The following is a 134,197-nucleotide window of genomic DNA, read 5'->3' as shown; positions in this document are numbered from 1 at the left end:
ATACATTAATTTATGTGAAGTTGTTTTTGCATGTTTATTGAGTGTCCTGTTTGAATTTATACAATGAGTGCTCATCAGTCCTGTAATATATGAAGTGGACAACAACAAGATGGTTACTTTATTTATTTATTAGTTTATTTCATAGGGACAGTGCACCACTAATCAACAGAGTTAAAAGAAATACTGTAAGTGGGCCAGAGTTAGCCAACAAGGCTACTTTTCGTCCGTTGTCCCTGGCCAGATGTTAAAGGCAACCTAAAAGCCAAAAAAAAGGGGCAACAATTAAGTACTTTCAAAACACAACTTACATGACAATCTACCTAGTAAAAGCTCATAATAACAAGTAAAACAGGTAAGAAGTCTGACATACAGCATTACAAAAGCTCATGGCATGCAGACATAACATGCAGACAGGGAGAAGAAGAGCAAGAGAAAGCAAGCGAGGAAAGTACAGCTAGAAACACACGCAAGTAGCACACAGAGCTAAGACATTAGCACAAACCAGGGACGGACTGGCCATTGGGCAATGTGGGCAAATGCCACTGCGGCCTCCACCAAATAAATAAAGCGGAGCCGCTCCGCTCCACTTTATTTATTGCAGCCGCGGCCGCAAATAAATAAATAAATGAATAAATTGGCTAAATAAATAAAAGCGGAGCGGCTGCGTTAATAGGCGGCCGCAAATTGTGTCATGGACTAACACAAAACTAACTCTTAACATGTTTCAACATTAAAACTTATTCTCAGGGGTCTCACTCATTCAATCACGCACGCACGCACACACACACACACACACACACACACACACACACACACACACACACACACACACACACATACACACTGCTCTCAAGCAGGGACGTGCCGTGCGGTCAGGGGACTCAATGGGTCTCATTCATGAAACGTGAGCAGCACGGATTTGTGTGTAAACCCTGAGCAGCGCAAATTTACATGGATTTCCGCATTCATCAATCTTTTAGTAGTGCTGATTTTTTCGTGGCTACTCACAAAATCTACACCTGCTCCGGACTGTGTGTAGCGCTTGTGTAAATGTACTGTAGGAATGCAAATAAATACTTCTTGTCACTGTTGAAAATTATAATTTTAATCTGTATTACTCTCTCTCATGTTCAAAATAAGCCGACGCCTTTGAAACACGTAATTTAAACATGACAAACAATATAAAATATAAAGAAATATTTGGAGAGAGAGACGTTTTAGGGATCGGACACGCACAAACACGTCAAGGCTCCATCTAATGATGATAATAATCTGATATAAAACCAGAAAAAACTTTTTTGTGTTGCTACACGCTCGGTGGGCGCACACTTCACCCGGCGCAGCAGCGCAGTTGGCACCGGTTTGGATGGAGCTGTGACAGACGGCTGGTGCTTCTGTAACAATATAACTTCATGTGTTGATCCAACCTTGCTCCGATACAGCTGAGGCTTTAATGTTTCATATCGAACTATTCTGGCTTTATTTCTTAAACGGTTCTTTAATAAACCAAGGATACTTATTTCACTAAATCTGTTTCTTCCCTCCACGCCTTTGACCTGTCCCAGTCACACCACTACCAACAGGTCTCTCCCTCTTTCCTTGTTTGCATCATGGCCGCAGGTGAACAGGATGCACCTACCTCCTAATATGGTGGTCAGGATCTCCTTATATGGCTATTCATGTATGGAGATCTATGCTAATTGCTGATCACCGGGGGCGTGTTGTTAGTTTACGATGGGTTGGCATTCATCATCTTACACACGTGTTTACGATCAAATCTGAGTTCCCCGCACCGTTCATGAATCCGGAGTAGAGTTTTAGTAGAGTGAGCTTTTATGTGCAAATCTACACACAGATTTACTCACGTTTCATGAATGAGACCCATTGAGTTTACGTCCAGCCAGCCAGCGGCTGTAGAAGCCACTCGCCATCTCGTTGTATTTCAGAGAGGCACAGAGCTGCTCTGCCTACAGAGAGTTATCTCTTTTTGGGGGGTTGTAAGCGTATCAACCATAGCAAACAGAGCACGAGTTTTGTTGATGTTCTTATTAATCATTTCAGTAAAGTGTTGCTGTCTAGCCTTGAATAACCCATGGTTAAAATTACAAAGACTTTGTTTGTAGAGGTCATGGTGGATTTGAAGTTTAGTTTTTCTCCATTTACGCTCAGCTTTCCTGCATTCTGTTTCCTGAGCCTTTACCATCAAAGTGTTCCTCCATGGTGTTCTCTGTCTGGTCAAGGTCATCTTAGTTTTAATAGGTGCAATGGTATCAATGACATTTGAGATTTTGCAGTTGAAATTATCCAGGAGTTCATCAACTGTTTCTGCACTCACAGTTAGTGACATGACTATAGCCTCCATAAACTTAACACTGGTATTCTCATGACGTGTCAAGAAGAGAGCAGAGTTCTTTGGCATATTGTCTATGTGAATGTTATAATCCCCTGTTATGATAAAAAAAGTTGTAGTCAGTGCAGATAACTGACAGCAGTTCGGCAAACTCATCAAAGAATTTTCCTGGGTATCTGGGTGGTCTGTAAATAATTAGGAAGATAACTTTTGGATCCCCCTTTACTAAAAAACAGAGATATTCAAAAGAGCTAAAATCACCAAATATAGTTTCCTTGCACTGAAATACAGATTTAAAAATGGCAGCAACTCCCCCGCCTTTCTTACCACTTCGACACTTATTCATAAAACTGAAATTTGCAGCCTCATTGAGAATGGTAGCACAGTTACATTCAGTTAGCCATGTTTCACTAAGAAGTAAGAAGTCTAGATTATAGGTCATAATGATGTAATTTACTAACAAGGATTTGTTGGCTAGTGATCTGATATTAAGTAGAGCTAACCTTGTGGAGATAACAGGAGACACTGGTGAGTTTCGAGGTTGACAAGCTATGCTCACTAGATTGGTAGATTTAATTGAACCCTTTTTATTTCTCACCAGTTTGATTACTTTTCTGTTACCCGTCACCACAGGGATTGAGAAAGCTGCCTGAACTCCATAGGGCCCTGACTTTTCCTGGGAAATAACATTCTTGATATCAGTATTGCAGCCTGGACCCGGCACATATCAGTCAGACTCAATGATATGATGATTCAGAGGAGGTGGGGAGGCTCAGTGACTTTTGGTCGAGGGTTGTTTCTGACGCGGTGGAATGGGAGGGGGTGGACAATGTGGGGGGTTAATGGGGGAAAATGTGAGACCCTGGCGTGGTGTTAGTTGGATTCCAGTAGTGACGTAACTCTTCATCCTGTCAGGGAAATCCAGAAATGGGGAGTCAGGACTAGATGAAGAGAGTTGGGGGCTGGATGGAGTCCGGGGGGTTGAATGTTGGGAGTCTCCTGTTGGGGCCGGGGGAGACTCCCCTTTTGGGGCTTTTGGGGCTAAGGGAGACTCCTCGTGTTGAGCTGATGGGGCTGGTGTATAACCCACTTGTTGGGGTGCAGATGATGACGTTGTTGGGGCTGGTGTATAACCCACTTGTTGGGGTGCAGATGATAACCCACTTGTTGGGGTGCAGATGATGACGTTGTTGGGGCTGGTGTATAACCCACTTGTTGGGGCTGGTGTATAACCCACTTGTTGGGGTGCAGATGCTGACGTTGTTGGGGCTGGTGGATAACCCACTTGTTGGGGTGCAGATGCTGACGTTGTTGGGGCTGGTGTATAACCCACTTGTTGGGGTGCAGATGATGACGTTGTTGGGGCTGGTGGATAACCCACTTGTTGGGGTGCAGATGCTGACGTTGTTGGGGCTGGTGTATAACCCACTTGTTGGGGTGCAGATGATGACGTTGTTGGGGCTGGTGGATAATCCACTTGTCGGGGTGCAGATGATAACGTTGTTGGGGCTGGTGTATAACCCACTTGTCGGGGTGCAGATGCTGACGTTGTTGGGGCTGGTGGATAACCCACTTGTTGGGGTGCAGATGCTGACGTTGTTGGGGCTGGTGGATAACCCACTTGTTGGGGTGCAGATGATGATGTAACAGGTACCGGGCCGCCGATGCCCGTTGGCAGTTGTATAGAGTCTGAGAACTGAGCAAAAGGAAAGAGTTAGCAGGACACAGCCGCTTCTGTTGAGTTCTCATAAAGACTGATTTATTACACATTCAAAATAAACCACAAAGCCATATTAATAACAAACAGCAACATGTGAGCCACCGACATAAGAATTAGCTTAGCTTAGCTTGTGCTATACTGCATTGCTACCGACACATAAACATTGTCACATATTCAAAACAGTAGCCAAAACAACAGTTTTCTCAGGACGTTTACACATCATATTCATTCACATTAGCTTAACGATAACAAAATAGTTATCATATGTAAGTTAGAAGTTTTGTGAAAACTAAATAAATCTTCCACAAATGTGGGCACACATCACTGGGCAGTGTGAGTCTGACATGCACATCTGTGGCAGTTGTGGCATGAGAGTGTTATAGCCCTATGTTGGGCCTAAACGTCGCTGTCGTTCACTGGGACGTAACAAGAGAGTGTAGAGATGAATCATGAAAAAGTACATTTACACCAGGAGGGTGTGGCACTGTGTTTGCAGCTATTGAGTTAACATGAGCATGTGACTGCACTGATGGCTCACCTAGTGACTCATATGTGATGAACTGTCGTGGCATCCTTTCACGTGTAGATCTTCTAACATGCGTGGGTGTGTGTTCTACAAGAGGGGTCAGAGGGTGAGTTTCTGTGCCAGAATCTGTACTGTGGGTCTCAGCCGCTCTCTCAGATCCAGTCCATATCCAGTGGAAGGCGGGATAAAGTGTCTGCGTCCACATTAGACTTTCCCGGGCTGTATTTGATGTCAAACTGAAAATCTGAGAGTTCACCGACCCACCGATGACCCACTGCATTCAACTTCGCTGTGCTCATGACATAAGTCAGCGGGTTGTTGTCTGTGTAGAGAGTAAAGTGTGGAGCATAGTACAAGTAGTCGCGGAACTTCTCACACACAGCCCATTTCAATGCAAGAAACCCTAGTTTTCCACTGATGATAATTGCTTTCAGCTGTTGTGAGTGTTCTTGAACCATATCCTATAATTCTCAGTTTCCCACTCTGACGTTGGGCTCCAGTATCCAACAGGGCAGTGACAGCTAAACCGTTGAGGTTACAATGGGTGAGAGCTTTTTTTCCAATGAGCTTGGCTAAACGTTCACCTTTGCTTTGAGTCAGGTGTCCGTTTTGGTTGTCTTCGTCTTACGTCCTCTGTCATGTCTGTCATGTCGGTCACGTCAGTCACATTTTGTCTGCTAAACTCATCTACAGGGTCTGTACCACGTCGGGACAATAAAGGTCCGGTCACTGTCTGTCCCCTGGCAGGGACCGGCTCCAGTTTGCCTGCCGTGTTGGTTTCCTCAGACAGCCAACTGCTCTGTGCCCTTCTCCACCACACTGAAAACAGTGAGTACAGTTAGCAAGTTTTTTCTCAACACACTCATTACAACCATACAGTTTTTCTTTTTTGCTGTCTGCTTTGCCTCTCCGTAGAACGTTGGTTTGTTCTGATTGTTGTGTCTGTACGGACTGTTGTAACAGTTCAACCAGGTTTGTGAGTTTTTCCACTTTCTCTGTTAATTGTTGAATTGTGTCTGTTTTCCGCTTACTCTCCAAGTTTTCTTCCTTGACACTGGGGGACTGAGCAGCTTTAATTTCAGCCTGAGCGCTGTGTACATTTGTGGGTCTTGAGCGAGTAGCTGGGCCTAAACGTCGCTGTCGTTCACTTTCATCATTCATTATCATTTTCATTTGTTTCAGGATCACCTCATCAGTCACACTGGTGTCAACAAGCAGTGGTTTGAGCTCTCTGCGGATGTCATCATGTTTGTGGCCCAGACCTTGATCCAAATGGGTTATGGGCAAGACTATTACAGTGGAACCATGTTAGTTATGTTGAAACCCATACGTTTCCAAGGAACAAAGCTCACTACACTTTACAGGCAGTGGAAAGGTAATTATGGGTTAACTACGGTGACATTTCCAGCAGTTGCCAGATCTACCATTTGCTTTTGGGAAACAGATATTGCAGCTAACCATAAGGTAAGACTGTGGAAATTACAATTACATCACTGAAAGTACTTGACTATATCATGGAAACGACAGGCTATTTACTCTGTAATTAACCAATACTTAGCAGTAATTCACTGCAATTCTACTACTACAACTTGTCTTTTTTACTAGACTGTCATTTCTTTGCTATATTTCTTGACATTACCATGCAATTAACTCATTGAGTGCCAACCACGTAATTTCTCGTTTTTTGTTTTTTTTTTATTATGAAACTAGACACTTTAACACACCTTATGTGTCAATTTGGGGACTTTTTATCATAACTTGGCTTTTGCAAACGGAGTTCTGCATGTGGATGCCGCGCAGCTGCTCCGCTGTCACCCGCGAGGCTCCAGCAGCTCGGAGCCGAACAGGAAGCTCTCATCTCGAGCAACACCGTGTCCTCCCCAAGGTCCTCCCACGGTAAAATGTGATGGTCTCTGGGCCAAAGCAGACCGGCATCACCGACCCGTACCACAGAAGGACCGCGACCACCGGTGTTCCCGACCTGCTGTGGCCGAGAGACCATCACATTCCGCTGCGAGAGGCTGTGCCACGGCACGGTGCGTCTGTGTTATTGTATTTAGTGGTGCCCCCCCCCTGATGGTGGTTTTGTGAATAGAACAACAAGCCCTTTGATCCAGAAATGCGAGTGTCAGAAGAGCGACAGGCACAAACAGAGCACCTTTCATAAAAGACGCAAAAAAAGCAGGGATTTTGGTGAAACCCAGCCATGTTTAGCTTGACTTTTCTCAGGAACAGAGGCACGTAGAAAGAAACGGTTTGTGGCCATATGAAGCATAAAGTTTCACCTTTCAAATGAGCCACAGTATGTGTTGGTGGCATATTGTCTATGTGAATGTTATAATCCCCTGTTATGATAAAAAAAGTTGTAGTCAGTGCAGATAACTGACAGCAGTTCGGCAAACTCATCAAAGAATTTTCCTGGGTATCTGGGTGGTCTGTAAATAATTAGGAAGATAACTTTTGGATCCCCCTTTACTAAAAAACAGAGATATTCAAAAGAGCTAAAATCACCAAATATAGTTTCCTTGCACTGAAATACAGATTTAAAAATGGCAGCAACTCCCCCGCCTTTCTTACCACTTCGACACTTATTCATAAAACTGAAATTTGCAGCCTCATTGAGAATGGTAGCACAGTTACATTCAGTTAGCCATGTTTCACTAAGAAGTAAGAAGTCTAGATTATAGGTCATAATGATGTAATTTACTAACAAGGATTTGTTGGCTAGTGATCTGATATTAAGTAGAGCTAACCTTGTGGAGATAACAGGAGACACTGGTGAGTTTCGAGGTTGACAAGCTATGCTCACTAGATTTGTAGATTTAATTGAACCCTTTTTATTTCTCACCAGTTTGATTACTTTTCTGTTACCCGTCACCACAGGGATTGAGAAAGCTGCCTGAACTCCATAGGGCCCTGACTTTTCCTGGGAAATAACATTCTTGATATCAGTATTGCAGCCTGGACCCGGCACACATCAGTCAGACTCAATGATATGATGATTCAGAGGAGGTGGGGAGGCTCAGTGACTTTTGGTCGAGGGTTGTTTCTGACGCGGTGGAATGGGAGGGGGTGGACAATGTGGGGGGTTAATGGGGGAAAATATGAGACCCTGGCGTGGTGTTAGTTGGATTCCAGTAGTGACGTAACTCTTCATCCTGTCAGGGAAATCCAGAAATGGGGAGTCAGGACTAGATGAAGAGAGTTGGGGGCTGGATGGAGTCCGGGGGGTTGAATGTTGGGAGTCTCCTGTTGGGGCCGGGGGAGACTCCCCTTTTGGGGCTTTTGGGGCTAAGGGAGACTCCTCGTGTTGAGCTGATGGGGCTGGTGTATAACCCACTTGTTGGGGCTGGTGGATAACCCACTTGTTGGGGTGCAGATGATGACGTTGTTGGGGCTGGTGTATAACCCACTTGTTGGGGCTGGTGGATAACCCACTTGTTGGGGTGCAGATGCTGACGTTGTTGGGGCTGGTGGATAACCCACTTGTTGGGGTGCAGATGCTGACGTTGTTGGGGCTGGTGTATAACCCACTTGTTGGGGTGCAGATGATGACGTTGTTGGGGCTGGTGGATAATCCACTTGTCGGGGTGCAGATGATGACGTTGTTGGGGCTGGTGTATAACCCACTTGTTGGGGTGCAGATGCTGACGTTGTTGGGGCTGGTGGATAATCCACTTGTCGGGGTGCAGATGATGACGTTGTTGGGGCTGGTGTATAACCCACTTGTCGGGGTGCAGATGCTGACGTTGTTGGGGCTGGTGGATAACCCACTTGTTGGGGTGCAGATGCTGACGTTGTTGGGGCTGGTGGATAACCCACTTGTTGGGGTGCAGATGATGATGTAACAGGTACCGGGCCGCCGATGCCCATGTTTAGCTTGACTTTTCTCAGGCACAGAGGCACGTAGAAAGAAACGGTTTGTGGCCATATGAAGCATAAAGTTTCACCTTTCAAATGAGCCACAGTATGTGTTGGTGGCAATAATATAGAATACACTGTGGCTCTACATAAATCGTCAAAAATGGTCTAAATTGCCGGTACACACGCTATATTTCTCAACATTACTACACAATTGACCATTATTACTGGGCTATTTCTACACAATTAAAAGTTATTTCCTGGCTATATTTCTCAACATGACTATGAAATTGACCGTTATTTCTAGGCTATTTCTTGACATTACTACGCAATTAATTATTATTTCTTGGTAATTTCTTGACATCATGACATAATTAACGGCCTGGAAATTAAAGGGTTACCAAAATGTAAATTATAAAAGGCACTGGGCCAGTCCACCCTGTAGTCAGTTACTGTGGTGACTATTCTAAGAGGTGTTTCACACTCCCCTCTACCTGCTCTATCCACAGGTAGAACCGTTCCACAGAGGACAACACATCTTGGTCAGAGCATCAGGTGTGGTACAGTCGATAGGAAACTGAGCCTCCACTTGGCTGAAGCTGCTCAGATAGAAGAACAGAACCAACCACTGACCAAACCAACCATCTCCTGCAGCATGACGACCACTCAATCCTCTGTAAACCCAGGGAAGTGCATACGCCTCCAAATCTGTCTGTCTGCGTAGATCAATAACTCTGTGACACTGTGAATGTTACGGCTGAATACGTGCCGCTTATGTTGCTGTAAACTTGGAGATCTGCAGTTCTATTCCTAAACCTTTTTTTTAACCATTTACCTTCCACATTCCTGTTTCAATCTGCTGGATGACGACCAGTCTAGCAGCCGGCCATTTCCTTTGATGTTCCTATTGGCTGCAGCCGGTGGTACCACCATCAAGGTTCAACACAGGCAAACAGTAGCCTACTGTGAATAGACAGGTATGAATAAGATATGATGAGAAAAGCTTGTGTTGCAGACGTGTTTGTATTTGTTGTTCGATGGGGATCTCCTCTGAGCTGTAGAAATGTCCTTCAGGCTTCTGGAGGATTGGCTGCAGCGCCACAGATATGCAAGCTACCCCGAGAGTGATGAGATCCATCCAGCCCAGAGGATTGAGGCCTTCATGGCCCCCTTCTTCCCCCTGCGCTCCAATGACTGGTACTGGGACCAAAACATCAGGAGCCTGGGCTACAGCTACCTGGGGCACAGGGAGGAGCACCAACAGGTGAGATCAGGTTATAAAACAATCTTTTTGACCAACCTGCCAATGTCAGGCAAGGTGGGAAATTTTACCGGCCAAAATATGGTTTTACTGGCCACTGAGGCAAGGCAATTTTATTTGTATATCCCCTTTTTACAAACAGTTTGTCTCAAAGGGCTTACACGGCATCATAACAACATCCTCAGACCCTCACATCGACTGAGGAAAAACTCCATAGAAAACCCTTTTAACAGGGAAAAATCGGAGAAACCTCAGGGTGAGCAACAGAGGAGGGATCCTGCAATAGATGTTGCATACAGACAAGAAAACAGTTTATAACACTGCTGCTCACACTGGTACTTTTCTTCGTCCAAAAAGACACACCAAAAAACATCCAAATACCTCCATAGTGCTCGTCTGTAATGTCCCTCTTGTATTGAAGCCCCGACATGAGAAATTGTTCCGAAAAAAATTAAATAAGTCTATATTTTAAGCTTGTTTGTAGCGGAAGCTCCCAGTGTCTCAGTTCACTGGTCTTCCTGTGTGAGTTTTGCACTGACCAACGGAACAATTTCTCATGTCGGGGCTTCAATACAAGAGGGGCATTACAGACGAGCAGTATGGAGGTATTTGGATGTTTTTTGGTGTGTCTTTTTGGACGAAGAAAAGTGAGCACCATTCACAACCATTATGGACAAATACTGCTGCGTGGACCCCCCCGTAACTCCGAGAAGACACGGAGGACTCACGAAGGAAACTTCTCCCAGCCCTTAGTCGACATGAGGGTGAGTAGATAATGAGTGAAATTTGAATTTTGGGTGAACTATCCCTTTAAGTAGGCAACCACGACCTAACCATAATTTTTTCCGGTCTTTAATCACAAAAATGTAATTGAGCAAAAAGTCATAAATAAGTCACCAAATAATAAACTGTCAGAAGAAATATTAATAACAAGCAGCAGAGAGCAGCAAAACGCCTTTGCATGGTCTAGGCTGCTTCATCCATTGAGGAAGAACAAACACACGGTTGCCTGTTATGGTGTTGTTGTCACTAGTTGTCTCACAGTCAGACCATCACGTGCTATTGGTGTCATACGAAGGTTCGGACATTATCAAAAAATCCCACACAGTGTTTGAGCAGACGACCCAGTCAGTAGAGTTACTACAAGCTAAGTTTGTTCACCTCTGACCACTTCATGATCCAAAGACGTTTGTTTTTGTAATTCTGACATTCTCAATGCTTTCAGTCTGAATAAATAGTTGTGACAGTTGAGGGTCCTGTCACTATGCCCCCAATTGATCATGCGCCCTGGCTACTTGGCCAAGGGGATGTCCCTTTGGCCAAGTGGCAAGCGCGCATGACTCTTACCTGGGAGGTGTGGGTTCAATCCCCGCCCGGGCCCTCTTCACCTTGCCACATAGTGAAGACATGAAAAGAACTAAACTCATGAATAACTTCCATGTGTTTGTGTTGGAACAGTGTGTGATTGCAGGTCCCAGAGAGAGGACAGCACTGACGAGTCATCATCTTCAGCTTATGTTTAAGATTTCATAAATCCAAAACGCAACTTTTGCTTAGTTTTTTAACCTATGTGAAGGAACATGTGTTTTCTTCATGTACTGATCGTGTAAGGACACATTTGAAAGGTTTGAGAGGAGATTAAAATAACTTGCCATCACCACACATCAAATATTGACCGACTGTATTACTGTAATTCTTGGTCCGAGCCCGCAGTATGTGAGAAAGCGGGACTGAATGGATTACTAATCTGTCTGCCAGGTACACACTTTGTTGGTCACTTCATGTTCATTTTAACACTAAATAGAGCAGTTGGGCCCTGTGTATGTGTGTGAGAAAGCGGGACTGACTGTATTATTAATCTGTCTGACAGATAACAGGAATAAGTTAGTTGCCAAAAGTGATGTGGTTTTCCTTGGCATATGTTACACAACACAAAGAGAGGGTACACAACGGCTACATCTCCAGTCTGACCTGTTTCAGGTGATAACCGTTGTGCATCTTTTCCAGTCTAAGGTGTGGCATTCTTATAGTTTTTCCGGATTGCTTCTCAAAACCTTAAACACAAAACTATAAACTACATTCACAAAACGACAGACTTTTCCATCAATGTCAATCCATCACCTCAAAACCAGTGATAAAAAAAAAGAGCAGATGAGTTTTGCAAATTGTGTCGAAGTACCTGAACAGTGTTTGAAGTTTGGCCAAAAGAGTGTGAAAATTAGTTTAGGCCACTGAGAATTTGGTTTAGAGGAAGGGTTTTAGTGTTTTAATGGCAAGGCAAGGTAAGGTAATTTTATTTGTATAGCCCGTTTTTACAAACAGTTTGCCTCAAAGGGATTTACACAACATCATGACAACATCCTCTGCCCTTAGATTCTCACATCCAGTGAGGAAAAACTCCATAGAAAACCCTTTTAACAGGGAAAAAATTGGAGAAACCTCAGGGTGAGCAACAGAGGAGGGATCCCTCACCCAGGACGGACAGACAGATGTGAAATAGATGTTGTTTTCTGACAAGAAAACAACATGGAAAATGGAAAAAGAATCGATCAGTTAACAAGGGAGTGGTGGAGGCAGCTTCTGGTGGGCAGGGAGGGCAGACCGGTTTAGAAGCAGACGAAAGGAGGAGATGATGTGAACCAGATGTGTCCCCCAGCAGTCTAAGCCTATAGCAGCATAGCTATAAAATGGTTCAGAGCTACCTGAACAGCCCTAACTAAAAGCCCTTTCATAGAGGAAGGTCTTAAGCCTAGACTTAAATGTAGTTAGAGTGTAGCCTCGTAAACCAGCCTCTCGCGGAAATGCATTTCATTTCATTTCTGACTGAGAGTCTGGCCTCTTTCCCCTTGTAAGCGTTTAGGGGGGGGGGGGGGGGGGGGGGAGCTGGGCGGGAGTAGTAGCGTTGACAGACAACCCCATTCAGTCAATCAGCAAGTTGGTATATCCGAATCCAGTTGGAGGAACAGCGAAAACGTCTTTTCCTTCAAGAAACTCAACAAGTGCCGACTCTTGCTCTTGGATGGTATTTCAGTAAGAACTTCCCTTGTTGCTGTTTTTAGGCTGCTACTGCTAAATAGCTCCGCCATATTCGTTGTAGTGAGTCGCGCAGTGTAGTGACGGGGCTTTGCACCAGTCGGTCCCTGATTGGCTAACGTGCTGTGTCAATCACAGCGGCGACGCTGATTGGCTCGGCCTTCTGAGGGTTTCAGGCGTTACCATTGGAGACTGTGATATAGACGTGGTTTCATATAAATACTTGTTATGATGTGGTGATGGGTGTTATGATAGACTCTAAGCTAAGATGGAATGACCATGTTGAAGCCTTGTGTTCCAAGCTGGCTCAAAGATTGCATTTCCTCCGTAAACTCAGGTTGTATGGAGTACACCCAAACATCCTGCTGACATTTTATAATGCAGTGCTTGACAGTATTATCCGCTATGGGTTGACAGCTTGGTACGGCACCGCCACTGTGCTGAGAGCCAGCAAGTTATGACAATGATCAAAACAGCCATGAAGGTGATTGGCAAAACAGATTACCCATCCCTTCAGGCCACATATGAAACAACAGTGATCAGACAGGCACACAAGATTCTTAATGACCCAACAAATATCCTCATTTCAGAATATCAACTCCTTCCACCGGAAAGACGCTTCAGGGCCAGTAATACATTAGTAACAGTTTCAAATTCTCCTTCATTCCTACCTCCATAACAAAAAACAGGCCCTGCATCGTCTATAGTAGAGTTGATGCATGTGTAGTTGTTATGGCCTTTTTAATTTTTCTTATTTAACTCTTGAATCCCTCCACCTTGTCTTTGAACTCGGTTTAAATTGGGTGCACCTGCTTTTAATATTAATTCACTTGCTTAATTTTTGTAAATATTTTATATATATGTTTAATCCAAATTAGAAATTGCATTGCATCTCAATTACAAATTAGGCAAGCTGTGCCAGTCAGTGGTGGTAGTAAATGACATTAAGGTCTCTTCCCTGCCCAGAGGTTATGCCATGCTTGCTGGTGTTGTTGGTCTTAGTCTTAGTAAAATCGGAACTGGCAACAATATTAAATAGTTTCAAGAAAAACACAGGATATCTCATGGGCTAATTTTAATCAGCCCCAGCTCACCGAGTCTGCTCTCATTCATTTTCCGACTGTGGATGATTGACAGGTGCCAGCATGTCCCGCCCTCGCCATTGACCGACTGTTTGGGCTAATTTCATTCAGCCCAGAGGCCGATCGGTTCTGACCAATCAGCAGCGAGCTGAGGCAGGGTCAATGATTGACAGGCGTCATGTCCCGCCCCCTTGATTCACTTGTCATTGGGGCTAATTTCATTTAGCCCAACACCGCTGTTTTCAGACCAATGACAGGAACTGGAGGAAAAGTTGTGTTGTTGTGGGAGGGAGAAGACAGAAACAGCGGCGCTAGGCGCTAGCATCACAGGTAGCATTAGCATACTTTACTTCTCTAAACTGTCTTTGCTAACATGAACAAAGTGGAGAATCTAGTTTCTAAACTCACTGGGAGCACCAGACTTAAATGACATGGCGATAACAGACCAGAAAGGCCGTCGATATGAGCTGCATATATCGTCTTCTTTTTTCTTTTTTTTTTAAATGAGCAATATCGTCGAGTGTGTGTGCGTGCGTACGCGTGTGTGTGTGTGTGTGTGTGTGTGTGTGCGTGCGTGTGTGAGAGAGAGAGAGAGACTGTGTGTGTGTGGGGTGGGTGAGAGAGAGAGAGATACTGTGTGTGTACGTATAATGAGATAACCAGGTGAAGTTTTTTTTAGTTGCTATAGGCCTACTTTTGTGAGATGGGATAACCCTAACTTTTAGCTACTGCTGTGTTAACCATTTAATGGGTATAATTTATTTATTAGCCCACCCAACTAATTTGACCACCAACCGCCACTGGATGTGTATATATATGATGTATGATGTATGATGTGGTTTTAGGAGGCAGCTGTGTCAGTACCTGTGCCCAAGACAAGTTTCCTGTCAAGGACAAATCAAGTTTATCTTATCTGATCTTAAACAGGAACTTGGCAATTTGTATATCTTGGATTGGAAAGCCCATAGACCAGTCTTTATCAGGCAGGTCTAAGCAAGTACTGTATGAGTAAGGAACAGGTTTAAAAGGGACTGCAGATCTGGCACGTCTTCAGTTCTAACATTCACTCAGTTATTGCTCTACACAGACAAACTCAGATTTGGAGACGTATGCACTTCACTGAGTTCACAGAGCACTGAGTGGTCGTCATGCTACTGGAGATGTTTGGTCAGTGGTTGGTTCTGTTCCTCTATCTGAGCAGCTTCAGCCAAGTGGAGGCTCAGTTTCCTATCGCCTGTACCACACCTGAGGCTCTGGAGACCAGGATGTGTTGTCCTCTGTGGAACGGTTCTCCCTGTGGAAAGAGCTCAGGTCGAGGGGAGTGTGCACCACATTTCGTAAATGCTCTTGAACCAATTGACTACAGGGTGAACTGGCCCCATGCCTTTTATGATAGTGTGTGTGCATGCTCTGGCAACTACGATGGATTTGACTGTGGTGTGTGCCTCCCGGGCTGGAAAGGAGACACCTGCAGCGAGCGGCATCACGTGGTGAGGAAGGAGATCACGGACATGACTGAAGCTGAGAGGGAGAGTTTCCTCTCCAACCTGGACCATGCAAAAAACACCACCAGCAACCGTTACAATGTCCTCACCAGCAACGACACCACGGTGAAGGGGAACTTTAAGTTTCACAACGCCACCGTCTATGACCTGTACGTGTGGTTGCACTACTATGCAGCTAAGAAGTACGCCGATACTGACGACGATTCTGCTCACCGGGGCCCCGCCTTTCCCTTCTGGCACCGAGTCTTCATGCTCTTCATTGAGAGGGAGATCAGGCTGCTCACAGGGAACCAAGATTTCTACATCCCCTACTGGAACTGGACCAGGCACCGAAACTGCAACATCTGCACCAACGAGTACTTTGGGGCAGTTGACCAGGATGGTCATATAGACAAGGCTTCCCGTTTCTCACACTGGATGGTGAGTTGTCAGAACCAGTCTTTTCCATTGAATTTGAATTTATTTATTAAAGGATAGCCCCTTGAAATGTAGCATGTCATTTTCAAGGTGGTCCCTAGACAGACATATAGACCACATGACAATAATACGCTACATTACATTATAGACATACATAACATGACAAATACAGATATCTTGCTCACACACACCCACACACCACCCCTAACCACATAAGTCTACCATACAGAATAGAGATATTGAATGATAAGGATCAATGACGTGAACATAAAAACATAATAAGAATAATGAAAATGGAGAAAGAAAGAATAAAAAATAAATAAATGAAGGAATTAATTAGAAACATGAGCAATTTGTTTTAACTCATTGAATGCCAACCACGTAATTTCTCGTTTTTCGTTCCCATGCGTTGAGTGCCAAAAACGTAATTTTACGTTTTTTGTTTTTTTTTTAAATTATGAAAATAGACACTTTAATACACATTATATGTAAATTTGGGGACTCTACGACGAGGAGAACTGAAATAGATGACGATCAAAGTCACATGACAGCTCATGATCTGGAAGTTTTTATCATAACTCGGCTTCTGCAAACGGAGTTCTGCATGTGGATGCAACAGCTGCTCTGCTCTCACCTGCGCTGCTGCTCCAGCTGCTCCAGCTGCTCGGAGCAGAAACAGGAAGCTCTCAGCCGACAGCCCGCCCGGTCTTCATCTGGAGCAACACCGTGTCCTCCCCAAAGTCCTCCCGCGGTAAAATCTGATGGTCTCTGGACCAAAGCAGACCGGCATCACCGACCCGTACCACAGAAGGACCGCGACCACCGGCGGGACCGGTCTTCCCGAGCCGCGGTGGCCGACTGACCCTCACGTTCCGCGGGGAGAAGCTGTGACACGGCACGGTGCGTCTGTGTTATTGTTGTTTAGTGGCGCCCCCCCCGCCCCCGCTGGTGGTTTTGTGAATAGAACAACAATTGTTGTATATATTTATCTTATACGAGCCCTTTGATCCAGAAATGCGAGTGTGAGAAGAGCGACAGACACAAACAGCGCACCTTTCATAAAAGACGCTCTATCTCCTTTTCTAGAAAAAAAGGAGGGATTTTGGTGAAACCCAGCCATGTTTAGCTTGACTTTTCTCAGGAACGGAGGCACGTAGAAACAAACGGTTTGTGGCCACTTGAAGCATTAAGTTAAACCTTTTAATTGAGCCACAGTATGTGTTGGTGGCAATAATATAGAATACACTGTGGCTCTACAAAAATCGTCAAAAATGGTCTAAATTGCCGGTACACTTGACTAAAACTTTGGAAAGGAGCACGGCACTCAATGAGTTAAGATAGGAGTAGTGACATCCTGAAACAATGAAAAGAGGTAATAGAACGCAAAAAAGGAGGGAGATCATTCCAATCTGATGGGGCTTTATATTGGAATGACCTTTTACCAACCTCTTTCAAGAATCTAGGAACAAAGAAAAAAGGGAGGTTCATATGTCTTATGCCTGCCACACACATAAAGATAATTGGGCTGATTTTGCCCCGATTTTCCCCCTTCCAACCACAGACAGACATCGCCTGATTATCTTAAGCTCTTAAGATTATTTTATAAGATTCTCTTGTAGTGTGTGGTGTGTTTTTTTCCGACAATCGGCCCGGAAAACGTTCAGCGCCGATAATCGTAAGTATTAAACATGTTCAATATTTACGATTATCGGGGCCGACAACCGTGGCCGTTTCAATCAAAAGTCATCTTGTGTGTGGAAAGCCGGTGTTGTGCGGAGAAGTGCCTGCTTGCCGAGCTCTGCTCACCGAACTCTGCATGCTGCTCGCGGCAAGACACTTCTCCGCACAACACCGGCAACCTCACAGAGAGCCACGGTGTAGCCCTGGCATTACATGAGGTTCACACAGACATTCACGCATACACAAGGGTTCCTGATAGCCGATAGCAAAGACGGTAGCGCTCATAGCCAGCAACAGCCGGCAATAGAGCAGCCATGTTTAAACGATCATGTGACCGCTGCTCACAGCCCGTCATGTGACAGCGCACGGGTCTGTATTGGACAGCCGCTTGGACAATGAACACATTTGAAAAGAAAATGAAGCCAATGAGATGCCTTCTTGATTTGAGATGTAACCAGTTCAATGAATCAAATATAACACAATGATGCGTTCTAAAACTACATCTCAAAACAAATCTACATAAGGAACAGTCAGAGATTTAAGATGTGTTTTGATAAACGATATCAGCATAGTCAACAAGTGGTAGTATCAATTGTGAGATTAACCTTTTTCTGACATATGAAAAAGTTGATTGAACGGTAAAGTGAAGCGAGACATATGCCTTTTTAACAATGTAAACAATGTGAGGTTTAAAGATAAGTTTGGGGGCAATCCATAGTCCAAGATATTTAAATGTGTCAACTTTGTCAACATGAGATCCATTAGAAAAATAAATATGAAAATCAACTGAGTGGGATTGGAGATGACGTGTACTGAAAATCATACTGCATAACTTATTTTTGTTCAACAGGTCTTGAACCATATCGAAATCAGACTGTAAAGAGTTCTGGATTTGTGCTGTATCAGAGTTAGAGGTGTATATAACAGTGTCATCAGCATATAAGTGGACATGACAGTTTGAGCAAATACTAGGCAGATCATTAATAAAAAGAGAAAAAAGAAGCTGACCCAATGTGGAGCCTTGCGAAACACCCTTGTCAATAATTAAAGTCAGACTGATGACCTTGAAAAACAACACATTGATGATGATTATGGAGATAAGCATTAAACCAGAAAAGAGCATTTTGACCAATAGCAAAAAGTTTATCAAGAAGCAAATAGTGATCAACCAGATCAAAGGCTTTAGACAGATCAATGAAGATTGCACCATCTGCTTCTTCTTTCTCCTGCTCCAACTCCTCTTTCTTTTCTCCATAGACCGCATGTATTGATGGAGGGAGGAACCTCAGTCAGATCTGCAGCCACCCTGATGACACTTCACCTGCACCAATCACCCGCAAACCTGGGAAGGATGAACGTTACAAAACACTGCCGACCATCAATGATGTTACCGACACACTGGAAACAGACACTTATGACACATTTCCATTTAACAACCACTCCAGGAACAGCTTCAGGAGCAAACTAGAAGGTAAGTTATCTAATAAATTCTATTCAGTAGGCTACTTTAATAATATTGACAGAAAAGTGTAATAGAGATTTTTACAGTAGTGTTAGAATTAAAACAATTTATTTGCAGGTGTGTGTGTCCTGCATAGGTATGAATAAATAATGAATGAATATTTAAATCAAAAATTGTGTTTCATCCTGTGAGGTTTTGAGATTCCTCAAGATTCCCGACACCTGCAGTCGTCCATGCACAACCTGGTCCACAACTACCTGAACGGCACAATGACTAACATTGTCACTGCAGCCAACGACCCCATGTTCATGGTCCACCACAGCTTCGTGGACAAGTAAGTCATGTAAATTAAACTCACAGTACAGTTCCCAGTAAAGGTCAGATTAATGTAAACAAACAAACAAACAAACAAACAAACAAAAAAGTGGCATCTTCAAAAACACAACAAGGGTCAATAAACAAGAGCAGAGGAAACAGACTGGTCTGAATAAGATAAGAGAGAAAACAGCAGCATGTTGCAGAAGTTGTGTTTGTATTTGTTGTTCGATGGGGAACGATCGATCTTGTCTGAGCTGTAGAAATGTCCTTCAGGCTTCTGGATGATTGGCTGCAGAACCACAGTAATGCAAGATACCCAGAGAGTGACAAGATCCATCCAGCCCAGAGGAGAGACGCCTTCATGGCCCCATTCTTCCCCCTGCGCGAAAACGGCTGGTAGTGGGACAAAGACATCAAGAGCCTGGGCTACAGCTACATGGCGTACAGAGGCCTCCCCCTCCAGTTAGATGAAGATGGAGGCCTGTGGCGGTGGCTGGGGCCCGTTCTGGGTGTGTCTTGTGTTGTGTTGCTCTGCATTTGCATTTGGGCTGCTATCAAATACAAAGGTGAGGAGTGTCATCTTCAGTTTGTGATGAATACAGTACATTAATTAGTGTTAGTCTCATCACATTGTCTCTATTCAGGTAAAAGGCGTAGACCACGGGCCTCGACCACAGAGATGGAGGAGCTCTAACAGGTGAAACTTCCTGGTTCACAAGGAAAATGAGCGACTTCCAATCACTTTGACGTCCTCAACTCACCGACCACTTTATTAGGTACAACTCTCGTGTACCACGCTCCACCCCTGATTGACTTCAGAACTGCCCTAATGACCATTGTGACTACTCAGACACACCTGGATTAATCAAGTTGTCCAATAATGTAAGACAGGAAATGAAGGAGCATCACTAAGTTCAGGAACTATTGGAGTTGTGCAAAGAGCCCATTCTTTGTCAACAAGGGGCTTCAAATATGTTTGTGAAGGTTTTCAGTCATCAGGTCATCATAGTCATAGTGCTAAAATCAACAACAACCGGAGGAAGAAGAAAAGGTGTGTGAGTTATAAGAAAATGAAGTTCTTCTGAACACCAGTTCCACATTTCTGCAGTACTGAGAAGCTTAAGTAATGACAAAGCATTTTGGGTGAGAGGTGAAACATCTTCAAGAGCCAAAAGAAGTCCAGTTGCCTTTGATTTTAGCACTGACTGTTCGATCTCTGTTCGATCTGAGCTTGGAGATGTGGAGCGTCATCCTGCAGGAAGTAGCATCAGAAGATCCAGGTCCACTGTGGTCACACCGTGGACAGACACGGTCAGCAACAACGCTCCGGTCGGCTCTGGTGTTAAAATGATGATAGTTGGTGCTGAGGAGCCTGAAGTGTCTTCTCCACACCATCACACCACCACCACCACCTGAACCACTGATACGAGGCAGGATGGATCCAGACCTTCATGATGTTTCTGACCCAACCATCTGAATGTTGTAGAAATCAAAACTCATCAGACCAGACGACCTTCTTCCTTCTTGTTGTTATCTTGACACCCGGTGTGGTTCATCTTCTTCTTCTGCTGCTGCTGCTGCTGCTGCTGGAGCTTATTGAGGTTCCACATGTTGTGGTTCAGAGATGTTCACCTGCAGACCGCTGCTATAGTCCAATCATGAATTTATTGCCAGTGGGGAATAATTGGGTTGTTCACTGGAATCTACTAGGCTACTCACTGAAATCAATCAGTTGATCATTCAATTAAAAAAATAAAATTAATCCTCAGAATGTAACTCTATGATTTACTTTATGTTACTCATGTTTGTCAATTGTTCAGCTTTTACTTGTTTTATAGTGTAAACTTTTGACATCTGAACACATTACCTTGGGTTTAAGTAAACAGATTTCTTTGGGATGTTATTTTTTGCTCATACTCTAATATGCAGCATATGGTCACTGCCCCTGTCAGATAATCAAATTGATAAGAAATGTGTGTTTGTTTGTTTTGACATAATAAAGGACTTTGACTTTATGTCTGACGATTTGTCTCCTCCTGGTGTTTGAGTCTGATCACTTGTTTCTATAGAGGGTAGGCGTTAACGTCACATTGCCCTGGGACATGCCCCTTTCGTTCAGACTGAGTGGCAAAACAGACCTCCCTCAACGTGGTGAAGGATAGTGAAACCGGGTAAAACATGTAGCCTAGTAGTATCAAAACAAATTGAGGTCAGAAGGATCAACAATGATCCTCCAGGTCCCAAAAACCATCTGGTCCACACACCAACGTGTTGCCAGAAATCATTGAATCATTTCAAAGTTAATTCAATCAGCCATTATATTTAAACAGAAACCTTCACAAAGTGCTTCACTACAATGTTTCATTCTCAAACAGGAACTACCACAGAAAATAACTCTGGTAACCATGACAATAAAACGTGCCACCTGTTGGTGAAGATTTTTTCTCAACTACAGAATCAGTTTAACCATGTTTAAGAAAATAATTGGCCTACATTACAAGGAAATTATGGGGTCCCGTCCCGTCTAACATCAGTGGATCTCTCACACATAGTTATCTCTTTCACTGTCCAAAAAAGTAAACTCACTAGACTGGAGCAAACTATCCATATTAGATAGAAAAAGAGCATGCACAGACTAAAAACACTGAAATAACACACTTATTTATGTATTTATTTATGTAAACTCTTTACTTATAGATAATTTTCATCATTTAATACAAAAGGTACAACAAAGAACAAATACAAAACATTGAACAATTAAGGTCCGGGCAGGCACGTGCACACATAGGGCCCAAGGGGTGCTTGAGCCCCTGACCTTTTTGCCTTGTAATAATAGTATAGTAATTTTATGTGTTTCTTTTTCCCCAACAAATAAATAAATTCCTGTTGTGCATGGGGATGTAAAAAAAAAACGCCGGTGTAAAAATGCCACGGTCATCTACTGTACCATTTGCATTTCCTTGTAATACACAGTATTGTGTGTGTGTGTTGAGCCCAACGCCACCTCTCTGTCTGCTGCTGCTCCACTCCCTCACATGACGTCATTTTATAATGACCTTTATAATTCACAGGGTGAGATAGATCCCTTACTGTGTAGCCCGTCTCTAAACTAAGGGAAGAAAACAGAAGGCAACTGGATACAGAAATTAGTAAGGAGGAAGTCATACAAGCTGTTGATAAGCTTCAAATAGGGAAAGCACCGGGTCCAGATGGATTTCCTGCAGAATTTCTGAAAAAGTTTCTGCCCATATTGGTGGATCAACTTACAAATAACAAAAAAAAGGACTCCGCTAGTTTTCCTTTACATGAGTTCATGACTGATCAAATTTCCTGTTAATGGCGAGACTGTGGTATACAAGTGCTTGGTGACCTTCATATTTCATATTTAGTTTATTCACACATACTCAGTGTATTGACATACAGAAGTTGTCATTGTTTAAGCTGAAGTAAAATTATTACGTGTAGTTGTTATTTGAGTTGTGTTTGGGTCGTGTAAACATGGTTTATACACGTTGTAGCCCAGAGTCTGCTGTTTGATTTGCAATATGACTATATTCTTTCATAATTAGTGCAACATTTTGGCCGGTCCTCACTTTTTCCAAGGGCTGTTTGAGGGTTAAGACATTAGGTTATAGTTAGGTTTAAGTTAGGTTAAGAGTAATGGTTAAGGTTAGGCATTTGTTTTGGATGGTTAAGGTTAGGGTAAGGGGCTAGGGAATACATTATGTCAATAAGTGTCCTCACAAAGATAGCATTACAAGGATGTGTGTGTGTGTGTGTGTGTGTGTGTGTTCTTGTACTTACTACGTTGTGAGGACTGGAAAGAGTTTTTAACCAACAGAGTGAGGACATTTTTGGGAAGTGAGGACATTTTGGCCGTTCCTCACTTTTTCCCCACTCCCGGTCGCACAGACCCGGCCGCATAAAAAAAATTAAAGGGGGGCATTACAATTTTTCAGGGGGGCACACTTTTTCAACCTATTTACTGTTTAATGTAGTGTCTCTCTCATTATGACCTTTATAATTCACAGTAGACCGCCTACTGTGTAGGAAGGCAACTGGATACAGAAATTAGTAAGGAGGAAGTCATACAAGCTATAAATAAGCTTCAAATAGGGAAAGCACCAGGTCCGGATGGATTTCCTGCAGAATATTTGAAAAGTTTCTGCCCATATTGGTGGATTCAATGAACAAAAAACATGCTCTTTGTTAGGACTTCCCTGTGGATTAGTTTTCCTTTACATGAGTTCATGACTGATCAAATTTCCCGTTAATGGCGAGATTGTGGTACTAGATTAGATTAGATTAGAAAACTTTATTGATCCCCAAGGGGAAACTGCTTTGCCACGCAATAAAAACACAAACATCCACTTAACAAACAATACAAACATTTCCATACCATTGCACAAAACTTATCAACATGATTGGATACTTCATACGACAGAGTAGGCTGCTCAAAGCAAGTGATTTAAATTGATATTAATATAGGCAAGGATAAATGAATAAATATAAAAAAAATATACACCTCCAGAAGATTAAAAAACAACAACAGCAACAACAATAGACAACCGCTATTTGTGGTTAAAATATCTGACTGCTGCAGGAACAAAGGAGCGTCTGAGTCGTTCAGTAGAACACCGAGGCATCACTAACCGCTCACTGAAGGAGCTTTTAAGATCCCTAAATATATTGTGGAGTGGGTGGTTATCATAGAGGAGGACTGTTTTCAACTTGGTCCTTGTTCTCTTCTCCACTATTACCTCAAGCTTATCTGGGTTAAAACCAATCACTGAGCCAGCCCTCTTGATTATTTTATTAATCCTGTTCTTGTCGTCAATAGGTATACTGCCTCCCCAGCACAGGACAGCATAAAATAAGCACAGGACAGCATAAAATAAAACAAGTGCTTGTTGACCTAAAGACGGTCTAACTGGTGAATACTCAGATATCGGCAATCGCTACAGTCTCCCTCCTCACACTTTAAGTGTCTCTATTCAGGTGAAAGGTCTGACCCGATGGTCTGAATGTTGCAGTAGAAATCAAGACTCATCAGATCAGACGACCTTCTTCCTTCTTGTTGATATCTTGACAGCTGGTGTGGTTCTTCTTCCTTCTTCTGCTGGGGCCGGCCCAAGCCTCCACAGCTCCCTAAGCAACATGTTTATTTTGGGGCCCTCTATTACTGCCAATAAAACTGATTATGGATTGTTTACTAACCTACAAACTCATTTAAAGCAGAAGTGAGTGATATATTTGTGTTAATATAAGTCTTAAATAGTTATATCTTCCGACAGCAATCACTTACATAGAGTGTTTGGACTGAAACACGGGTCTCTCAGTCCCTCTGCTCTGCTCTGAGCCGAAGAGAAAACATTTATCGTATCCTACAGTTTTTATCCAATGAGGAGAGAGAACGGCATGCAGGGCTGTGTGTGCAGCCAAGGAACGCCGTGAATGTGGTGACGTAGCGACGAGGACTGTTATGGTGCGTTCAAGGAAACTTGTATTTTTCCGACCGTGAAGTCATACCAGTTCGATCTGGTACGAGTTCACCGGTCGGAAGTTACGAGTGGCCGTTATAGTGACTTTCACCGGTAAAACAGGTCGGAAAAACACGAGTGGGTTGCCTGGAACGCTACAAAGTCGTAAGTTGTGACTTGAAGCTGTAATTTACGATTTCAAAAGCCTGCCTGGAACGCAGCATTAGCGAAAACGACCGGATCACTCACTTCTGCTTTAATCTTTCTAATCTGTCATTATGAATTATCTGGCATGTTTTTACCCATCTATGGTTTTTAATTATGAAATGGTACCAAATTCAGCTAAAAGTGCAGCCTGGGGTTAATATTCAAATTGTTAAAGTACTCAGTGGGATACTGAATGTCAACTAGGCCTACAACTAGTATTTTGTAAGTAACAAAATAAACCAATAGACAATGCATTTATTGTAAACACATCTGCTTTTTTTATTAAAATTTTTGGTTTTAAATAAACTGCAACAACAATTGGAGGTGCAAACAACAACAATTAAAGATTTTTGTTATTGCGCAGAATTTCTCTATGGGTCAAAAGAAGTTATGCAATACCGCTTAAAAGCGTTAATTGCCCTTAAGGGCCCCTCCAATGGTCATGGGGCCCTAAGCAGGGGCTTAGTTGGCTTATGCCTTGGGCCGGCTTTATTCCACATGTTATGGTTCAGCAATTGGACTGTACTGTATTTGTTGTATTAGGATTTATATTTACTATTTTAATTACTCTAACTGTAACAGAACTCACCTTTGCCAGCCTGGTGTAGGCCTACATCCTGACCAGCCCTCTCTCTACAATTACATTTCTATAGTGGACATTCAGTACATCACCATCTTTTGTACAATTTTTTTTCTTTTCATAATTATATCTAATCTATTTTCCTATGTCTTGATCATATGATGTCATAGTAGAGCCTTTGGTATTGTATGTGCCTGTTTGTGTGGAGTGTATTTTGGGACTTGTCCAGGTAATCAAGGACAGTGGTTGTTCAGTTGATTTTGCCTGGTTAAATAAGGTGAAATAAATTATAAGACATTATGCAACCCATTTGATTGGATATCATACTGAGTGAATAAGTGTCAGTGATAGTCACATCTCTCCACATGGTAAAACAGTACACAACTGAACATCTCTCCACATAACAATGGAAGCTGAGCAACCACACACATACCTGTATCAAAGACGGTTTTATAAACCAAGACCCCCCATGACCAGTCAGCTTCCTGTATAGCCTACATGTCACGTGGGTTTCTGCACGGCCACGCCTTTTTAGGAGACTAGTGGCAGCCTTGAGTGTATTGACTCCAATGGGAAATGAACGTGAACACAGATTATGGTCGATCCTTTCGCCCTACAGCCACTAAGTACATTTTGAACTAATTTTTCACACTCCTCATTGGATAAAGGTTGTAGGATACAAGGAAAGTTTTCTCCTCGTCTTACAGCAGAGCAGAGTGACTGACAGACCCGTGTTTCAGACCAAACACTCTATATAAGTGATTGCTGTCGGAAGATATAACTATTTAAGACTTATATTAACACAAACATTCTGCTTACTTGTGCTTTAATGCTGCAGTCTTCTCATCATGGAATACTTTATCCTGTTTTTACCTTTCACATTGTGAATTATTAGCCTTTTAAACCATAACATGTGATTTTTAAGCATATTAAGCAATTACACATTTTCAACTTAAGTATAAATACAAAATAAATGCAAAACTCAGCTACACCAGTACACACACTAAGTGCTCTTGACTATATTTTCATCATTAACAACATTCATAACCAACAGTGGCTGATGGTGCAAATGTGTACAGTACTAACAAAAGTACAAATGGATACAACCTCGAAGCAAAACAACCACAGCACTTTACAGTTCCTGATACTAGTGAACAATAAATTACATACTAAAATGTAGATACATTTTCTTTTTCAATCAAATTAAATTCCAATTAATGTGGTGACACACTCTTGGGTGCACTACATATGACAAATAAACTGAGCTCCAGGTAGCTGTAGCCCAGGCTCCTGATGTCTTTATACCAGTACCGGCCATTGAAGCGCAGGGGGAAGAAGGGGGCCCTAGCATTGTCTGGACTTTGTGGATCTTGTTATTGTCCAGCTATAGTTTACATTCCTGTGGCGCCACAGCCATTCCTCCAGAATATTTTTTTTCTTTTACCAGGGTACATCTCATAATGCTTTAGCTGTGTGAGGACTGTAGCCTCTACACATAGGGTGCCTGCTCAACCTACTGCGCCACTAGGCGCCCCAATCTTTTGCTTTGTTTTTTTAACTGACGTGAAGGAACATAATGATTATGTGTCGTCTTAATGCACTGATCTTGTAAGGAAACATTCGAAAGATTTGACCGGAGCCCTGGGACATTTCTCTGATCATCTGCATCAACCTGTTGACATCAGTGATTGTTGGTGCTAACGAATGTCAGCTCTTAGGAAACCTTCAAGAAAAAGTGCAACAACATCAACAACAAAAACTGACAGCGAGTGAGTGTCACAACTTCCTGTATCTGGCCCTTCAAATTAAAAGCCCTATAGCCTTTCATATACAGTTCAGTCATATTGATTTTGACTTAATTTTGACAAGACACGGCTCCAATTTTTTTCTTCCTGCTACCAATAGACCAATGAAATCTTGGTCGGCTAATGATTTTTTGGTCGACCAGTGCTTGGTCGACTATTTGGGGGCAGCCCTAGCAGACGCTTTCTATGACAATATGATACAATACAAACTGACTCTTTCTGTTGGCGTGACATCCCGCTCTGAGTATACCCAAACAGCACAGAGTAAACCTCAAGCTCCACCCAGGAGTGTTTGGAGTACCTACCCTGAGGCAGTGACTCGTTTATGCCCCGTAAAATTTCCTTAAGATAGACCTTTGGGAGTGGTCCCTGCTATTGAGACGTGATAACGGACCCAGGCGAGTAAAATTACCCTGAAATTCCTGCAGTTTTTTGTGAAGTTTTAGATAACTTTACTCCACTGTACTCTCCATGATCATGTAAAAAGATAATAACGGAGCTTTTCACCTGAATTATCCCTTAATCTACAGAGGGCTGAAGTAAGAAGCTCCTTTGGACCAGACTTTATCAGGAAGATCAAAGCAGGAATGCGGAATGTAAGATGACAGAGGTGACATGATGTTCTACTGGGATAAGGTAGCAGGTAGTTTTGTTTTGTTTCGTTTCATTTCATTCCATTCCATTTATTTATTTATTGAGTTGGGACAATGCACATTCATCAACACTGACGCGTTAAGCATCAGTGTAAATGCGCCAGACTCAGCATAACTGCTAAATTTCAGCCGTAGTCCCAAGGCAGTTTCCTAGGCAACAAGGACACAGAAGACTTTAGTTTTAAAATGAACCCAAAAGTAACGAAAATGAAGAAGGAAGTAAGGAAGATCTTGTCAATATTAAAATTATAGTCAATCAATAATCAACTCTATCTTGCAAATAAGAAGTCTAGAATAAGTAACACAATACATTTTCATACTGGACATCAATATCTTATACTCTTACCCAGTAGTTTGACCTCAACTCTGTACAATTAACATCTCAGTGTTTTGTGTAACAGTCAATGTATACACAATAACCAGAACAAGCACCATTTTCTACATTTACCATACAGAACACTATGGCTGTAGCTGATATCTGAGTACTCGAGTACTTGCTCAGCTTGGGCGGCATCCGAGTACCATTTCACCTACTCTGGGCCCCGCCTCGTGGGGGTATACTTTACGGCCCAGATTCCATGGCATTCCTTTTTTTTATTTTTTGTTTTGCTCTTTTAATTGCGAGTGATTTGAGGACAGATCTGTGAGGGAAAATATCACACATGGACAACTGTCTCAGCTGTTTTATTGTGTATAAGTGTGTTACTTTACTGTCTGATTAACGTGGCTCTCTTCGGCTGCTCCGCTCTCCTCCCACATGCCGCTCCATGCTCCCCCCCCCCCCCCCATCGGTAAACAAATACTCGAGTACTACTCGAATAGTGACCCCGAACATTCGGATAGTAAAATATAATACTTGTTGCAGCCCTACAGAACACTATAGGATGTTTCTTGTACAGAGTTGATTAAAAGCCTACAGTAAACATAGCTGTGTTAAAGAGCTTTACATAGTGATTGACCATTTGGGGGGGCACACAGGGTGGCCAATCAGATTGCCTGTGCCACCATGGAAGACCCACCCCTGATTGTGATACGAGCACTTGGCTGTAGTTGATGCTGGTACCAGCAGCTGCAGCCAATAGGAAAATCAAATTTATCAGGGAGATTGAAAAAGGAATGCCGAAGATAAACCGTTAAAAACAAGTTTAAACAAAACTGCAGATCTCTTAGTTTAAAGCAACATCAGTGGCACGTATTCAACTCAGACATTCACAGAGTTATTGCTCTAGACAGGCGGACTCAGATTTGGAGACGCTTCCCTGGGTTTACAGAGGATTGAGTGGTCGTCATGCTGCAGGAGATGTTTGGTCAGTGGTTGGTTCTGTTCTTCTATCTGAGCAGCTTCAGCCAAGTGGAGGCTCAGTTTCCTATCGCCTGTACCACACCTGAGGCTCTGGGGAACAAGACGTGTTGTCCCCTGTGGAACGGTTCTCCCTGTGGAGAGAGCTCAGGTCGAGGGGAGTGTGTACTACATACTGCAAGGGCCAGTGAACCAATTGACTACAGGGTGAACTGGCCCCACGCCTTTTATGATAGTGTGTGTAAATGCTTTGGCAACTACGATGGATTTGACTGTGGTGTGTGCCTCCCGGGGTGGAAAGGAGACAACTGCAGGGAGCGGCATCACGTGGCAAAAAAAGAGATCACGGACATGACTGAAAATGAGAGGGAAACATTCCTCTCCAACCTGGACCAGGCAAAACACACCACTAGCAACCGTTACAAGATCCTCACCAGCACCGACACCACGGTGTTCAGCAACTTTAAGTTTCACAGCTCCACCGTCTACGACCTGTACGTGTGGATGCACTACTATGCATCTAAGAAGTACGCCGACACTAACGATGATGCTGCTCACCGGGGCCCCGCCTTTCCCTTCTGGCACCGAGTCTTCATGCTCTTCATTGAGAGGGAGATCAGGCTGCTCACAGGGAACCAAGATTTCTACATCCCCTACTGGAACTGGACCAGACACCCAGACTGCAACATCTGCACCAACAAGTACTTTGGGGCAGTTGATCAGGGCGGTCATATAGACAAGGCTTCCCGTTTCTCAAAGTGGAGGGTGAGATGTCAGAACCAGACTTTTCCATCTGCTTCTTCTTTCTCCTGCTGCAACTCCTCTTTCTTTTCTCCATAGACCGCATGTGTCGGTGATGAACATGAACATCAGATCTGCAGCCGTTCTGATGACACTTCACCTGCACCTATCAGCCGCAAACCTGGGATGGATGAACGTTACAAAACACTGCCGACCCATCATGATGTTATTTACACACTGGAAACAGGCAATTATGACACATCTCCTCATAACAAAGACTCTAAGAACAGCTTCAGGAGCAAACTAGAAGGTAAGTGACCTTATAAATTCTATACAATATATAAATTATATTGATACAAAAAAATTTAAACATTAGGGTTAGAATTAAAACAATCTTGCTGGCACGTGACTTTGACAGCACAAAGCCCGACGCATGCTGGGTAAATACGGCACTTAGAACGAATCGCCTTGTTGTTTAAAACTACTGCCGGGTAGAAAACCAGCATCAGAACAATAGTGACAGACGAGAGTTTCGCTAGATCTCATTTTCACGTCACTATATCGCCGTTTAGACTAATCTGATGTTTGTAAAGTTTATAAAACCAATGATTGGACAAACGTTACTATTTCTGTGTGCACGTTTTTGTAATTAGTCATGGTTATCGTAAATTGGCAGCACTGCCCGTTAGCTACCTGTAACTTTAATAATTCAGTGACTCAATAAACGGTCCATGAAAAAATATTTTCTCCAGCAGATATCTTAGTTACAACATGACTGAGCTAACTGGAGTAGTTTCGTGTCCGACAACGGGAGTTAACAGCTGACGTCCTGATGTTAGCTTAGCTGCTGCCATTAGTTTAGCTGCTGCCGTTAGCTTAGCTACCGTTAGCTGTCCCTGTCAGCTGCAGCCACTGATGCTTTCTAGACACTGTGATTCCCCCAAACTGAATAAATACCACACACAGCAACACAAAACACACACACAGAAATATTAATGTTTCTTCAATCATTTCAGATTTGTGTAAATGGTGATAGGGCGTGAAAAACATGATTTATGGCAAGGTGAAGACCAAGGGCACAGGTCTTTGAACCCCAGACTCCCGGGTATAGTCATGCACGCTAACCATTCGGCCAAAGGGACATCCCTGTGGCCAAGTAGCTAGGGCACATGATCAATTGGAGGCAGAGTGACAGGACCCTCAACTGTCACATCTAGCTAAACTCTCGTTCGTTATTACTGTTCTCATTCAAATTACATGCTGGTTTTCTACCCAGATCATCGGGCATCAGGTTTGGGGTAGGGATGGGCATTTCGACTAATTTACTAATCGTGTAACCGAAGCTGGTACTAATCGGGTAATCGAGTACTGTAATAAAAAATAAAATGACGTCATGTCTGACGGACAGAGCGCAGCCGGTGCATAAATGCGCTCTGTCCGTCAGACAGTCGCATTACTGACACACAGCGTCGTCACACACAATGTCAGGTGGATAATAAGAGTAGAGACTGGAGTTTAAGATGCACATACGAGGCAGATGTGCATCTTTATGCCGGGGAATAAATGCGCTGCATGCGCTCTGAGCGCTGAGTGCAGCGCTGAGTGCAGCGCATTTATGCCGCGGCTGCCTCGGAGGAGGAGGAGAAAACTTTTTTTTTCTTTTCTTTTTTAAATCATTAGCGGTGCTTATTTATTAGTCCACACTACACATGTTGGTGCCTTCGGTCCTCTCTGCCTCGCATCGTTTCAGGAAATAACAGGGAAGGTTTCAGAGTGTTTGTAAAGTGAAAGTATATTTTCTACCAGACTTGAGACCTGTCGTCTCCCTCCCGACGGCGTACGTCGCCGAGGGAGGGAGGGAGAATTATTGTAAAAGGTTTGAAAGTCCGAGGCTCGATCCAAAAACGCTTTTACACAGCAGAAAATCACGTTGCTTGATCCGAAACTGTTTTAACACTACAAAAAGCCGAACCAGGGCATGATAATGTAGTCTGATCCGACACTAGATTGCGCTCTGACGTGCCGTTTTTTTTAATCCTCGGGTACCCGAGTAATAAATTCATAACCGAGTAGCAGATTGCCTACTCGAGTACTCGAGTACCCGGGTAACCGTGCACATCCCTAGTTTGGGGCTTTGGGCTGATTTTATATTACTATAGCCTATATCATTATCACATATCATTGAGGTTTCAATTTGTCCAATCAGACTGACTGTATGTATGGACCACGACCAAACTCAATGTAATTTTGCATCACACCTGGTTCACACCAAGTGTCACAATTCCCAAATAACCCCATAATGCATTGCGCTGCATTAGGCTGTTTACGTCAGAGAAATATTATAGAAAGAAAAGAAGAGAAAGAGAAAGAGAAAGAAGTACTGTACACACAGGCTCACACACACACATAGCTACATACATACATATATATGTGTATGTATATATGTATAACTGTCACATATGCCATGAATTCTCAATTAAAAGACTCAAACAGACCCCGGTCTCGTACTGGTCCGGGTCTGGCTACAGGTCTATTTGTATTTTCTGCAAGTTCTTGTACAAAACCTCAAAGCTTAGGATCACCCATTTGAGCTGTTTCAAGCTGCTTCATAGAGTTTTCAACGGGCCGGAAAACTGAAATGTGACCTGGTCCGACCTGTGGGTGTTGAAGCCCAGACCCGATGCAGAAGGACTCGTGAAAATTAATTCTTGGGCCGAATGCGGACAAAAAAACGGACATCCGTGCTACAATCAGACCTGAGTTATTTGTAAGTTTTTGACCTGAACCCAGCCCGTTGAAAACTCCGACTGGCCCAAGGAATAGTGTGAGTGTGTGCACATATGCATTTACAGATTGCATGCATTGATTATCACAGCAGGTGTGAATAAATAATGAATGAATATTTAAATCAAATAGCCTAAATGTGTTTTGTCCTGTTAGGTTTTGAGATTCCTCAAGATTCCCGACACCTGAACTCCTCCATGCACAACCTGGTCCATGACTACCTGAACGGCACAATGTCTCACCTCCCCACTGCAGCCAACGACCCCATGTTCATGGTCCACCACAGCTTCGTGGACAAGTAAGTCATGTAAAGTAAATTCACAGTACAGGTCACAGTAAAACAAACAAACAAAGTGGTATCTTCAAAAACACAAGGGTAAATAAACAAGAGCAGAGGAAACAGACTGGTCTGAATAAGATCAGAGATATTGTCTCTTGTGACGATATTTACACCACAGAAAGAACAAGAAAAGCTTGTGATGCAGACATTGGGTTTATATTTGTTGTTCGATGGAGAACGATCGATCTTCTCTGAGCTGTAGAAATGTCATTCAGGCTTCTGGAGGATTGGCTGCAGAACCACAGTAATGCAAGATACCCCAAGAGTGATGAGATCCATCCAGCCCAGAAGAAGGACGCCTTCATGGCCCCCTTCTTCCCCCTGCGCTCCAACGGCTGGTACTGGGCCCAAGACACCAGGAGCCTGGGATACAGCTACCTGGAGCTCAGGGGCCCCCAACCAGATGGAGGTGGAACAGGTAGAGGTGGAAGCCAGCGGCGGTGGTTGGGGCCCGTTCTGGGTGTGTCTGGTGTTGCGTTGCCCTGCGGTGGCGTTTGGGCTGCTAGAAAATACAAAGGTGAGGAGTCGCATCTTCAGTTTGTGATGAATACAGTACATTCATTTGTGTTAGTCTCATCACATTGTCTCTATTTAGGTAAAAGGCGTGGCCGTTTCTCGATCTGGGGCTGGAGATATGCTTGGGAAGGTTCTCAGTCATGGGCCAAAGACACCAGGAGCCTGGGCTACAGCTACCTGGCGCTCAGGGGCCTCCAGCCAGGTAGAGGTGGAAGCCTGGGGTGGTGGTTGGGGCCCGTTCTGGGTGTGTCTGGTGTTGCGTTGCCCTGCGGTGGCGTTTGGGCTGCTAGAAAATACAAAGGTGAGGAGTCGCATCTTCAGTTTGTGATGAATACAGTACATTCATTTGTGTTAGTCTCATCACATTGTCTCTATTTAGGTAAAAGGCGTGGCCGTTTCTCGATCTGGGGCTGGTGATGTGTTTGGGAAGGTTCTCAGTCATCCAGGTCATCATAGTCATTAAGTGATAAAATCAAAGACAACTAGAGAAAGAAGAAAAAGCGTCTTCAGTTCTGAGAAAATTAAGTTCTTCTGATCATCAGTTCCTCATGTCTTCAAGACATGAGAAAGTCTTTTGGGTGAGAGCCAAAAGAAGTCCAGTTGCCTTTGATTTTAGCACCTAATAATCTGAGCATGGAGACGTAGAGCGCTACCCTGCAGCAAGTAGCATCAGAAGATCCAGGTCCACTTTGGTCACACACTTCCTTCTTGTTGTTATTTGACACCTGGCGTTGTTGTTGTTGTTGTTCTTCTTCTTCTTCTTCTTTTTCTGCTGGAGCTCATCGAGGTTCCACATGTTGCGGTTCAGAGATGTTCTTCTGCAGACCTCTGCTGTAGTCCAATCATTCATTTATTGCCAGTGGGAGATAATTACTCACTGGTTACAGCTTCTACAAATAAATAAATCAGTTGATCATTCAATTAAAAAAATAAAATTAATCCTGAATTTAACTCTATGGGCCCTAGTTTCATGGCGCAGCGCAAGGTGGCACAGTGCAAGTTTCGACCAGCGCAGCATGGCGCACGGTCAGTTTGACAGTTTGGTAGGCCGCGGTGCGCCGGGATGAGTGTGGCAGCGCAGCAGAGGGAGGTGTCACAGATTCAGCTTGGCGCAGTGAAAGTTTCGTGCCAAAAATCGAAGCGCAGCCGGCGCAGTGGTAGTTTGGCTTACCAGTGCGCAGTGCGCACACGTCACCAAGACCTCACAGGCAGGTTTCCACAGTTTCAGGCACATTTAAATGCAATAAATAATCACAACAAAGACTATTTAAAGCAACTAATGGAATCAACACGTGAATTTATATCTATAGATTGTCCCGTCACATCTGACGTCAGATCAAAGGTGGATGGCACACGTAGTGGAAACTCAGCCTGACTGAATTAACACAGCTGAAACTGTGATGCAAACTAAAGAAAAACTAAAGAAACAAAATAACTATTCTCAGCCACCCACAAACAGCCTCTGCATCAGATACTGAGTATATAGCCTATACTCAGTATCTCTCATCTCATAACAATAAAAGAGAGAGAGGGAGAGAAAGATAGAGACGCTCAGCAATGCGTCGTTTACGCTGAGATGCTCCTGATTTCATCCCTATTACGCATGGTGTTTGTTTATGTTGTGATCAGTATACACTTCTCATCTTTGTTACACAGGGTTTAAATATGGGTTACTAAATGTGAGTTTCTTTATTAGTGTAAAGGGTGTGTGTGTGTGTGTGTGTGTGTGTGTGTGTGTGTGTGTGTGTGTGTGTGTGTGTGTGTGTGTGTGTGTGTGTGTGTGTGTGTGTGTGTGTGTGTGTTTGTTTGTTTTGTTTTTTACACTGGGTAACGGTTCTCACTGTATCAGGGCAAACCTGACTAATTAGGGTATTCCTAGGAATTCTTTCTTCTTCTTCTTCTTCTTCTTCTTCTTCTTCTTCTTCTTCTTCTTCTTCTTCTTCTTCTTCTTCTTCTTCTTCTTTCTTCTTCTTCTTTCTTCTTCTTCCAAGGAAGTCATACTTCCCATGGGTGAAAACTCACCAAACTTTACAGAAACATCCGACCCCATGCCAGATTCACTCAACTCCAAGGACATGTGCCCCCCCCTCCTAGGGGGGGCACAATAAGCGTTTAAATTTAAAAACTTTAAAAATTCCTACCAAACCAACGGTAGATGCTACAGTGTTGAAACTTCACCACTATGTAGCCTCAATACTGCTGAAACTTTTGTCCACTTAAACTCATTACAAATTATGAAGTCCATCACTCTGTTTTTTTCAATAACTGTAAAACTTTTAAAATGTATCTCCTCCCACAATTTTTGCTCAATTGACACCAAACTTGCTACAGAGCATCTCCAGACCGTCCTCCACAAAACTTGTTTCTCGGATTTTTGATTAAGCAAAAATTGAGCCTACAGTACATGAAAACGTTTGACTGTAAACAATACTGTAAACATATACCATCCAATTCTTGCTAAATACATTTTCAATCTTCCTGAAAAAAATGAGAGTCATGGAGTCATGGTTGATGAAGTTTACCAAATATCAGAATTTTATCTCAAAAACTGAATTTTCTAGAACATTTTGAATTCTGCTCTCATGGGAACAACTGCAGTCAATGTGAGACTGGAATTTTTAAACATCATATTTTCTCTTATGAAGCAAAACACTTATCATTAAAAACAAATCACCAACATTTCCATGCTGTCAAGATGCAATTTATGTATTATCAGATTTTTGATTAGATAACTGAATTTCTGACATTTGGACCATTTCATCACAACAGCCAAAATTAGCCCGGACCCGACCCATCGCTGCGCAGCAGCTATAATGATATTAGTAACCTCTTTATTCGGTCACTCTGAGCTTGGACCTCCCGGACCAAAACCTGTTTCCTCCTAGGAGAGGTTAGGCCTCTGGCGTATAAAATGACAAACGCAGTTAAAGGTGAGGAGAGGAGCTCATTTGATTGGTGAAGATCTGAATTGGCTGTGTTAATCCCACTCCACGCCTTCTCTCCTCCCTCTTTCCAACTTGCGCTGGTAGGAGTGCCTGCGCTGGGGTGCGCCGGGGTGCACCATGCACGAAACTTGCAAAGTGTGCTTGTACACACCCTGTTGGCGCATGCACCTGTGCTGCGCCTGGTCTACGAAACTAGAGCCCTATGATTTACTTTATGTTACTCATGTTTGTCAATTGTGCAGCTTTTACTTGTTTTACAGTGTAAACTTTTGACATTCGAACACATTACCTTGGGTTTAAGGAAACTGTGATTTCTTTGGGATCTTATTTTTTGCTTATACATACTCTAACATACAGCAGATGGTAACTGCCCCTGTCAGATAATCAAATAGATATGAGAAATGTGTGTTTTTTGACATAATAAATTACTTTGACTTAATGTCTGATGATTTGTCTCCTGGTGTTTGAGTCTGATCCCCCATGACGAGTCAGCTTCCTGTATACATGTCACGTGGGTTTCAGCACAGCCACGCCTTTTTAGGAGACTAGCGGCAGCCTTGAGTGTATTGACTCCAATGGGAAAATTGAACGTGAACACAGATTAGGGTCGATTATTCCTTTCGCCCCACAGTCACTTAAGTACATTTTGAACTCATTTTTCACAAGCCACATCTCTTCTGAACATTTTGACACAAAAATGGAAATTTTCAGACGGACACATCATGAGAAAATGAACTTTGTTCACGACCCACTCTCTCGCGAGATTTGGCACCGATCTCCTAGGCAACATCAAACAAGCGTTCGCGAACGCCAGCATGCTAAATATGACTGTTAGCTGTGTAAATATTTAATGTTATTGTAGCGGGTCCCAGCTAGGCCGCCGCTGACAGATATATAGATAATCCTGACTGGAGTGCTGTGAACTGGAAACACAGGACAGCAATAAGAGAAACAGGACAGCTACTGCTCATTCTCCAAGTCCATCGGATTATATTTATTCTCACATTCATGTTAAACTTTTAAACTGCAATCATGAATCATTTCTGTTATTTTGTTTGCATTAAAGCACTGGTATATAAACCATATTTGACTGACATTCACATAAATGTATATTTTTCACATGTTCCTTATGAAATAAACTTGTATTTAAACCAAAGATAAACATTACATTTTCCCTTAATCATGTTGTCTGTCTATCATTAATCATGTCCTCTATTATCAATCATTTATCATCAATCATGTAATCACTTCTCATTCAAACACACATTCTCTTTATCTCTCAGTGAAAGAGTAATAACTGTACATTAAGTACATAAAAGTAAGTGTTCACTTAATATAACAGAATGAATCTATCCTGCAGGTTAACTATCTCACATTTACTCTGCATGGACACAAACCTAAATAATAAACATGGCTGGCCCATAACTTACTGTTTTAACCCGTAAACTCTTGAACTGTATCATTGTTTACATTTTACGTGCGCACCTTTAACCAGGGCTGCAGCCGTAGCTGGTCTTAACCTGGTCTTAACCTGCACATTTAGCATTAGCTTCAACACTATACACAATAATAATAATACTTTTCACACATAACAGCCCATAAATGTCCGTTTCAGAATGATGTACCACACACACACTTATTTCCACACGTACAGTATTACCCCACAAATGCCAAGGAGCCAAAAGAAAGTACACAGAAGTAAACATTTGACTACGGCGACGGACGCCATTTTAGCCACTAACAGTTACAACAGCCTCGTACCGTGGCACTTTCGTTGTTTACACACTTAACGAGCTTCTAGCTTCTTTACCACACATCACCGGGGATTCATATGATCTTATAAACATCTGAAGTCCGAGAAAAAGTTAGTAACCAACCTGGAAACACAGGACAGCAATAAGAGAAACAGGACAGCTACTGCTCATTCTCCAAGTCCATCGGATTATGAGCTTCACTTCCGCGATGCACTGCAAACAGTCCCAGTGACGCCGCCGGTAAGTGCTGCCACCCTGTGTCCATTTACCGCAACCTCAAGTCATTGTGTGTTTCTCTTTCTTACTCTACTTAGCAGGATAAAATAGTAAAATAAAATGATAACAGTGGCAATAAACCAAGAAGTGACTTCAGATGAAATGAAACAATAATAATATTTCAACAAAACACTTTTGTGAGTATCACATCCACCCCGACAAACAAAAATGGCTCCCGACATTTGATACAACCCAAAAAAAAAATTCTCTCTTTTTTCTTCCTTTTAATAAACTTGTGTGTTGAATGGTATGTAGTATGTATAAGGCATGTACATCTGTGGCGTGTAAGGAACAGGTGAGATGAACTGTCTGGTCATGTGTGGCATGAAAGGTAGGGAGGAGATAGAATCTACATGGGTTTGTATTGAAGGTTGGCCCAGTGACTCATAAGTGAAAGTTGGTCTTGGTCTCCTCTCCCTGGCTGACCTCCTCACCTCTCTTTGTTCATCTTCTACAGGCAAAGTCCTTATAAAGGGAGAATCCGCTCTTTCCACCTGTATTTGTTCAGCATGGTCATTTTGCTCATCCTCTTCAGGCTGAGGTAGGTGCACGACATCATGTTGTTCATTTGTCTGTGATTCATCAGCCACTAATTCTGCTTCTCTTTCTTTTACAGGGGTTTGTTTGTGCTCTCTTCCAGGTAAGTTTGTCTCATCCATGTGTTTATCGTCTCTTTCAGGTAAGTTTGTATCATCCGTGTGTGTATCGTCTCTTTCAGGTAGGTTTGTCTCATCTGGTAAGTATGCATCCACAGGTTCAGTTTCTCTCCTTGGTACTGCATTTGAATGTTCCTTGTGGGTCATGGATGGTTTCCTCAGGGTCTGAACAGGAACTGCTGCAGGAGGAAATGGCTGTGATACCGACATTTGCCCTCCTCCTGAGGCTGTTGATCTGCCAGGTCCAGATTGATCACTTTCCATCCTGACGACAGGTGTTCTCAACCAATAACCTCCCGTCCCCTCATCCTCATCATCAGTGTCTGACATCACATCGTCGTCGGTAGCGCTTGTCCTCTTCTGAGGTTGCTTTTGTCTCCGAGGGCGTGTTAAGGCCGGACCAGCTGACTGCGCTGGGCCTTCGACAGGTAAGTTATTGACTAAAAGTAGCAAGTTTCTGTGTATGGTTCTGTTTCTTGCACTTGGGTCTCCCTCAGGATGAATGACATATACAGGATTATCAGAGACTTGCTCCTTCACCACATAAATCTTCTTCTCCCAGTAGGAACGAAGTTTACCGGGTCCACCTCGCTCACCCATGTTCCGAACCAGCACTCGATCTCCTGATTTGAGGACCACTCCCCTCGCTTTTTGGTCATAGTAGGACTTGTTCTTTGCACTTGATGACAAGCTGGCTTTATTTGCTATCTTGTACGCTTCTGTCATCCTCTTTGACCATTTCTCTGCATATCCTCTGTGTGTCACTGATCCGGTGCTTTCCAATAATCCGAACAAAAGATCCACAGGGAGACGAGGGTGTTGTCCATAGAGCAGGTAATGGGGTGAGTACCCAGTGGACTCGTGACGAGTGCAGTTGTATGCATGTATCATTTGTGGTAAATGTTCCTTCCATCTCTCCTTTTCTCTGTCTGTCAGTGTCCGTAACATTTGAAGCAATGTGCGGTTGAACCGCTCAGCGGGGTTGCACTGGGGATGGTATGGAGATGTCCGTGAGTGCCCGACACCTGACAGCCGTCCAAGGGTGCGGAAAAGGTCGTTTTCGAACTCGCGTCCTTGATCATGGTGGAGACGATTTGGATAGCCAAGACGAGGTATGTAGTCGTTGTATATTCGTTCAGCTGCAGTTTGTCCTGATTTGTTTTTGGTTGGGTAAGCCTGAGCGAATCTGGTAAAATGGTCAATTACTACCAAAATGTACTCAAAGCCTCCTTTGCTCTTCTCCAGGTGTAAATAGTCTATGCAAACCAGATCAAGAGGGGAAGAAGAGGTCAGGCCGCCCATTGGTGCACGAACATGTGTAGTGGGTTTTTTTTGTTTTATGCAGCTGCATTTTCTTGTGACATAATCCTCTATACATTTCTTCATGTACGGCCAATAGAAACGTTCTCTGGCGAGGTGGAGCACACGTTCTGTCCCAACGTGTCCCATGTTGTCATGGAGATGTTTCAGGGCAACTGACCGGTACTTGACAGGTAGGACTAACTGTTTTCTTTCTGATGTCCGGCGGTACAGGACTCCATTCTCCACATGTAGTTGACTCCACTCATGAAGGAGCTTTCGAGTGAGCCCGCCCACTGACCTTCTGACCTCATTAGTGAGAATGTTATTGGTCTCTTTCAGTTTCATTATTTCCCCTATCTCAGGGTCATCCTGTTGTGCTTTTGCTAGCTCTTCGAGGCTTATTTCAGGCAAAAGTGGATGAGGCTGTGGCATTACATCAGCAGAGGAGGTGTACAGTGCAGCTATCCATGCTACATCCTTCTTCTGAGCTGCTCTGCCTCCCTCCCAGGTTGCATGCAGCACGTCCTGAGACAGCTCCTCAGTGCATGTTGCGACATAGTTGTCAATATCGAGTGGGATGCGTGAGAGTGTATCGGCGTCGATATTGTTCTTTCCAGGTCTGTATTTTATGTTGAAGCGGAACTCTGACAATTCTCCAACCCAGCGATGCCCAACTGCATTGAGTTTTGCAGTGCTCATGACGTAGGTAAGTGGGTTATTATCAGTGTAGATGGTAAAATGTGGAGCGTAGAAGAGATAATCTCTGAATTTCTCGCACACTGCCCACTTCAGAGCCAGGAACTCGAGTTTTCCACTGTGGAGCCTGTAGTTCTTTTCCGCGGGTGTCAGAGTTCTTGATCCATATCCGATCACTCGCATTTTCCCACCTTGCTGCTGATAGAGGATTGCGCCGAGCCCTTTCTCCGAGGCATCGGTGTGCAGGACGAATGGTTCCTCGAAGTTGGGGTACGCGAGGACCGGGGGGTTGGTCAGCATACTGATCAGCCTTTCCAGAGTGCTTTGGTGTTCAGCCTTCCACTCAATGGGTGTTTTGGATGGGAGTTGGGGACCCTTGGACTTGGAGTGACGTGGAAGGAGTTGGGGCATTGAGGACTTAACTTGGAGCAACTCATACATCGGTTTCGCTATTTTCGCAAAATCCTGTACATAGGAGCGATAATAGCTCAGGAAACCGAGGACCTGTCGGAGTTCACCAACTGTTTGGGGCGGTTTGTTTTTTAAAGCCAGCACCGCGTCGATGTCTTTGGGGTCAACTCGAACTCCTTCGGCCGACACCAAGCGTCCAACATAGCGGACCTCCTTCTGGAACATCTCGCACTTCTCTGCTCGTAACTTCACCCCATGGTGCTGCAGTGCTACAAGCACCCTGCGAATCACCTCCACGTGGTCACTGAAGGATCTGGAGTAGCAGAGTAGGTCGTCCAAGTACGGGATGCAACACTCGTCTCGCAGGGAGCCCAACATCTCCTCCATGCTCCTCTGGAAAGCCGCAGGTGCATTAGAAAGTCCGAATGGGATTCGTGTCCATTCGTAAAGCCCCCAGGGTGTGATGAAGGCGGTGAGATGGCGTGACCCTTCTGCTACAAACCCCTGGTGGTAAGCTTTACCTTGGTCAAGTATGCTGAACACTGAATATCCACCCAGCGTGTCTGTCAAATCCTGTATTCGCGGCAGTGGATGCCTGTCAGGTACTGTTTTTTGGTTTAGGAGGCGATAATCTATACAGAGACGTAGAGTGCCGTCCTTCTTCCTCACACACACCACTGGAGCAGAGTAGGAAGACTTAGATTTCACTATCCATCCCTTTACAATAAGATCTTGAATGTACTCTTTTACCTCTTTAAACAGTGGTTTGGGGATAGATGTGTACGTTCTCTGTACAGGGACGTCGTCTTTCAGGTTGATCACCATCTGCAGATTTGGGATACAGCCGATGTCATCCCCATCTCTTGCAAAAGCGTTCGACTCCTCATACAGCATCCTCCTAGCAGCCTCCTGCTGTTCTTCCTCCAGGTGGTCGAGGTTTACAGATGGGTGCCACAGGGGTGAGTCTGAACTGCTGACATGAGTGGTGGTGACCTCACTGACAATCGCTGCAGGCGGTGATTTGTCCAGGATATCTGCCTCCACAACATTTTCAACATGCTGCAGGATCCCTAGCGCTGTTTTACGTGGTATTGTGATGTCATGATTGGTGTTGTTGCCAATTGGAATGGTGACATAGGGTTTGTTTGGGTTCTGGATTTGTAACAAACCTGGCCCTACATCCCACTGTCCAGACGACAGACAGTCTTCATCTGTTTCAAACAACACTAATCGGGTAGAGGCGTCCATGTTTGAAGGGACCCGACACTTCACCCATGACACTTGACCAGCTGGGAGTATGATGTCTTTGGCCCCTGTTCTCACACGCCCCTGCTGCATTACTAACTTTGATGTCTGAACAAAGTTGACGAGAGCTTCAGCTGTTTCGCTGGGGACAGATATGGCATTGCTAAGAAGGCTAACAAGTACTGGCATTAGCTTCTCTGGTTGGCCACAAATTAACACTTCCAAAACATTAAAGCCTATCAATGGTCTGTCCATGGGGTAACTGCTGATGAGAAATGGGACACTAATGGACAGATTGGGGTCCAAATTCCCTGGTAAGTTCACTGTAATATTAACCCACCCATCATATGGAACGAGACCACCATTTGCTGCAGTGACTCTCAGTTCCTCCTCCCCTAAGATCTCGGAAACTGAGTGAGTGCTGAGGTCAGGTAAGTATTCTTCTTTCCAGGCACGACTGACTATACTGACTTGTGACCCGGAGTCGAGCAGTGAGGTGACAGGTAAGCCATTTAGATAGCTCTGAACTAGGGCCTTTTTACCAATGAAGCTAGCAACAGCTCTGGCTTTAGCTACACGTGGTAGTTGAGGAGGGGGCTGTGCTACTTGTGTGCAGTGACTTTGTGTGCTTATCATTACTGGGGTCGGGGGTGAGGAGAGGCGTGTCTTGTCACTTTTGGCCTCGTTTACCTGTTGGGACTTACTTTCAGCCTCGGTCACTAGATGTCCCTCTCCAGTGGCCGGTTGAAGTTTCCCTGCCTCTTTGGCCGTTTCAGACAGCCGGCTGCACGGTGTCCATCATCCCCACATATGAAACAATGTTTACAGTCTTGTCTGTCTTGTTCCACACAGCTTGGACAGCCATAGGATTTTCCACGTTTAGATTGTGTCCTATTCTGGTTGTACTGACGCCCATTGTTTGTTAGCTGTTGTTCATTTTGTTTTTGCATGGTCACAACAAGTCTGGTGAGCTCCTCTACTTTGGTCGTGAGGTCTCTCAGGGGATCTGGTTTTGCTTGGTTTGATTTGGACTCTACACTCTCTGACTTTGGGTTAGGTCTCTTTACTCCATCAGGTTCAAGTTGTGCACTGTGTGTGTTTGTTACCGTCTGTCTGCGTGAAGAGCCAAGTCTTTTCATCCTCTCATTTTCTTCACTGGTGATTTTCATCACATGGCGAAGGATCATCTCATCGGTGACGCCGCTGCTTGACAACAAAGGTTTGAGTTCTCTGCGTATGTCAGTGTGTTTGTGTCCAAAGCCTTGGTATACTGTATGCAGAAAAACATCTTGTACTGTAGCAGCAGAGTATTTAATGTCAGTGTCAGCCAGTTTTGATGTGAATAGGATGCGCTGTTTTAAACCCATCACCCGGTAGAGGAATTGTTGTGGTGTCTCGTTCTCCTCTTGTTTCGTGCACATCAACTCTTGGAATAACTCTGTGCTGTTCTTTTCTCTTAGGTGAGTTTGGAGAAACGCCCTGAGTTCAGCCACCGTTATGTCGTCTTTATTTATCAACATCTCCTTGAATATTCCTGGTTTTATGATTTTGAGCACACCACGAACAATCTCTGAATCGGAAAATCCCTCCCTGATTCCATCATCAATCTGCTTGCAGACATTATTGTAGGTGATGTCAGAGGATTGATCACCAACCTGACCGCCTTGGACCTTGAACTCTCTCCTGGGTAGGTAACTGAGTTCTCTCGAGGACACCATCCCCTCACGAGCTGACTGGGAGGCAGGTTCAACCGGTGGATTGCTGTTGGGCTGCCTGGACAGGACAGAGGGCAAGGGCAGATGTGTCTGTGGCAGTGTAGCATGTGCTGGTATGCACTGTATGAGTTTCTTGCTCAGCTCTTCATAGCTAGTGAGCACTTTAAGCAAATCAGCGTTCGCTGTGTCAGGTGCATTTAACACTGTAGCTTTAACTGAGCCTAAATCTGGTGCAGCAGTATCACTAGGTGATGCAGTACTGACTGAAATGGGTGTGTGGTGACTCTGAATGTGAGTGTCAGTGGTGATTTTGGCAGGTGTTTGGATAATGACAGAACCATCAGACAAACCAACAAGGTCAACAGACTTTTCACCACTTGGTATAGCATCTACCTCAGAATCATCCTTTACATTTAGCAGTGGCATATCATTGTCACGACTTTTCACTATATCATCAATAATGTCTTTTAACATCAGCAACTGGACCATTCCCTGATCTTCTGTTTCAAGTAACTGCTTGCTATACATGAACGAGTGAATGTGGTCGTAATACACCTCCTGATCTCCCTCCTTAAGCTCTGTCTGGTGCACATCCAACGATGGGTCCACCGCTCCGGCGACCCGAAGAAGCTCTTCAGTTGACAAGGTGAGTAAGCTCTTCCTGATGTCCCACACCAGGCTTCTCCTCCCACCATCCGACATGATGACTCCTCGTTCCCCTCACGGCTGGCAACACCGTCTGATGATGGCACCGTTGGCTCTGGATCACAGACCTCCGCTCGTCCACGGTCGCAGTCCCCACGGCTGGATAGGGCTGTTGGTCTGCGGCTGGATGATGCGGCCTCTCTCCTAGTTGCTGATCAGCGTTGTCATCGACATCACTCGGCTTCCGGTCCAGTAGATGGCACCGAAGAATCCCGGACGAGCCCCCAAGAATCTGTAGCGGGTCCCAGCTAGGCCGCCGCTGACAGATATATAGATAATCCTGACTGGAGTGCTGTGAACTGGAAACACAGGACAGCAATAAGAGAAACAGGACAGCTACTGCTCATTCTCCAAGTCCATCGGATTATATTTATTCTCACATTCATGTTAAACTTTTAAACTGCAATCATGAATCATTTCTGTTATTTTGTTTGCATTAAAGCACTGGTATATAAACCATATTTGACTGACATTCACATAAATGTATATTTTTCACATGTTCCTTATGAAATAAACTTGTATTTAAACCAAAGATAAACATTACATTTTCCCTTAATCATGTTGTCTGTCTATCATTAATCATGTCCTCTATTATCAATCATTTATCATCAATCATGTAATCACTTCTCATTCAAACACACATTCTCTTTATCTCTCAGTGAAAGAGTAATAACTGTACATTAAGTACATAAAAGTAAGTGTTCACTTAATATAACAGAATGAATCTATCCTGCAGGTTAACTATCTCACATTTACTCTGCATGGACACAAACCTAAATAATAAACATGGCTGGCCCATAACTTACTGTTTTAACCCGTAAACTCTTGAACTGTATCATTGTTTACATTTTACGTGCGCACCTTTAACCAGGGCTGCAGCCGTAGCTGGTCTTAACCTGGTCTTAACCTGCACATTTAGCATTAGCTTCAACACTATACACAATAATAATAATACTTTTCACACATAACAGCCCATAAATGTCCGTTTCAGAATGATGTACCACACACACACTTATTTCCACACGTACAGTATTACCCCACAAATGCCAAGGAGCCAAAAGAAAGTACACAGAAGTAAACATTTGACTACGGCGACGGACGCCATTTTAGCCACTAACAGTTACAACAGCCTCGTACCGTGGCACTTTCGTTGTTTACACACTTAACGAGCTTCTAGCTTCTTTACCACACATCACCGGGGATTCATATGATCTTATAAACATCTGAAGTCCGAGAAAAAGTTAGTAACCAACCTGGAAACACAGGACAGCAATAAGAGAAACAGGACAGCTACTGCTCATTCTCCAAGTCCATCGGATTATGAGCTTCACTTCCGCGATGCACTGCAAACAGTCCCAGTGACGCCGCCGGTAAGTGCTGCCACCCTGTGTCCATTTACCGCAACCTCAAGTCATTGTGTGTTTCTCTTTCTTACTCTACTTAGCAGGATAAAATAGTAAAATAAAATGATAACAGTGGCAATAAACCAAGAAGTGACTTCAGATGAAATGAAACAATAATAATATTTCAACAAAACACTTTTGTGAGTATCACATTATCATAAGAAAATATAAATATCTCACTTATAAATCCACACACACTCACAGAACGAGGTGGGGGGACGGGTGACCTCGCCCATAGGAGACAGGAAGTGTAAAGCGGCGTTCACACCGGACGCGATAGACGCGAATATAATCGCGCCAGACGCTTCATTCGCACCGCTTGGTCATTTTGGATCATTCGCGCTAGACGCTCCGCCCGTTCATTGGAAAACCGGTACTCTCCCTGCTCTCTTTCCATGTCGATCGTGGCTGATATTATGTTTACAGTCTATGCTGATATCACCACCGTTGCTGCACTGTACTTGCTGTACAAGTCTCAGAAACACTGGAAAACCACCCGCCGCTGTGTCTGGGTTCACTGTGTGTGTGTGTGTGTGTGTGTGTGTGTTGTTGTTGTTCACTCTGTGTAGAAGACGGCAGCGGTGCCCACACACAGCTCATATACAATCAGCTTCTCCTTCATGTTGTTCTGAGTGTAAACAACCGTACAGAGAAGTGACGTCGTCGGCTTGAACTCGGCGCTGATTGGATGTCACGGCGCGATGCCGCCTGAAAAGTTCAATATTTTCAACTTTATTCGCGCCGCTCCAGACGCTTCAGACGCGCCGCTTCATTCGCGCCGCGTCTCATCGCGCCAGACGCTCCATTCGCGCCGCCTCCGCCTGCATCGCGTGTCATCGCGCCATTTACATTGATTTTCAATGTAGAGTTGCCGCTCCATTCGCGTCTATCGCGTTCGGTGTGAACGCCGCTTAACCATTTCATATCATTGGAGCAGCCTCTCATGTTGTATGGTATCTTTGCCTGTATGATGGTGAAAAGATTGGGTTTGTAAAAATAAAACCACAAAATCTGAATTATATTGACAATAATCCATATTTAAAGGGTCTGGAGTTTTGTGCCCAAAAATAAACATTAGACTTGTACAAATAAAATCCGTCTTAATTGTCACCTAAGGGCTTCTAGTCCTGTGTGGTGGGGCTGTGTCTGCAGCGCCCCCTCCCCCTGCCTGTATTTGGTCTTTTGCTTTGTTTTGTTCAGGATTTGTTATGCACAGGGACGTTTCTGGGTGGAGACCGAGAGTCGCAAGAGAGCATAGATATCTATGGCGAGAGAGTCTGTGGCTGTTTTCGAAACCGCATACCGTACTGCCTACTACATACTGCGTTATATGTACTGTATACTGCATACTGAATGTGGGATTCAGTATACTACTTGAGCAGACCGACGCCGTTATCATCGCAGTATGCAGTATACAAGTTTCCCAGAATGCATTTCACGGCAACCGGTAGCAGTAGCTGTAAAACAGGCTGAAAGCTGTTTTATTTCTCGCTCTAGCGCTGTAATTATGTAACTTTATTAAAGCAGATATCAGCTTCACGGCCGTTTCGGCTAATGCTGCGTTCAAGGCAGGCTTTTGAAACCGTAAGTTACAGCTTCAAGTCACAACACGACTTGGTAGCGTTCCAGGTAACCCGTAGCTCGTGTTTTTACCATCCTGTTGTCTGTGAAAGTTCCCTATAACGGCCACTCGTAACTTCCGACCCGTGAACTCGTACCAGATCGAACTGGTATGACTTCACAGGAAGGAAAAACACAAAGTACGAGTTTCTTTGAACGCACCATGAGTTAGCAGCCCCCGCCCTTGTCAGGCATCAATTGGTCCTCGTGCTACGTCACCACATTCACGCGCATCCCTTGGCTGCACACACAGCCCTTCATGCCGTTCTCTCTCCTCATTGGATAACACTTGTATCCCACAAGGAAAATTTTCTCCTCGGGTTACAGCAGAGCAGAGTGACGGAGAGACTCGTGTTTAGGCTGAAATACTTCATGTAAGTGATTGCTGACGGAAAATAGGACTATTTAGGACTTATATTAACAAAAACATTCCACTGATATCTGCTTTAAGTTTTAATATTTTTTCATGCGAGAAAGTAACTGTTAAGACCCCAAATATACGGCCAGTTTATCCAAATGACGGCTGTTTAAAAGTTTGCTCCGATGTTTTTCGGAGAAGTGAAGCTCCGCAGCGACCGGGACATCACAGAGGCAGCAGCCCGGCTCCTGACGTGCTCGGCCGGCCAGCTCTACGACGTCATTCCGGAGGAGAAAACGGTCGCTAATTAACTTACCCGCAGGTTTTTAAAGGTTTACCACCGGCTGGTTAAATTATTTTAAGGAGATAAATGTTGATCTCATTGATGAAATCTCAATTGTGGCAGTAGCATCAGTTTGTTTGAATGTAAAGTGAAGCTTCTTGTGTGTAAGCACTGCAGCGCTGCCTCGGGGCTCTGGAGCCTAACGTTACGTACAGAAATCACCACATTTACAAAAAATAAATAAATATTTTACAATGAACCGATCAGTCTGCATTAAGTTTTATTTTATTAAACTATAGTTACGGTACACGGCTACACTACCGTCTTTGGTTACACTCTGGTTACGTTAGGACGTCAGGGGCGCATTGCATTGTGGGATACAGTAGGCGATGTAGACTGGTCAGATGCATACTGGAGATATTTTCCGAATCAGTACGACATCCGGGAACTTTTCGCATACTGCAGATTTTGCTTTTGTTCGCATACTGCATACTGCATACTACATTTTGGCCAAATCAGTACGTACTAGCAGTATAGTATGCGGTTTCGAATACAGTCTGTGTTTTCTCTCCAGCCAATGACGGAGCTCAGGTGAAGCTACGTGCAGCAGCAGTAGGAGGCTCAGGGCTGCTAGCTGCGTTAGCTGTCTCTGATGCTACTGAGTCTCTCTCTCTCAGCAGCAGCAGTCAGGACTGCAAAGAAAAAGAAATACAGTCTGAGTGAAGCGCTTGAGCCGCGGACCGATTCCCGACCGTCACAGACACTGGTAACAAGTATAAGGGCCGTTGTAGTGAGCTAGCTCAATGCTAACTTCGGCTATCGGTAGCGGTTAGCATCCCCTGCTAACACTGTCTTCCCATCGCACCACAGCGGCATAAAAACGTAACACGGTGGCTCCTGGTGTTGGCGAATAGTCGGCTAATCGGCCCACGGCTCCAGCGGTTCTTTCAGACTGTATTTCCTTTCCTTTGCGGTCCTGACAACTGCTGCTGTCAGGGGCAGGAGGCTACACAGCTTAGCCCGAGAGGAGGGGCTGAGTTTCAATGTTTTGTTTACAAACTGCAACGAACAAAACTCCAGACCCTACCTTTAAAGTAAAAATAAACTATGAACTATAAACACATGATGAGATGGATTTTGGTGAAATGAATAACAATACAATAAAATAAAACACCAAAATGTGTCATTTCCTTTTTCTAGGCTATCTGTTACAAACACACTCTTCTGATTAAATTGTGGAAGCAATAGTCAGCAGGACGTCAGGGGGAAAAAATGTGCTTGTGCAAGAGTCGATTTCAAAATCCAGCTGCTGGCTGGTGGCCAGAAAAAGTTCACTTTAGGCTTAGGGTTGAACTGGAGTAGGCTAATGAATGAAAATAACTAATGTGACGTGAAATGACGTTTTAAGATAAATTAACCATGTAGCCTATCTTGGAATCTTTGCCTGTATGATGGTGAAAAGATTGGGTTGATGGTATTATTGAAAGAAATACAAAAATAAAACCACAAAAATCTTAATTATATTGACAATAATCCATATTTAAAGTAAAAAGAAACTAAAACATATCGTGAGATGGATTTTGGTGAAATTAATAACAATAAAATAAAATAAAACACCAAAATGTGTCGTTTCCTTTACCAATCTGTTACAAACACACTCTTCTGATTAAATTATGGAAGCAATAGGCAGCAGGAAGTCAGGAAAAAATTTGCTTGTGCAAGAGTCAAGTTGATTTCAAAATCCACCTGTCACACTGGCTAGTGGTCAAAAAAAGTTCACTTTAGGGTTAGGGTTGAAAATAACTAATTTGACGCATAAAATGACGTTTTAGGTTAAATTAACCATGTAACTGCAGAATGTTGACTAGGTCGACTGTGGGGAGGGAGATGTCGCAATGTTTAAATACAGAGGTACAGCCACCCAAGTGGGGGGGAGTTTGGCGGAAAGGAATGAGCTAATGGAAGAAGTACCTGAAATTTAACCACAATGATGTCAATGTGATATAATGAAATAATGAGGTTACAAAACTACCAGTAAAATGATTAGTAATCATGAAGAACTGGGTGTGGAAAAGTGCGATGTATGGGATAAAAAGGGAGTTTGAGGCTCTTGGGGGAGAGTTTGCGCTGGTAATACAGAAAGTGCACTAGGCTGCGAGGGTGAAGAGGAACTTTGCAACACCGGAGCAGCGAGGGACCGGCACTCAGCACCACCACGAGCACCCCGTTGGATCGTTGACAAAAAAGAAAAGCAGAACAACTACAACGGACTTGTATGCACTTCCCTGGGTTTACAGAGGATTGAGTGGTCGTCATGCTGCAGGAGATGTTTGGTCAGTGGTTGGTTCTGTTCTTCTGTCTGAGCAGCTTCAGCCAAGTGGAGGCTCAGTTTCCTATCGACTGTACCACAGATGAGGCTCTGGAGACCAGGATATGTTGTCCTTGGTGGAACGGTTCTCGCTGTGGAGAGAACTCAGATCGAGGGGCGTGTGGACTACGTACTGCAGCGGCCAGTCCACCAATTGACTACAGGGTGGACTGGCCCCACAAGTTTTATGATACTGTGTGTACATGCTCTGGTAACTATGATGGATTTGACTGTGGTGTGTGCCTCCCGGGATGGAAAGGAGACACCTGCAGCGAGCCGCATCACATGGAAAGAAAAGAGATCACGGACATGACTGAAGCTGAGAGGGAAACATTCCTCTCCAACTTGGACCATGCAAAACACACCACCAGCAACCGTTACAAGATCCTCACCAGCGACAACACCACAGAGGAGGGCAACTACAAGTTTCACAATGCCACCGTCTACGACCTGTACGTGTGGATTCACTACTATGCAGCTAAGAAGTACACCGGCACTGGCGACGATTCTGCTCACCAGGGCCCCGCCTTTCCCTTCTGGCACCGAGTCTTCATGCTCTTCATTGAGAGGGAGATCAGGCTGCTCACAGGGAACCAAGATTTCTACATCCCCTACTGGGACTGGACCAGACACCCAGACTGCAACATCTGCACCAACGAGTACTTTGGGGCAGTTGGCGAGGACGGTCATATAGACGAGGCTTCCCGTTTCTCAAAGTGGATGGTGAGATGTCAGAACCAGACTTTTCCATCTGCGTCTTCTTTCTTCTTTCTCCTGCTCCAACTCCTCTTTCTTTTCTCCATAGACCGCATGTGTCGGTGATGAACATGGTCAGACCTGCAGCGACCCTGATGACTCTAAACCTGAACCTATCATCCGCAAACCTGGGATGAATCCATCTGCCAGCACACTGCCGACCATCGGTGATGTTAATGATATGCTGGAAACAGACAATTATGACACATCCCCATATAACACCAGCTCTAAGAACAGCTTCAGGAACAAACTAGAAGGTAAGATACTTCATACAGTACATAAATTATATTGACATTAAAAAGTGCAGTAGAAAAAATAACAGTAGGAATTGAACAATTTACAAAACAGATTTGCAGAGAAATATAAATATGATATAATAATGTATACATGGGGCAGTGCGTGGCGCAGTGGTTAAGGTGGCCGCCCCATGTAGAGGCTACAGTCCTCAATGCAGGCATCCCCGGTTCGAATCCCACGTCGGGCAGACCTTTCCTGCATGTCATTCCCCTTCCCCCCCTCTCTGCCTCCCCCTTTCCTGTCTATCTATAGCCTACTGCAGTGCTTCTCAAAGTGTGGGGCGCGCCCCACTGGTGGGGAACGGAGGCATGACAGGTGGGGCGCGACAAACGGGAGGGAATTTTCAATTTCATGCCTATCTTACTGTAAATGCTATTGACAACAAAGATAATTCACTCTAAACAAAACAGCCACACACAAACAAAGTAGGCTAATAATGAATAGCTAAAATTATTAAAAAGCATTAGGAGACCGGGGGAAAAAATGTAACCTGGAACTAAAGTGCAAAAACAATGATTGACGTCGGGATGTTAATTGCAGCGGGCCATAACATTTGCAGCGGGACAACAAGGCAGCAGCAGCAGCAGCAGCAGCAGATAATTTCTAATAGAGACTGGCTCTGGTAGCAGGCTGCTGGGTTCACACCGGACGCCGAAGCACCGCGAATAGCGCGGAACAGAGACCGCTTCCCTTCGGTGCTCAAGTACCGGTTGTGTAGTTCAGACCAGTGGTGGAAGTCACGCCCTAATCGGTTCGGCATCTGGTCAGTTTTGTGCGCGAGCCGCGTCAATCTTGGCAGGAAGTCACACATGAAACAACGAGAGAATCCGGTCAATTGTCAAAATAAAGCACCCTTCCAAAATAAAACATAGCGATTGACAAATGCGAACATTTTTTCGTGCGTTTTATAGCTTATGTCAGACTCGAGAGAGATGAAAACACACGCACGCGCGCACACACACACACACACACACACACACACACACTTCTCAGCTCAACATTGAGCATGACTTGAGGCAGTTTCAAGCCTGCAACCCCGAGGATGTGCAGTGCAAAACAGGCACATTGCAGCCACTAATGCAGGGAAAGTTCACTTGTTCATGTTTTTGTTTTTTGCACAGATTGCAAATGAAACACTGTTTCATTACTTGACTACTGTAGCCTACTTTTACTTTTCGTTTTTGATCTGCACTTTTATTTTCTCTTTTTGAACTTTGTGTTATTTCATGTTTTTGATTTTTACTCATGAAATATGACTGATATACTTAGTGCTAGTAAGTTCAATAAATTTGAAGTGATTTTTGTTGGGGCGACGGGGGGAAGTGGGGCTTGAAAATCCCCACTTGTTAAAAGTGGGGAATGACGAAAAAAGTTTGAGAACCACTGGCCTACTGTATGCTATCAAATAAAGGCAAAAATGCCAAAAAAAATGTTTTATACATGTTCAAATATAATTAAAGTTTCATCCTCTTAGGTTTTGAGAGTCCTCAAGATTCCCGACACCTAAAATCGTCCATGCACAACCTGGTCCACAACTACCTGAACGGCACAATGAGTGATGTTACCACCGCAGCCAACGACCCCATGTTCATGGTCCACCACAGCTTTATTGACAAGTAAGTCAAGTAAATTAAAGTGTTGGTTCAGTTTTTTTGAAGTGGGGCCATTGATACAGGTGACAAACAGCTGTGAACAGACCAAAACTAACAGCGTATTTCAGTTTCAAAATAATACACCAGTAGGCCAACAATATACCACCGTTTTTAGTCAGACTCCACTGACATCACCAAGATTTTGACAGTGCACTTTCATTCTTCATTCATGTTTGTACATTGTTACTAGTAGCCTATAGTCGGTTCCATTTGCATTTTTATACTTGGTCGAAGCATTTGTGATCATTAATCATTGATCGCATTTTGCCGTTAGCCGCTCGGCTTTTATTTTTAAAAAACTCTGTAATGTTTATGAAGAGGGAAACCGGCTCTACGGAGTTTGGAAGGACTTTTTTCAGCCTCTCTTTGCTCCTAATGTCTTAGTTCTCCGTGACTTTTCACTCATTATCAGCTGATGCTCAGCTGAGAGCTTAGTGGCAGGTTAAGCTAATGCTACAAACTACAAGTAGATCGATGATTAAAAATGATCAAAACATTTCGGAACACTATATAGGCCTACAAACTGAACACTAACTGAAACTATGACAATATGTACAACAATAATGAAAGTGTTGTAGCCTATGGATTTTTATTTAGCCTCTAATTTTCATCATCATAAATCATTTAGCCAGTATGCTAAGTTAGCTGGGCGGCTAACGGCAAAATGCGATCAATGATCACAAATGCTTCGACCAATATAAACAAAAATGCAAACCAACTATACTAGTTTTTTTTTTTTTTTTTTTTTTTAAATCAACAGCTTTATTTAAAAGAAGTTGACAGGTAGTACAGGGAACAGTATACAAATACAAAGAACATGTGCCAGGGGTGATGTTCATTATACAACAAGGTTATTACAAAGGTCTATGGTTTTAATAGCCTTTTCATTTGCTGACTTGGTGATTAGCTTAATATAAAGTTCCATTTCTTTTTGAAAAACATAAAAGCAAGGGGTTTTCTTAGAAAATTTACTTTTATGAATATGAAATTTTGCAAAAAAAATAAAAACAGATTTACTAAAAAGTAACATTTTCCTTCTTTCTTGGGATACTTATGGAAACCAAAAACCAACTATACTAGTAACAACATGTAGGCTACAAACATCTATGAATGTAGAATGAGAGAGGTGTAAAGTAGGTAGGCTAATCTAAATACAGCAAGCGCTATGGTAAAGACGACTGCCGGAAGTGAGCAGACCGTAACTTCTTAAAGCGGAAGTAGCCTACATCACACTACATTGTGCAAGTGGTCATTGGTGAAATGAACGAGTTTCGCGGCAGATAATGTGGTGTTTAGAGGCTGCATTGCGCTGCCCTGTATAGCTACTTGCATTATGATATGCGCCTCTCGGCTGGAGCTAATTTCAATTTCATCGGAACGACTTGTAATGACACCAAAGTTATCTGGGTGAGTAAATGATCATATTTTATGCTAGAAATAAGGTCCAGATCGTAAAAAAAAAGGTAATTCCCCTTATAGACAGAAGAACGTGTTGCAGACGTTGTGTTTGTATTTGTTGTTCGATGGGGAACGATCGATCTTCTCTGAGCTGTAGAAATGTCCTTCAGGCTTCTGGAGGATTGGCTGCAGCGCCACAGGAATGCAAGCTACCCCGAGAGTGAAGAGATCCATGCAGCCCAGAGGAGGGACGCTAACATGGCCCCCTTCTTCCCCCTGCGCTCCAACGGCTACTACTGGGACCAAGACATCAAGAGGCTGGGCTACGTCTACATGGCGTACAGAGGCCTCCCCCTCCAGCCAGATGAAGGTGGAAGCCTGTGGCAGTGGCTGGGGCCCGTTCTGGGTGTGTCCGGTGTCGTGTTGCTCTGCGGTGGCGTTTGGGCTGCTGTCAAATACAAAGGTGAGGAGTATAGGGGTGTCACGATGACTTGTTTTCACAATTAATCGCAGTATTAAACGCCATAATTAATTAATTAATTAATTAATCGTAAAGATTTCCAAATACCGTCACTTTCCAAAAAAGATTATGTTGGAATCACAGAGGCAGATGTGAACCAAAGTGAAGGTAAATGTCAAGAAATACTGGTCCATTTACCTAACGTAACATACAGTACAATTGGTAGGAATTGAAATGTTAGTGAGTCATTTGTGCTAAACACAAACAATAAAAATAAACTTGAATATTTGGTATAGATGACAATTAATGACTTGAATATTTAATGCACTTCCCCTGCAGGATTAATAATTGGTTAATGGTTATATATTAATAGTAGATACTTAAGATATTTAGTGTAAATAATTAGTGTAATGTAATTATATTTTGACTGTATTTGATTTTACACATTCATATGTAAATTAAAGCAGAAGTAAGCGAAATGTTTGTGTTAATATACTGTAAGTCTTAAATAGTTATATCATCCGACAGCAATCACTTATATAGAGTGTTTGGTCTGAAACACGGGTCTGTCAGTCACTCTGCTCTGCTGTAAGCCGAGGAGAAAACTTTCCTTGTATCCTACAACCTTTATCCAATGAGGAGAGAGAACGGCATAAAGGGGCGGTCCTCTCTGTGTGTGCAGCCAAGGGATGTGCCTGAATGTGGTGACGTAGGGACGAGGGCGGGGACTGCTAACTCCATCGGCTGACAGGAAGTTAGCCAAAACGACCGGATCGCTTACTTCTGCTTTAATTAATGCATAATAATCATGATAATCGTAATACCGTGATTATTTCTCTGACAATAATCGTACCAAGAAAATCTATAATCGTACCAAGAAAATCTATATAATGAGGAGTGTCATCTTCAGTTTGTGATGAATACATTACATTCATTAGTGTTAGTCTCATCACATTGTCTCTATTCAGGTAAAAGGCGCGGACCACGGGCCTCGACCACAGAGATGGAGCTCTAACAGGTGAAACTTCCTGGTTCACAAGGAAAATGAGCGACTTCCAATCACTTTGTTGCCTCAACTCACCGACCACAGGACTTCAGAACTGCCCTAATTATTTATCAACAATGAGCTGGAAATGTGTTTGTGAAGGTTTTCGGTCATTCAGGTCATCATAGTCATCATCGTCTTCAGTTCTTCAGTTCTGAGAAAATAAAGATGAGACACTACAGGCGAATAGGGTAGAAATTTAAACTAACAGATATCACCATGAAACTTCCCAAGTTTATTTACATTAGCCTAAGACAATTATTTTTTGTATTACAAGTTTTGTCAAATGTTATGTAGGTAAATGAGGCAATATCTAATGAAATATGCGCTCATTTGCATACATTTCCATACATTTCAAATCTGAACAATGGATAAAGCCCCTTTCATTTATTTTGTTGACATATTGGAGTCAGTCAAGTTTTTACAGAGTTGATTTTGGATATCTCTTTTTATCACTCTGTAAATGAGAAAATACTGTCATCACCAGCCCCCCCCAAAAAATCAAATTTCGCCAACAATCAACAAACCCCTCTGTAAAAACCTTCAGAATATAGACAGGGATCAAACTGGAAGGTTTGGTGTCTGTAAATGCTGCTGAAGTGGAGATTTCTAGCTCAGAGTCTGAGGAAAAACTCTTTTTGAGAAAACGCCCTTTAAAGGCTTGTACTGTAAAATTCCATAGATTGTTATTGTCAATCGTACTTCTTTACGATTGGTTGAGGATACGGAGGAAATGACCATTTTTGGAGGTTATATCATCATTGTTCATGTTCTGACATGACATGGGTCAGACTAACTTTTGGTGAATTTAGGAGAAATATACTGACGAAAGAGACAAAATTAAGTAAAATAAAAACCTTAATTTGGATTTTCTACCATTTCTTTCGACTTTTCTGAAAGAATACATGTTAAGGAAGAAAAATAGCCCCAAATCTCAAAATTGATCAGTGCATGAAAAAACAGTGTTTTTGCCTGTTAGTGTCTCGCCTGAAGTTCTCCTGAACATCGGTTCCTCATTTCTTCAGTTCTGAGAAACTGAATAAACGAGGAATCAGTAATCAGTAATCAGTAATAATTAGTCCGGTAATTAATTTATTGCCAGTGGAGGAATAATTACCCACTGGTCACAGCTTTTACAAATCAATCAGTTGATCCTTCAAGAAAATAACCAACAAATTAATCCTCAGAATTGAACTCTATGATTTAATTTATTATTTATTATTATTTAAACATTTGACATATGAACACATCACCTTGGATTTAAGGAAACTGTGATTTTGTGTTGTTATTTTTTGCCTATTTATACTGTAATGTGATGAAACATTATTTATTCTACTTATAATATACAGCAGGTGATCACTGCCCCTGTCAGAAATGTGTGTTTTCTGTCATAATAAAGCACTTTGACTTCATGTCTGATGATCTGTCTCCTCCTAGTGTTCGAGTCTGGTATCTTGTTTTTTATTTACCCGCTTCTCTCTTGGGTTTAATCTGGGTTAAATATTTGCCCTGAATATTTGTTTGCTCTCCGGTTGCGTGACAAGACGCATCGTGGTAGAAATGCAGTTATGTTTTATTGAAGCAATTTGCAACGGTTTCCAGTTGTGACCTGGAGGCAGTTTGATTACTGTTTTGTTGTGTGAATCGTGCACAGAAAACAGACTGATGTCAGGCTTCACCTCCCTGATCTGCTCACGGTGGTTTGTCTTTTATCAGAACCACAGACTCTCAGGTGAGAAAACACCCAGTTTTCTATTTAAAACTTTACTTTAGCTCGATGTGAATGAAATTACACATGTAACGGGCTGAAATTAACGGATTAATTAAATCTATATAAAGTTTTCTCTGCCACATGAACAGTGTCAGTGGTTTCTGGGCTCTGAGTCTTTGAGTTAATATGAATTTAACAACCTCACTACGGTGGCCCAGAGGGCTCAGTTCACTACACCTGAAGAAAACATGTGCAAAAGCACAAATGTGCTACAAATTAAGTGGAAAAACTTCAATCAGTTTGATTTCTGGGGACGAGGCTAGGAATTAATATGAACCATGTGACGTTGATGAAATAATAAACCAAACAAACTCATCTTATTTTCATTCCCCACACCATCTTTTTTTTAAACTATTTTTGAATTTTCTTTATCTACAGCCTGTTTTTTCCTTGAACCGCTCCCTGGGCCACCGTACTTCTCCGTTCAGACTGATGTGTGTGAAATAGGGATGTCACAATCACTTGTTTTCACAATAAACTGCGGAATTAAATGCAACAATGAATCATATAGGATCCTAAATACCGTCACTTTCCAAAAAAAAAAAAGATTACGTCATAATAACCATAGAAGCAGATCAGCTCAACTCACATGAACAAAAGCAAAGTTAAACAACAACCGCGTTTTTTAACTTTGTTTTCGTCAATTTACCCAACATAACACTGAACTGGTAGGAATTTTAAATGTTAGCATGTCATTTGTAATAATAAAACAAAAACAATTAAAACAAACTAAAACATTTGGTATTGATGACAATGACTTGAATTTCCCCTGGGTGATTAATAATTGGTCCTATATTAATAAAAATTTATGTATTTTGTGTATATAATTCAGTGGTTCCCAACCTTTTTTGGCTTGTGACCCCATTTTCACAAATTTCTGGCGACCCCCGTCAATCAAGATGCACCAGCTTAGATTTTATATGTTGCATTTTATTTGAACTCGACCCCAAGGTTGAAAAACACTGATATAATCAGTAATGTAATGTGATGTATGCAACCGACTGTTGGATCAAATCATGTTTATTTGATCCAAATCCAAAATATGTTGCATTTTATTTGAACTCGATTTACGGTATGTTTGAGAAAGTTAAAATATAGAATACAGTTGTAAGATTGTCTGTGGTGTTTCATAATTTTAAAAAGATTTTTTTTTTTTTTTTTTACATTTATCAGTTTTTTTCATCAATTACTAGACCACAAGGTTGAAAAACACTTATATAATCAGTAATGTAATTGTATTTTGACTATATTTGATTTTACACATTCATTAAGTTGTGAAATCAATGCATAATAATCGTAATATCATGATCTGAATAATCGTACCAAGAAAATCTATAACCGTGACATCCGTGGTGTGAAACTGAAGAAGAAAACAAAACGTCCGTGTGCAACCGACTGTTGGATCAAATCATGTTTATTAATGTGTTCAGGAAATCCCCACAGAAACAGTTTTACAGGGGAACTTACAGATTTACAATCATTCTTGACAGAAGTGCCAGCTTTAACCCCCATGGTTCAACACTGAGGACGCCTGCTGCTGCTGCTGCTGCTCCAGCTAACTGCACACCCATTCCCCTCAACAGGTCTACCACCACCACCACCACCACCGCCGCCGAGTCCTTCAGCCCACTGACCAGCGACTGACAGAGTACTTATTGTTGTGTGTTGGTCTTTTTTTTCTCTTTTCTTTCTTTTTTTTTTTTAAAGTCATGAAGTATGCAGCGCTAGAATAAGTAGTAGTAGCCTGTAAAAACACCCAGACCGTCCCAACTATATGGTTTTCCCGTTCTTCGCGTCTTGGACCGTTCACAGTTTTTAAAGAGCCTTCATATTTGGTGCCAATCCTTCATCCCAACCAGGAACGTTAACGCAGCCGGATGCTTTCAGGGTTTCAGTAAAGTAAATCTGCCAACCGTTGGTGAGAAAGAGAGAAAAAAAAAACAAAAAAAAAAAAAAAAACCTCATCTGTCAAAATCATACGCAGTTTAAGGAGGGCCCTCGAGGACGCACTACTCTCACATACAGGATTTGTCATACTGCTCAAATGCATTTGGTTCAGCAGTCATAGTACAAATAGAAACGCTAAAACTAGTTACAGAAAAACAAAAAACACATGTAACGTCTCTTTTAAAAGGAATAACATGTGAAGCTCGTGAATGTTATCAGGACACCTGTTCACCGGCTGAAGGTTGTGAAATGCCCACCAACAACACCCTTTAAAAATCTGACCTACGCGGAAGCAGCAGGAACACTGTCGGGGACGAGTCGCCGCGCTCGAAGGTCTCAGATCTCTGATCTCAGTTCAGTCGGAGGAATTCAATGACAGCTATACCGAAAAAAAAAAAAAAACATCTGAAGACAACACAATTGCATATACTCGCAGATTTTCTAATTTTTTTTTCTTTTAAAGTAGATTTAATTTTATTTTTTATTTTAAGATTGTTGGCTTGCCTTGTGCTTCACGGTCTCTCTTAGTGGGGGGGGTGAGGGGTGAGGGGAGGGGGTGGAGGGGGGAGAAAGGTAGTGTTCATTGGAGAACCATTGTTAAGAATAATCTGTTATATTCCAATATAATAATAATAATAATAATAATAATAATAATAAAACAAACAGCATGATTTTCAAATGACACCAGAATGATCGAGGATGGGCGTTTATTTCTTCTTTCTTTCGTCTTCTTTTTTTTTTTTTTTTTTTTTTAAACTTTTTCCGTTTTTTGATTTGCTTCGACCTGATACAGGTTAAGATGCAATTTACTGAATCTCTTACTGGTGGGTTGAGGTTTTTCAAAATCAAAAAAAAAAAAAAAAAAAAAGGAGGTTAAAATGAACATCTAGCATTCAGTCTACCGCGGGTGAAGGTTTCTAGTTAACATAGATATACACTACAGGGAGGAGGAGGGGGAGGAGGAGGAGTGGGGGGCTTGTTGCACCCTTGCTCTTTCTTTGCCGTATGAAAACCATGCTTCCTCTGGAGAGTAAGGGTGGGTGGGGGGGGGAGACGACGAGGGGTGGGTGGGTGGTGGGTGGGGGGGCCGTGCAAGACTGAGAGTGGGGGGGTGGAGAGGGAGGGGGGGCTGAGTGGGGGCAGAGGCTGAGTGTGGTGGATGGAGAGAGGGGCTTGAAAACCAGACTGCTGATTCCACAGGAGGTGTGTAAAGGCACGCCAGGGTTACTCCCAATCCCAGCCAACATACACAGAGACGCCTTCACACCCACACACACACACACACACACACTCGCTGAACACACAAGGTACACACACACACACGCACGCACGCCCACACGCACACACAAGCAGCACAGGCTAGAGCCCCACTGACGAGGAGAGAGAGGAGGAAGAGGAGGAGGAAGAGGAGGGAATGAAGGAAGTTCTTGAAAGAAAGAGCCGGGGCCGAGAGTCGGTTTAGATGGGAGCGGAGGAAGAGGGGGGATGGGGGGGCGAGGGGGGCGGGGGGGCCTGGGTCCGGTGCTGCCGCTGTGTTGAAACAGAAAAAATAAACAACAAACGAAAAATCAAAAAACTGGTGGAATGGATCATTTCTGGTTCTTGAGCTGGTTGGAGAGCCAGTCCAGGCCCTCGTACAGGCCGTCGCCGCTGGTGGCGCAGGTGGCCTGGATGTACCAGCTGCGCTGGCGCAGGGCGTGCAAACCCAGCTTGTCTGTGATCTCTGCAGCGTTCATGGCGTTGGGGAGATCCTGAGGGGAGGGAGAGAGGGAGGGAGGGGTTAACATTTGAGAGGTCATTGATGTATTTTGAATTGAAATGTGTTCATTTCGGTCATACAACACCAACATCAAAATCAACCATTTTGTGTGAACAGTTTAGCCAAAACATATTATACACAATTGCAACCATACACACACACAAAAAAAAGAAAATATCATACAGTGACCGAAAAGGGAATAGGCTGAAGCCCAAGGCTTATATTTGCCTCTCCTTTACACTCTATGAAATTAAATTACCTAGAATGTCAACAGTTCAAAATAATACGATGAAAGTAATCATTACTGTATTTTATAATTTTTAATTATTTTACATTTCAAGGCTTTCTAAAAACTCAATAAAGAACTACATGTCTTCAACTCATCACTGAGTTTATTCCACATTTTAACTCCTAAGACTGAAACACATTTGTATTTTATGTTAGTTCTCACTTTACACATTTCAAAAATCAATAACCCTCTTAAATTATAGTTTCCTTTTCTTAATTTAAATAGCTGAAGGATACAAGCTGGAAGGCTGAAAATAGGAACACAATATCTGAAAATTTCAATGCATTAGATCTTAAAAATAGTGGGTTGGAAGGTTCATAATAGCACTCTTTGTAGATCTCTTTCCTTTTTTTGCATTTATTTTACAGTATTTGTGTTTTATTTTAAAGCAGCAGTAAGCGATCCGGTGGTTTTGGCTAACTTCCTGTCAGCCGATGGAGTTAGCAGTCCCCGCCCTCGTCCCTACGTCACCACATTCACGCGCATCCCTTGGCTGCACACACAGAGAGGACCGCCCCTTTATGCCGTTCTCTCTCCTCATTGGATAAAGGTTGTAGGATACAAGGAAAGTTTTCTCCTCGGCTTACAGCAGAGCAGAGTGACTGACAGACCCGTGTTTCAGACCAAACACTCTATATTAGTGATTGCTGTCGGAAGATATAACTATTTAAGACTTATATTAACACAAATATTCTGCTTACTTCTGCTTTAAATTTACTACTACCTCTTCTATTGCTTTTAAAATGTTTGGTAACTCTTTAATTTACAGGCTGTTAATGTCAAGAAACAGCCCAGAAATAACAAGTAACTGCATCATGTCTAGAAATAGCACAGAAATAACGGTCAATCTCATAGTGATGTCGAGAAATGTAGCCCAGAAATAACGATTGTAGAAATAGCCCAGAGATAACGGTCAATTGCAATGACTTGGTGGAGAAACATTTTGGCCTTTCCCAAAAACTGCAAAGCATGAAGATCATGTGTAATCTTTCGCCTTTATGAAAAACATGTCATTATTATGAAATTGACTGTTATCTCTAGTCTATTTCTTGACATTATCACGTAATTTGTGGCCTGTAAATTAAAAGGGTTACCTCCCTTTCTTTTTTATTCATTCCTTTAGATATTTGCATTTAGTTTATTGTATTTTATTTTAAATGTACTACTAACCTCTTCTATTGCTTTTAAAATATTATATTCCTTGTACTTTTATTTTTTATGCAATGACCAAAAGGTACATAAGCATTTCACTGTAATTACTTGTAATTTATGTGACAAATAAACTAAACTTGACTACACAAACACAAAGTTCACTCAGATACCGTCGTTGGTAACTCGCTGTACGTTCTTCAGTTTGGGAGCGACATTATAAAGTCAAATTAAAGCAGAAGTGAGTGATATATTTGTGTTAATATAAGTCTTAAATAGTTATATCTTCCGACAGCAATCACTTACATAGAGTGTTTGGACTGAAACACGGGTCTCTCAGTCCCTCTGCTCTGCTCTGAGCCGAGGAGAAAACATTTATCGTATCCTACAGTTTTTATCCAATGAGGAGAGAGAACGGCATGCAGGGCTGTGTGTGCAGCCAAGGAACGCCGTGAATGTGGTGACGTAGGGACGAGGACTGTTATGGTGCGTTCAAGGAAACTCGTATTTTTCCGACCGTGAAGTGGTACCAGTTCGATCTGGTACGAGTTCACCGGTCGGAAGTTACGAGTGGCCGTTATAGTGACTTTCACTGGTAAAACAGGTCGGAAAAACACGAGTGGGTTGCCTGAAACGCTACAAAGTCGTAAGTTGTGACTTGAAGCTGTAATTTACGATTTCAAAAGCCTGCCTGGAACGCAGCATTAGCGAAAACGACCGGACCACTCACTTCTGCTTTAAGTCTCAATTAGGTTTTACACATTATTTATTGTTCTTTGTATGCGTTTGTTTAGTTGTCGTTTCTTCTCCCCTTCTCATTTTCACTCCATAAGAACTGAAAATTGTATTGGTAACTACGATAAACTCGATCTCGTCTCATCAGGCCTGTATCTGTTATCTTTGCCTCCACAGCTGCCAATAAAGGTTTAAATGACAAAAAAATATCTCAATTAGGTTTTAAAACATTAGTTTATTACAGGATTAAGTTGAAAACTAACGTAGCTGCTCTGACTGAGGTGGTCGACCTGTGACAGACCCAGAGAACGAGCCTCCTCACACTGATCTGAGCTCTGTTGTGACATGTTTTTCTGGCTGTGAGTGGATTGTACTTTGCCCAGTGTGTCTTTGGACAGGAGCTGACATCAGGCCGACGTTTAGTTTCTGTATTTAAAAAGAAGCATCCACTAAACCAGCCCAATTACTTTTTAAAATATACTTGAGATAACAGATAAATAAATTATATAAATCCATAAAAACATCTCTGATTCAGGTTTAATAACCAGGAAATCAATGTCTAATGAGGCTCAATCATCAGAGATCGGCTCTGAAGCTCCGCGGCTCGTCCTGATGAGACGAACCGGACCGAGATCTGAAACTACGACTAAATATTAAAACCAAACGGATTCTCGTCGGCAGCAGAGACAGAAACAGAAAAACCTGAACTCACCTGTTTATTTGCAAAAACGAGCAGCACGGCGTCTCTGAGCTCGTCCTCGGCGAGCATTCTGGACAACTCCTCCCTCGCCTCGTTCACTCTCTCCCTGTCGTTGCTGTCCACCACGAAGATGAGCCCTGTGAACACACACACACACACACACGGTCAACAACGGCACCGTTATCAGTCTCCACGCCGGGACTGAGCTTTGTAATCGCTCATCTTCTGGATCCAAAGACTTTTAATGATTAATTATTAATCACACACACACAAATTGTTCCTGCTGCTTAAAGGGATACTTCACCCAAAATCGATAATTCACCAACTTTCTACTCGCGAGATTTGCTGCCAGACGTTCGTTCGTCGTTGTAAACCATTGGATGTATGATGTAAACACGGAAGAACACCTCGCAGCAAATCTCGTGCAGCCACTGGGAGCTGCTGCTACAACAAGGATAAAAACAGAGATCAAATACATTTTTACAAACAACTTTTTCACGTGGCAACTTCAGGACACTTGAGTCAGTACAGACGAGCAGTATGGAGGTATCTGGATGTTTCATAGTGTATGTTTTGGACGATTCAAAAGTCAAAAAGTCAAAATCATTTATTAGTCTCCCGTGGGAGAAATTTCTCTCGGACAGAGAGCAGTGCTGCTTGTGAACTCTATCCACCACCATTATATGAAAATCCGTTGCTAGCCGAACCCCCCCTGGAACTCCTAAAGCGTTTTGATGACTCTGAAAGTTCTCCAAACCCTTCCTCGGCATGACGGTGAGTAGATAGTTGGTGAATTATTGATTTTGGGTGAAGTATCCCTTTAATTAGTCTCTTTGACTCGATCACAGTCAGGGCTTCGTATAAAAAGTCTGTCGTCTCGATCAATAACCCTGATCGACTGGAGGTTTGAAAGTGGGATTAAAAAACACACACACAGCAGGGAAACTAAGTATTGAGCAGGTCAACAGTTGCATGGCGAGCAGCAGCATTCATGTCAGAAATCTAGCGAGGGGAATCTGGTCGTGGTCAGTTTATGGTGAAATGATTCTTTTCAGTTCCGGATTAAACGGCACTAACGGATAAAACGGTTCATTCAGACTCGTCAGTAACCGATGTCATCAGTTTGTTCTGCAGTAATAACACGTTTCTGAAGGTCCTGAGAGAGAGAGATGCTTTCACCCAACATGAGATGCTTCTTCTTGTGACGAGAAAAAACCTTTTCATAGGCATCAATGTGGACTACAACATCTGCACTGACTTTAGTTCATTTTAATATATTTAATTACCTCATCCACTTTAAGAACACATTTATATCTGAAGTGTTTTTATATTGCTACTATATATTTATCTTGCATTCTTCTTTTACTTGTGCTTCTTCCCCATATCTCTCTTTTCTTTGTAGTATTTGTACAGAATGTATAGAGCAGCTGACAGAGGAATTTCCTTTGGGATTAATAAAGTATCCATCCATCCATCTATCGATACTGGCTGATATTACTTTGCACTGATCGGGAACAGGATGACTTTATAAATACTAACAGACTTCTTGGTTTTACATTATTTTCTGCACCTCCTTTTCTTCATGTGTTCAATACTTATTCCCTGTGTCATTTCACTTTATTATGGACATAATTGTTTGGATTTCTTTGTACGTGTGCTTCTTTACTTGGGTTGTCGTCCACATCTGGCGAAAATTTCATGTCAATAGCTCAATTAGAAATATATCTTCTGAGAAAAATGTTGACGTTCAATACGTATTTTCCCCCAGCGCTGTGTATATACACCAGGTACACAGATCAGCTGATGGTGGAGTGTGAACATCCCATCAAACACCTGACTCGCGATCTGTTAATCCAGCTGGAATGAGTTCATTTAGAGACAAGTAGATTCTGTGAGTTTGGTTTCACAGTTTCCAAGTGTGAAGCATCAAAGGGCGACTGAAGAGGATGATGAAGACGATGATGCTGCTGCTGCTGCTCTGACCCGTGTGTCACTTGAGTTTGTTTCTAATTCTACATTTGGAAAACGTTTCGTCATCCGTGCAGCTCAGTAAATGTTATTTTTGTATCGCTGGTCACATGCACATCTGGAGCCGGAGGAGGAGCTGGCACTCGTCTGAGCTGCAGCATCATCATCATCACACACACACACACACACACACAGGTCTGATACAACGCTGCACCAATGACAAGGAGCTGCTGCTGCTGCTCCGAGACGAGTCGACCTTTAAAAACATTTCACGTAAAAACGAGTCGTCCTGATGCAAACTGACAGGTCGACCTGCTCGGACAAGAGAGATACAGACGAGCTTTTATACCCACAACGGCCGTCGGGCTTTTTAATTCTTCTGCAAATGGAAGACGAGCTGACAGACAAATGAATTTCCCTTTGGGGATTTTTATAAAGTAAATAAATAAAATAAATTTGGTATTTGTATGCTTTTCTCTAAAAAGGGAGCAGTGGTCCTGGTGTTTTTATCGTCCTGTGACCTCCATCACAGTCTCATCTAAAAGAATATGACACAAGGTTTTATCTTCTGACTTTTTTTTTTATTCATCTCTAGATGCGATAGTAAAGTCAGGACACACTGTGGTGGAGGGAGTAAAGCCTGTAGCTGCAGATAAAGCAGCATGTGTCTTTACATACTAGTGGAAAATATCACCATGTTCTGTTTCTGGGAAAACATCTTGAGCCTTTTTGTGATAAACGATGCAACGATCTGACTGTCGTGACCGAAAAGGATTCACACAGATTCAATTTCACACTTGGATGCTCAGTATGTAGATGCTGATGTTTGTGGCTGCTGCTGCTGCTGCTGCTGCTGGATGTTTTTATTTATTTATTTTAATGGTGCAGGCAAAGAAAACACAGTCGGACCAATACAGTTTTATCAGTTATCTCTTACTTTGGCCATTTTGTGTTTGTATGTAGCAGGCACAGGCATTCATAAGGGGTGGGAATCTTTTACTATCTCACGATTCGATTCTGATTTTTGGGGCTACGATTCGATTCAAAATTGATTTTCGATTCAAAACGATTTGATTCCTAATGACTTCTGCTTCAGTCTATCGGTGTGCAACGGATCCTCATGATCTACTCCAGTCTGCTTGGCAAGACAGAATGAATTTAGAATTTAAACATTTATCCATGCTTAGATGGATTTGTTGAAACTGTTGCATAAAAGCAATATCACATATTGCTTAAGAAACAAAATTAAAAGTGCCTCTTTATTTAAAAAAAAAAATAGTGCAGTTAAAAATGCAGCCTTTTAAAATCTAAGGAAATGGAGGCCGACAACCAGCAGATTTGTTTCATTTTTTTATTTTTTAAAATCGGTTTTGGGACATTTTATATCGATTCTGAATCGTATTAAATGAGAATTGCGATTCTTATGTGAATCGATTTTTTTTGGCACACCCCTAGCATTCATGTGTATGTTGAATATAATATGAATTTATACCTAAATTAGAAATGTAATTAATATAATTAGTTACTGCATAGTAAAAAAAAAAAAAAAAAAAACGATTACATATTGAAACAGTAACCAGGAAGTCAGAAAGAGAAATGGCAGTATTTTAATTTGGGGGCGGGATTAAATACATTCATACTTCTTCCCACTCCTTTTGGATATGAAATATATATACACATGTTATGTTGTTTGTGGTTAGATGACCACTTTTATTTATTTTTTTGTTAATTATTGTTTACTATTGTTTTGTTTGTCACATATTTGATAAAGAATAAAGAAAGAAAGAGTCTGAATCACAATGTTCTTCCATGGACGGTCTCCGTAAACTAAAATAATAAATAAATAAACTACCGGTGCACCTGCAGCGTCTGGCCAACAATGCCTCCCTCCACATACTGTGATGAATTAAATTTCAGGAAATAGCAGGGGAACCACACACACACACACACACACACACACACACACGCCCTCTGAGGAGTGAACAATGGTGTGTATGAGTCACTGGTTCACTAACTTTAAGATGGTTTGTAACGCACCAGCGAGGCCACCTATAGGCCGCCGCGACGATGTTCACCGACACTAGAGTCAAACTCACCTTGAGTGTTCTGGAAGTAGTGGCGCCACAGCGGCCGGATTTTGTCCTGACCGCCCACATCCCACACTGTGAAGCTGATGTTCTTGTATTCTACAGTTTCAACGTTAAAACCTGGACAGAAGCAGAAGGAGAAGAAACACAGATGAGTCACCGACTGAGAGGGAAAAAAGCTCACACCCGACACGCTGCAGTTTAACACTTATCTGAATTCAAATTAAATGGAAATTGTGTTTTAGTTGAGTGGTGAGCGTTAAAGATTAGTGTTGAAACAGAGCTGGGTATAAAAACCAATGTCGTCTAATGTGATCATGTAGAAATGAAATCGATTGGTGGATCAGCAGGAAATTACTCAACCATTTTGACAATTTAATTAACATCTAAGTCTGTTTGTTTGATGTTTCTTCTTTCTCTTTTGTTTGTTTTTCTTAACGTGCTTGATTAATCTAAATTTTTAATTTCTGATATATATACAGTAGATAAACAAAATTATGCTGCTAGTTCGTCTACTAAGACCACTTGTAAAATGAGTCGTCCTGCTTGGTGTTGAAATACTATTGATGCACAATGCCTTTTGTTAGGTTATACACGTTTACTTTTTATATCATTTTATATCATTTATATCATATCATTGTAATGTAAGCTGCTGGACAATCTGAATTTCCCTCTTAGGGATTAATAAAGTATTTTCTATTCTATTAATGTTAAAGCAAATGTGAGGAAATAAAAGAAATATATCTAAAATAAAACAAAAAACATCTAAGTTTTATTTTTTTTTAAGTCAAATATGCCAAACATTCCCTAGTTTTCCTTTTCCAATGTGATGATTTGTTTCTTTTCAGTAATTATTAACTATGTAAAGTGAATATTTTATCGTTTAAGTTTAGTCATTTCTATGAATAAGCCAATTGTTGCAGTTTTACATTCACAGTATGAAACTGTACCGAGCTGAAGGACGGTGTGGGTTACACGTGTGTGTGTGTGTGTGTAACTTGGTGTCAAGTGTCGTCTTGTTTGTCTAGTATTAGTCTGTCACCGTGCGCGTCATGTAATTGAACTGTCAACCTTCCAGTTCACCAGGAAATGATGACAATTATAATCTATTGTGCACACCGCTCCGTCCCGTACAGGTTTTGTGGAACCTAAAGAAAAAATGTTGGTTTCTATCTGCACCACAGCTCGTCTCGACAGGTCAGATAATATAACGATGAGATGTCAAAGACAAACAAAAGATGCATGTGTAAAGTGTATTTGACGAGTAGATAGAAATCCGTACCAATGGTGGGAATGGTGGTGACTATCTCTCCGAGCTTCAGTTTATAAAGGATGGTTGTTTTTCCAGCAGCATCGAGACCGACCATGAGAATCCTCATCTCTTTTTTGCCAAACAGGCCCTTGAATAAGCTTGCAAATACATTCCCCATGGTGACGAAGCTGTCGAGGAGAAGGAGAAGAAGGAGAAGAAGGAGAAGGAAACACCGTTAGAGAGTGTTAACGTCTGCAGTTTTCAGTTTCAGTGTGGTAAACATACCGAGAGGAAAGAGTGAATGATCAAAACAGAGCCACCTGCCAGTTAAGACGAGCGCGCTGGCAGTAAATATATTATTTCATCAGAGCCGGGACGTTCGTAAAAGGCACAAACAAACTAAAATAGAACGGTAGGAGCAGTTTATTCCTTGTTTGTTTGAGTAAAAGGCTGATTCTCACTACACTGATGAATGTAACATGACCAGGGCACAGTGGAGAAGTTTACTGAAGGTAATGGTTAAACATTCAGGTCCAGGTTTAGGGCTATACATTACCAGCCAGCCCATAGTGTCAACATCTGCCATTATCTCATGTTTCCCTTAGTTTAATATGGGACATGGACTTTAATGTTGCACAATTTATACTGAAACCTCCCCACGATGTTATTTAGAATAAATAAACATAGAAATTTGACTTTATAAAAAAAAAAGACCGGCCTCTCATGTGATGACATCGTGTTTTAAACTGTAAACTGGATCGGGCCTGTGATGATTAGTCAATCAACTCACTCACAGAGAGTGATTCACAAATATGCTGATAATTCAAGGGTCGTTTTACTGGATTTATCTGGCAGGAATGTGAAATATTTGTTGGCTCTGGATTCTCCAGTCTGAACGTTCAGCTTCTTTCTGTTTGACATCAGGGTAAATTGAATATCTTTTGAGTTTTGTGTCATTTTTAGATGGAAAAAAGACATCCGAGGACATCGCTGTGTGCTGAAGGAACTTTGAACAAGACGGTTAAACAATGTTAGACATCATCATCATCATCTCGCACTTTAGAGATCAATTGAGCAGCTAATGGAGCATAACTGGCAAATTAATAATTACTGGTTGCAGTTTAAGATGTTAAGGGTCTCCTAATTTCTAATTAATCAACTATCCTGATGAAAAATCTTATACAGGTGCAAACAGAAATTTAATTGATTCAAGTTTAATAGGATTATTATCATTTTCCTACTTTTTTTCCACACTACAAAAGCTTACACGAGGATTGCAGGCTTCTTTACATTAAAAATGTACATATCTGGGTTCTGGGCTGTTGTTTCAACATACATCAGAGCTGTCTGAAGATGTCAACTTGGATTTGAGGAAGTTAAACCAAACAACTCCTTGCACAGCTGTATTTGCACAGTTCTGCCATTGTACAGTTTATACATTAAGCATATTTACCCTGGCACAGATCCTTCTATTTATTGTAATTTTAGCATTTTCTCTCATTACATATTGATGTAGCCTACATAATTTACACAGATGTATAAAGTGTGTATATATTTTTTGCTCTACCATGCCCTTATATTATGTTATATGTATGTGCGCTACTTGATGTTTGAATTTCCTGTGGGGTCAATAAAGTATCTCTAAGTCTAATTCTAAAACCAGGCATTTCTCATCCTATTCTGTCATTTTACAAACGACGCAGGCGACTGATTAAGGGTCTCCTAGTTTCTAGTGAAATCTCTCAACTATCCTGATAAAATTCGTATTGACAGAACAGAAATGTAATTGATTCAAGTTTAGTAGGATATTTGTTTTTCCTACTTTTTACCCCAGTCTACAAAATGCCAAACATTTTAGTGTGTAATCCTTATTGGCCTACTCAGGTAGGCCAATGAAGAGAGAATTGATTAGCCAACTGAATTTAATCAATTAATACAATCTTGCATGAGTATGGCAGGTTTCTCTAACCTAACCATGACACTTAAGTGTTGATATCTGGGTTCTAGGCTGTTGTTCCGACATAACAGCGCATCTAAAGACGTCAACTTGGAATTTGGGAAGTTACAACAGGCATTGCTCATCCTATTCTGACATTTTACAAACGACGCGATCGATCGACTGATTAATTTGAGGGGAGATGAATCGTAAATGTAATAGATAACGACGACAGCCGTGCGTTTCTGGCCGTAGATTCGCTGTTAACCCAGATAAACCGAGCATAAAAAAACCGATCACCCAGATAAGAGAGGCCTGTTACAGCTGGTAAACTCTGTCGGTGATAATGTTACTGTCGGTGGGAGCTCGCTAACAAGCTAACAACACCCCGACCTTAGCAAAAAGGGCCGACAGGCCATCTACAGTTTAGGTTTAAACGTTTATTAAATCGTAAATCAATACACTCACACCGATGTATAACTGATTATCCTAGACGATGTGTGTGTACAGTCGACGGTAGTGCTTTTTAGCCGGGTCCAGCTCGGAGCAGATTACCGACGGCTTCATTAAGGGCGGATGCTTCAGCTAGTTAGCTTAGCCTAATGCTAACTGACGGGCGACACCATTCCGTTTTTCACCGCGTACGATACGGTGTACGTACATTATCAACGCGTCTAACGCCGACAGGTTACGATAAAGTGAAAAGTGGCCAACACGGACAGACATTATAAACTCGGTTCTCTCTCTCGCGGTGGCTTTTTTTCGGGCTCCGGCAGCAGCAGGAACTACGTTAGCGAGCAGGCTACCTAGGCTAACCAACCGAGCTAACTGCCGCGTCACAGTAAAGAGAGTGCACCGTGACGTCATGTCGAACGTTGGACGAAACGGTCCGTTCGCGCGGAGAAGCGAGTCGGCTCACGGTTAACCTCACATTTTTAAGACGACAAAGCAGCTTGTTTTGTTCGGATATTTACCTTTTAGAAAAGACAGCTTCTCGATCTTTCCGTTATCTTTCACTGTCACTCCAAAATGGCGTCTTGCGCAACCAGGGAGACACCGGCGTACGTACGGGCACTTCCCCCCTCCTCTATCACACCGGAGCCAATCACGGAGGGAATGGTGTAACTGAGGGCCCGCCCCCTTTCCACCTGTCAGCCAATCAGAGGCGCCGCTGCTCCGCTGCGCTGGAGTTGTGCGCACGGTGCACAAGATGTCGAGGAAGTGAAATGAAGTGGAGCGCACAACAAGTTTATTCAAGTTTCAGTCAGACACAGGCAGAAAGAGAAGTGAGAGAGACTGACCCAGTGAGTGAGTGGACTGACAGAATTTCTAATTTTTTTTTATTATTTTTTTTTATTTACACAATGCAGTGTAGGCTACGAGGTAATTGTCAACAGCAAAAACAGGAAACAAGGAATGCTCGAGGTAATGCAGTCAACAAAACAAAACAAACACATAATAGGCCTATTAATAATTCAGAAATCAAATGAAGAATGCAATAGAGAGAAATAATGAAAAATAAGATAAATAAATATAAATAAAATGAATTAAAATACAATAAATCACCAGTCAAATACTCATTACATAAGGCTATCGTCTTAAAAGCTTTGGAATTTGTGCAATACTTTGTGTCCAGATACTGTATGAGTGGACTGACAGAGTGGTCACACTTGTTTTGGTGATAATGACCCAACCTGACAACAAAATGGCTGCTACTGCTGTCATTTCAAGTCATTTTACTGCCACTCTGATGGACGTATTAGTGACCGCCCGGGCCTACCGTCATAATTCAGGTATGATGTTACAGGTTCTTGTTTGAAAGTCTCTGAGTTCAGTTAAATGAGGCCAAAATGGCCACAAATAAGATAAAGAGGCACAAAACAAACACAGAAAAACCTAACTATCGCAAATGACAATAAATGGGCTGCAAAGAATGTCCAGAGAGACAAAATAACATGACCACAAACCCACAGTGATGAGTAGATAACAGCAGGTTTCTGCTCCTGGGCCTGATACAAGGAGGTGGGCCATGTTTAAATATTTACTATGGGAGGAGCCGCCTGAGTGAGCGAGCTACACATTCCTCAAACATTAACCTCAACTGAGCCACAGGGTCGTAAGTAAAAGGACTGAGGAAAACACAAAGGCTGGCAGTTTGCAAAATGATTCAAATTTGATGATGAATGAAAAGCTCAAGGACCTTGAATTTAAATAAACATTTTTAACAGATCCTCAGACATTCATCCTGCTCAACCACTTCACATGTGATTATTATGTTAATTAATGATAATTTTACATCTGAGTTGGTCATGATTTAATGATTGTTCAATTATTATCAGTTACATACTGAGTTTTAGACACATTTCACACCCTGAGGTTCAGCTCACCTGTTCTCCCCTGACTAAAGTCTTGACATTTTGCTGAGTTGGCGTTTTGAAACAAATAACTGGAGGTATATTTTAGCTATAATTTGTACTTATTCACAGTTTTTCTATGCCACTTATTATGAATCAGAACAGATGTGTAAAGATAAAGCATCATCGATGTCCCATATGATTTCTGAAGTGAAAATGTCTCCACACGTGACACAGTTACATGAACTTTCTTTCTAAGTGCAAAATCTTAGTTTCTTTATCAGTGCAGTAAATGTTTACGACCTGCTGCAGGTGTAACGACGACAACGGTGATAATGTGTTTGTGCTGATGAGGCTGTGAGAGCAGAGAACACACAGAGATCGGCTTTGTTTGTTTTTTTTTATTATTAAGATATAAAATGTCAGTTACATTCAAGTATTGAGGTGTTGAGGGCTCATGTGGTTTCATGACAGTGATCGACTGTTTGAAGCAGCTTCACTCATTCACAGCAGGCGACAAACTCCAACGTCCAGAGGAACAAATTAAACTCTGAGAACTGGATCTTTTCTATTCCACTTGTATGAAGAACAAAAAAAAACAAAAAAAACAAACATTGCATTTACATTTCTGCTTTCATTTTTTTCCCTGTATAATTAGATAATGTCACATTTCTCCCAAAAGCAGCAGTTTTCCAGCTTTGACCCAGGAGGACAAACATCTTTCACTCATAACACATAATTTAATGACACGGCCTAAGTTAGTGCAAACAATACAAAATAAATAAATAAAACAGCAACATCTGTTTCACTCCTGGAGCTCCAGCTTCCCGTCCCGGACCCTCCAGCTCCAGCGCTGACAAGTGTCTGGAGCGGGAACGCAGCGGAGCCACAAACCAGACTCTTTGATTTCCTGGTCGAAAGACACAGACTTCCTGTCCAGGGTCTCCAGAGTAAAAGCTTTCCCCGAGATCTGGAGGAGGGACGAGATTTTGAGACTTAAAATAGTCACACTACACATGGACATCTACCTTTATACTGCATGGAGCTTTAAAGAGATAGTTCAACATTTTGGCAAATTGGCCCATTGCCATAATCCCTATAGTCATAGCAGTAGGTTCGTTACCTTTAATTGTCGGTGCAAGCTGTTTTTAGAACGGCGGAGCAGAGCCGTGAGCTGCTCAGAGCTACGCTACGGAGGCTCATGGGATTTCTTGGTTTCCCTCATCAAACTCATCAAATACACAATCCAACAACTCCACAACGCTCTGGTGGACAAGTTGTGACCTGCACATTCACCACGCTATGAGATAATAACACAACGTTACCACACAGAGTTGTTTTAGAGGTAAATGCGGAGACTGCTTGATGAAAAACTGTCCCTGAAGGCAACGCGCATCAGCTGTTTTTCATGAATTTCCCTCTAAAACAACTCTGTCTGGTAACGTTGTGTTATTATCTCATAGCGTGGTGAATGTGCAGGTCACAACTTGTCCACCAGAGCGTTGTGGAGTTGTTGGATTGTGTATTTGATGAGTTTGATGAGGGAAACCAAGAAATCCCATGAGCCTCCGTAGCGTAGCTCTGAGCAGCTCACGGCTCTGCTCTGCCATTCTAAAAATAACTTGCACCGACAATTAAAGGTAATGAACCTACTGCTATGACTATAGGGATTATGGCAATGGGCCAATTTGCCAAATAATTTTGAACTATCCCTTTAATACAAACATCTACCTTTATACTGTATGGAGCTTTATAATTTTTCAAATATTTCAAAATAAAAGCCTTTACCTGATCACTGATTCCTATGGCCACGTGACCGACTTTGACCCTCCGACGTTCACGGATCCTCAGACACTCGCCCTGGACGTTCTCGATCCAGATGTCAACACCTGTTGAGTGTCACAGCCTCGTTAGAGACTAAACTAAAAAATGTCTCAGTGACAAGATTCCTCCTCCTCCATGACGCCGGTCCGGTCTCACCTTCGAAGCAGTGCGAGGACGGCTGATTGGCCGAGACCGTCCACTCCAGGTGTCCGTCTCCCTGACTGTTGCAGGAGGAAAAGACTCCGGAGCTCAGGTCGTCAGACGAATGGTCCGAGTCCTGCGTGGAGGAAAAGAAAAAGATGAAGAGGAATTGATTTTATTTTGATGCACATTTCATTTCATTTCATTTCATTTTTGATTTATTTCATTCATGGTATTCTCACATAGTTGCACATATACATTGTGTACACATTTTCACCATGAACGAAAAGGAGCAGGATGAAGAAAAAACTTATAACATAACATAAACTCAGGGTTCGTACGGTCATGAAAAACCTGGAAAGGTTATGGAAATTGAAAATGCAATTTCTAGGTCCTTGAAAAGTTATTGAAAAATTAAAATAAAATCCTCTGTAAAGTTTTGGAAAAGTCATTGAAATATTGCGTGGATAATATTTAGGATGTGTAAAATAAGCCTATTAAAAAATAAATATAGTGTAACGTGTGATTAAAATTGAAATCCACCTGGAAGTGCAACGTTGTGCCATCGCACATTTCTCCGACTTCCTATTTCTCCGACGACCACACATTTCTATATTTTTGCGTCCATTAGTCCGACCTCCCATTTCCTCGATTTACTGTAAGTATGCCCGGTGTTCCGACTCCCAACTAATCCGGCCCAGAAGCAGGGTAGGAGTCTACATATTGACTGACTGAGATATCAACTTAATCTTCTGTATTTTGACGACGCCACAGTCTAGTTAAAAGTGCGTAGAGGGTCCGGCTCCTGTTCTTGCATTTTTCATGACCAGACTCAGGGGCAGAGGGGACCGTGCGTTTTCTGTTGCTGGCCCCAAACTTTGGAACTCCCTCCCCCCTCACGTGAAACAAGCCCCTAGCCTAGCTGTTTTTAAAACACGTCTTAAAACGCACTTTTACTCCCTGGCTTTTAATACAGTCTGAAATCCTAATATTTGAGCAACTATGGTCTTATTATTTATTGGTTTTGCTGTTTTTATCTGTTGTGCTTTTTTACTGAATGTTGATTTTGTTCACTGTTTTCTGTGTAAAGCACTTTGGTCAACTTGGTTGTTTTTAAATGTGCTCTATAAATAAATTGGATTGGATTGGATTGGATGTTTTAAAACTAATAAACACAAAGTCTCGGCATCCGGAGGAGGCGATGCGTGAACGGGAAGCACACACTCCGACCCCGCTTGTTGCAACTTTAGAAAATATAATCCAGGAAAAAATCGGGGGCGATCGGACCGTATAAGTTTCGCTTTGACCGCGCACTGCTGTCATGCATGCGCGCTTCTCAGTGGGAACGGAACGATCGTCCGACGGGGGGGGGGGGGTTGGTCTTGAAAATTAATTGGAGGGTTATGGAAAAGTCATTGAAAAGTTATGGAAAACCACTGCTAAAAAAGTGTACGAACCCTGAAAAAACTTCTGTCATTTGTTTGTGTGTGTGATGTTCACACCTTCTCCGAGGCGTCGATCTGCGATGTGTCGGAGCAGCTGAAGCAGGAGGGGGGGTCGTCTCGAGGTTCAGGGGACGGCGTCTGCATCACGGTGCCTATGGCTACTTCTGATGAGAGAGAGACAACATGTTAGTTAGTTATGAGTTTCACAGAACAGGAAACTACAGAGTCAGAAAAGACAAACTCAAAAGTATGACACAGCAAATTTAAAAGAAACAGAAACCAGGACCAGGGCTGACAGTTAAGTAGAATAAACGAGGGAACTTCCTGCTCACAACAGGATTCATCTAAACACGTCTTCACCTGGAGGAACTTGTTTACTTTCTTCTTCTGTCTTGGGTTCACACAACATTATTACTTTCACTGTGAATGTTTGCAGAGATGTCTAAACAGTCAGATCCACATTATTATCTGGACAAACTCTACAACTTTCTGACATCGAAATCCAAATATTATTCCTTAAAAAATTGACAAAAGTGTCAGAAAAAAAGAAGAAATAAAATAAACTTCCAGTGTGTGATCATCTGAGTGGATCTGCACCAAACTTTAAAGGGACAGTTCAACATTTTTGGCTCCTCTCACCATAATCCCTATATTCTAGCAGTAGGTTCATCACCTTTAATTATCGGTGCATGTTGTTTTGAGATCGGCGGGGCAGAGACGTGAGCTACCTGTCCCTCATCAAACTCATCAAATACACAATCCAACAACTCCACAACGCTCTGGTGGACAAGTTGTGACCTGCACATTCACCACGCTATGAGATAATCATGTAACATTACAAGACACGAAGCAAATATTCGGAACTACTTTGCGCTTTTGAAATCCCTCCGCCCAGCAGCCGTGTCTGAATGTAGTTCCGGCTGAATTTCCCTCTAAAACAACTCTGTCTGGTAACGTTGTGTTATTATCTCATAGCGTGGTGAATGTGCAGGTCACAACTTGTCCACCAGAGCGTTGTGGAGTTGTTGGATTGTGTATTTGATGAGTTTGATGAGGGACAGGGGACCTGTACCGTTCACCTCCATTGTGTTCACTGAGCAGCTCACGTCTCTGCCCCGCCGATCTCAAAACAACATGCACCGATAATTAAAGGTGATGAACCTCACTGCTATGACTATATTGGGATAGGAGAATTTGCCAAAATGTTGAACTCTCCCTTTAACAGCACTCATGACCCACCTTTCCTCCAGGTTTAATGCAAATCAGTTCAGCACCTTTTGTGTAACGCTGCAGCAACAAACCACTGATGCATAAAACACAGGAGCATATTAACGCTGCAGCAAAGTGAATCCAGACTTCTTCTCCTCCGCTCCGTGTGCAGCAGAGAGGAAACGCTCAGTAATCTGTCTGTAATCCAGTCAGAGCTCACTGTTCATTTAATAAAATTAAGCTGCTGCAGTTAATTAAACAGTGATTTCTGAGCCGAGTCATCCTTCTCCTCCTCCTTATTTATCGGAACAGCCTACCTCTCCATGTTAGAGCTGCACAGTCTGTTGAACATTTTAAAACACTCCTAAAACCTTATCTTTTCTCCTTGGCGTTCACTCCCAGCTAAGCAAGTAATCTTGGCTCTCTCTCTTTCTTTCTTTCCCTCTCTCTCTTTTTTATTCTTTCTTTTTAATCTAGATTTGTTTTAAAGTGACTATACTATCCCTTGTGTTGTTTTAATTGTTTGTTGTTTGTTGTAGTGTTTGTGATTAAAGCAGAAGTAAGCGATCCGGTCGTTTTGGCTAATGCTGCGTTCCAGGCAGGCTTTTGAAACCGTAAATTACAGCTTCAAGTCACGACTTATGACTTTGTAGCGTTCCAGGCAACCCACAACTCGTGTTTTTCCGACCTGTTTTACCTGTGAAAGTCACTATAACGGCCACTCGTAACTTCCGACCTGTGAAGTCGTACCAGATCGAACTGATACGACTTCACAGGTCGGAAAAACACGAGTTACGAGTTGCCTTGAACGCACCATAACGTCTTGTCAGCCGATGGAGTTAGCAGCCCCCGCCCTCGTCATGGATCTATTGGTCCTCGTCCCTACGTCACCACATTCACGCGCATCCCTTGGCTGCACACACAGCCCTGCATGCCGTTCTCTCTCCTCATTGGATAAAACTTGTAGGATAAAAGAAAAGTTTTCTCCTCGGCTCAGAGCAGAGCAGAGTGACTGACAGACCCGTGTTTCGTCCAAACACTCTATGTAAGTGATTGCTGTCGGAAGATATAACTATTTAAGACTTGTATTAACACAAAAATTAGGGCTGCCCCCGACCAAAGATTTTGTTGGTCGACCAGTAGTCGTCACTTATGGCGATTAGTCGACTAATCGACCCCCCACCGTGAGGGGGAAAAAAATTTTTAAAAAAAATTATTTTTTTTTTTTTTTGCCCCGCGGTCAGGTTGAGAATTAATTAATTAATGCTCGTGACTCCGGCCGTGTTGGGTCCGAGATTCGGGTCGGGTTTCACCGTTATTACCGGCAGAATGCCCGTTTATCACCAATAAACACAGTAGATGAGGAGGGTAACTGAGCTCAGGATGTGTGACGGGGGTGCGGGGGTGGGGGTCCGCGGCGTGGAGCGGTGCGGGCATAGACATATGTCTATGGGTGCGGGTCTCTGACTGCAGCGGGGACTATCATGTCTCTGCTCCGTGACACTGAGACTGACCGCCGGTGAGCGCTGTGGGACGGGAGCGGGGCTCAGACAGCACCCGCTAATGGTGACAGCGGTGATACGAGAGAGACTGCCGTGCCGTGTAAAAAAAAAAAAATAAATAAATAAATAAAAGTGTCACTTCACGACTTCCTGTATCTGGCCCTTCAAAATAAAAGCCCCACAGCCTTTCATATACAGTTCAGTCATTGATGTTGGCTTAATTTTGACAAGACACGGCTCCAAATGTTGTTTTTTTTTTCCTGCGACCAATCGACCAATGAAATTTTGGTCGGCTAATGATTTTTTGGTCGACCAGTGCTTGGTCGACTATTTGGGGGCAGCCCTAACAAAAATATCGCTTACTTCTGCTTTAACTTTGTTGTGCTTTTGCAATTGTACAGCACTTTGGTCAACCGAGGTTGTTTTAAATGTGCTTCATAAATAAATTGTGACTTGACTTGACTTGACTCACCGTCTCGGAGATATTCCAGCTCCGGCTCCGACCCCCAGGGGCTGTGGTCGGTCTGTCGGCCTCTCTGCAGCAGAGGGAAGAGTCCTCTGAGGGTGTGGAGGTGTCCTGTGGACATGGAGGAGTCCCACTCTTCCTCCTCTTCCTCCTCCTCCTCCTCCTCCTCCTCCTCCTCTTCCTCCTGTCCTTCCTCCTCCTCCTCCTCCTCCTCCCAGTCGCCCTCGTAGTCCTGGTCGCTCTTCGGCCACGCCCGCTGGCTCAGCTCCTCCTCCCCCATGTAGATGTCCACCTCCGAGTCCGAGCCGGTCTCCCAGTCCTTCTCGTCCCGCAGAGACTTCGGCTGAGAGTCCCAGTCGCCGCTGAACGAGTCCGTGTCCGCCTCGGAGTCTCCTCCGTCCTCGCAGGCCACCGCCGTCGTCCTCCAGGGGCTCACCCAGTGCATTGTGGGAGGAGGAGCTGGCGGTTTGTTGGGACGGTGGGACGACGAGGCGTCTTCGGTTCGGGTCTTGCCAACGCGATGCAGAGTCTCCCAGGCGGTTCTGACGGACCGGGACCTCAGACCCCCGACTGTGGAGACAAAACGTCGGCTGTTCGTCACCATTTAATGTTAACCTATCTATGTTTTGTGGGTGGGTTTGTCCTTGGTCCTTTTCAAGGTTATAGGAAACTTATGTTTAAATTGAACTTTAAAACATGATTAAAATCTAAAAATTGTTAAAATCTAAAATCTCTAAACATGATTAAAAGGTAAAAAATTTGAAATTTATAAATGTAAAACAATAACCTTGTATTCAAAATTTGCCATCCTAATACTAAGAGGCGCCTCTAATTTACTAGATCTTTATGACGGCCATTTGGCCTGATGGGCTGAGATCTAATGTAAATTATGATGGAGATCTATGTATGTTGATAGATTATTTGTGTATATATATATATTCTATGTCTTTTCTACTTCAACACAAGGTGTGTTCTGATTTATGTATTTCCCTTAACCATGTGACTCATCATGTGACCCTCAGGGGAAGGTTTAAAAATGGGGCGTCTTATACAAATGAGTTAGTCTGAAGAAGAGCAGTGCGCTCGAAACGTTACTGTCTTTTTATTTTTGATGTGCTAATAAATCTGCACGTAAGGGAGCTGAAGTGTGTCTCCTCTTTTCTCTTTTTTGTCCACGTTTATGTTTGAGGCCAGCACCTTTGTTTAAACTGGATGTGCGCAACCTTATTTACTCTCTGTTCGTCACCAGAGCAGCAGCACTGAAGTAGGGACGTCACGATTAGTTGTTTTCACAATTAATCGTGGTATTAAACGCCACAATTAATTAATCGTAAAGGTTCCTAAACACCGCCACGTCCCCAAAAAGATTATGTCGGAACCGTATCGGCAGATGTGCAGCCAAAATAAAGGTAAATGCGCAGATACTGGTCCATTTAACTAACGTAACATTGAATTGGTAGGAATTTAAATGTTAGCGTGTCATTTGTATTTAAAAAAAGCAACAAAATAAAACAAAAAACAACTAAAATAAACGTAAACATTTGATATAGATGACAATTTATGACCTGAATATTTCAATCGCTTCCCCTGGAGGATTAATAATTCGTCATATATTAAAGCAGAAGTGAGTGATCCGGTCGTTTTCGCTAATGCTGCGTTCCAGGCAGGCTTTTGAAACCGTAAATTACAGCTTCAAGTCACAACTTACGACTTTGTAGCGTTCCAGGCAACCCACTCGTGTTTTTCCGACCTGTTTTACCGGTGAAAGTCACTATAACGGCCACTCGTAACTTCTGACCGGTGAACTCGTACCAGATCGAACTGGTACCACTTCACGGTCGGAAAAATACGAGTTTCCTTGAACGCACCATAACAGTCCTCGTCGCTACGTCACCACATTCACGGCGTTCCTTGGCTGCACACACAGCCCTGCATGCTGTTCTCTCTCCTCATTGGATAAAAACTGTAGGATACGATAAATGTTTTCTCTTCGGCTCAGAGCAGAGCAGAGGGACTGAGAGACCCGTGTTTCAGTCCAAACACTCTATGTAAGTGATTGCTGTCGGAAGATATAACTATTTAAGACTTATATTAACACAAATATATCACTCACTTCTGCTTTAATAGATACTAAACAATGAATAATGTAATTATATTTTGACTATATTTGATTTTACACATTCATAGTGTTGTGAAATTAATTAATGCATAATGATCGTGATAATCGTAATTCCGTGATTATTTCTTTGACAATAACCGTACCAAGAAAATGTGTAATCGTGACATCCCTACACTGAAGCTTTTCCAGCACAAACACACTCAGTTTCCCGTCACCACCGACCTGCTCTCAGGGCCTTGGTGGTTTTCCTCCGCAGCTCCCTGGCCGACGCACGGCGGTCCGGGTCCTTCTGCAGCCCGAACCTGAACACCTCGGCCGTGAAGTTGTTACAGGTGGACGGCACCTCCCACAGAGGAGGGGGCTCGTTCACAATCTGACAAACCAGACGAAGCAATGGTGAGAATGTCTCAGAGCTTAAAAACTTAAAGGGCAATTCCAGGCAAATTCAACCTAAGGCTCTAGTTTCTAATATTTTAGGTCTAACAGAATGAATCTGAAGATTTTCTGTTCTGCAGTAGTTGTGTCTGTCCCTGCATCGCCACAGCAGCGTATGATGGGAGCGGACGGATCTTAGGCTGTTTAGGCTGTTTACATCCCACAAAACCGCCTGTGAATATTCTCATTTGTCCAGGTCATAGTTATCTCAAAGAAATTTAAATCGAAAGCAACTGGACTTGGTTATTTGTCTAGGAAGACAGGCCTGGTCAGATGCGAACATGAACTGATGAAGCCTCTTGGATGAGAGGTGAAACGTCTTCCTAGACAAATAACCAAGTCCAGTTGCTTTCGATTTAAATTTCTTTGAGAAAATCCCATAAAACTACAATTTTTTTCAGCAAACAACGTCAGATGTCTTCAAACATTCACCACCGAGGGGTTTGTTCACTTCAAGGAAGACGACACGTTTGTAAACGGAGCTGTAATACGAAGTCTAGTGAGAGTCAAGTTGACGGCTCAGTTTGTTTACAGGTCGTCTGAAGCCTCGTCCACACGAAAACGGAGCTTCACCCAAAACAATCTTTTTCTTGTTCATTTTGAAAGAAATCTCCGTAAACACGTTATAATTTCCAGAAATATCTGCGTACACACGGATCCACTAAAAACGACTGAAAACGCTGTTGTAGTACATACTCCAGGCCTGTGTGTGTCGCTGTAACGCTGCCACATAAACACCACAAACAGAGAAGAAGACAGAAAGTTTCCCCGCGGTATTCACACTCCAAACATTATAAGTGGATTAGATGTTGACTGGGAGTTGTGTCAGTGCAGATATAACGATTGATGATGATTTAACGGATGCGTTTCAGCCACAGTGTCCGAAGACCGGACAGTAGTCGGACGTTGTTGTTGTTACTGTACGACGTCCATAGACTGTAGTGTCTAGCGGTTTGGCTCAGGTTACAGGTGAGAGCAATGGGGGGTATGATCCCCCAACCCCCTCACCAAAGATATTCAATAAATGGAAAGATACTCCATGAGAGGCTGCTCCAATGATAGAAACGGTTACACTTCCTGTCTCTCTAAATGGGCGTGGTCGACCATCACCCCACCTCGTTCTGTGAGTGTGTGTGGATTTATACAATTTGTAGGTAGATGAAAGTGAGATATTTATATTTTCTTATGATAACATTAAATATTTACACTACTAACAGTCATATTGAGCATGACAAAAATAATTTAAATCATTTTCACGGGAGTTCGCGGCCATTTGTTTGACGTTGCCTAGGAGATCTGTGCCAAATCTGGCGAGAGTGTGTCGTAGAGACAGAGACAGAGACAGGTCTTAAACAAAGTGGATTTTCTCCTGATGTGTCCATCTGAAAATTGCCATTTTCATGTCAAACTGTTCAGAAGAGATGTGGCTTGTGAAAAATGAGTCCAAAATTTACTTCAGTGACTGTGGGGAGAAAGACTCGACCATAATCGGTGTTCACGTTCAATTGTCCCATTGGAGTCAATACACTCTGTGCTGCCTCTGGTCTCTCTAAAGGGGCGTGGCCGTGCAGAAGCCCACGTGACATCATACAGGAAGCTGACTCGTCATAGAAGGTCTTGGTTTATAAACCGTCTTCGGTTTCACTAAAGATCCATTTTGGGCGTCCAGACAAAAACACTGGGGCGGTGTTTTAAGATTTTCCCACTCTGGGACCCGTTTTATACCGTTTTCACCCCCCGAAAACGCAGCTTCCATCTGGACGAAACGGAGGAATATCAACTTGGAAGCACAACGTCCTCGTAGCAGTGTAAGAGTAAACCTGGCTGTTGTTTATTCTACCTGTAAACATAGTGAGATCGTCAACTTGACTCTCACTAGACTTCGTATTACAGCTCCGTGTACATACAACATGTCGTCTTCCTTCCTTCCGTTATCTGTGAAAAAAAAAAGTGGTTTTGCCCCAGGTTGAATTTACCTGGAATAGCCCTTTAATAAAGATAAAGGTTTTTCTCTTTTCTTTTACCTGCAGACACAGAGGATGGGAGTAGAAGCGGATCCACGGGTGGCAGCCGTTCAGCATGTGCAGCATCATGCAGCAGCTGCTCCACACGTCGGCCTTCACGCTGAGCCGGTCGCCCCGGGCAACCTCCGGCGCCATGTGGGTCTCTGTGCCGGGGAAGGCCGCTCCTGCACGGACACAGAGACGCTTTAACATCCTCCTCTGCCTCTGTCTCATCACACAGATCACACCTGTTCATCTGAGCAGCGGCTACAGTTTCTATCAACCTCCCATGTTTATCACTTAGGCTACAGTAAAACAAGTCAAATTGTATGTGTAAATATGTAAATGAGGCAATATCTAATGAAATTTGCACTAATTTGCATAGGCTACATTTCCAGAACAGAAATCTGAACAATGGATGTACTTAGTAAGTGAAATTCTTGTTTTATTTTGTTGACATATTAGAGACAAAAGTTTTTACAGAGGGGGTTTTGGATATCTCTTTTTATCACTCTGTAAATGAGAAAATACTCAAATGTCGCCATATTTTAGGAATAAAATGTTGCATAAAAATCAGGCTGTGAATGATATATCAACAAACCCCTCTGTAAAAACGTTCAGGATATAGTAAGGGATCAAACTGAAAGGTTTGGTGTCTGTAAGTGCTGCTGAAGTGGAGATTTCTAGCTCAGAGTCTGAGGAAAAACTCATTTTGAGAAAACGGTCTTTAAAGACTTGTACTGTAAAATTCAATAGATTGTTATTGTCAATCGTACTTGTATGATTTATGGAGGAAATGACCATTTCTGGAGCCTACATCACTGTGCAAGAGAGAGAGCTTTACAATGATACCTGACATGACATGGGTCAGACTAACTTTTGGTGAATTTAGGAGACAAAAGAGACAAAATGAAGTAAAATAAAAACCTTAAAGTGGATTTTCTACCATTTCTTTCTACTATTGTGAAAGAAGACATGTTAAGGAGGCAAAATAGCCAAAAATCTAAATTTTTGACTTATCAGTGCATGAAAAAACAGTGTTTTAGCCTGCAGTGTCTCGCCTTAACTCTCTGTCATCATAATGAACTTGCCTGCACCACTAACGGATGAACCTATGAAGCGTGACTGACCCTTTCTGTTCGTTTAAAGTGAATCTGTGAAACCGTGCGACCTTTGGCCCCGTGGCTGATGGCGCTCGGTGTGACGGAGCAGAGTCCACTCACCCCCGAAGGCCTTGGTGCTCCGCCCGCTGTCATCCAGAGACTCTGAGAGACCAAAGTCACAGAGGAATGTGTCTCTGCAGTCTGCAGACAGCAGCACATTGTCAACTGGAATAAAATCAACACACAGGATTGAGAGAGACAGCTTGTTTTCATTTGGAGCTCATTATGAAACAGTGGGGCCAAGGAGGCAGGAGCTGACGGCCGGCCGCGACCACATGGGAACAAAACCTCGTCCTCTTTGTGGCCGCGGCTCCTCCACAGCTGTCTCCAGGTAAAAAAAGACAAAAAAAAACACCAAAAATAAAGCACACACACACACACACACACACGTTTTCCCCAGCTCCGTGTGGAGATGTGATGGGATGCGACTGCTTGATTTGGTGGTTGAGTGAACCTGCTCGCTGAGCACAATGGAGGGGCCTAATTTGAGCGAGCCCCCTCCCCTGCCTCTCAATCCTCTCACAGGGGATTACCGAGGGTTTAGGCTGAGGTGTCAGTTTGGGATTAGGTCCCGTCACCGCGGACGCTCGCTGACAGTCGGACCAGCAGCTACAGGCTTTACTGGGCTGCCTCCCTCTGTGTGAGCTGATAATATCAGACCTACTGTCCAACACACACACAGCATGTACTGTAGCCTGCTGCATCTGCTTCTGTCTATATTATATATACAGTATTGTAGATATAATATAGACAAATAATTTCAAATATTAACATAAATGCACCCTAAAGCCTGTCAGTATGTTATATTGACATCTATGTTCAATACAAACAGTATAAGCCTCGAAGTGTCAGACCCAAAATGGGAAAATAAACGTTTTTAAAAAGAAAAAATTAAGAAAACATGCATTTTTTACATACATGTTGTTTTCATTAACTTACATATGAACTGAATATACTGTATATAATGTTATATGGTCATAACATATTATAACATAAAAATTCATTAATTTTTGTAAATATCCTAATAATTAAAACATTTACAGATATTAGTACCTTATAACATATTGTAAAAAAGACCCATATATATATGTTGTATGGGTATACAAACTTATGTCGTTGTTTAACCAGAGGATGTACTGTATATGTGTGATAATGTAATGTAATATAGTAATATAGTGTCTAACAATATTAGTTGTATTTATCCATTATTGGCAGGTTAATATAAACCAGAATTGTAAAAGTATTAATGTCTAGTAAGTAAAAGTAAAAATATGACGAAATAAAAACATGATATTAGAGGTAAAATGTTACATTATTGACTCACTTATTGAGCTGTCTACATCTGAATAGCAACTTAACCCGACTCTGTTTGAGGTGCAGATCATTTTAATAACTGTATATAATAATGAATTTTATAAATCGCATTGTATGTCAATGTAAGTTGTAGCCTGCAAAGTAAATGTAGACTGTCGGATGTTGGATAATGTTGGAGAAAGTATTCGGATACTTTATTTAAAGGGATAGTTCAACATTTTGGCAAATTGGCCCATTGCCATAATCCCTATAGTCATAGCAGTAGGTTCGTTACCTTTAATTGTCGGTGCAAGCTATTTTTAGAACGGCGGAGCAGAGCTGTGAGCTGCTCAGAGCTACGCTACGGAGGCTCATGGGATTTCTTGGTTTCCCTCATCAAACTCATCAAATACACAATCAAACAACTCCACAACGCTCTGGTGGACAAGTTGTGACCTGCACATTCACCACGCTATGAGATAATAACACAACGTTACCAGACAGAGTTGTTTTAGAGGGAAATTCATGCAAAACCGCTGATGCGCGTTGCCTTCAGGCACAGTTTTTCAGCAAACAGTCTCTGCATTTACTTCTAAAACAACTCTGTGTGGTAGCTGTAGCTTGCACCGACAATTAAAGGTAACGAACCTACTGCTATGACTATAGGGATTATGGCAATGGGCCAATTTGCCAAAATATTTAACTATCCCTTTAAATAAAAGCCACACTACTTTAATAAGATGATATTCCTCACAAGTTAAAGTCCTGCATTAGAAATAGACAAATAAGATGAGGATGCTAGAACAGGAGCATGAACGCACCTTTGACGTCCAGGTGAAGGACCTTCCTGTGGTGCAGGTGCTCCAGCGCCCCCAGTGTCTGGTGCAGGTAGTGCAGGGCCAGATCCTCCGGGAGCGAGTTCATCTCTTTGAGCAGCTGAGACAAACACGCTGAGGAGGAGGAAGTTGGAACGACGTCACACTTCACTTCATCATCTACACAGCTGCAACGTGACGTCTCAGTCTCTTATTGTGAAAGTTCTCCGGTTTCCTACCTGGCTTCAGGTCCATGAAGAGCACGACGCTCGGCCCCTCCCTCACCGCCCCGAACAGCTGCACCACCCGGGGGGAGTCCAGGCAGCTCCACGTCTTCACCTCCTCGCTGCTGAAGTGACTCAGCGGAATCTGAGGCACAATAACTTTCAGCTTAGTCATCGTTTCACTGGGTTAAGAGCAGGACGCTGACTCACTCTCCGTCTCTCTCATTGCAAAAACTCAAGATCTTTCCAAGAATATTTGTCTTCTTTCTTGTCAAAATGTCTCATTTCTAGTCAAAACTAAACCCTTTCCACTTAAAATAAGACTCATCACCTAAAAATGAACTTGTTTTTAGATCATTTTCACTTGTTTCAAACAAAATATTCACTTGAAATAAGTAGAAAAATCTGCCAGTGAAAGCAGGTTTGTTAATAAGAAAGAAAAACTTGCTCCACTATCAAATTTTTCTACTTATTTCAAGTGAAAATAGACTTGAAAGAAGTAAAAAGCTTCTAGAAAGAAGCTACTTTTTAATGTGATGTTTCTTATTTTAAGTATAATGAGATTTGTTTTGACTAGAAATAACATTTTGACTAGAAATAAGACAAATATTCTTGGAAAGATTTTGAGTTTTTGCAGTGCTGTTTCTTGGCCTCTTACCCTCTTGGCGGCGCATTCGAATCCCGTCCTCTTGTCACGGACACTGAACACATCGCCGTAGGAGCCGTTCTGGATGTGGTGCAGGACACTGTACTCCTCCCCCTCCCTGTACCGAGAGCGGCGAGGCTGCAGGCGCTGGAGGGCCAGAGGTCAAAAGGTCAACAACACGGACGAGAAACAGGAAAACCAGAGAGACGTCAGCTCTAATCGCCTTCAGATTGTTTTCACAGGAAAAACACAAATGTATTGATAAGAAACTGACGATAACGCTGATTAATCTGCAAATTCTTGACGCCCCAACTCCCCAGAAACCAAGAATGTGCAGTTCACTATCACATATCCATTCGTATCATCCTGTTTTTTTTTTTGTTGTTTTATCTAGTTTTTGTCTCGTTATGTCGGTTTTTTGTTTTTAATCTTGTGTGTCAAGTGTCGACAATGCCAAAAAAAAACTGCTCAGGCCTCATATCCAACACAGGAATGAGATTTGGACATTTGAGAAGCTGGAAAATGCAAATATTTGGTAAACCTTTAATTTACAGGCTGTTAATTACATGAATAGCATGATTAATGCCAAGAAATAGCCAAGAAATAACAATTTATTGCATTATAATGTCTAGAAATAGCCTAAAAATAACGATCAATTTCATAATAATGTCATGTTTTTAATAAGGGAAAAGATTACACATGCTTTTCATGCTTTTAATTCTTTGGGAAAGGCCAGAATTTTTTTCCACCAAGTCGTTGCAATTGCCATTTCCTATCGATTATTTCTGGGCAACTTCTACGCAATCAATCATTATTTCTTGGCTATTTCGTGACATTATTACGTAATTAGCAGCCTGTAAATTAAAGGGTGACCAAAAACACCTGCTCAGGCCTCATGTTCAACACAGACAGGATTTAGATTTGGACATTTGAGAAGCTGGAAACTGCAAATATTTAAAGGGATAGTTCAACATGTTGGCAGATTGGCCCATTGCCATAATCCCTATAGTCATAGCAGTAGGTTTGTTACCTTTAATTGTCAGTGTAAGCTGACGTCACGAGGCAGAGTTGTTTTAGAGGTAAATTCATGCAAAACCGCTGATGCGCGTTGCCTTCAGGGACAGTTTTTCATCAAGCAGTCTCTGCATTTCCCTCTAAAACAACTCTGTGTGGTAACGTTGTGTTATTATCTCATAGCGTGGTGAATGTGCAGGTCACAACTTGTCCACCAGAGCGTTGTGGAGTTGTTGGATTGTGTATTTGACGAGTTTGATGAGGGAAACCAAGAAATCCCATAATGAGCCTCCGTAGCGTAGCTCTGAGCAGCTCACGGCTCTGCTCCGCCGTTCTAAAAACAGCTTGCACCGACAATTAAAGGTAACGAACCTACTGCTATGACTATAGGGATTATGGCAATGGGCCAATTTGCCAACATGTTGAACTATCCCTTTAATCTATTGTATTCTATTGTATTACAATGTTAACTTTGTGCTCTTACAGGGTGAAAGACGAGTCCTTCGTTGACGTGGCCGTGGTTGTTGTGCCTCTGGTCGTTGAGCGTCTGTCTGATCAGGTCTCTGAAGAACGGAGGAACCAGCAGCTTCAGCGTCTGCGTCACTTTCCCTCTCAGCTCCTCCAGCTGAGGCGGTGGTGCTGAGGTGAAGCCGGACACACGACATGACATGAGGTCAAAGGTCAGACCTGATCTCCTCCTCCTCCTCCGGGCCTCGTCGTTGCTGTCACAGCACGACGAGTCCGAGTCGCTTTCATCATGAGTGCAGATGGACCCAGAGTCCTGGTCCAGGCCCGATCCGCAGTCCGAGTCCGAGTCCTCGGAGCTGCTGGCCGTGTCCTCCTCCTCCGTTGCTCTGTGTTGGTCCCCGGACAGAGATGCACAGCTGCCGTCTCCATGACAACAGGAGGCTGAGTCCGTGAACTGAGGAGGAGGCGGGATGATGTCCGTGGACCGCAGCCAGTCGATCTCCTGCACCCACAGGCCGCGGATGATCGGCGGCTGCTCTTCTCCGTCCTCCTCTTTCTGGCTCCTCCCCCTCCTCCTCCTCCTCCGCCGCTGCTGCTGCTTCCTGTGCAGGTGGTCGTGCAGCGGTGGCGGCAACGGCCCCAGGTTCAAACCCTCGTCCTCGCTGTCGCTCAGGAAGACAGATCCCTCACAGAGAGACCTGAGGGCGAGAGGAGGAGCAATGGCGTCAGTCAGGAGGTCCCTGAACACACCACCACCACCACCACTCACTGAGCACCTTTCTGCTGCTCACAGTTTCTCTGAGCTGCTAAAATAAAAACACGTCTACAGAGTCGGTGACACCATCGACTCTTTTCACCTGTTAGACACTCGCCTCAGATCTGATTTCACCTTTCTGCAAAAGTCTAAACACATTTTCACTCGTGATGCATCGTGGCTGCAGAAGGTGTCACTGAGGTGTTTCAGCAGGAGTCGGACAATTTGTGGAAAGTTTTTTGACAGCTGAGTTTTTACAGTTTTAACAAAAGCAGCAAAGGTTTAGAGAGGAGTGTTTGTATTAGTGGTTTATTTGGGTCACATAATATTTGTCTGGCAGACTATATTCAATCTAATTTATGAGTCCATAATTAGGAGCAGGCTGAAGCTGCTTGTACATGCCGAGTCCGACCCTTCAATCCTTAACTATATGGTGCCAAACAAAACAAACAAAACATAGATATCATAGTAACCCCATAATCCATCAACCTTTAAAAAATAATGATAATAATAATAATAAAAATAATTTAAAAAAAGGCATACGGGTGTGAGCTGCACGTTGTGACGTACCTGTGTTTTCGGAGCAGAGGAGACCGAGAGAAGAGACACTCTGTGCAGGTGGGACTGAACTCCTGGAAGTCTTCTCCTGGGACACAGACATGAGGACAGTTAGACAAATACATAGACAGTGTCAAAATGTCTGTTAATGTCAACAGTTCAGTAAGTGGGGTGACACTTTATAATAAGCCTACACACTATTAAGCATTAGTTAAGCATGAAATACTGAATTCATCATGAATACTCATTAGTATGTAGTTTATAAACACAGTTAAAATGTTTTACTCATCATTGATAAGCACTAACTGTGTTTATAAACTACATACTAATGCAGTATCCATACGTTATACATGAAGAATCCAGTATTTATTCATGCTTAACTAATGCTTAATAGTGTGTACTTATTATAAAGTGTTACCACAAGTAGAAGATGAAATAATCTCCAAAAGGCATAAAGTTAAACATGAAACTCTCTTTTTTTTTCAATATTTTAAGCAATATCAGTGTATTATTTTTGTTTTTCTACAGTTTTAGCTCTCAGATAACTTTGACCAAGGAGATATTTACTATTTACACCCTGTGATAGTTTTCAAGGGGGGGGGGGGGGGGGGGGGGGGGGGGTACTAGGTACTAACTATGCTGCAGGCCCTTTTCCTTTTCTGTCATTTTGAAAATGGAAAAGAAGAAATTGAAGATTTTGACCAGGGGTGCCCACAGGGACTACAGATGCAAATTAGCTTAAAGCTATAATCTGGTATAGTGCATCAAATGGCAACATTTATGTTTTAACTGTACATTGTCCCTTTTAAATAAATTAAAATTGAATTGAATTGGACTGCCCAAACTTTTGCATGACACTATATGTATGATGAGTCTGTCTATTCTTAATTATTCATTTAACTTAACAAAACTTTTGCTGTCTTTTTAGAATTTTAGAATTATTGTCTTGTTTTAAACATGTCTCCCTTTTTTATCTTTGCATACAACATGACAAGGAGAACGGCTTCTCGCTCTCATGTTAAACAAATGGTTTCTGTGACAAATAAAACTGAATTGAATTGAATTGAGTTTAGAGGAAACAGAAACAGAAACAGAAACAGAAACACCATGCACCCCATGACAATGACATTGCATGACAATGAGTGTAGAGGAAACAGAAACAGAAACAGAAACACCTCCCCCTCCTCCCCCCTCCCAGTCTTACTCTCGGCCTGGGCCACTATGGACACACAGGGGTTCTCCTCGCGGCCCTCGGGGCCCTCGGGGGCCAGCTGCTTGGCGGTGCCGTGCTGCATCACGCGGCTCAGGTGGGGGCCGATGACCTGGACCAGAGAGTCCTGCTCCTCCTCTCGGCCCCGGTCGTCCTCCTCTTTACCCAGGAACGAGAGCTCGGAGCCTCCGGTGACGATGATGAACGGCGTGTTGGAGTTAAACATCCGGGGAATGGCCATGACTGTGTCACACAGCAGTAAATACACACTGTGGAGTAAAGGTGAAGTATTTTTGTTAATATTATAAACAACAAAATCCAAAAGTAATGCACAATGAGAAAATATATGTTTAAAAGTATCAGAAATCATTAAGAAAAACATATAAAACTTTACATTCCTGTTGTTTTCATTAACTTCCATATGCAAATAAGATATGCATGCTGTTAAAATCCATGGTCACAACATATTAAGATATAAAAAACATTATATATGTGTTGTAATGTGCGTGTATAGCCTATATATACAGTATATATTGCAGAAATACAGATCTTACTAGGTATTTCATATATGATTAACTCATATTCTCATATTAAGAATATATGTAATAGTGTTATGTGATATGTGATGTAATAACAGTATGATAGATAGATAGATAGATAGATAGATAGATAGATAGATAGATAGATAGATAGATAGATAGATAGATAGATAGATAGATAGATAGATAGATAGATAACATTAATACAAAACTATAACAACAACATCGTATGAAAAACGAGGTTGGAGGTTTCCACCTGTTGCACCTGTGACCACACCCACCAGTGATGTCACTGAGTTCACACCTGTACGTCGCTGCGGTGAGAGGTCAGACCACCGGGGGTCAGTACAGACCAGCTTTTCAGGTTTTCAGGTGGCGTTGCCCTTTAAGCTCCAGAGACTTTCACACACTCACCAAGATAAAAATCTATTTTTAAATCGACTTTCAATCCTGCACGACGTTTTAAAAAGAAGACTTGTCGATTCAACCGTAGTAGAAAATAGCAGATTTGTAATTGGCAGGCGCTTTAATGTGGAGGTATTTGCCGTGGCCGGGGCGTGAATGAACAGACACCACTAGTGATCCTGGCAGAGTGAGTATAAATAGCCTGCAGAGATGCGGCTGCATGCTTTCCACCGGGCCGGCCCAGCTGTCAGAGTCTCTCTCCTCAGGCCCAACGCCATGTTGACAGAAACTACTGGGACCAAAACACGGAAACTTCCCACACAAAGAGGAAAGAGACACTGAAGTCCTCACAGAAACAGAAAACCTGCAAGGCAGCATGATGGGTAGACAACCTGAGGGTGGCTGGATGGTTGGATGATGCAAAGTCACAGATTTGAACCAAAAGCTTCACTTTTAAGGGTTTTTCTGTGTGAGAAGACGAAGCTCCAGAGATTTGAACCTGACACCACGACGACGATGATGAGGACGTGAAACATCTACATCCTGTAATGTCTCCGGCTGAGACCACGCTGCAGCAGCTCCGTGACCTGACACTGAGATAATGTCACACACACAGACACACACTCACACACACGTTTCAGAGGTTTAAAGCTGCAGCTTCTTACCTGAAACACGTTTGTTTCCTCACTCTAACAATCAGGTGTGTTTCCCCCGTCCAAACACAGGTTCAGGTGAGATCCTAAAGACAGAGGAGAAGATCTGATCTGTTCTGTTCTGTTCTGGTCTGGTTGGACTTCCTGAGTCTCCGTCTGTCTGTTTGTCTTGTGTCATGTGTATATTAGTGTCCAGCTGTAACCTACCGGCTTTCGGCCCCCGCAGGCTCTGCTGATTGGTCGACCACGTGGGTGAGTTATGAGCCTTTACACCTCTGTCACCCCCTCCTCCTCCTCACCCTCCTCACCCTCCTCACCCCTCCTCACCCTCCACCCACACACGGATTCCAGCCTCCGAAGACTCTGGATGGATTGTGTGTGTGTGTGTGTGTGTGTGTGTGTGTGTGTGTGTGTGTGTGTGTGTGTGGATGCCCTCGGTGACACTTGGATCTCATCTGTCGCGCTCTTCTAGGTCATTCAGTGTTTCACTTGTTGTAACGACAAGACAAAAAAAACAAAACTTAACTGAGATATCATGAAGTTATAAGACATTATATCATGCAAACATTAATTGATTTTCAAATAATCTGAAAATTAAGGTTTAATGTGAAAATAGTAAAGTATTTTAGATATGTGAAGCTTTAAAATCCACTTTGTTGTTGTAAAGAAAACTTTAAATCAAACTCAAATCTCATTACCAAGTATGTAAAACAAATAATATGTAATATCGCTCCATTATAAAACTTAACAACAACAATGATAATGTTGCATAATAGTAAAAGTAGAATTAATATGCTGTATATCTTATTTATACTATAGATTAACTGCAATGTTTGTGTTGGTAAACTGATGATGATCCATTTTAAGGATGTTAATCATGGATACACATGAAAATATTACAATGAAATGAGAAATGTAATAATGGTAAGTGGGCTACTTGCTTAAAAAAAAAAGTAATTTAAAAAATCAAAAAGTTGACAACAAGTTTGTCCCAGATGTTTTAAGACTTTCATATTTCTTTCTTTCTTTTCTTTCTTTTTTTTTACTTTATGGCCTAAATCTAAATCATGCCATAATAAGATTTGATTGCGAACTCACAAGTTTGCATGTTTCAACCAATAAAAACTTCCAAGACCGATCAAGTGAATATTGCATTTTTTTTTTCTAAATCTCAAAATACATAGATAGAAAGTGTTTTAATTGAATATACAATTATATTCAAAGTGTAATAGGCTACATCTTCTCCTTCTGGGACAATTGACATGAATCCATCAGTGCAGCTTCCTCTCCAACACATCTGCTGCCCCAAATACAGATCCATACATTCCAATGGGAATTAGCAAAATACCGGAGGAGGGAGTGTGTGAATGTGTGTGTGTGACTGTGTGTGTGTTTATGTGTGTGTGATTGGGGTGGAGGGTCCCTCTCCCTGGCAACATGTGAATGGGATCAGTGGCCGACCAATGGTGAAGCTGAGGAGGAAGTTTAGCCTCACGTCAAAGGGTTTTTGTCACTTCGGCCCTCGGTGCTGTTGGTGGGGCAACTCTGCTAAACATAGACCTGAAAATCCTCAGCGTGGAAACACGGCGTCTTCGCTGCTGCTGCAGATAATGATGAATTACTTAAAATACACTGAAAAACACCGTTATGTTAACATTTCTTACATTCAGTGGTTTATTGTGTCGTTTCTATTGGTTTAGATCAGATATTAGCTTGTTAGATTAGTTTAGCACGATGGAAATAATCCTTGATAACAAAATTAAACTTATGGACAAACACATTTCTAATTTATAGTCCATATTTTAGTTTAAAACTGAAATTGAAACATTTCACACTGCTCCGCTAGCAAACAGCTAACGGTTAGCTTTACGCTAGCTAACAAAATGCCTCCAAATAATCAAATAAAAGCAGATATAGACCTTAAAAAATACATTAATGGTGAATTTTTTGTTTTTAATTTGCCATTTTTAATGAATACGTTGAGTAAGATGAGACATAAGTTTCTTTTCTGTTTGCTAAATATGGCGCTATCTTGCTAGTTGCTGGAAACCGCAACCATTTTGAAATTCGAACACATTTGTCCATTTAGGTACAGCTAGCCTATCTATTAAATAATGTAATTTATTTAGCATTTATAAAGACAAACAGTTGGATTGTGAGGATGAAGGTAAATAAACTAAGCTCAACTTTAACTTAAAAACTAAAATCCAAACTTACGTCTTGCTTGGCTTGCTATAGTTTTATCAGGGGAGTTATAGGCTACCCAAATCACAATAAAGTAAACAATAAACACTTAGACCTATAGATTTAGAGCTTGGGTAATATATTCCCAGTCAGTTTTTAGTTTTTAATTTGCCATTTAGATGACATATGTAGCTATAGCCAGTAGGAAACAGGAACCACATTGTTTTGAATTTCAAACTGCTACACAACCACAATAATATGGTTAGACAAATAAAATAAAAGTAGTGGGGTAGCTACATAAACTGCAATCAATCACAGCAACATTTAAATGCAGGCTCGTCTATTAAATGTAATGTAGCCTACTGCTTTAACATCTCAAGTTTAATTCAAAGTGAAGCAGCGTCTCTCTGCTCACAAAGCCTCCTCTTGTCCGTCCTGTAAGCAACTAACTAACTGTCCTGGAGATTTTTAACAATGGATCCACTCAGGAGGAGAGAGTGACCTCATTTAGAGGCTCCACCGACCAGCCAACATGTGTTTCCTATTGTTTCCTGCTCCGACACTGACTGGACTGGACCGGAGCGGAGCCTCTTTGCCTCCATGTTTTGGTTTCCAGCCACCAGAGGGCAGAGGACGATGAACTGACTGAGGCTGCTTCATGGTGCAGCAGCCGCCTGCCAACACTGCAAAAAATTCAAAATCTTTACCAAGAATATGTCTTATTTCTAGTCAAAATGTCATTTCTAGTCAAAATAAATCTAATTATACTTAAAATAAGACTCATCATATTAAAAAGTAGCTTGTTTTTAGACACTTTTTTCAAGCAAATTTTCCACTTTAAATAAGTAGAAAAATCTTGACAGTGGTGATGACAGTGATTATTATAAGTCAGAGTTGATTTATGTGTCACAGCTTCTGATCTTTTTTCATTTCATATATTATAATCATTAGTTAATTCCAGCAGTCTTGTGTGAGGTAAAGAGGTTAATTCAGTGTTTTTAGGACGTAGAAGAAAAAGAAGAGGATATACACTGCAAAAACTCTTATTTCTGTCTTATTTCTAGTCAAAACAAATCTCATTATACTTAAAATAAGACTCATCACATTTAAAAAGTAGCTTGTTTTTAGACACTTTTTACTTATTTCAAGCAAATTTTCCACTTTAAATAAGTAGAAAAATCTGACAGTGGAGCAAGTTTTTCTTTCTTATTAGGCTACAAGCACAAAAAAACTTGCTTTCACTGGCAGATTTTTCTACTTATTCCAAGTGAAAATTAGTTTGAAACAAGTGAAAACTGTCTAAAAACAAGTTGATTTTTAAGGTGATGAGTCTTATTTTAAGTGGAAAGAGATTAGTTTTGACTAAAATTGAGACATTTTGACAAGAAATAAGACAAATATTCTTGGAAAGATTTTGAGTTTTTGCAGTGAAGCTGACAGCGAAACTGGGACAACCACCACCACCACCACCACCCTCCTCCTCCTCCTCCTGCCCAACCGTCCTGTGTTTACTCCGGTCGTCATAACAACTTTGTGACGGCGGGCAGGACGGGGGAGGCAGCGAGGGGGCGGGGGGGGGTAAGAGGATACAGAGGGAAAAGGCCAGAGGAAGTGTGTGGGCCACATCCTGTCAACTGGTAAAACTTCCAAGGGTGATGTCACTGAATTTAATTACCACATCATCCACCAAACTGATATTTTCAAGAACTTTATTTTTGACTTGAGTCTTTTTACCCCACAACCACCCTCCCTTTACCCTCCCCCCCCTCCCCCTCCAAGCCTGTTGCCCCAATGTAAAGTCTGTTTTTAAAGGCTGCAAAAATGTGACTTGGGCAAAATAAACACATTAATTAAACCAAGACAGGCGTCTATAAAAGGAGCGGTGACAGCATGAATTCGTGGACCAGACGGTGAGAGCATGTTTACAGAATATTTATATATATATAGTATGTATATTATATTTATATATTTCACCTTGTGTCATGATGAAAAGCTCGATTTCATCAACTTTTAAATCGGGTCCTTCCAGAAAACTTCCTAGTTACAGAGGCTGGAAAAAAAAAAAAACATAGTTCTGCATCAGAAACAGTGAGTTTGGTCTCAGCAGAGTTTGATTTGAAGGTTTTTCCCACCAGGTGCAAACAAACCAACAGGAACAGGAACATTTTACGGACTCTTCTTTCTTTATACTCTTGTCTGGATCATCTTGGCAGCCGAACAGTCAGATCACAGTTTTTTTTTTTTGTGTGTTTTTTTTTTAAAGAGGGATTTCAATGAGATAATCAGCACGAAACTGTAAAAGTTATGGAGGAAGTCGGAGGATTTAAAGAGGCTTTTCCGTCCCCTGGTGAGCTGTTAAAAAAACCCTAAAAAAAAACCTCACAACAGCCTCTGTGTTTTTTGTTCTCTGCCGATGGAGCGAACCCTCGTGAATTTGTTCCCTCCTGACATTCAAGGGATGTAACTTGGCTCTTTTATTTTCTTGGCTGTGTTTTGGTTGAAATTACAACAACAACAACTTGTCCAAAAACACAAAAGTAAGAGAGAGAGAGAGAGAGAGGGGGAAAAAAAGCACATTTCTTCTGGACAGGGAAGAAACTGGACACCGACTCCACCACCGACAGACCGGCGGCACCTCTCAGACTTTGACTTTTAAAAGAAGGCACGAGTTGTTTGTCTGGTCTGTCGTCGCTGCTCTTTAAGTGCAAAACATACAACAACAAAACACTATAGATCTAAAGTGTAAGATACTATTTCTATTTCTACAATTACGTTTCATTTCACCTCCTACACCATCTTTAAAATCACAGGAATAATAATAATAAAAAAAAATACACCAAATTCACAGCTATATAACTCAATGACCTTGTCGCCCTTGTATGTGGATCACACAAGACGCTGCTTCCTCAACAGATGGGGACACGAAAAAAAAAAGAAAATTATGCACCAATTCATTTTTCATTCATTTTTGTTGCAAATTTTGCCCCAAACATAAGGCAACAGGTACATTCAAGTCTCTTTTTAATGGAGCGATGTAACGGAACTGGGAAAATAGTCAAATAAAAAATGATATCCTGCATTTTTCTTATTGTCGACTATCAGATCTCATATATCTGACTCCAATCTGACCATTAACACACACACACACACACACACACACACACACACACACACACACACACACACACACACACACACACACACTCTGTCATGCCTCTGATTCCCAGGCCACAGATATCTGCTGGCAGGGAAAGTGAATAATAGTTTTACAGCTATATTATATTATTTGGTCGAATTTTATTTTATGGCTCTGCTGAGTTTCATCACTGAACATCGTCAGCAAGAAAAAAGACGGAGCCAGAGACTTGTGTTTTGTTTTGTCTTTTTTTTTTCTCCTCACAGAGTTTGAAGACGATAAGAAAAATGTAGAATAAACTGAACACTGTGCAGCTGTGCAGTTTGTGTGTCTCACACTGCAAAAATTCAAAATCTTACCAAGAATATTTGTCTTATTTCTAGTCAAAATGTCATTTCTAGTCAAAATAAATCTAATTCTACTTAAAATAAGACTCATCACATTAAAAAGTAGCTTGTTTTTAGACACTTTTTACTTTTTTCAAGCAAATTTTCCACTTTAAATAAGTAGAAAAATCTGACAGTGGAGCAAGTTTTTCTTTCTTATTACAAGCAGAAAAATCTTGCTTTCACTGGCAGATTTTTCTACTTATTTCAATTGAAAATTAGTTTGAAACAAGTGAAAATTATCTAAAAACAAGTTAATTTTTAGGTGATGAGTCTTATTTTTAGTGGAAAGAGATTAGTTTTGACTAGAAATTAGACATTTTGACAAGCAATAAGACAAATATTCTTGGAAAGATTTTGAGTTTTTGCAGTGCATGTTGTGTTGTTGAAGGTTTGGTCAAGTGCTTCTGCTTCATTATAAGTGACGACCATAGTGTGCCCTTTTTCTTTTTTTACTTCCTGTCTGACACTAAACATCCTCCTCCCTCAGAAACACCGACACCTCCATCACTGAGCAAAACACACAGGAAGTTGGACAAAAAAAAATACAACAAAATACAGCATCGTTCATCGTCGACGAGCTGCAGGAGATGGATGTTATGGACTGAAGGTTGGAACATGGTCCGTGATTAAAGTCGCCCGGGGGCCGAGTGTCTCTTCCTGTCCCCGAGCAGAGCGTCCCACGTCGGAGGCGTCTTCAGGCTGCAGCCTCCAGACTGCAGGTCGCAGGAATATCCCAGAGGGCAACAGTGCTGAGCGTCGGCGCAGCAGGTCGCCTGTCACGACAAACACACACAAACAAACACACTGAGTCACACTGAGTTTTAATCTTAAAGGGTTCAAGTTCAACATTTTGGCAAATTGGCCCATTGCCATAATCCCTATAGTCATAGCAGTAGGTTCGTTACCTTTAATTGTCGGTGCAAGCTATTTTTAGAACGGCGGAGCAGAGCCGTGAGCTGCTCAGAGCTACGCTACGGAGGCTCATTATGGGATTTCTTGGTTTCCCTCATCAAACTCATCAAATACACAATCCAACAACTCCACAACGCTCTGGTGGACAAGTTGTGACCTGCACATTCACCACACTATGAGATAATAACACAACGTTACCACACAGAGTTGTTTTAGAGGGAAATGCAGAGACTGCTTGATGAAAAACTGTCCCTGAAGGCAACGCACATCAGTGCTTTTGCATGTATTTCCCTCTAAAACAACTCTGTCTGGTAACGTTGTGTTATTATCTCATAGTGTGGTGAATGTGCAGGTCACAACTTGTCCACCAGAGCGTTGTGGAGTTGGATTGTGTATTTGATGAGGAAAACCAAGAAATCCCATAATGAGCCTCCGTAGCGTAGCTCTGAGCAGCTCACGGCTCTGCTCCGCCGTTCTAAAAATAGCTTGCACCGACAATTAAAGGTAACGAACCTACTGCTATGACTATAGGGATTATTGCAATGGGCCAATTTGCCAAAATGTTGCACTCCAATCCTTTTAACGTGAAGTTGTAGATAAAGCTGTTTCGCTCTGAAGAAAATAAAAACAGTGGACGTGACAATGGCAGGAAACAGAAAGTTCAACAGGAGCGGCCGTGTGCCGGTACCTGAGGTGAGGGGCAGCAGGTCCAGTCTGAGGACGACGTCTTGCAGCACGTCTCCTCTCTGGAGCAGCTCAACTCTCCCCCCGCGCCGCCGCATGGTACGACCTCATCGTCTCTGGGCTTGGAAGGAACCACTGCGACCTGGGGGAGGCTGTCGACGAGCGCGTCGTGTATCTTCTTCTCGCACGTTCCCGTCTGCATGTTGCAGGTGTAGCCCTGAGGACAGCAGTGCTCATGGTCGGCACAGCACACCGCCTAGAGGAGGAGGAGGAGATTATTATTACAGACAAACACAAACTCTAAGGGTTTTTTGGTTATTAGAAAGCAAAATGTTTCATAAATATATGAATAAATATCCATAAATAAAAAATTAAAGGCTTCAATAAATGAAAAATAAATCATTTTCAGCAATGCAAAGAGCTGTTTCTGTTTTTATACATTTATTTATTCATGAATTTCTACATTTACTTATTTATTTCCTGGATTTCTGGGTCTGTCTGTATGGTAAACAGGTTAAAACTGTCTGAACATCAATAAATAAATGTATAAAACAAAAAATGACATTTTTCATTCATTCATTTAGACTTCTAATGATCTATTTCTGTATTTGTACTTGTCACTATCATTTTTCTGTCCTTCATAAATCCTTTGATAAACAATGTGGATAAAAACAAATTTTCATTTCTCTGAGGCACTGTGAAGCTGTTTGGTTATTGATTTTCATTTTAAACAAGTATTTATTTTTTATTAAAGGGATAGTTCAACATTTTGGCAAATTGGCCCATTGCCATAATCCCTATAGTCATAGCAGTAGGTTCGTTACCTTTAATTGTTGGTGCAAGCTGTTTTTAGAACAGCGGAGCAGAGCCGCGAGCTGCTCAGAGCTACGCTACGGAGGCTCATTATGGGATTTCTTGGTTTCCCTCATCAAACTCATCAAATACACAATCCAACAACTCCACAACGCTCTGGTGGACAAGTTGTGACCTGCACATTCACCACGATATGAGATAATAACACAACGTTACCAGACAGAGTTGTTTTAGAGGGAAATACAGAGACTGCTTGATGAAAAACTGTCCCTGAAGTCAACGTGCATCAGCGGTTTTGCATGAATTTCCCTCTAAAACAACTCTGTGTGGTAACGTTGTGTTATTATCTCATAGCGTGGTGAATGTGCAGGTCACAACTTGTCCACCAGAGCGTTGTGGACTTGGACTTGGATTGGATTGGATTGTGTATTTGATGAGTTTGATGAGGGAAACCAAGAAATCCCATAATGAGCCTCCATAGTGTAGCTCTGAGCAGCTCACGGCTCTGCTCCGCCGTTCTAAAAATAGCTTGCACCGACAATTAAAGGTAATGAACCTACTGCTATGACTATAGGGATTATGGCAATGGGCCAGTTTGCCAAAATGTTGAACTATCCCTTTAACTTGTAATTTATTCCTTAAGGAAACACCAAAGTCGCTGTTCGTTGACTAAAGTTTAACCCGCTCTACAGACCTTGACCAGCGGGCAGCAGCCCCACTCTCCCGTGGGCAGTTTGCAGCAGGTCGTTCCCGAGGCGCAGCTGCTTTGGTCGTCACATTTCACGTCGGTGACGGCCGTGGCGGCGGCGTCATCAGCGTCGGCGGCGGTCGGCTCGGTGCGAGCGCTGACCTTGGTGAACCAGGGGAGGACGTGACGGCCCCGGGAGCAGGAGGAGCGGTGCGGCTCACAGGTGTGTCCTCTGGGGCAGCAGTGGTTCCCATCGTTACAGCAGACGGCCTGATGGAGAGCAGCGATCGATCGGTCACTCTGATTGGTCCACGCATCACACAGGTGGGCGGAGCCAGAGCCGGCCCAAGACATAAGCGAACTAAAAACCTGCTAATTGGGTACGTTTACATGGACAGTTTCAAACGGTTTCAGAAAGGTTTGGTTTAAATCAATCTGTTTGAAGATTTCAGCTTGAGCGTATACATGGGTTACAAAGTAAACTGGTTGGGTGTTTACATGCGTACGTACGTCAAGTCCTGAACGAACGCAGCCAGGGATCAACCCGTAAAGATCTCCTTAGAAAAGGTTTAAACCACCCCCTTCAATCTGGTTGGAATTTCAACCGGTTTGGGGTAATTGAAACGGTTTGAGGTGTTTACATGAAGTATTTTCAATCGGTTTGGTCTCCCAAACCTTTCTGAAACCGATTGAAACTGTCCATGTAAATGTACCCATTGTTGTTGTAACACTTCAAATTGTTGTTGCACTTTGCTGTTGCAGTTTATTTTAAAACTGGCCGGCCCTGGATGATGGGCCACATTAACTATGTTTTAGATATGACTATAACAGAGAAAGTTACCATGGATCTATTATACATCCGTGTCATGAACCGAACAGAGGAAAAAATATCCGTCAGCGGTTGCCGACTGTCGTTACACCATGGGCCCAAATCCAGTTTCCAACCGGCAATATTTTGCAAGCGCACCGTTTCTACGACGCCGACCACAACGATTGTGACTGGTTGAAAAAATTCCAAACGGCCGGAGCATTTTTTTCTCCGATCGCAGAATCATAGGCGGACCAGCCAGACCCTTCTTCTCTGGAGGAGGGTCTGGCAGGCGAGACTAGACCTGGACTGACGTGTAAATGCGAAAAAAGTGTTTCTATTACACAGTTTCGCTCTCCCACCTCATGAGAGCGAAAAAATGTTTTGGCGATATCTGAGAAGTTTTTCTAAATGTAGGCGTTTCCATTACCAGCTTTTAATTGCGATATTTAGGTTTTACGCATTTCCAGCAGTAATGGAAACGCACCTTATGATGATTCGTAATGACAGATAGAAAAATGAAATGAGTTTGTAGGTTAGTAAATAATCCATAATCAGTATTATTGGCTGTAATAGAGAAATAAAAAGTTTTGCTTAGGCCCCCGTGGAGGCTGGAGCTCTGACACGGGTCAGCTGACCTCCTGTACCTTGGGCAGAGGGCAGCAGCCCCATTTGTGGGTCTGGTCCATGAAGCAGCAGGTCGTGTCCTTGGGGCAGCTCGTCTGGGAGTCGCACATGTTCCTGTCGGACTGAACCGGGCCGGAGACGGAGACGGAGCTGGGCTGGAGCTGCAGGGCCGGGACCTTCTGCAGCCAGCGGAGGCTCGGCTGCTCGGGCTTGTCGCAGGTCTGCTCGGCCACGTTGCACTCGTAGCCCTTGGGGCAGCAGTGCTCGCGGTCGCTGCAGCACACGGCCTGAACACAACACAACACAACACAACCAGGAACCAACGGATCAGTGACGTGAAAAAAAAACACTGTGGAAAAACTCTCCGTCCGTCCGACACGTGTGAGAGGGTTTTTTCGACTTCCAGCGGATGACACACGAGTCAAAGAATGAGACACTCCTGCTGCCTCCGTCCAAAACACACAGCTGTTCATCAACATCTGCACGCCGTTACTGGACGGTTCAATACAACATCCGATCCGATCCACCAATCATTCTCCTGATTAATTACTCTGCTCCAGGGTCTCTGCTTTTTCATTTTGTCCAAGATTTTTAGTTTAGTTTCATGTTTCCTCTCATCTCAGGGCGTATTCACACCATACTTTAGTTCACATCAAACTGACTTCTTCCTTCGTGCCAACAAATCACTGAACACTTAGTGCAGGTCAAACAGGTGAACCGAGAGACCGCCTCTTCAGCTGGGAGGTTCACTCGTCCGGTCCACACCAGAGTCTGAAACGAACCCTGGTATGATTCGTTTTGTGGCGTGAATGCAATCTGAACCTTTTCTGAACCAAATGCAAAACCGAAGCGCTTTTTTATGGACTCAACAGGCTTCAGTTGTTGTCAGAAAATGCAGAAATCACTTGTGGGTCGACATGGAGCACAGAAGAGACGCTGCCTCCTCCATATTTGGTCAGAGGGAAACATTTATCAGAATCGTATAGTACTAGGCATTGATGAAGGCTCTCCTCCGTAGAAGCTGCCTTCATCAGCTTTCGTTAACCATCTCCATCTTTTTCCATATTCTGTGTTGTAAATACAACAATACAACATCTATTTCACATCTGTCTGCCTGTTGCTCACCCTGAGGTTTCTCCAACTTTTTCCAACCTTTAACAGGGTTTTTCTTGGAGTTTTTCCTCAGTGGATGTGAAGGTCTAAGGGCAGAGGATGTTGTCATGATGCTGTGTAAAGCCCTTTGAGATAAACTGTTTGTAAAAATGAGCTGTACAAATATAGTTGCCTTGCCAAATTAAGAGTGGAGCGATAAATGCATGCATGACATCCATTGTTTACGTTTTATGCAAGATCCTGCAGATCATTTTTATCCAATGATGAAGCGACTGTGGGACACACGTGGTCCGCTTGTAAAAAAAAAAGTAATGTGAATATGAACCAAGTAAATCAAGTGAACTCTGGGACTTTCCTGGTGTGAATTCGCCCTAAGAAATTAAAAACAGCATGTTTGCACACATCTCTGTTTGGATATACATTATACTCTTGGATGTATATGATGTAGATATTTAACAATATTACAGTGTGATCTAATACAAATATTTGAAAGAGAAAAACAGCAAATATTTGACATTTCCTCTTTAAAGGGATAGTTCACCCAAAATTGAAATTTCACTCATTATCTACTCACCCTCATGTCGACCAGTTCGTCCAAATTTGACGAACCGGGAAGAGGAGCTTCGGGAAGCTTCCGCTACAAAACAAGCTTGAAATATAGACTTATTTAATTTTTTTCGGGACAATTTCGCATTTCGGGGCTTCAATACAAGACGGACATTACATACGAGCAGCATGGAGGTATTTGGATGTTTTTTGGTGTGTCTTTTTGTTACGAAGACAGTTTGTATCCATTTGCAACCGTTATATGGACATGCACTGCTACGCCGAGACCCCCTGTAACTCAGAGAAGCCACGGAGGAAATTCAATTTCAATTTTGAGTGAATTATTCCTTTAAAAGAGTCTAATATGAAGATTTTGCACATTGAGACTCTTCAGCGTGTGAAGCTGTAGCAGCGGGTCCTGACCTGGGGGAGCGGGCAGCAGGCCCACTGTCCTGAGTTCTTCTTGCAGCAGGTGGTGCCGCCCGGACACATCGTCTGCTTGTCGCACTTCTCGTCCTGAAGCTCGGAGGTCGAGGTCAGAGCGGCGACCTTCTCCACCCAGGGCAGCGCCAGCGACGCGCCGGACGGGTCGTCGCAGGTCTGAGCCTCCAGGTTGCAGACGGTGCCGTGGGGGCAGCAGTGCTCGTGGTCGTCGCAGCACACGGCCTGACAGAGGACACAGAGAGAGGAGTTAGACAGCTGGAGGACGGAGGCTCGATCCCCGACTCATCTAATTTACATGTTCCTGAGTTTTTATTTCTGCAGCTTTCATGATAATTTCATGTGCATGTCCAAAAATCTACGGCTCCTTGAGTAAATTTTGATTTTAAAGTGTTAAAATTCAAATATAAACACCTTAAATAGCTTTAATTCTGCAGGACTCGCTTGTTTTCTTCACTATTTTGCAGGTCTCAGGTCACTTTCTGCCTCACACCAAACTGCAAAAACCATGCACTTTATTTATTTGTATTTATTGCATGCCTTTTTAATATGTTTTTCTTACAAACTTGTTCATTGTTCATATGTTTAATTATGTTTACCCTCCAACAGGAGAAAAGGGGACGGTGTAAGAGAGGTGTGAAAATAAGGACAGGAGTGAAAAGTGTTTCTTTTCTCTTCACATTTACTCTACTGTAACTTTATTTGAGAATTTATGTCTATATACTATGTCTTTGCTCCCTGGTGGAGAAGTACAGGCATGTTTTATACCGTTGGAAAATTGTATATGTAAAATGTTGAATTAAAAAAATGTTTCTCTTATGTTTTTATCTATCTATCTATCTATCTATCTATCTATCTATCTATCTATCTATCTATCTCATGCTGTGTTTCCTTGTGTGTGAGAATCTCCTCGACAATAAACCAGATTCTGATTCTCACTATAATAAATCGTGCATTTTTCATTTTCTCCATATTTGTGATGTCAGAAGTAATCTGGAGTTACAGGAAACTGAACTGTTTCTGCTTGTTGATTCATGATTTTAACTCCCTCCTCCTCCTCCTCCTTCTCCTCTGCTGCTGCTGTTTGATCAGAGTGAAACTAGAGCAGCTCATCATGAAACTGTGAGTCAACACATTACAAACGTCAGCGCTTCAGTTTCAGTCAGGTGTGAACTGATAAACTAAATGTGTTTTTCAGTGTAGCAGGGTTCTTATGGATCCTTAAAAAGTCTTAAAAGGCATTGAATTCATTAATCTAAAAACCTTAAAGGCCTTAATTGGCATTAAAATGTCTTAAATCAATTTTTCAAAAGTCTTAAAAATGTTAACACTTGGTAAGTGGGATTTTATGGTTGTAATTAGTCTCAAATCTCAAAATAATTGGTAACATTTTGACATAGAGAAGTTAGTGGCGGCCGTCAACACTAAATTTCTCACCGCCACCAGCTCCTGAGTCAGTGTTTTTTTTTTTTCTGGACTTTTTATGCATTTATTTTGAAAGGACAGCTGGAAAGAGACACAATCCAATGTTCATGTAGCAGTCACTTTACCTTGGATCACATAGGAAAGTGGGTAAAATTGTCCCTATAACCCTATGTAATTGATAATGTAATTTCTTTTTTCTGCATTTGTGTTTATTATGAAGTCGGTCTTAAATTTCATTTCAAGTGGCTTTAAAAAAGTCTTTAAAAGTTTTAAATTTAACTTGTCTTAAGCTGTAGGAACCCTGTGTAGAGAGACTCGGTCACCTGGTTGAGGGGGCAACAGGCCCAGTCTCCGGACGCCGTCTTGCAGCAGGTGGATTTCCCGGGACAGGACGTGGACTTGTCACACTTGGTGTTGTCGGTCGTGGTCGTCAGAGCGAAGACGGGCTGTTTGCGGAGCAGCGGCGTCACCGCGCCGCCGCCGCTGGGGTCGTCGCAGGTGGAGGCCTCCAGGTTGCAGACGGTGCCGTGGGGGCAGCAGTGCAGGTGGTCGTCGCAGCACACGGCCTGAAGAGAGCAGAGCAGCAACACTCATCAGCATCACATCATGGAGAAGAAGCTGAACTCTCCTCCTCTGTGTCTCTAACCCTCCTCTCCTCCATGTGCATTTGTTTCCAACAGCGAAGCCGGTGAGAAATCAACCCATTAGGGCTGGGCCGATATGCTTTTGTGCCGATTTGATTCTCTAACGATTTTTGGGTCCCCATTTGATTTAAATTGCGATTCTGATTAAACAAGTATTGCGATTCGATTTTACCAAGTATTGCGATTTTATATTTCAATTATTGTGATTGCCCACGATGAAGAACTCAGCTGTGATGGAAAAGGACCTAAACCGAGTTGAGTCGAGTAACGGCTGAAATACACTGGGAACGGTTGTGACGCGAAACGTACGTCGCGCGACACCCGCAGCAGTTCGCGCCCATTCAGTCAATGGAAGCTCCTCCACCGGCCATGTGAGCGACGTGCACTCCGGCAGCCGTCGCACGGCGTTTCTCTTCTTTTTCTCATGTACCAGAGGCAAAGCCAGTAGCAGTGCAACATTATGGGGTTTGTTTTTTTACATTGTGGATCCATGATCATGTAGTTAAACAGTTAATTGATACAATTTAATATAGTCTGCACTTGCAAACCCTACATAGTCAGCAAATTACCTGTGAAAAAGGTACTGACAATCCATTTGAACAGGAGGGATGTAAAAATGTGTTGAGATGCATGAAGTGCACTGTAGGCTTGACAAGGTGAAGCTGAAGCTGCAACAACAAACAGTGAAGCCGTGTCGCGTCGCGTCCGTGCCTGGTGTAGCAGTTAAAAAAACTCCGCTGCGCCCCGCTTACATATCGTGTCGCGGCCGTTCCCAGTGTCTTCCTGGCGTAAAGCTGTAACTGTGTAGTGGAAAAGTAGTGGAAATCTTGTGTTGATTTTGGCGACCTCTGTGGACAAAAGCAGTAGTGTTTTTCCGGGAATGAAGACTGCATTTCCCATGAGCTCTAGTAGCACATATTGTTGTAAAGACGGTTTTCTGGCTCATGCATGCCGACTCCTCCGGTCTGAGTGCCGTAAATCGTTTCGTCCAGTGGACCGACCCGACCACCGCCTCCCGAAGACTAAAGAGTTACAATATTTAGAAACCGCTCATCTTCCCACCGACGGCCTCATTTGCTGTTGTAGGTCAAACAGATTCAAGAATACTTTTGTGCCTATTACTATTGGTTTTATAAATCAGCCACTGTGAGCCTGCCCCCCCCCCCCCCCCCCCCCCCCTTCCCCCCCCTTCCCCCCCGAGGCACTGGTGCCCGGAGTCTTAATGTTTGTGACTGAAATGCACTTGTTTTGTCTTGTTTTGTTTTGTTTTGTATTTGACTTGTTTGTGTTTTGGTGTTGCTCTGCCTGTCGTACAACAAATTGCCCCCCAGGGGGATAATAAAGTTTTCTGAACTGAACTGAACTGATGTCAGCAGAAACCAGATACTTTTGCCTATCCAGTTAAAAGTTCTTTGTAGATGCTTTAAGGTAAAAAATATAGTCTAGTTAAGATAAATATGTTGCATAGTTCCTCTTTAAACAGCAGCAGGTTTAGTTTCAGCTTCCTACTCTGGTATCACAGCTCAGACTTTTTCTTTTTCAGCCTCTTCCTGCAGATCTGAGATATTCCTGGTCTGTCCTGCACCACAGCAGCTTTCACATCTGCCCACAGGCTCTCAGATGTTCAAGCTTCAGTTTGTGTTTCTTATCGTGGTTCACGCTGGAATTTGAGGCATTTTTCACTCGATCGACTGCAGGTTTCTGCTGATTTTATTTCTTTAGTGGGAGCTGTTGTTCTCTTCTTTATCTGTGCAGCGTTTTCCTGCAGCGCTGCAGAACATTTCAACTGTGATTTTCATCAAACACTGTTCCTGTGATTCTTCTGGGCACAGACGCTTTTGTTTGTCAGCGTCATCATCATCATCGACCCGCTAAAGGACAAAAATCTGCAGTGACGAATCGTGAACTACAGAGTCGAGGTCGTCTGTCTCGCTACCTCGGCTAAAGGACAACAGGCCCATTGTCCCGCCGGTGATTTACAGCAGGTGTTTCCATCGCCGCAGGCCACAGAGTCGTTACAGGGGACGGCACCGACTGGAAGACAAACACAGACTTTATCATTATCAACAAAATAACATTAGGAGAAAAACAAACGATGATAAAATACAATAAAAAACGTGATAGGATTTACTTCTGTTAACATTAAAGGGATAGTAGCATTTTTTTAAAGTGGGGTTGTATGATCTACAAATAGCCCCTAAGTACTTTAATTGCAGTAGAAGACTCTCTGAACTCCTCCCGTTAGCAACGCCAGCCCATAATAGCCCTGCCCAGAGATTTACAACATACAGTGTTGTGAATGGACCCAAAGAAACGGCCTATTTTCACGGCCTAAAAGAGGTTTTACCTGAAAAAAAAATACACAGTTCCATTGTTCGCTATAATATAATTTTTTCCAGCCCTTCAAAGTGCAGGAAAAACACAGTTTTTATTTGGACCTAACCAACTCACGTATCCCTCCGGCCAGGGTTAGCGCCCGCCGATCAGCAGTTGGTTAGCTCCAAATAAAAACTGCATTTTCCTGCACTTTGAGGGGCTGGAAAAAATTATATTATAGCGAACAATGGAACTGTGTATTTTTTTTCAGGTAAAACCTCTTTTAGGCCACGAAAATAGGCCGTTTCTTTGGGTCTGTTCACAACAATGTATGTTGTAAATCTCTGGGCAGGGCTATTATGGGCTGGCGTTGCTAACGGGAGGAGTGCAGAGAGTCTTCTACTGCAATTAATTAAAGTACTTAGGGGCTATTTGTAGATCATACAACCTCACTTTAAAAAAATGCTACTATCCCTTTAATCATCATTTTGAACTTAATGTCAAATCAAGACCCCGCCCCTTTAACAGCCAATCTACAGGTGACTCTCACCTTCGCTCCGAGCTGCCGTCACCTCGGTAACAGCAGCAGGGATCTTGGACGCCATGGTGACGGCGCCCTGGGCCGACGAACAGGTGCTGTGGACCAGGTCGCACTGAGTTCCCTCAGGACAGCAGTGGAGGAGGTCGGAGCAACAGACGGCCTGGACCGAGAATAAAACCATATATAACTTATTGTATAGCAGTGTAGGGACACACATTTAAAACAACCACTAAACCAATCTTCTTTCTTCAAAAAAGTAATGTTGTAGAGCTTATTTCTTTTTTGATTCTGTTTATTTTCTGAGAAAAGGAAACAGTAGATTGCATAGTTTCTAATAACCTGATTTGTAATAGGGTAGGCAAAAGATAAGCTTCAGCCTGCACCTTTTCAGTCTAAATTTCTACTGTACAGTTTCTTTATTGACTTATTGCTTAAAGCAGAAGTGAGTGATCCGGTCGTTTTCGCTAATGCTGCGTTCCAGGCAGGCTTTTGAAATCGTAAATTACAGCTTCAAGTCACAACTTACGACTTTGTAGCGTTCCAGGCAACCCACTCGTGTTTTTCCGACCTGTTTTACCGGTGAAAGTCACTATAACGGCCACTCGTAACTTCCGACCGGTGAACTCGTACCAGATCGAACTGGTACGACTTCACGGTCGGAAAAATACGAGTTTCCTTGAACGCACCATAACAGTCCTCGTCGCTACGTCACCACATTCACGGCGTTCCTTGGCTGCACACACAGCCCTGCATGCCGTTCTCTCTCCTCATTGGATAAAAACTGTAGGATACGATAAATGTTTTCTCTTCGGCTCAGAGCAGAGCAGAGGGACTGACAGACCCGTGTTTCAGTCCAAACACTCTATGTAAGTGATTGCTGTCGGAAGATATAACTATTTAAGACTTATATTAACACAAATATATCACTCACTTCTGCTTTAATTTCTGTTTTGTCTCTGTTTTTTTCTTAGACCTTGTCTAGCTGCTGTATTTATGTTGAGCTGTAATTTCTATTGTACAATGAGGTGCCATGTCAAGACCAAAATAAACCAACTAAACCGGAAAAAAAAAAAATCAGTATTTTTCTTTACATTCATAAGATAAGACTCAAATATTATCTGGTGTTTGTTTTTACAGAGTTACAGGCATGAAAACGTTTTGTATTGAGTGGACATCTGATCTGACGAGCTCTGACAGCAGATCTCAACAGCTCGCTCTCACAGACCATAAACCAGCCACAACTCACATTAGGCATTGGACAGCAGCCATAGGAGCTGTTGGACATCTTGCAGCATGTGGTCTCATCAGGACAGGTCGTCGACTGGTCGGGACACTTGACTGACAGGACGAGAGGTGAAAACACAGATCAATCATCAATTATTTTTTAAAATAATTTAGTTTGAAGTAGAATAAAGATTTATGTTTCAAATAGTATCTGCTTACCGTCGTTGGGTAGAGCAGGAGTCTTCTTCATCAGCGGCACGTGGATGGGACCAGTTCTGCAGATCTGAAGCTCCAAGTCACATGTTGTGTTGCTGGGGCAACAGTGGATGTTATCGCTGCAGCATACGGCCTGAACATCAACAAAACATCTAATTAGATATAAATATGTGGCTTGATTTTCAGAAATAATGACTGTCCATCCACTACTAGCTTTAGTTCTTGTATATTTGTCCTTACATCTGGGTAAAAGCAGCAGTTGTAGTCTCCTGTTCCTGAGGGACAACAGGAAGTATCACTGGGACATTGAGTTACCCCGTCAGGACACTGCACTGACCCGGCAGGTGGAGGTGCAGAAGCATAAAGACCTGAAAAAGGAAAGTATTGATTCATTATTAGTGCAGTATCATCTGCAAAGAGCTTTAGGCACAAGGGTGGATGTTGGTGTCTTACCATCGTTGGGTAGAGCAGGAGTCTTCTTCATCAGCGGCATGTGGATGTGACCGGTTCTGCAGATCTGAAGCTCCAAGTCACATGTTGTGTTGGCGGGGCAACAGTGGATGTAATCGCTGCAGCATACGGCCTTGAACATGATCAAAACATCTAATTAGATATAAATATGTGGTTTGTTTTTCAGAAATAATGACTTACAAAACGTGCAAAAGTAAATTTCTATCAATCGACAACTAGTTACAGCTCTTGTATATTTGTGACCCGATCCATCAAAATGAGTCACAGTGACCCAAATTTCAAAGTTGAGATTTTGGTATCAATGGAAAGATTAGAAAATAAGCTTTAAAATGACACCCTAGTCAAAGTCATACATTGGATGGTTTTCGAGATATGGCCATTTGAATTACGATCTTTCACTCTCTTATTCTGTTCTAAAACCTGAGAAAATAGCAGTTAAAGTTTTTGCCAGTGACTCTGGCATCTGTTCCTGTACCACGTGATTACACGCACCCTATACGGTCCCCTGTTGTCATAGAGGCAGCATTCAATGACCCTCGGAAAGCAGGGAATCTCACAATTCAGATGCTTTTTACAGCTCGTTTCTATCATAAACGGTTCAGAAGTTGTCATGTTTTGTTGACATTTTGTAAAACATGTGCAAGCGTGTACGTTTGGTTTAGCATCGTGGCTACGTTCGGTTTAGCATCGATGCTACGCTCTGTTAGCGTCGATGCTACTCGGTTTAGCATCTGTTTCTGTACCCGTCCCTGCTCGTCATAGATGCAACATTCAATGACCGTCGGAAAGCGGAGAATCCTGCGATTCAGATGCAGTTTACAGCTCGTCTCTATCATGAACGGTTCAGAAGATATTTAATGTTTTGCACCGAAGCAGCACTCATTTTCAGAGGGTTTAAGTTGCAAGTCAACTTTAATCATCATTTACGTGCCTTTTCTCAATTATCTGGACTGTGAAACTTTGGGAGATTGTTTTTGAATGTCATTGCTTTGAAATTAGGGTAAAAATTTTTTTTTGATTTTCTATGGGTTTTCCATGTTATCAGCTGATTATCTAAAAATAGACTCATTTTGATAGAACGGGTCACATTTGTACTTACATCTGGGTAAAAGCAGCAGTTGTAGTCTCCTGTTCCTGAGGGACAACAGGAAGTTCCACTGGGACATTGAGTTTTCTTATCAGGACACTCAACTGACCCAGAGGTCGGAGCTGGAGATTCATCTAGAGCTGAAAAAGGAAAGTATTGAGTCATTATTAGTGCAGTATCGTCTGCATAGAGCTGTAGATGTAAAGACAGATGTTGATGATTTACCATCGTTGGGTAGAGCAGGAGTTTTCTTCATCAGCGGCATGTGGATGTGACCAGTTCTGCAGATCTGAAGCTCCAAGTCACATGTTGTGTTGGTGGGGCAACAGTGGATGTTATCGCTGCAGCATACGGCCTGAACATCAACAAAACATCTAATTAGATATAAATATGTGGACTTTTTTCCAGGAATAATGAATTATTAAAAGTGTTGGTAACACTTTACTTGAATAGGTATTCATAAGATTGACATAACAGCTGTCATAAACATCCATGAATACTTATGACAGCTGTCGTTAAGTGTCATTCAGTAAGTTATGTCACTTTTAATGCAGAGTTGACATTGTTTGAGATGTTCCTTGTTATGAGAACTTGACATCATTTTTAAAGTTTGGCAATTAGGTCTGCTATGACAGTTTAAATTGTCTTTATGTCAAGTTGTCAGAACAAAAACTTCTCAAACAATGTCAACTTTGCATCAAAAGTGACATAACTTACCGAATGACACTTAACGACAGCTGTCATGAGTATTCATTGATGTTTATGACAGCTGTTATGTCATGGTTATGACAGTGTTATGTCAATCTTATGAATACCTATTCAAGTAAAGTGTTACCAAAGTGTTGAGTAATTTTCTGTCAATCGCATCTAATTAGATATAAATATTTATCCAAAAAAACTAATCCATTGTGTATCCACAGCAGAGTGATACGTACGTCGGGGAAAAAGCAGCAGTTGTAGTCTCCTTTGCCTGAGGGACAACAGGAAGTTCCACTGGGACATTGAGTCTTCTTATCAGGACACTGAACTGACTCGGAGATCGGAGCTGGAGATTCATCTAGAAAAGTATTTTTTCCGTTAATAGTGCAGAATCATCAGCGTAGAGACAGAAGAACAGGTGTGTTGACCTTTAACCTTTCTCCTTAGGTGTGTTATTATCTACATGAGGAACTCCCCACCTGCGTTATTCCTCCTCCTCCTCCGGGCCGGGAGCTTCTCCAGCAACGGGAAGGACTTCAGAGAGGCAGACACACACTTTGAGTGGACCAGATCACACTGCGTTCCCTCGGGGCAACAGTGGCGCTTATCGTCACAGCACACCGCCTGCAGAGAGAGGACGATCAGCTCTGACAGTCAGAACAGCCCTTCAGCCGAGGACACGGCCCCCAGCAGAGGATGGAAAAGCACTGATGCACGACAGGCAGAGGAGGAGAGATGTACGAGGAGCCGACAGCACGGAGAGATTTATTATTTAGATATAAAATACAACACAACACTTGTATATTAGATTAAGATTTAACTGTAGAATTAGACACAAACCAGTTTAAATATCATTAAAATGCTTCTGTACCAACAAAAAATGCTGTTAATAACACCATAAGGTCTTTCATAATATAGACCTTATCATAGAGATAAAGATTAGTAATCATATGTTAGAATAAATCTATATGTATATAAATATAATAATATATTAGAATAAATCCAGTTAAATAACTCATAAATTAACTTACTGTATATATTATAATGACTAGATAACCTGATAAATAATTTATGAATAAGGGGTGGGAGTAAATAAGTTTTACTTCTTCCCACTCCTTTTCGGATATGAAACAAACAAAACAAAAACAAAACAAAAACAAAAAAATCAAATTACCTTTATTTTTCAATTATTTTCTTTAATTTTTTTAATTATATATATATATATATTTCTTTTTTTGTTCATATGTTGTTTTTGCAAAGTTTTTATATGTTATGTCTGTCCATTTCTGTATTATGTTTTATTTCTTTTAACATGTCCGAAATAAACTTAAACTAACTAACTAACTAACTAACTAACTAATAATCCAATAATTTGTTTTTTTTACATAATCTATGACTGATTTACCTTCTGGGACATTTTACAGTTTTTAAATTATTGACTTTATCAGAGCTCTTTCATTGACAGACTGAAATATTGTAATTTTTCTGCACAAACTCTAAAATATATATATATATTCTCAGATGGTGGCTGAGGTCTTATATTTACCTCGATGCCAAAGAGATCAAGGCCTTTTATAAATATTTTTTTCCAATTGCTCCCGTTCTCTACTCAACACAAACTCAACACTTTTACTAAGTTCTATTGAATATGTATAATGTGCAATTGTTCAATGCAAATTAATCAGTTCCGCAAATATTAAAATCTAAAAGTAGTAAATGAATAATACAATTGCACAATCATGCCTCAATCCCCTCTCACAGCATTATTTAGAAGATGCAGCTGCGGTGGGTTAGCGTTAACCACAGTTAAGTCTGACACAAAGAAAGGGACCGATGGCCGGACAGCCAGCCGAGACAAACGTGTATCTGCTAAATATAGTGTGTGGGAACTGAAAATAAATATGTTGAGCAGCATCTTCCAGTCTGGAATGGATCTTTTCTTGAGTCTATAAGGCAACAATAATATAATAAGATAACCATGTCTGAATTGTGAAATGGGTTTGACTAAAAGAACAATTTGGTTTTGTCTATAGTTACTTTACTAGGTAATTATACTATATTGACTACGTTAAATAGAATTACATTACTAGAAAGAGATTAAAATCATTGACTAAAACTAGACGAAAATAATCATGGGTTATTCTGCTAAAACTAAAATGCTCAGACTTGTAGGAGACTGAAACTTGACTAGACAAAAAAAAGAGTATGAATGTGACTTAAACTAATAAAAACTAAAGTGACAAATAACTAAGTCCAGTTGCTTTCGATTGAACCTCCTTTGAAATACTATGACCTGGACAAATGAGAATATGCACAGGCTTACTAAAGTGACAGTTTGACACAAAGACTACGTAGATTAAAACTAATATTAAAACAGGCCACCAAAAACAACACTATTCTGAAGATAATACACCCCAAAAAAACTAACTATAAGAGTAGTTGTGTGTTTGCTTCATAACCAGAGAACTAGACTCTTAAATAACGAGATCTGTAAGACGACAGTTTATCTTCCAGGGTGTTTTTTTTTTTTTTTTTGCAGCAGAAACCGACCAGTGAACCGTGTAAAGTGTTTCCTGGTGTGAAGTGAAGTGCTCGGGGTTTTTCCTGTACGTCACCTTGGCTAATGGACAGCAGCCCCAGGAGTGGTCAGGAAGCTCGCAGCAGGTGGTGTCGTCGGGACACTCCGACTCCTGGTCCGGACAAATGACTGCCTTCACTGAGGCGGCGAGCTGCAGCGACATCACAGCATCACAGCTCATGAATACCAAACGACAGGAGGCAACTACACACAACACTGCATCATTTCACAGGGTGACTGATGTACCGTAAAACCACACACACACACACACACACTTTAAAAAGAATGAAGAGTGAAAATGTGAAGCAGCTCTCGTGGCCTCCGGAGACTGCAGCCTTCATTAACCAGCTCAGCTCAGATCAGTGTTGGACGGACTCAACATCAAAGACTTAAACCCACGGAAAATTAAAGAAAAGAAAAAGAAAAAAAGAGAGAGAGAAAAGAGTCGACGCTGCAGATCTGACAGAGTTTAACCTGAGATATATTCTTCAATTACATCTGCACGTCTGGAACTTCCTGCACTGTAAAAACTCAAAATCTTTCCAAGAATATTTGTCTTATTTCTTGTCAAAATGTCTCAATTTTAGTCAAAACTAATCTCTTTCCACTTAAAATAAGACTCATCACCTAGAAATTAACTTGTTTTTAGATCATTTTCACTTGCTTCAAACTAATTTTCAATTGAAATAAGTAGAAAAATCTGCCAGTGAAAGCAGGTTTTTTGTGCTTGTAATAAGAAAGAAAAACTTGCTCCACTATCAGATTTTTCTACTTATTTCAAGTGAAAATATGTTTGAAAAAAGTAAAAAAGTGTCTAAAAAACAAGCTACTTTTTATGTGATGAGTCTTATTTTTAGTATAGTGAGATTTGTTTTTGACTAGAAATGACATTTTAACTAGAAATAAGACAAATATTCTTGGTAAGATTTTGAGTTTTTGCAGTGTGCCTCACTGGTTCTGGGACAAAAGGTCGACGGACGACTAATGAGGTGATAATAACCCAAATAAAGCAGAATAAAGGAAGTGAAAAACCAACATCAGGCCCCAGTTGTTCAAAGGGAATCTGATTGGATTTTGGAAAATGGATGGGATCAAATCTTGAAAATGGGTTGTTCAAAAACAAAAAACAGATTCTAAAATCGGATTAGATCACATGATCCAGTCTTGGGTTTTAATCCGGTTTGTGTTGTTCAAAACCTTTTAGTAGGATCGGGAAAACTTTGATCTCAGGATTATTCTAATCGCAGCAGTTTGGTGCATTCAGGAACAAAATTAAATTCAAACTGGTCAAATAAACAACATTTATAATGTAGCATATATACATTTATTGATAGATTCATATTTTGCTTCTGTTTTTTAAACCATTACAGTGATAAAGTAAAACAAGTTCACTTCTGATTATTCAACAGATCAAGAACTTGTCCCCAACTACTGGATAAATAAATCAAATTTGAAGTTTGAAATTTGATTATAAAACACATGAAAAATATTCACAATGTATTTGACTAATATACTGTATATTTTAGGGGTGTCACGATTCTCCAAATCCTCGATTCGATTTGATTTTCGATTCTAGGGTCACGGTTCGATTCGATTCTCGATTTTTTTTCCCCTTTTCTTACAGCACAGAGGCCTATGCCATTTTCAGACTAGTCTAGTCTACGATAATTGGTTTTATTCATCAAGTTTTGTACAGTAAATCTTATTTCAAAAGAGGCTACATATAAGTGATGCAATTTCCATAATGTATCACATTAGGCACTAACGGTCATATTTAAATAATTTATTTACAATATAAAGGTAGCAACAAAATAGTCGATCCTCTCTTTGACTTCGATGCTCGAGACCATGACGTAATTTCGATCGATTTCGATAAAAAAATCGAAATCGTGACACCCCTAGTATATTTGCTTTTTTATTTACTTAAACAGCCGGACCAGATAAGGTCTGAAGAAACAAACATCCAGAGAAGTTTGTATCTGGATCAGACTGATCCGATCCGACTGCGCTTTGAACAAATGGGGTAAAAGCAAAGATGGATTAATTCAGTGGTTCTCAACTGGTGGGTCGGGACCCAAAAGTGGGTCGCGGACCCGTTCTGGATGGGTCGCAGACAGCTGGTCAAAAGAGTAAATAATAGGCTATGTAATGCACATCTGATGTTGGATATGTCTTTTATTTTGAAAAATAACTTATTTTGAAAGGCACACGAGACACGTGAACACATGTAAGGGATAATGTATAGTTCGGAGGTTGTTATGGAGAAATAAACCCCGACAGGTTGTATGGAACCCCGACGCGAAGCGGAGGGGTTTCATACAACATGAAGGGGTTTATTTCTCCATAACAACCGACCAACTATACATTATCCCGCTTAGAACACGGCCTACAACTAAATCATTCAATAATGTAACACAAGATAATGATAAAAAGAGATTTTATTCATGTAAAATTAGACCGTTGCTCGGGACGCCGTTCTGATCAGCGCAGCACAGAAAAGAGAAACTATGCAGGATATTTACTTTATGTTTCATTTTTACCGTCATTAAATAGCTTCGGACTAATAGTGATGTTAGATAAACGACTTGTAACCTGTTACAGGGAGAGTGGAGGCTCCTTATTTCCACATCGTGGCTGAAAAGTAAACTTGCATCAGAACCTCTGACCGTGTCACAGCTCCTCTCCTCTCTGTAGCTCCGCGACACAAACGCACCCCATAATCTCTTGTTTATGACAGATACGACTACACAAAATACATCGTAACGTGTATGGTAATCCATCGATCCACTGATTGATTATCAAAGGCTTCAAATGCACGAACGGGAGGAGGCTCAGCAAAACAGCGGCCGTGACCGGACATGCAGAGTCGGCCGTTGCTATGGAGTCCCTAGCAACGGTCCGCTCAGCGGTGGTCTATCGAGAAATAAACACCGCAGAATATTGGTGATTGACCAATCAGAATCCAGTATTCAAGAGAGCCATGTTCTAAGCAGTTGTAATGGTCCTCACTTTCTTATTATTTGCTCCATTTGCTCTGAATGCAAAGATATCAGTTTCTTATCAATGTGGCCTGAATGCAGTGAAAATACCTTGTTTTGTTTTGTGGGTCTTTATTTTGTGCAATTTGATATTTATTCACTTTTGTGAATATGCTCTGAATGCAGAGATGCATTAGAAGTCAAATATATGTATGTATATATGTATATATAGACTCACCTGAGGGTCGGTCCAGGCCTGTTTGGTGGGAAGACGCGTCACCCAGGGCAGAGTCGCCGTCTTATTGACACAGGCCTTGTGGACGAGGTCACACAGCGTCCCCTCGAAGCAGCAGTGCAGGTGGTCGGAGCAGCACTCGGCCTGCGGGTGGAGGAGTCACACAGAGACGAGCAGCGGTCACCGGGTGCAGCTGTGACTCTTTAAAAGGGATAGTTCACCCAAAATTGAAATTTCACTCATTATCTCCTCACCCTCATGTGGACTAAGGGCTGGGAGAAGTTTCAGAGTCCTCCGTGGCTTCTCTGAGTTACAGGGGGTCTCGGCGTAGCAGTGCATGTCCATATAACGGTTGCAAATGGATACCAACTGTCTTCGTAACAAAAAGACACACCAAAAAACATCCAAATACCTCAGAGATTTGGACGGACCAGGAAGAGGAGCTTCCCCTGCAAACAAGCTTGAAATATAGACTTATTAAATTTTTTTCGGAACAATTTCGCATTTCGGGGCTTCAATACAAGACGGACATTACATATGAGCAGCATGGAGGTATTTGGATGTTTTTTGGTGTGTCTTTTTGTTACGAAGACAGTTGGTATCCATTTGCAACCGTTATATGGACATGCACTGCTACGCCGAGACCCCCTGTAACTCAGAGAAGCCACGGAGGACTCTGAAACTTCTCCCAGCCCTTAGTCCACATGAGGGGGAGTAGATAATGAGAAAGAGAAATTTCAATTTTGGGTGAACTATCCCTTTAAAAACCATCCTGCATAATGAAATATATAAACCTCTGCACTGTCTGACCTGCATCCTGCACTATAACACTAATGCCTTTATCTTTTTATTGACCTTCTGCAACAAGTGTGACTTGTACAGCCATTTCAATTTGAGTGTCAGCATGAATGTCCTTGTTTTTTTGGTGATAAAATAACATTAAAAATAAAATAAAAAAGCATAAAAACATAAACAAATAGGGAGTGAGGTGTGGTTATTGCTACACACACAGCATTTTATCTAGAGTTAAAAGAGTCAAAGTCTGGCCTGCGTGGTGTTATATAGTCCACCCATTTCTTCCAACCTGAAACAAATAAGTCCTCCTTGTAATTTACTAATGCCTTTATATTAATGTGAATATTTCTGCTATAATGTATTAAAAAAAAGGGTATTATTTTTCTTTATTCAGCTCCTATTGTATTTCACTCTACTGTATAATGTACCCGTCATATTCACCTGGAGCTGATCTCTGTGTTTGCGTTTTTGGTTTTTATGTTGTTATTTCCAGCTTCTTTTTGTTTGGTCCTGTCTTGTTTAGTGAAAATTAATAAACACATTTAAAGGGATAGTTCAACATTTTGGCAAATTGGCCCATTGCCATAATCCCTATAGTCATAGCAGTAGGTTTGTTACATTTTAATTGTCGGTGCAATCTATTTTTAGAACAGCGGAGCAGAGCCGCGAGCTGCTCAGAGCTACGCTACGGAGGCTCATGGGATTTCTTGGTTTCCACTCATCAAACTCATCAAATACACAATCCAACAACTCCACAACGCTCTGGTGGACAAGTTGTGAGCTGCACATTCACCACGCTATGAGATAATAACACAACGTTACCAGACAGAGTTGTTTTAGAGGGAAATTCATGCAAAACCGCTGATGCGCGTTCCTGTCCAGGGCAGTTTTTCAGCAAGCAGTCTCTGTATTTTCCCTCCCTTTATAAAAAGCACCCTGTGTTGTTTCTCTTTTCTGCTGCTAGAACGTCAGGGAAAGATTCACACACACATTAAAGTTTCTGAAAATAAATTTAAAAGCAGGAACTTCGGTCAGCTGCCTGCCATCCTGCTGAGATGAGACGTGTCCACTCGTGATGTTTCTAGAGCTGCTTCAGTAAAAAAAAAAAGGAAAAAAAAAAAGGTGTCGGCTCTAAGTGACGTCTGTGGTGTGTTTGAACATGACCATCAGCAGATCTGTGATCAGCGTCTATTTCTGATGAGAAATGCAGAAAAGATCGAGTGTGAAAATCAGGCGAGACGCCAAAACTCTGGACAAGGACGAGGACGCAGCGGATGCAGCAGCAGCGGCAGCAGCAGCAGCAGCAGCAGCGACGCTCAAACTGAGTGTCTGATGTCGCTGCTGTAACATGAACTGTTCCTTTAAACCTGAACCTGGATCAGAGCCGATTATCAAACTAGAGCTCCGACCATCAGCTGATCAAACTCACCGATTACTGGATCAAAGGGAAAATAATCTGCAGCTAGACTGATGATTCATTAACAGTTTTGATTCTCTGGTTTCTGCTTCTAGAATATGAACTCAAACATTTTGTTGAATGAACTATTTAATAAACAGAACATTAATCAACTGTAAAAATAGTTGTTTGCAGCTCCTTATAAACTTATTTTCTAAGGCAGAAAAATTCATCACAGTGTAATTGAAATCACAATATGATCAAATACAACATTTAAAACACGAAGCTGCAATTTTTGGGGGGATAAATGAAAAATTGTTGGGCATAGTCAGCGCCATAGTGCAATAAATCATATTTTCAAGACGTAATGGGACATGTTTGTTTCTTTATTTGTGTGGTATGAAACCAGCAAACATTGTTTTTACTTTTAATTTCACTAATAAAATGTAAAAAATAAACATTAAAACTGAAATCGAAACAATTCTGTCCATATAATCTTAGAAAAGCAGCTAAATCCTCTACACACTACATACAGTCACTTCCTGCTTTCTCCAGACATATAGTACATTTGAATATTTTATACTTTATTTTCGCTCTCTCCGCTTGTTATTGATTACACAGTTTTTTATCTCCTCATTTTTGCCTATATAACACTGATTATGCACTTTATCTCCTTCTTTTTCGAAGCTTTTTTGTTTGTGCCTTAGAAATCTGTATTGTTTGTAATTATTTAAAGGGGTGGAACTCTTGTACAAGCTCATTTGGGCTTCGTTCCCTCCTTGCACCATTGAACTAAAATGTGTGTCAATTTCGATGCCGTGCAGCCCTACACTTTTCTGATGATACTTTTATTTTGAAAGCAGGACTTTTACTTTTACAAGAAGATAATGGAATAACTGAATTTAATCAAAGATCTCAGCTCTGTGTGAACGAACCAGAGGAATCTAACTATCTGACCTCGAGTCTACGGCCACAGGTTTTTATTAATTTGACAGGGTTTCTGCAGGTACCAGCAAATCTAATTTAATGCTTTTTAATGCCCTTTTTAATGCCATTTCAAACATTTTTAATGCCCGTGACTGCAAATACTATACGTGTGCGTACATACACTTACCTATATACACATACACATACACACACCCAATTACTTGGTTCTGCATGTTTATCACACCAATAGTGGTGCACCGACCGCAATTTTCTGGCCTATCACCGATTTTTTAAAAGCCTGATTCCGATTTTTGCCGATAGCGATTAAAAAAAAAAATGAGTCAACAGTAGCCTTTTCTTCACCCACGTTTAATTTTACTGTAGATTAACTGTATAATCCCCCTATTTTTCTGCTCTTTGTGCTCTATAGGGATGTAATGATATCAAAATCTCACTGTATGAATACATTTTTAATGCCTTTGAGAATCGAATTTAATGCCTTTTAATGCCATTTCAGGCCTTAATTTTAGCAAAATATATTTAATGACTTTTAATGACCCAAGGAAACCCTGTTTAAAGACGTAAAGAAGACGTGAACTCACGTGCGGCAGCGGGCAGCAGCCGTATCCTCCCACCGTGTTCTTGCAGCAGGTGTTTCTGTCCTCACACATTCCTCCATCGGGACAAACCAGCGCCGAGCCGAGGCCCAGCAGAGCCAGAGACAGGACCCACATCTGCAGCGCCTGGACACAACACGGACGTTAGAAACTGAAATGTGTTCTGACAATATATGCATATAGAAATTTAAAAAAACTCAATCTTATCATGTTGGTTCCTGTGAGAAACCACTGGAATCAGTGTGCAGGAGGAAACACAGGTGAGCTCTGTGTGCGCTGCAGCTCAGCAAGCATTCCTGCTGATAATCTGGATTTCCACACTGGACAAACTCAGTTCCTTCTGTACAGCGAGTTCATGTCCCTTTTATGTATATTTAACTGACTCTCATGTGTTTTTTTTTTCACTGCTGTAAAAACACGGCTCCACACGTCACTGTGTGAAAGTTTAAAACCATAATCTGAGAGTTCCTGCTGCACGCTTTTTTTATTTTACTCATCGATTTAACATGAAAGTTCTCATATGGAAGAATTGCTTTTAGTTTTTTCTGCAGCATCCACCTGGAGTCATTTACAACTAACATCAAAACTACAGACACTTGTGTCTCTAGGTCAGTTTAAACTATGATAACAAACTCCTTTGTCTATGAATGTAACTGCTTTTAATGGATGAAACTGTCTTCTTGTGCTGTGTTGTTGTCTTATTTGTATTTTGTGTTGTAAATGTCTCAAGATTAAATAAAAGTTGAAAAAAAAAACTAAACAAACATCAGTGTTTGTTATTTCTATAGTTTGTCAAAATGGTTTACAGCTAATTTTCTGTCAATCTGTTGAATAAAGCATCAAATTATATAAGTTATATAATATAAAAGTCTTTCTGCAGCGGTTCTGTGTTTAGCTCTTTAGCAGAAGTGGAAACATTTTGTCAGTAAACCTGTTGCATAGTTTACATTTCATCATCTGAGTGTTTGTTTCCGTAAGAGGTGTGGACACATACAGTACCGCAGCTCAGTAATTATATATAATCACACAGGTATATATTTATACACTGTATGTATATATAGTGTGCAAAGACAGAGAGAGAGCGGGGTTTTCCATTTCTGCTAATATGCAAATTTGTTTGTTTCTGTCCTACATACATACATAATCAGTGTATAATCATATTATATGAGGATGTGCAAAGGAAGATTAACGATGTTTAGGCTATAACCTGAAGAGCAAAACCACTTTTCTTCAGATGAATGAATAAAAACGTGTCATAAAGGAACTGTACTAAAGCTAAAAATAAAATGTTTCCATCTTGTAACAGGAAGCTAAACTTGCAAACTTTTTTTTTTCTCATGTCGTTAAGAGTTGATTAACTCTGCACATGATCCACTGACTAAGCACAAACACACACACACAGAGTTGTGTTTTGTGCCTCAGTCAAAGTTAAGATGTAAGTTTAGTGGTTTGCCATGTGACTAATGTTCTGTATCAACATGTATGACTCTGTTGGATCATTAATCCTGAGTCAGCGCTGCTTCCTCAGCGGTTTTTCCTTTCTTTTTCTTTTTTTTTTTTTACTGCTGCAGCTCGATTTATCGACGTCGTGTCCTGTGCAGTTTTGTTGTTTTAGTTTAGTCCCCAACCCGAGGGTCCGGCCCCTCTGAGGGGACGACTAATAAATCTAAAGGGGTCGACAGAAGATCAGTGAGGGAGGTTAAGCTAAAAGACAAAGTTCTCATTCACAAATTGAACCTTCAAATTTGCTCTTTTTATATTTATTTTCCTTCTTCCTATCTATATTTACTGTGATGCACCAAAACACCAAAGCTAATTCCTTCAAACCAGATTTCAGAGTCTTTTTTCCTGTTAAATGTATTAATTTCTCTCCATTTTAGGGCGAATTGCATTTACTGTCAAGTGGATTAGTCATAACAAAAGCATCATTGTCACATCATCACTTATCCTCCATGTGAAAATCCTAATTTCTAAACCCACTGTAGCTGTCAAGGTGAATACAGGAGGTAGAAACATACATTATCTGCCTGTTTGAGATGGTTAAATATAAAAAACAAGGTGGTTTACGATGAAAATACTCAAATAAAGCAAATAAATGTCAACTTATACTTAGGTAAAGCTGTTGTTTAAGCATCAAACCACCTGTTGTGAGTCTACTTTACCATTTTAATCAGATGTCTTGAGGAGGAGGCAGAGTTCACTTGTTATTGACGCTGAGCTCTGCACCACATACTCCTGTTACAGCCTGAAAACAGCAACAATACAACATAAAAAACAACATTATTCAACGGTTTTGTGGGGAAACACGGAACATTATCATAAATATATATATCATACTTAATTTATTTAAGTTTGCGAAGACATGTCACTGAGAAAAAACAGTTAATTAACGAGCAAATCCACAGTTAAAAGCCACAAAAACAAGTCAAGTTAGCGTTAGCATGCTAGGTGGCTAACTGATTTGAATGGACGTTTTTTTTTTACGTCGGTTTAAATGAAGTTGTTTCTTTCTCACCTGCTGTTTCTGAGCGTCAGGTCCTCACCGTCACACACTCATCAAGTCGTGTTTAAGGGCAGTAGTTTTCCTGGTAATATGTATCCAGAGCTGATGAGCGAAGCTGTTTTGTCATTCACACACACTGACTGTTCAGCTACATCACATGACACACGGAGCCTCATGTGACCGTGACTGAGCAGCGTGAGAGCGGCGTGAGGCGTGCGTCCTTAAAGGGACAGTACCGATGCGGAAGTGAAAATGCATAAACCATGGATCTATAACTTAATATAATACATCCATGATCTATAATAATAACTTTACTTTAATATAATACATCCATGCTTTACAGTCTATGAATAATATAATACTTTTTTTTTCAAAGCTTTATTTCAAATCACAATATGTCATACATTTTGAAATGAAATTCACATCAATTTCCACAGAACTCATTTGAGGAAAAACATCTGCTTGCATTTAAAATTGTACAAGCTTACAACATATTCAACAAGGTACAATAAAATAAAATAAAATGAAAATTACAGGGGTTGACATTTCAACAGTGCTTCAAGCGTGTTAACTGTAAACTCAAAAAGCAAGAGACTCTGACATTGTTTCATACAACTCATTTATGGACTGGTTTTCCTCCGATAACACCTTTAGGGATGTTATATAGTTTTTAATTTCATTCTTAAAACAGTTTATGGTGGGCTTTCTGTTATTCCATTTATTCTTGTGTATATGATACTTTCCCATAATGAAAATAATGTTCACCATTCTGGATACCTTTTTTGACACCATCCATATAGATCATCACTTGAAATTTGTTAAACAAAGAATTGTTAATCCCAATATTTAACCATCGATAAACATCTTTCCAAAATATCATTGTTAATAATATAATACATCCATGGCATTAACGCGTTTACTCGTGATTTTAAAGGGATAGTTCAACATTTTTGGCAAATTCACCTATTGCCATGATCTCTGTAGCGATATGCTAGCAGTAGGTTCATTACTTTTAATTATCGGTGCATGTTGTTTTGAGATCCACGGGGCATAGCCACCATGGAGGTATTATTGGGGGAAAATGTTTGAGCATCTGTAACGGTAGAATTTGCACTTGTGTACAGTGATTTGTAAGTGTGTCAGAATGAGTTGTGTACTTGTAGATTTTTCTCCCTCTCCACAAATAACACACAACACTTACACATGCACAAATTAGTAATTACAGGTGCACAAATACTATTTTACAAGTCACAAATTAAAAAACAGGCCTGCACACATTTTCTCCAATTGTTTCAGCGTATTTAGTGCAAAATATATTTGTGCACCTGTATCAAACAATGTGAAGTTGTGGACAAAATTTAAATCTTTGCTAATCTGATTTTGAACTTTGAACTTTTGAAGTTCAATGTATTTAAAAATAATTTCTCAATGTGTTCCTTTAAAACACAAATGCAAATCGAGAATCTTCCCCACGAGTCACAGATTCTGTTTCCTTCAACTACAAATCACGCCTCCACTGGACAGATGCGGATGCTCTGGATGCTTTTTCTCCGGCTTTTTTATTTTCATTTTCCTCCGGCTATTTTTTTTGGCTGACCCTAAATACTCCTTTGTAGTACTGTTGGACTCTTTGACTTTAACAAAAATAAGGAAAAGCCCAATGGACCCAATGTGAGCATGAAATAATGTAAAAGCATTACTCCTGATTTTACCAAACAAACAGACAAATGAACAAACAACAAATGTGTTATATGTGTTATCTTTCAGTATAATGAAAGATCCGTAAATAGATCATTGTTGAGAATGAAATGACATGGTAAAATATAAATTAAAAAAAGATTCTCTTCTAATTATGGCCCAATATCGTTTATAGTTTGTATATTATGTTTTTATTTTCAAGACATGTAATTTTGGGATTCATGATTGTCTCTGTAATTGCTGATGTGGCTGACATTTCTATTGTTTTGTAAACAAAGCTTTCTTTTCTTTTCTTTCACTTTATATTCCCTGATTAAAATTGATTGGGACATAATTTTTTCAATTCATTTCTGCCAAAGAATCTCCACCATTAAATAACATCAAATTAATGACAAAAAGACTCAACACTGGCAGAAGAAGGTTGAGAAGAATAGAAAACTTCAACCTTTTATTTATCATATGAACAACTTTTCTCTGAAGTCTCAGTCTTTTGGTTGCATTTTCCTAAATACAATGTAAAACGTACAGTCTCTCCCTTTCAAAAATAAAACCACAAAAGCTGACAGACTGTGGGAACAAATTTATTTCTATTTTGTCTCATGTACAGTACAGAAAGAGTCAATTTACAGTTTACAAACAACTGACCAAGGTTTATGAAGCAAATGATTTTTACTGCACAGGATGAAGACCTACAGTTCAATCCTCCTGACTTTCATTAAGAAGAAGAAGAAGCAAAAAATCCAACAAAGCAGGTTTTAAAGTGTCTCTCAGGGGGAGTGAGGGGGGTGAGGTGGGGGAGTAATAGTGGAGGGTGTAAATCAGCTGTGACTGAATTCTGTCTGAAACTGTCCAAAACACAAGTTCACAAAATCTACTGAGAAAACACACCGACCGACTTCTCGCGTATTTAAAAAAACGAAAACGAGCAAGGAAAGCCACAATTGCACAACTCATAGTAATTCTGTATGTGGTCCAGGATTTAAAAAAAAAAAAAAAAAGTACATTTTACAGCAGTGGACACAACAACAGTTCAGTAGGAATCGTTTCACGGCGGCTTGCGTTTTGCTCTTCAGACTTTATAAGACTTCACATCACATGTTCAGTTTGTACTGTAGGCTACCGACACAGGCGTTATGAACAGCAAGCGAATGGTGAAGAGGGAGCAAGAACAAGAACAAGAAGAACAAGTCAGCGTGAGTGACTTTTTTTTACACAGCGTCACTTCATCATCATCATCAAACCGATTAGATAAAGAAAGAAACAAACAAAAAAGAAACATAAAAAGTGCTCAAAGTGTTCCAAACGTGTGAGCTGAGCTTTTTACACAAATCCGCAGGATGACGTCGTTTTTAATAAAGTTCACAGTTGTTCGTTGGTGTCGATGCGTCGCCGGCAGTGGTGATGCTAGAAACAGCGGGAGCGTGTTGGTCAGTATGTTATATCGTTGTAAACATTTACGACCGGAAGTGAATTTTGTTAGAACTGGATTAAAGGAGAATTACAGTTATTTTTTGACCCCTAAATCGTTGTCCTGATGGTCACCCAGTGTTGGGGGTCGAGCAAAAAAAACGCAACTAAAATTGATGCAGGCAAACCAGAGTTACACCATGGCTACCCGGCACTAGGGATAGCGATAACGCTAACCTATGGGGGCAATTCTTTCAACCACAACAAACACTCAGAAAACAATCAAATATCTATGGTACATGACTGGAATCCTTAGAGAGTGTACAGTACAAACAGTATAAACTTTGTGTTTTTGCATGTAGTCACTCACCTCAGACAGCCGAACTGCTCTCCCCGCCACAGAAACAAACACTTTTTCCTTGTTGTGATGATTTCTGTACAAAAATAAACGGTCAGCCAAGGGGGCAGTTGTCGGTCTGAGAAGTGAAGCTCACTTCCGCGTTCAAAAAACTGCAATCCCCTCGGCTTCCTCTGGGGGCTGGTGTCAGAAAGCAGCATTCCCCATAGACCCCCATGTTAAAATCGCCGACTTTACATCCTCAATAAACATGTTAAAAGCCTGGTGTCAGAACGTTTTTTGTCTCAATCGATAGTTTCTACCCCCGCACACACTCTGAGGAGGGTGAATTTTTTTTAACTCTACCGTTTTACTGTTATTAGGTTAAAACTCTGGCCAATTAGGGCGCGGAAACGTTGAGTGACAGGTCCGAGCAGCTCCGTGGACAGCTGCTTCGAGGCCAGTGGGCGGGTTCTCATGGCGCTGTTCAGGCCGCCATATTGGAGTCACAAAAACGACTCCCCAAAACCAATGGGTGACGTCACGGGCGCTACGTCCATTCTTTTTACAGTCTATGCGGTCAACCAGTGCAGTGGTGATGTCCGAAACATCTCCGACCGTTTATTTTTGTACAGAAATCATCACAACAAGGAAAAAGTGTTTGTTTCTGTGGCAGGGAGAGCAGGCGCTCTGCGATCGGATAGTAATGTCTTTCCAGGATGTTTCAGAGTTCGGCTATCGTTACGTTAGCTAAAAACACAAAGTTTATACTATACTCTACACTATATGAGTTCAGTGGTGTCTCTAAGGATTCCAGTCATGCACCATAGATATTTGATTGTTTTTTGAGTGTTTGTTGTGGTTGAAAGAATTGCCGTTTTTTGCTCCAACCAACACCGGGTGACCATCAGGACAACGATTTAGGGGTCAAAAATGACCGGAATTCTCCTTTAAGGGAAAGAAAAAGAAAAAACAACAACAACAGAAAAAAAAATCAGTGTATCTTCACACAACCAAGTTTTATCTGGCGACACAAGCGCCAAACATCCCCAAAAAAGGTTTCGTTAAAAACACCCTAATCTACATGTTACATGCACGTCGTACTGTAATAGACATAAAATCTCATATAGTTCATCATCATCATCATCATCATACCATTTACAAGTTTGGTGAAAAAGAGGATATAGATATAAGAAATCAAGAATATCCAAGGATGTTTAAGAGAGAAAAAGTCGTCAGTTTTTGGCAGGCATGCTCCCCAGAGTGTCATCGTCGTCATGTTGTTGTTGGTGTTAAACCACGATGCAGTGTGCTTATCTTATCAGTGCTCGTCGACGATCTCGACAGCGAGCGTGGTGGTTTCAGGTGAAGACTGACTGCGTTTGAAAAGAGGGACCGACCTGCATGCCTATCATCACTCGATCCTATGTGAAAGAAGGCACTTACAGGAGAGGAGTGGTTCAGGCCCTGTCCACTACACTAACAACCCCACGGTCTTCAAGTACAGAGATGTTTATAGCACTGCAAAAACTCAAAATCTTACCAAGAATATTTGTCTTATTTCTAGTCAAAATTTAATTTCTAGTAAAAACAAATCTCATTCTACTTAAAATAAGTCTCATCACATTAAAAAGTAGCTTGTTTTTAGACACTTTTTACTTCTTTCAAGCATATTTTCACTTAAAATAATGTGATAGTGGAGCAAGTTTTTCTTTCTTATTACAAGCACACAAAAAAACTTGCTTTCACTGGCAGATTTTTCTACTTATTCCAATTGAAAATTAGTTTGAAACAAGTGAAAACTGTCTAAAAACAAGTGAATTTTTAGGTGATGAGTCTTATTTTAAGTGGAAAGAGATTAGTTTTGACTAAAATTGAGACATTTTGACAAGAAATAAGACAAATATTCTTGGAAAGATTTTGAGTTTTTGCAGTGTATACAGATTGATAGTGGTGGTGGTGG

General features: G+C 41.9%; 6 protein-coding genes and 1 long non-coding RNA gene across 11 annotated transcripts; 4 read left to right on the top strand and 3 right to left on the bottom strand.

Annotated features, from left to right (window-relative positions):
• Window positions 1-14,981: 14,981 nt before the first annotated feature.
• Window positions 14,982-17,331, top strand: LOC311003140 (tyrosinase-like; the record flags this gene model as incomplete). Its single annotated transcript, XM_083994825.1, has 2 exons — window positions 14,982-15,758; window positions 17,317-17,331. The coding sequence occupies 2 exons, from the start codon at window positions 14,982-14,984 to the stop codon at window positions 17,329-17,331; spliced, it is 792 nt and encodes a 263-aa protein (XP_083850951.1).
• An 11,897-nt stretch (window positions 17,332-29,228) lies between these two features.
• LOC311003139 (tyrosinase-like) lies at window positions 29,229-30,080 on the top strand (the record flags this gene model as incomplete). The annotated part of the gene is made up of 1 exon (XM_083994824.1): window positions 29,229-30,080. One exon carries the CDS (start codon window positions 29,229-29,231, stop codon window positions 30,078-30,080), a length of 852 nt encoding a protein of 283 aa, XP_083850950.1.
• A 149-nt stretch (window positions 30,081-30,229) lies between these two features.
• On the top strand, window positions 30,230-33,441 carry LOC311002879. Its single transcript, XR_014596253.1, has 3 exons — window positions 30,230-30,291; window positions 32,922-33,063; window positions 33,321-33,441. It is a non-coding gene; the product is annotated as an uncharacterized lncRNA (long non-coding RNA).
• Window positions 33,442-51,304: 17,863 nt separating this feature from the next.
• Window positions 51,305-60,381, top strand: LOC311003138 (tyrosinase-like; the record flags this gene model as incomplete). The annotated part of the gene is made up of 6 exons (XM_083994823.1): window positions 51,305-52,081; window positions 52,164-52,371; window positions 53,886-54,027; window positions 55,632-55,924; window positions 58,683-58,698; window positions 60,321-60,381. The coding sequence occupies 6 exons, from the start codon at window positions 51,305-51,307 to the stop codon at window positions 60,379-60,381; spliced, it is 1,497 nt and encodes a 498-aa protein (XP_083850949.1).
• arf2b (ARF GTPase 2b) lies at window positions 60,134-73,660 on the bottom strand. The gene is made up of 5 exons (XM_083993788.1): window positions 73,534-73,660; window positions 70,654-70,811; window positions 69,381-69,491; window positions 65,329-65,453; window positions 60,134-62,435 (listed from the first exon to the last, which is right to left on the bottom strand). The coding sequence occupies exons 2-5, from the start codon at window positions 70,799-70,801 to the stop codon at window positions 62,274-62,276; spliced, it is 546 nt and encodes a 181-aa protein (XP_083849914.1). The 5' UTR covers window positions 70,802-70,811; window positions 73,534-73,660; the 3' UTR covers window positions 60,134-62,273.
• Window positions 73,661-75,342: 1,682 nt separating this feature from the next.
• Window positions 75,343-94,443, bottom strand: map3k14b (mitogen-activated protein kinase kinase kinase 14b; the record flags this gene model as incomplete). Its single annotated transcript, XM_083994822.1, has 15 exons — window positions 75,343-75,883; window positions 76,702-76,802; window positions 76,894-77,014; window positions 78,381-78,487; window positions 81,507-82,070; window positions 83,842-83,992; window positions 86,079-86,242; window positions 87,281-87,385; window positions 89,335-89,463; window positions 89,568-89,697; window positions 90,211-90,345; window positions 91,697-92,096; window positions 92,268-92,378; window positions 93,005-93,080; window positions 94,197-94,443. The coding sequence occupies 15 exons, from the start codon at window positions 94,441-94,443 to the stop codon at window positions 75,719-75,721; spliced, it is 2,706 nt and encodes a 901-aa protein (XP_083850948.1). The 3' UTR covers window positions 75,343-75,718.
• A 7,340-nt stretch (window positions 94,444-101,783) lies between these two features.
• Window positions 101,784-128,969, bottom strand: grnb (granulin b). Of its 5 annotated transcripts, XM_083993808.1 has the most exons (22): window positions 128,805-128,969; window positions 128,452-128,534; window positions 126,275-126,415; window positions 122,558-122,698; window positions 119,379-119,492; window positions 117,243-117,387; window positions 117,000-117,121; window positions 116,290-116,419; window positions 116,077-116,204; window positions 114,960-115,089; window positions 114,747-114,874; window positions 114,510-114,639; window positions 114,313-114,404; window positions 113,076-113,226; window positions 112,146-112,243; window positions 109,889-110,131; window positions 108,123-108,365; window positions 106,061-106,327; window positions 104,744-104,875; window positions 104,612-104,713; window positions 103,109-103,360; window positions 101,784-102,281 (listed from the first exon to the last, which is right to left on the bottom strand). In XM_083993808.1, the coding sequence occupies exons 2-22, from the start codon at window positions 128,452-128,454 to the stop codon at window positions 102,135-102,137; spliced, it is 3,039 nt and encodes a 1,012-aa protein (XP_083849934.1). In that variant the 5' UTR covers window positions 128,455-128,534; window positions 128,805-128,969; the 3' UTR covers window positions 101,784-102,134. The 5 variants fall into 5 exon arrangements, with proteins under 5 accessions (XP_083849934.1, XP_083849933.1, XP_083849936.1 ...); XM_083993807.1 differs by having other exon boundaries at window positions 104,612-104,875; XM_083993810.1 differs by lacking the exons at window positions 114,747-114,874; window positions 114,960-115,089 and having other exon boundaries at window positions 104,612-104,875.
• Between the last annotated feature and the right edge of the window lie 5,228 nt (window positions 128,970-134,197).

Source organism: Trachurus trachurus, assembly GCF_905171665.1.
Source record: "Trachurus trachurus genome assembly, chromosome: 19".
In the NCBI taxonomy this organism is placed as follows: Eukaryota; Metazoa; Chordata; class Actinopteri; order Carangiformes; family Carangidae; genus Trachurus; species Trachurus trachurus.
Note: the sequence above shows the minus strand (reverse complement) of the source record. Positions and strands in the feature narration are given on the sequence as shown.

What these genes read in the sequence shown, in the direction of transcription:
- arf2b (XM_083993788.1), bottom strand. Translation starts at nt 70,801, where the DNA reads ATGGGGAATGTATTTGCAAGCTTATTCAAGGGCCTGTTTGGCAAAAAA. An exon ending in CACCACCATTCCCACCATTG is followed by an intron (nt 69,492 to 70,653) that starts GTACGGATTTCT and finishes GCTTCTGTCCAG; the next exon opens with GTTTTAACGTTGAAACTGTA. An exon ending in CTACTTCCAGAACACTCAAG is followed by an intron (nt 65,454 to 69,380) that starts GTGAGTTTGACT and finishes GTGTGTTCACAG; the next exon opens with GGCTCATCTTCGTGGTGGAC.
- grnb (XM_083993807.1), bottom strand. An exon ending in GAGGAGGAGGAATAACGCAG is followed by an intron (nt 117,122 to 117,242) that starts GTGGGGAGTTCC and finishes ATACTTTTCTAG; the next exon opens with ATGAATCTCCAGCTCCGATC. An exon ending in ACTGCTGCTTTTACCCAGAT is followed by an intron (nt 114,640 to 114,746) that starts GTAAGGACAAAT and finishes GTTGATGTTCAG; the next exon opens with GCCGTATGCTGCAGCGATAA.